Genomic DNA, 144,179 nt, shown 5'->3' with positions numbered 1-144,179 from the left:
AGATTCTTTCTTTGTCGTTGATTTTAGAGAGCTTCAATACAATGTGCCTTGGGGAAGGCCTGTTCGGATTGAGGTAATTAGGTGTTGTATTTTCTTCTTGGATTCGCGGATCTAGTTCTGTCCACAAGTTTGGGAAGTTTTCATCAATAATTTGTTTGAATATATTCTCCATTCCCTTCTCTCTTTCTTCTCCTTCTGGTATGCCCATTATTCTTATATTGCTCTTTCTGATGGAGTCAGAAAGTTCTTGTAGAATTCTTTCATTTCTTTAAGTCTCAAGTCTCTTTCTTCTTCCATCTGTGTAATTTCCAGGTTTCTATCTTCGATGTCACTGATTCTTTCCTCCAGCTGGTCAACTCTACTACCTAAACTGGTTATTTCGTTCTTAATTTCTTCTGTTGAGTTCTTAATCTCTAGAAATTCTATTTGGTTCTTTTTTAAAATTTCAATCTCTTTTGTAAAATGCTCATGCTGTTCTTTGTTGTTGTTTCTGAGTTCATTAAACTGCATTTCTGTGTTTTCTTGCATCTCGTTGAGTTTTCTCAGAACTGCAATCTTGAATTCTCTGTCATTTAAGTCACATATTTCCGTGTCTTTAAGTTCCTTTTCTGGAGACTTTTCACTTTCTTTCTGAGCTGTCTTGTTGCCTTGGTTATTCATAGCAAGTACTGATTTATTATTTCTCTTCCTAGACATCTACAGGAGTGACTTTTGTAACAGGTTGATAGGAAGAGGTGTTTCTTTTGTTTTCCAGTACTTGTTGGTAGAATGTTTTATTTTCTCTCTCACTGCAGCCTGTTTTTCTCTCTCACACTCTAGTGCTATGTTTTCTCTGCACTATTCCAGCTTCTCACACAATGGGGGATTTCCCTGGGAGACGGGCTTCTCCTCTGTTAATAGTTGGCCTAGGTCACAGGGCGCAGTGTCCGTGTGGGTATGCAGAGAGCTTTTGAAGTTCCAAAGCTCTTCCTGCACCAGATTGAGAGCCCGTATGTTTCAGCAGTTCTGTTTAGTCCTCCAGGGATCCACCCAGATATGTGGGGCCAGGGGCGGGATGAGTTGTGAGAGGTAGCCCAGAGCAATAGCGGCGACCACCACCAAAACTGGTACTGCTTCCACAGCTCCCTCCCCTTTGCCGGATCTAGTTGGGCTGCGAATCTGTGTTTGCAGTCCACAGTTCTCAGAACAGCAAATATTCCGTTCTTTTGATCTGACATGCTACTGTTGCACTTCTATCACCGGGCAGGTGGGGGTGGGGTGAGCTCTGGGAGGGTAGGGATGAGGCGGCTAGTCTCTAAGGCTTCTGTTCTCTGCTCAGCAGTGAGGGCTTAAACCACTGTTTTTAGCCTTCTTCCCTCATCTTTTCTCTGAGGTCTCTGCCATGAGCGGTGGGTTCAGCCATGTTATATGCTGCCCCCTCAGCCGTGTGGGCCATAAGCGGAGCCCCAGCAGTCCGAGTTCTGCCCTCTCCCGCAGCTGCAGTAGTTCTGGGATGCAGCGAACTCAAAGCACTGAGCTAGGTCTGCGTCCTGCGCCCGCATGGCTCTATCTCTGCACTTCTCCCTTCCCTCCTCCCCCCTCGTGCGATTTGCCAGCCTTTAGGTGAATTCAGTAGTGGGCCTCTTCTTCTTGCCTGTCTGCTCTGCAGGGAGTTCTTTGTGGAGTTATTGTTGTTCGATTAGTTATAAATTCCAGGGAAGCATACAGAGGCTCTCCTCATATTGCCATTTTGATTATTTTGTGTATATTTTTGTAAGAGTTTTTCCTTGTGGTTAATATGCGGTTCATATATATATCCATCTATTTCTGTATTAGTCTGTTTTAAGCTGTTAGGCATTTAAGGTCACACACTTTCTAAAAACAGTACATTTTTACCCCTCTTCTATGCTAAATATTTTTGACTTCACGTTTTATGTCTTTTTGTTTCGTGTACTCCCTGACTATTTACTGTAGTTATAGTTAATTTTGCTTCTTTTGTCTTTTAACCTTATGAGCTCTTCAAGTGTTGATTCTCTGTGTTTACTACACATTTGCCTTTACCAGTGAGGTTTTTTTTTAAAAAAATTTTCTGTATTTTCTTATTTCTGTTTGTGGCCTTTTCATTTCTGCATAAAGAAGACCTTTAACATTTCTTGTGAAGCTGGTTTAGTGTTGGTGAACTCCTTTAGTTTTTGGTTGTCTGGGAAACTTTTTATTTCTCCTTCAATTCATAATGACAACCTCACTAGGTATAATATTCTAGGTTGTACTTTCCTTTCTGTCACCACTTTAAATGTTTCCTGCCACTCTCTTCTGGCCAGTAAAGTTGCTGCTGAAAAATCAGCTGATAGCCTCATGGGGTTTCCCTGTATGTGACTCATTTTTTCTTGTTGCCTTTGTAATTACGAGCAGGCAAAAGAAAACTGTGTGTGGGGGACCCATGCTAGAGTTGGGCTAATGAGTTACTTAGGAATATCTAATCAATTTATTTAGCAATATGCAATAGCAAAAGACAAAGGCAATTAATAGAATGTGCTAATGACAGAAAGTAAAGGTGGTTAAGACTAAACTATATACATTGATAACAATGTCTTGTCAAAGGAGTACACATACATATAAGTTTAAGAGATCCAAACACATGTTTACTGTTGATCAAAAATCACTTGGCTAAATACACAAATAATATCAGTAAGGAGTATCCAAAAGCAGTAATAAGCTTTATAGGATAGTAACTATTACAGTAGATGCCCAAAGCTCACCAAACTAGGGGGGAACAGCACTGGAAAAGTCATAAATCAAACCTTGCCAGGTCTGTAGCTGAGAGAAACTCAGGTGTCTCTCACACCACTGCTTGCTAGTTCCCAAGAATGCTGCTGCTGCTGTTGTTGTTGATGTTGTTGTTAGAAGTAAGGAAGTCTTCTGATACTGCAAGCTGCATACAAGTTCCCAAAGACGCTAGAATGATGACAATTCACCAACAAAAGAAATCTCTACTGTCCATTCAGGCAAGTTCCAATCTTTTACTCTGAAACATTCTGTCATGCGGAGAGACCTGCGGGGTCTCTGGTCCCGCTCCCCACATAAGAACGCAGGATATGGTGAGGCCAAAAAGGAACACCCACAGAGCCATAGATGGGGGAGTCATACCACTATATTCTCTCTGGCGGCACTATACTCTCACTGGAGGCTGGATCCACACTGTCCGCAAACCGCCAATCACGCTTGCCAGCCCAGCCACCATCTTCTTGCTAGCCCCCATTTTCTGCTAGCGTAGCCACAGTAGTTATATTAGTGGCCAATGGCTCACTGGTTACAGCTGACGGCCAACTTGCCACAGCTGATGGCCATCCAATCACAGTTGATGGCCATTTACTACCTGAGCCAGCACCTGTCTATGTGAGGCCGAGAGCCTGGAAACTACTTTCTGGGGCTCTGCCCCCACACATTCCAATCCTGAAAAAGCAGTTCTGAAACAACAAATCTTCTGAATAGCAATCTCTTGAAACAGCAATCAATCAATATCCAATCCACCTGAGGTCTGTCTTATATATCTCTTTTGATGCACCCCAGAGCCAAAGTTTGTATTCCTGCCTCCCCTCTCCAGTAATAGCCAATTCTGGGAGGGCCAAGCAGTCAATGATATGAATGTTGCCCATCCAGCTGAAGGGCTAGTTCATCCGGGTAAGCAACAATGCCTGGCGATGTGCCTGTTACCTCATCCTGCTACAATTTAGCTACTTTTTCACTTCATCTGCTGATGCAAGCAAAAAAAAAACAGAAAGCAACATCATCTCATATCTCCCCTGCCAGGAGTGAGACAGAAGAGGGAATTGTAACCTCATCACATGTCTCCCCTGCCCAGGAGAATGAGACCAAAGGGGGAATTTACTCAACCCCTGATCACAGCACAGAAATCACCTCATATACAGGAACAGGCAAAAGCTAATAGACAGAAGTTAACACCAGCCAATGAAGGCCAATTCTCCTCAACATCTTCCCTACAGCCTTCAAAATTATCTCTTTAAGTTTTGCCGTTTTAATTACAATCTGTCTTGGTGTGGGCCTCTTTGGGTTTGTCTTGTTTGGAACTCTCCATGCTTCCTCGACCTGGATGTCTGTTTACCTCCCCAGATTAGGAAATTTTTCAGTCATTATTTCTTCAAATATATTTTTTACCCCTTCTCTCTCTGTTCTCCTTCTGGAAACCCTATAATGTGGACATTAGAGTGTTTACTGTTGTCCCAGAGGTCCCTTATACTACCTAATTTTTAAAAAATTTCTTTTTTGTTTTGATGTTCTGATTGGGTGGTTTCCACTATCCTGTCTTCAGGTTGCTAATTCATCCATGTGTATTCAACTAATCTTCTCTATCGACACCTTCTAATGCATTTGTCATTTCAATTATTGCATTCTTCATCTCTGATTCGATCTTTTTTTATACATTCTGTTTGTTGAGGGTCTTTCTGAACTCCTCTATGCTAATCTCAAGTTTGTTTAGCACCTGGATGATTGTTTCTTTGACTTCTTTATCATGCAAATTACTCATCTCTGTTTCATTAGAATTTTTCTCCAGGTTTTTCATTTGTTTATTTGTTTGTCCTCTCATTTGGGGCATATTTTTCTGTCTCCTCATTTTGATTGACTCTGTTGTTGTTCCTATGAGTTAGATGAAATAGCTGTCTTTCTCAATCTTGACAAACTGGTTTTGTGTAGAAGTGGCCTCTGTGTAGACTGTGTGCCAGATGGTTTATGACAGGCCAATTTGAGTTGGTGCAAGCATGTGTGGTGCCTGATGTGTCATCTGGCCAGAAGGGGTGAGTTCTGGGCGTGTCAGTCCAGTGTACGTGACTGTGTGGTAGCTCCCTGTTGTTTTCTCTGTTCATAGCCAGAGTGGAATTGGGGTGGGGCAGCATGATGTGTGCATGCTTCCTTGCCCTTCTGATCTGCCTGGGGTTGCCTCTTGTGTATGCAGTGTGCCCTTTTTCTTTAATTGTTTATTGCCTGAGCTAGGTCTGAGTGGGGCTGCCCTGTGTGTGTGCACTGCAGCACCTTGCTATTTCTTCATTTTCTCTGCATGGGGCAACATGTGTGCATATGCAGCAGTTCCCTACTAGTTCCACACTTTCTCCAGATGGGGAAGCCTTGTATGTGGGCATTATAGCTTCTTGCAAGTTCTGCACTTTCTCTGGGCCAGGCCTATGTGCACATGCAGCTCAGTGGGTGTGCACAAAAGCACTCATCTTTTACCCCAGTCCTAGAAAGTTCTTCAGCTACCAGAGAGCCCTTTCAGTTCCCCAACCGTCTCTCTGTAGTCTATCTCTCTTGTTTGTTGTGCAGAAGCTGTTCGATTCACTCTCAGTTTTCTCTCAGGAGGAATTGCTCTAAATATGTGTATACATTTGCTATTTTTAGGAAGGGGCAAGCTAAGCATCCTACTATACCACAATCTTACACCTGCTTCCACTTTTTACTTTCTTTATGATATCCTTTGAAAAACACAAAATGTTTTTAGTTTGAGGAAGTCAAATTTATCGGGCTGTTTTTTTTGTCTTTTATCACCTTAGTGTCATCTACAAGAAATGATTGACTAATCTGACTATATTTTCTTCTAAGGGTTTAATAATTTGTACTGTCAGATTTAGTTCTTTGATTAATTTGGGGTTAATTTTTGTATATGATGCAAAGTAGGGGTCCAGATTCATTAGTTTGCTTTTGACTATCCAGTTGCCCCAGCACCTTTCATTGTAAATATTATTCTTTCCGCGTTGAGTCTTCTTGGCACCTAGTTGAAAATCAACTGGCCATATATATGGTTTTTATCTCTGGATTCTCAATTCTATTTCATTGATCTATATTTCTATCTTTACACCAATACCTCACAGTCTTAACTATTATAACTTTGTAATAAATTTTAAAGTGGGTAAGGGTGAGTTCATCAACTTTGTTCTCTTTAAAGAGTGTTTTGGGTTTTCTGGGACCTTTAAATTTTCATATGCATTTTAGAATCAGCTGTCAGTTACTGCAAAGAAGCCAGCTCAGATTTTGATAGGGGTTATGTTGAATCTATAGATAAAGTTGGGGGAGTATTGCCATTTTAAAATATTAAATATTGTGATCCATGAGCATGAGATGTCTTTCCACTTAATTAGGCCTTCTTAATTTTTTCAATAGAGTTTTGTTTCAGAATATGTTTGCACTTCTTCTTTTAAATTCATTATTAAGTATTTTTTATTATATTATAAATAGAATTATTTTCTAATTTTATTTTTAGCTTATTTATTGCTACCCAACCAACACTTCTCCACCTCATTCTGCCTCCATGAGGTTGTGCAGGGGTGCAGATTCAGCTCCACACTGGGCTTCCCTGATAACAGGGTTGGGAGGAAAGAAAGGGTGTTTCTTAGTCCTGATTTATACTTCTTTGTTCTTTCTTCTTTATGTTGGGAGGGTATGGAGACTCAACTCCCAAACTGTGGGGAGAGGTTCAGAGTAAAGCTGAATGGTGACCTCATTAAGTCTTATTGCTGCTGGGTAGAGGTGGAAGTTCACTTCATGACTGCATGTTCCCACTTGGTTGACTTAGTTTCTGGCTAGATCGACTGACACTACCCTGATGGAAGAATCAGAGGACTTCCTGTTTGCTTGTTTCAAACAGGGGTGAAAAATCAGTTCCTTCCTGGGCCTCACTGGCACAACCATGTGAGAGAATCCCAGCATCTCTGCCTCTGCCAGATGAGAGATGGAACATTAGCTCCCTACTTAGAGGATAGAATACTGGCTACCCACTTGGCCCTGCTGACATCACCCAGTGGAGAAAGTCCACTAGCTTCTTTGGGATAGAAGTGAAGGGAGTGAATTGGGTGTGAAGATCAGTTGGGGGATATAGCTGTGGTTTTCTTTTCATTGGTGTTTGGCTAGAGTAAGGTTGGAATTGCCAGAAAGATTTTCTGTTGGTAGTCCAGTCTTTCGCAGGTCTTTGGCTGTGGGAAGCAGAATTTTCTTGGAGTTGTGTTTCTTTTTTTTATTTATTTTTGTCTCCCTTTTGATGGTTTTATGTAGAAGTCTTCTCAAGGCCTTTTGTAGGATATATGGGGGGGGGGCAATTAGCCAAGTCAGGGAATTCACCATCATGCCCTGTGATGTTCTTCAAGTCCCATGGTCCTTAAGCCTACTTTCTTTACGCCTTTCACACCCTTTCTATACTTGTTTGTTACATCCAGGATTTTTCAGTTGTCAGCTGGAGTACCTAGGAGGAGTGGTATTCCTCCATCTCAGCAGAAAAGGAAGTTATCTGAACCATTTTCTAGGAAAAAACATTCCATTACAATTTGAATATTGATAGGCATGAGGACCTAAAAGAAAAAATGTAATATATGTACATATACCTCTGGTGTTCATTGAAGCTTTCTTTATGGTGGCCAAGACATGGACACAAGCAATGTGTCATTTGATAGATGATTGGATAAAGAAGATGTGGTATATAGACACAGTGGAATACTACTCTGCCATGAGAAAATATGAAACAGTGCCATTTGCAACAACAAGGGTGGATCATAAGATTATTAGGCTAAGTTAAATAAGTTGGACAGAAAAAGTTGAGAACGATATGGCTTCACTGATATGTGAGATATAAAACTGAAAACAACAAAGGAACAAGAGAAACAAATAAAGAAACAAAAACTCATAGACACAGACAATAGTTCAGTGGTTACCAGAGTGTAAGGGGGGGAGGAGGGAGAATAGAAGAGGGTAAAAGGGGTCAAATATATGGTGCTGGAAGGAGAACTGACTCTGGGTGGTGAACACACAATGGGATATATAGATGAAGTATTACAGAATTGTACACTTGAAACCTATGTGATTTTACTACCATTGTCATCCCCCAAAATTTAATAAATAAAAAATTCAGTTTAACATGCTTCATATGATCACTGCCTCACAGAACTCTAGCACTAAAGGGTTTCTTAGATAGTATATTCTCACTCCTTCATTTTATAGTGGGGAAACTAAAGGCTCAGAAAGATGATAGGACATTCTCAATCACAAATTAAATCAGGAATCATACCAAAACTAGAAACTAGACATCAGAACTCATACATCTTTTCACTAAGCTACTTTTCCTCTTTCATCAATGTTCCTTATTATCTTTGATTGTGAAAAATAACCCTTATTTCGGTTGTATCTCTAAGGTTGTAAGTGATCAGAGGGCACTTTCATTTATACCAGGTTTGACATGACAGCAGGAAGCAGAAGGTGGATTATCATTGCTGTTTTGATGATATTTACAGAGACACCCATTCAGGGGAAAGGAACAAAAAGAGAGTAAAGGCTTATTTCCTTTTTAATATCAGTATAAGAAAGTCATTTTCTAACTATCAGTCTATTCATAAAAGTCAAAGTCATCAGGTAGAATTTCAGGATTCCAGTCTTAGATGTGGATTCAGGCTTGGAAATATGTTTAACTCAGAGTTCACTATTGGCCTCATTTCAAAACCCTATCATTCATTCTCTATGATGGTGAATCTTCCGTTTTGAGGTAAGAATTCTAGAGTCTTTCTCAGATGAGTGAACCACCAGAAATCATAAGAAACTTAGAGACATCATCAAAATGGCAGCATGAGGTGAGCCTCTGGAAATCTACCCTGGAATTTACAACAAATTGAACAACTAGAGCTCTACAAATGACTCCCTGCACAGCAGACAGGCAAGACAAAGAGGCTCACTACTGAATTCACCTAAAGTTGGGCAAATTGTGCCAGCAGGGGAGAAGGAAAGGGAGAAGTGTGGAGACCGGGCCGCGCGGACGCAAGACATAGACATAGCTCAGTGCTCCGAGCTCACTGCATCCCGGAACTACCGCAGGTATGGGAGAGGGAAGAACTCGGACTGCTAGTGCTCCACCTATGGCCAACAGGGCTGAGGGGGCAGCATATAAAACAGCTGAAGAGAACGCTCACAGCAGAGACCTCAGAGCAAAGACTGAGGGTGAAAGGCTGAAAACGGTGGTTTAAGCACTCACTGCCAAGCAGAGAACAGAAGCCTTAGGCACTGAGATTAGCTGACCCCTCGCTATCCTTCCAGAACTCGCCCCGCCTGCATTTACCCAGTGCTAGAAGTGGAACAGTAGCAGTGTCAGATCAAAAGAACAGAATATTTGCAGTTCCAAGACATGTCGTCCGCAGACAGAGATGCGCATCACAACTAATTCTGGCAAAGGGGAGGGAGCTTTGGAAGCAGGACCGGCTGTGGTGGTGGTCGCCGCCATTGCTCTGGGCCACCTTGCACAACCCACCCCACCCCTGTCCGCACCTATCTGGTCGGATCCCTGCAGGAGTAAACAGAACTGCTGAAATATACGGGCTCTAAATCTGGTGCAGGTAGAGCTTTGGAACTTCAAAAACTCTCTGGATCCCCACAAGGACGCGGCACCCTATGACCCAGGTGAACTGTTAATAGAGGAGAAGCCCACCTTCCAGGGAATCCCCCCATTGTGTGAGAAGCTGGAATACTGAAGAGAAAACATAAACTTAACACAACAGTGTGAGAGAGAAAAAAAGGCTGCAGTGGGACAGAAAATAAAATATTCTACCAACATGTAATAGAAAACAAAAGAAAGACCACTTTCTATCAACCTGTTGTAGAACCCACTCCTGTAGATGTCTAGGAAGAGAAATAATAAATCAGTACTGGCCATGAATAACTAAGGCAACAAGACAGCTCAAAAAGAAAGTGAAAAGTCTCCAGAAAATGAACTTAAAGATATGGAAATATGTGACTTAAATGACAGAGAATTCAAGATTGCAGTTCTGAAAAAACTCAACGAGATGCAAGAAAACACAGTTTAATGAACACAAACGCAATCAAAGAACAACATGAACATTTTACCAGAGATTGAAATTATAAGAGAACCAAATAGAATTTCTGCATATAAAGAACTCAATAGAAGAAATTAAGAAAGAAATAGCCAGCTTAGGGAGTAGAGTTGACCAGATGGAGGAATCAGTGACATCGAAGATAAAAACCTGGAAATGACATGGATGGAAGAAGGAAGAGACTTGAGACTTAAATTCTACAAGAACTTTCTGACTCCATCAGGAAGAGTAATATAAGAATAATGGGCATACCAGAAGGAGAAGAAAGTGAGAGGAAACAGAGAGTATATTCAAACATATAGTCGATGAGAATTACCAAACTTGTGGAAAAAAGCGGATCTTCGAATCCAAGAAGCAATATAACACATAATTACCTCAACCCCAACAGGCCTTCTCCAAGGCACATTGTATTGAAGCTGTCAAAAATCAACAACAAAGAAAGAATCCTCAAGACAGCCAGGGAAAAGAAGACGGTAACTTACAAAGGAAAGCACATTAGATTATCGACAGATTTCTCAACAGAAACTCTACAAGCCAGGAAGGAGTGGAACCAAATATTGAAACTATTGAAAGAGAGAAAATGTGAGCCAAGAATAATATACACAGAAAAAATATCCTTTAGATATGAAGGAGGAATAAAGACCTTTCCAGATATAGAGAAGCTGAGGGAATTCTCTAACACAACCTGCACTACAAGAAATACTAAAGGAGGCTATTTGACCACCATCAACAGGGACAATTTATGGCAACTAAAACATAAAAAGGGGGAGAATAAAGGCCTGAACTGGAATATCGGAATGGACAAAGTAAGCATGCTGAAGAAAATGGAATACTCTAAATATCAAATTACTTTTACATAAACTTAATGGTAACTACTCAAAAAAATTCCCAGAACTGAAATATATACTCTAATAAAAAAAAAGAAACAGAAAGAAACATCATAGAATACCAAACACAGAAATAATAGGCAACAAAAAGGCATGGAAACAATGGAGACACAGTCTTAACAGAAAACTAAAGATAGAAAGACAGGAAATCCTAACATATCAATAATCACCCTAAATGTAAATGGATTGAACTCACCAATAAAAAGGCACAGAGTAGCAGATTGGATAAAAAAAAGCTGAATCCAACCATATGCTGTCTCCAAGAGACACATCTCAGCTACAAGGATAAACACAGACTCAAAGTGAAAGGGTGGAAATTGACACTCGAAGCAAATGGTACCCAGAGAAAATCAGATGTAACCATACTGATAGCAGCTGAAACAGACTTGAGGGTGAAAAAGGTAACAAGAGAAAAAGATGGACATTTCATAATGGTAAAGGGGACTATACAACAAGAAGACAGAACAGTCATCAATATTTATGCCCCCAATCAGGGAGCACTGAAATATACCAAGCAACTACTAACAGAACTAACAGGAGAAATTGACCAAAACTCAGTTATACTAGGGGACTTAAATATATAATTCACAGCTATGGATAGATCATTCAAACAGAAAATAAATAATGAAATAGAAGCCCTAAATGACACATTAGATGAAATAGACATAATTGACATCTATAGAACACTTTATCCTAAAACATCAGACTATACATTTTTTTTCTAGTGTACATGGAATATTCTGAAGGATAGATCACGTATTGGGACATAAAACTAACCTCAGCGATTTGAGAAGATTGAAATCATACCAAGCATATTCTCTGATCACGAGGCTTTGAAATTGGATATCAGCTGCAAAAAGAAAGCCGGAAAAAACACGAATGCATGGAGATTAAACAACATACTTGTAAAGAACGACCGGGTCAAAGAAGAAATAAGAGGAGAGATCAAAAGACACATAGAAACAAATGAGATTTAAAATACATCCTACCAAATTTTGGGGATGCAGCGAAAGCAGTTTTAAGAGGGAAATTTATGTCATTACAGGCCTATCTCAAGAAACAAGCAAAATCTCAAAGAAATAACCTCACGTTACACCTTAAAGAACTAGAAAAAGAAGAACAAATGAAACCAAAGGTCAGCAGAAGAAAGGAAACAACAAAAATCAGAGCAGAACTAAATGAAATAGAGAACAAAAAGACAATAGAAAAAATTAATGTGAGAAAGTTCTGGTTCTTTGAAAAGTTTAACACAATTGACAAACTGTTGGCTAGACTCACTGAGATAAAAAGAGAGAAGACAATAATAAACAAAATGAAAAAGGAAAAAGGGGAAGTTATTGCGAATGCCACAGAAATACAAAGGATCATCCAAGAATACTATGAAGGACTAGTTGCCACCAAATTCAATAACCTACAAGAAATGTACAAGTACCTAGAAACATATAGACTTCCTAGGCTGAACCATGAAGAACTGGAAAATCTAAACAGACCAACCAGTAACAAAATTGAATCAGTCATCCAAAACCTTCCCAAAAGCAAAAGTCCGGGACCAGATGGCTTCACTAGTGAATTCTACCAAACCTTCAAAGAGGGTCTAACACCAACCCTAGTCAAAGTCTTCCACAAAACTAAAGAAGAGACAGTACTCCCTAACTCATTTTTTGAAGCCAACATTACCCTGATAATAAAAGCTGATAGGGCAACACACAAAAAGAGAACTACAGACCAATATCTCTGATGAATACAGATGCAAAAATCCTAAACAAAATTCTAGCAAATCAAATGCAACAATGCATTAAAAAGATTATTTATCTCGACCAAGTGGGATTCATCCCAGGGGCACAAGGATCGTTCAACACATGCAAATCCATCAACGTAATACATCACATAAACAAAGGACAAAAAATCGTATGATTGTATCAATTGATGGAGAAAAAGCATTTGACAAGATACAACATATATTTGTCATTAAAACACTTAATAAAATAGGCATAGAAGGAAAATACCTTAACATAATAAAGGTCATATATGACAAACCCTCTCATAATTAATGGTGAAAAAATGAAGCCCTTTGCTTCACGTTCAGGAACACGACAGGGCTGTCCCCTATCACCTCTGCTTTTCAACATAGTGTTGGAAGTCCTAGCCAGAGCAATTAGGCAAGACAAAGAAATAAAAGTCATCCAAATTGGGAATGAATAAGTTAAATTATCACTCTTTGTGGATGACATGATGCTATATAGAAAACCCTAAAGACTCCACCAACAAGCTACTAGAAACAATCTATGAATACAGTCAAGTTGCCAGCTACAAAATCAACGTAAAAAAGTCCATTGCATTCCTATATACTAACAATGAAATCTCAGAAACAGAAATTAAAAAATGCGGTTCCTTTTGCAATTGGAGCAAAACGAATGAAATAACTAGGAATAAACTTATCAAAGGTTGTGAAAGACCTATAAACTGAAAACTGTGACATGTTTAAAAGAAATAGAACAAAACACAAAGAACTGGAAAGATATTCCGTCCTCATGGATTGGAAGAATCAACATAGTTAAAATGGCCATATTACCCAAAGCAATATACAGATTTAATGCAATCCCCATCAAAGTCCCAATGGCATTTTTTAATGAAATATAACTAAAAATCATCAGATATTTTTGGAACCACAAAAGACCCCGAATAGCCAACGCAATCTTAAGAATAAAGAACAATGCTGGAGGTATCACACTCCCTGACTTTAGCTTGTACTACAGAGCAACAATAATCAAAACAGCATGGTATTGACAGAAAAAGAGACACATAGACCAATGGAATAGAATCGAGAACCCAGAAATAAAACCACATAAATATGGACAGATAATTGTTGACAAAGAAGGAAAAAACATACAATGGAGAAAAGACATCCTCTTCAATAAATGGTGCTGGGAGAATTGGATAGCCACGTGGAAAAGAATGTAACTGGACTGCTCTCTGTCACCATGTACCAAAATTAATTCAAAATGGATCAAAGACTTAAGCATAAGGCCTGAAACAACAAACTGCATAGAAGAAAACATAGGTACTAAACTTATGGACCTTGGGTTCAAAGAGCATTTTATGAACTTGACTCCAAAGGCAAGGGAAGTAAAAGCTAAAATAAATGAATGGGATTATATCAAACTTAAAAGCTTCTCCACAGCAAAAGAAACCATTGACAAAATAAAGAGGCAACCAACTGAATGGGAGAAGATTTTTGCAAACAGTGCCTCCGATAAGGGGCTAATATCCAAAATATACCTGAAACTCATACAACTCAACAACAAAAAAACAAACAACCCAATTGAAAAATGGGCAGAGGACCTGAAGAGACATTTCTCCAAAGAGGACATACAAATGGCAAATAGACATATGAGAACATGCTCAACATCACTAATCATCAGAGAAATGCACATGAAAACCACAATGAGATATCACCTCACCCCATTTAGAATGGTTATCGTCAAGGAGACAAATAGTAACAAGTTTTGGAGAGGCTGTGGAGAAAAGGAACTCTCGTACACTGTTGGTGGGAATGCAGACTATTGCAGCTGCTACAGAAGGCAGTGTGGAGGTTCCTCAAAAATTACGAATAGAATTGTCGTGTGACACAGCAATCCCTCTCCTGAGGATCTGTGTGGACAGAGCCAGGAGTGCAGTTTCCAGGCTCTCGGCCTCACGTGGAAAGGTGCTGGCTCAGATAGTAAATGGCCATCAACTGTGATTGGATGGCCATCAGCTGTGGCTAGTTGCCGTCATCTGTAACCAGTGAGCCATTGGACACTAATATAACTGTCGTGGCTACACTAGCAGCAAAAAGGGGGTAGCAAGAAGATGGTGTCTGAGAGCTAGCAAGAGTGGATTGCAATTGGCAGGGCGGATTGCAGCTAGCAAGTGAGTTTGCTTGGCAGAAAGAGGTAGACGGCTGGTTTTGTATTTTGTGGCTCCTGCTTCCTGTGTCTCCAACCCAGCCACCAGCGAGACTATAGTGGTATGACTCTATCAATGTATAGTGGTATGACCCTATCAATGGCTCCGTGGGCGTTCCTTTTTGGCTTCACCATGTCCTGCATTCTTATGTGGGGAGTGGGACCAGAGACCCCTCAGGACACCCTGTATGACAGTATCTACCCAAAAAGTCTGAACACAATTATACATAAAGACACGTGTGCACCAATGTTCATTGCAGGTTTATTTACAGTGGCCAAGACATGGAAACACCAAAATATCCTTCAATAGATGAATGGATAAAGAAGCTGTAGTATACATACACAATGGAATACTATTTGGTGGTAAGAAAAGATGAAATAAGTCCATTTATGACAACATGGATGGATCTTGAGAGTATACTGCTAAGCAAAATAAGTCAGACAGAAAAAGCAGAGAACCGTAAGATTTCACTGATATGTGGTATATAAATGAAAAACAGCAAAAGAACAAGACAAATGAGAGACAAAAACTCATAGACACAGACAATAGTTTAGTGGTTACCAGAGGGTAAAGGGGGAGGGGGGTGGTAGATGAGGGTAAAGGCGATCAAATACATGGTGATGGAAGGAGAACTGGCTCTGGGTGGTGAACACACAATGGGATTTATAGATGATGTAATACAGAATTGTACACCTGAAATCTATGTGACTTTACTAACAATTGTCACCCCATTAAACTTTAATTAAAAAGAAATAAGAAGAATCTTGATCCTTACTATAAAAGTATGTCTTTTTGTAACATCTTTATATCTATTATTTCATTTTTTTAATTAAAATTTATTGGGATGACAATTGCTAGTAAAGCTACATAGATTTCAGGTGTACAATTCTGTATTACATCATCTATAAATCACATTGTGTGTTCACCAGCCAGAGTCAGCTCTCCTTCCATCACCATGTATTTGATCCCCTTTACCCTCATCTTCAACACCCTCCTCCCTTACACTCTGGTAACCACTAAACTATTGTCTGTGTCTATGAGTTTTTGTTTCTCATTAGTTTGTCTTGGTCTTTTGTTGCTTTCAGTTTTACATGCCACATATCAGTGAAATCATATGGTTCTAGACTTTTTCTGTATGACTTATTTTGCTTGGCATAATAATCTAAAGACCCATCTATGTTGTAGCAAATGGCACTATTTCATCTTTTCTTATGGCAGAATATTACTCCATTGTGTATATACACCACAATTTCTTTATCCAATTATCTATCAAGGTACACTTTGTTTGTTTCCATGTCTTGACCACCATAAATAAAGCTGCAGTGAACATCAGTGCACATATATCTGTATGAGAAAATGTTTTCAGGTTTTTTGGGTAGATACCCAGGAGAGGGATTCCTAGGTCATATGATAATTCTATTCCTAATTTTTTGAGGAACCTCAAAACAGCGTTGCATAGCGGCTGCACCAATCTGCATTTCCACTAACAGCATATGAGGACTCCTATTTCTCCACAGCCTCTCCAACACTTGTTATTGTTTGTCTTGCTGATGATAGCCATTGTAACTGGTGTGAGGTGATATCTCATTGTGGTATTTATTTGCATTTTTTAATTTGTCTGTTGGCCATTTTTATGTCTTCTTCGGAGAAATGTCTATTCAGGTCCTCTGCCCATATATTACTAGGATTATTTATTTTGTTGTTGTTGAGTGGTACGTGTTCCTTATATATTTTGGATATTAGCCCCTTATCTAAGGGATTGTTTACAAAAATCTTCTCCCGTTTGGTTAGTTGCCTCTTTGTTTGGTCCATGGTTTCTTTTGCTGTGCAGAAGACTTTCAGTTTGATATAGTCCCATTAATTTATTTTAGCTTTTATTTCCCTTGCCTATGATGTGAAATTCATAAAATCCTCTTTGAACCCAAGGTCCATAAGTTTAGTACCTATGTTTTCTTCTATGCAATTTATTGTTTCAGATCTCATTTTTAGGTCTTTGATCCATGCTGAGTTTACTTTGGTACATGGTGACAGATAGCAGTCCAGTTTCATTCTTTTGCATGTGGCTTTCCAGTACTCTCCACACCATTTATTGAAGAGGCAGCATTTTGTACAGTGTATGTTTTTGGCTTCTTTGTCGAAAATTATCTGTCCATATTTTTGGTGTTTTTTTTTTCTGTGCTCTCAGTTCTATTCCATTGATCTGCGTGTTTGTTTTTCTGCCAAGGCGATACTGTTTTGATTATTGTAGCCCTGTAGTACAAGCTGAAGTGAGGCAGTGTGATCCCTCCAGTATTGTTCTTTTTTTCTTAGCATTACCTTGGCTATTCGGGGTCATTTGTGGTTCCATACAAATTTGATTTTTTGTTCTGTTTCTTTAAAACGTGCCATTGGAATTTTGATGGGAATTGCATTAAATCTGTATATTGCTTTTGGTAATATGGTCATTATAATTATGTTGATTAATCCACTCCATGAATAAGGAATGTCTTCCCATTTCTTTATGTCTTCTTCAATTTCTGTAAAAAATGTCTTATAGTTTTCAGTGTGTAGGTCTTTCACATCCTTGGTTAAGTTCATTCCTAGGTATTTTATTCTTTTTGCTGCAATTGCAAAAGGAGGTTTTTTTAAATTTATTTTTCTGAGATTTCATTGTTAGTATATAAGAATGCAACGGACTTTTGTATGTTGATTTTATAGCCAGCAAATTTACTGTATTGATTTATTGTTTTTAATAGCTTTCTGTTGGAGTCTTTAGGGTTTTTTACATATATATTATCATGTCGTTTGTAAAGAGTGACAATTTAACTTCTACTTTCTCAACTTCGATGATTTTTATTTATTTCTTTTGTCGGATGCTCTGGTGAGGACTTCCAATACTATGTTGAAAAGCAGAGGTGATAGGGGACTGCCCAGTTGTCTTTCTGAACTTAGAGCAAAGAGTTTCAGTTTTTCACCATTAATTATGACATTAGCTGAGGGTTTGTCATATATGGCCTTTATTATGTTGAGCTATTTTTCTTCTATACCGATTTTATTAAGTGTTTAATCAAATGGATGGTATATCTTTTCAAACACTTGTTCTGCATCTATTGATATAATCATGTGATTTTTGTCCTTTATTTTGTTCATGTGGTGTACCACATTGATGGATTTACCTATGTTGAACCATTCTTGTGCCACTGGGATGAAGCCCATTTGGTTGTGATGTACAATCTTTTTGATGCATTGTTGTATTCTACTTGCTGGAGTTTTGTTTAGGATTTTTGTTTCTGTATTCATCAGAGATATTGGCCTGTAATTTTCTTTTTTGTGTGTTATCCTTACCAGGTTTTGGCAACAGGGTAATGTTGGCCTCATAAAACGAGTTAGGGAGTATTGTCTCTTCTTCAGTTTTTTGGAAGAATTTGAGTAGTGCTGATGTTAGATCTTCTTTGAATGTTTGGTAGGTTTCACTAGAGAAGCCATCTGATTCTGAACTTTTACTTTTGGGAAAGTTTGGATGAACTATTATATTTCCTATCGGTTGATCGATCAATTTAGATTTTCCAGTTGTTTGCAATTCAGACCAGGAAGGCTACGTGTCACTAAGAACATATCCACTTCCTCTAGGTTGTTGATTTAGGTGGCATATAGTCCTTCATAGAATTCTTGGATGATCCTTTGTATTTTTGTGGCTGAAGTGGTAAATTACCCTTTCATTATCATTTTGTTTATTAGTGTCTTCTCTCTTTTTATCTCAGTGAAACTGGTTAAGGGTTTGTCAATTTTTTTTAAAATTTATTGGGGTGACAATTGTTAGTGCAATTATATAGATTTCAGAACTACAATTCTGTATTACATCATCTATAAATCCCATTGTGTGTTCACCACCCAGAGTCAGTTCCCCTTCCATCACCATATACTTGATCCCCTTTACCCTCATTTCCCACCCTCCACCCCACTTACCCTCTGGTAACTACTAAACTATTCTCTGTGTCTATGAGTTTTTGTTTCTCATTTGTTTTTCTTGTTGTTTTGCTGTTTTTGGTTTATATACCACATATTAGTGAAATCATATGGTTCTCTGCGTTTTCTCTCTGACTTATTTCACTTAGCATCACACTCTCAAGATCCATCCATGTTGTCACAAATGTTCCTATATCATCTTTTCTTACTGCCAAATAGTATTCCATTGTGTATATATTCCACAACTTCTTTAACCATTCATCTATCGTAGGACACTTTGGTTGTTTCCATGTCTTGCCCACTGTAAGCAAAGCTGAAATGAACTTTGGAGCACACGTGTCTTTATGTATAAATGTTTTCAGATTTTTTGGGAAGATACACAGGAAAGGGACTGCTGGGTCATATGGTAATTCTATTCATAATTTTTTGAGGAAATTCCACACTGCCTTCCATAACAGCTGCACCAGTCTGCATTCCCACCAACAGTGTATGAGGGTTCCTTTTTCTCCACACCCTTCCAACACTTGTTACTATTTGTCTTGTTGATGATAGCCATTCTGACAGGGGTGAGGTGATATCTCATTGTGGTTTTGATTTGCATTTCTCTGATGATTAGAGATGTTGAGCATGTTCTCATATGTCTTCTTGACATTTGTTTGTCTTGTTCTTTTGTTGTTTTTGGTTTATATACCACATGTCAGTGAAATCACATGGTTCTCTGCTTTTTCTGTCTGACTTATTTCGCTCAGCATTACACTCTCAAGATCCATCAACGTTGTCACAAATGTTCCTATATCATCTTTTCTTATTGCCAAACAGTATTCCATTGTGTATATATACCACAACTTCTTTATCCATTCATCTATCGAAGGACATTTTGGTAGTTTGCATTTATTGGCCACGGTAAACAAAGCTGCAATGAACATTGGAGCACACGTGTCTTTATGTATAAATGTTTTCAGATTTTTTGGGTAGATACCCAGGAGAGGGATTGCTGGGTCATATGGCAATTCTATTCGTAATTTTTTGAGGAACCTGCACACTGCCTTCCATAATGGCTGCACTAGTCTGCATTAACACCAACAGTGTATGGGGATTCCTTTTTCTCCACATCCTCTCCAACATTTGTTACTGTTTGTCTTGTTGATGATAGCCATTCTGACTGGGGTGAGGTGATATCTCATTGTGGTTTTGATTTGCATTTCTCTGATGATTAGTGATGTTGAGCATTTTTTCATATGTCTATTTGCCATTTGTATGTCCTCTTTGGAGAAATGTCTCTTCAAGTCCTCGGCCCATTTTTCAATTGGGTTGTTTGTTTTTTTGTTGTTGAGTTGCATGAGATCCTTGTATATTTTGGATATTAGCCCCTTATCGGAGGCACTGTTTGCAAAAATCTTCTCCCATTCAGTTGGTTGCCTCTTTATTTTGTCGATGGTTTCTTTTGCTGTGCAGAAGCTTTTAAGTTTCATACAGTCCCATTCGTTTATTTTAGCTTTTACTTCCATTGCCTTTGGAGTCAAATTCATAAACTGCTCTTTGAACGCAAGGTCCATAAGTTTAGTACCTATGTTTTCTTCTATGCAGTTTATTGTGTCAGGTCTTATGCTTAAGTCTTTGATCCATTTTGAATTAACTTTGGTACATGGTGACAAATAGCAGTCCAGTTTCATTCTTCTGCACGTGGCTATCCAATTCTCCCAGCACCATTTATTGAAGAGGCTGTCTTTCCTCCACTGTATGTTTTTAGCTTCTTTGTCAACAATTATCTGTCCATATTTATGTGGTTTTATTTCTGGGTTCTCAATTCTATTCCATTGGTCTATGTGTCTGTTTTTCTGCCAATACCATCCTGTTTTGAATATTGTAGCCCTGTAGTACAAGCCAAAGTCAGGGAGTGTGATACCTCCATTATTGTTCTTTTTCCTTAAGATTGCTTTGGCTATTCGGGGTCTTTTGTGGTTCCAAACAAATCTGATGATTTTTTGTTCTATTTCTTTAAAATATGCCATTGGGCTTTTGATGGGGATTGCATTGAATCTGTATATTGCTTTGGGTAACATGGCCATTTTAACTATGTTGATTCTTCCAATCCATGAGCATGGAATATCTTTTTTTTTTTTAATTTTATTTTATTAAATTTATTTCTTGTTGTCTTCTTCAATTTCTTTCAAAAATACCTTACAGTTTTCAGCATATAGGTCTTTCACGTCCTTGGTTAAGTTTATTCCTAAGTATTTTATTCTTTTTGCTGCAATTGCAAAAGGAATGGTTTTTCGTATTTCTTTTTCTGAGATTTCATTGTTTGTATATAGGAAAGCAATGGACTTTTGTACGTTGATTTTGTAGCCAGCAACTTTACTGTATTCGTTGATTGTTTCTAATAGCTTTTTGGTGGAGTCTTTAGGGTTTTCTATATATAGCATCATGTCATCTGCAAAGAGTGATAATTTAACTTCTTCATTCCCAATTTGGATGCCTATTATTTCTTTCTCTTGCCTGATTGCTCTGGCAAGGACTTCCAACACTATGTTGAAAACCAGAGGTGATAGGGGACAGCCCTGTCGTGTTCCTGAACGTAGAGCAAAGGGCTTCAGTTTTTCACCATTAATTGTGCAATTAGCAGAGGGCTTGTCATATAGTGCCTCTATTACGTGAAGGTATTTTCCTTCTATACCTATTTTATTAAGTGTTTAAATCATAAATGGATATTGTGTCTTGTCAAATGCTTTTTCTGCATCAATTGATATAATCGTATGATTTTTGTCCTTTGTTTTGTTTATGTGATGTATCACATTGATGGATTTGCGGATGTTGAACCATCCTTGTGCCCCGGGGATGAACCCCACTTGGTCGTGATGAATAATCTTTTTAATGCATTGTTGTATTAATTTGATAGAATTTTGTTTAGTGTTTTTGCATCTGTATTCATCACAGATATTGGCCTGTTATTTTCTTTTTTTGTGTTGTCCTTACCAGGTTTTGGTATCAGAATAATGTTGGCCTCATAAAATGCGTTAGGGAGTATTGTCTCTTCTTCAATTTTTTGGAAGAGTTTGAGCAGGATTGGTATTAGATCCTCTTTGAAGGTTTGGTAGAATTCACTAGGGTAGCCATATGGTCCCGGACTTTTTCTTTTGGGAAGGTTTTGGATGACTGATTCAATTTCGTTACTGGTGATCGGTCTGGTTAGATTTTTCAGTTCTTCATGGTTCAGCCTTGGAAGGCTAAATGTTTTTAAGAACTTGTCAAATTCTTCCAGGTTATTGAATTTTGTGGCATATAGTCCTTCATAGTATTCTTGGTTGATCCTTTGTATTTCTGTGGCATCCTTGATAACTTCCCCTTTTTCATTTCTGATTTTGTTAGTGTCTTGTCTTTTTATCTTGGTGAGTCTAGTAAAGGGTTTGCCAATTTTGTTAATTTTTTCAAAGAACCAGCTCTTTGTCACATTAATTTTTTCTATTGTCTTTTTGTTCTCTATTTCATTTAGTTTTGCTCGATTTTTGTTATTTCCTTTCTTCTGCTGACCTTGTGTTTCACTTGTTCTTCTTTTTGTAGTTCTTTAAGATGTAACATGAGGTTATTTATTTGGGATTTTTCTTGTTTCTTGAGATAGGCCTTTAATTATATAAATTTCATTCTTAAAACTGCTTTCGCTGCATCCCAAATATTTGGTAGGATGAATTTTCATTGTCATTTGTTTCTGTGTGTCTTTTGATCTCTCCTCTAATTTTTTATTTGACCCAGTTATTCTTTAAAAGTATGTTGTTTAATCTCCATGTATTTGTGTTTTTTCCTGCTTTCTTTTAGAAGTTGATATCCAATTTGAAAGCCTTGTGATCAGAGAATATACTTGGAATGATTTCAATCTTCTTAAACTTGCTGAGGCTGATTTTATGTCCCAATATATGGTCTATCCTTGAGAATGTTCCGTGTACACTAGAAAAGAATGTATAGTCTGATGTTTTAGGATGAAGTGCTCTATAAATGTCAATTATGTCCATTTCATCTAATGGGTGATTTAGGGCTGCTGTTTCGTTATTTGTTTTCTGTTTGGATGACCTATCCATAGCTGTCAATTATGTATTTAAGTTCCCTAGTATAACTGTGTTTTGGTCAATTTCTCCCTTTAGTTCTGTTGGTAGTTGCTTGGTATATTTCGGTACTCCCTGTTATGGGGCATAAATATTGATGACTGTTAATCTTCTGGTCGTATAGTCCCCTTTACCATTATGATATGTCCATCTTTGTCTCTTGTTATCTTTTTCACCGTGAAGTCTGTTTCATCTGATAACATTATGGCTACACCTTATTTTCTCTGGGTACCATTTGCTTGGACTGTCAATTTCCAACCTTTCACTTTGAGTCTATGCTTGTCCTTGTAGCTGAGATGTGTCTCTTGGAGACAGCATATGGTTGGGCTTAGGTTTTTGATCCAAGCTGTTACTCTGTGCCTTTTCATTGGTGAGTTCAGTCCATTTACATTTAGGGTGATTATTGATATGTGAGGATTTCCTATCGTTGTATCTTTAGTTTTCTGGTAAGGCTGTGTCCCCATTTTTTCTTTGTCTTTTTGTTGTTGTCGATTATTTCTGTGTGGTGGTATTCTATGATGTTTCCCTCTGTTTTTTATTTTACTACAGTATATATTTCAGTTCTGGATTTTTTTTTAGTGATTACCCTAATGTTAGTCTAAAAGAAAGTTTGATATTTAAAGTGTTCCATTTTCTTCAGTTCAGGCATTTACTCTCCCCCTTTTTATGTTTTGGTTGCCAAAACTGTCCCTGTTGATGTTTGTCGAGTAGCCCCCTTTAGTAGTTCTTGTAGTGCACGTCGTGTGTTAGAAAATTCCCTCAGCTTCTGTATGTCTGGAAATGTCTATATTCCTCCTTCATATCTAAAGGGTATCTTTGCTGGATATATTATTCTTGGCTCATGTTTTCTCTGTTTCAATACTGTGAATATTTGTTTCCACTCCCTCCTTGCTTGTAGAGTTTCTGCTGAAAAATCTGATGATAATCTAATGGGCTATCCTTTGTAGGTTATCGTCTTCTTTTCCCTGGCTGCCTTGAGGATGCTTTCTTTGTCATTGATTTTAGACAGCTTCAATATAATGTGCCTTGGAGAAGGACTGTTGGAGTTGAGGTAATTAGGTGTTCTATTTGCTTCTTGGATTCGAGGATCCAGTTCTGTCCGCAAGTTTGGGAAGTTCTCATCAACAATTTGTTTGAATAAATTCTCTGTTCCCTTCTCTCTTTCTTCTCCTTCTGGTATGCTCATTATTCTTATATTGCTCTTTCTGATTGAGTCAGAAAGTTCTATAGAGTTCGTTCATTTCTTTTAAGTCTCAAATCTCTTTCTTCTTCTATCTGTGTAATTTCCAGTTCTCTATCTTTGATGTCACTGATTCTTTCCTCCATCTGGTCAACTCTACTACCTAAGCTGGTTATTTCATTCTTAATTTCTTCTATTGATTTCTTAATCTCCAGAAATTCTATTTGGTTCTTTTTAAAATTTCAATCTCTTTTGTAAAATGCTAATGCTGTTCTGTGTTTCTGTTTCTGAGTTCATTAAACTGCATTTCTGTGTTTTCTTGCATCTCGTTGAGTTTTTTCAGAACTGCAATCTTGAATTCTCTGTCATTTAAGTCACATATTTCCGTGTCTTTAAGTTCCTTTTCTGGAGACTTTTCACTTTCTTTCTGAGCTGTCTTGTTGCCTTGGTTATTCATAGCAAGTACTGATTTATTATTTCTCTTCCTAGACATCTACAGGAGTGACTTTTGTAACAGGTTGAAAGGAAGAGGTGTTTCTTTTGTTTTCCAGTACTTGTTGATAGAATGTTTTATTTTCTCTCTCACTGCAGCCTTTTTTTCTCTCTCACACTGTAGTGCTATGTTTTCTCTGCACTATTCCAGCTTCTCACACAATGGGGGATTTCCCTGGGAGATGGGCTTCTTCTCTGTTAATAGTTGGCATAGGTCACAGGGCGCAGTGTCCGTGTGGGTATGCAGAGAGCTTTTGAAGTTCCAAAGCTCTTCCTGCACCAGATTGAGAGCCGGTATGTTTCAGCAGTTCTGTTTACTCCTGCAGAGATCTTCCATATAGGTGGGGCCAGGGGCAGAGTGTGTTGTGAGAGGTCGCCCAGAGCAATGTCGGCGACCACCACCACAGCCAGTACTGCTTCTACAGCTCCCTTCCCTTTGCCGGAACTAGTTGTGCTGCGAATCTCTGTCTGCGGTCCATAGTTCTCAGAACAGCAAATATTCTGTTCTTTTGATCTGACACTGCTACTCTTCTGCTTCTAGCACCGGGCAGGTGGGGGCGGGGCGAACTCTGGGAGGGTATGGAGGGTCCGGCTAGTCTCGGTGCCTAAGGCTTCTGTTCTCTGCTCGGCATTGAATTCTCAAACCACCGTTTTCAGCTTTCTTCCCTCAGTCTTTTCTCCGAGGTCTCTGCCATGATTGTTCAGTTCAGCCGTGTTATATGCTGCCCCCTCAGCCCTGTGGGCCATAAGGGGAGCCCTAGCAGTCCGAATTCTTCCCTCTCCTGCAGCTATGGTAGTTCTGCGATTCAGCAAGTTGGAGTTCTGAGCTAGGTTTGCGTCCTGCGCCCGCATGTTTCCATCTCCGCACTTCTGCCTTCCCTCCTCCCTCGCTCGCTAGATTCGCCCACCTTTAGGTGAATTCAGTGGTGGGCCTCTTCGTCTTGCCTGTCTGCTGTGCAGGGTGTCCTTTGTGGAGTTATTTTTGTTTGATTAGCTGTAAATTCCAGGGGAACTTTACAGACGCTCACCTCACTCTGCCATTTTGATGATGTCTTGGGTTTGTCAATTTTATTAATCGTTTCAAAGAACCAGCTGTTTGTTGGATTAATATTTTCTCTTGTCTGTTTGTTCTCCATTTCATTTATTTCCGCTCTGATTTTTTATTATTTCCTTCCTTTTGCTGACTTTGGGTTTTATTTGTTCTTCTTATTCTAGTTCTTTAAGGTGTAACTTGAGGTTATTCATTGGGATTTTTCTTCTTTCTTGAAATAGGCCTCTGGTGATATAAATTTCCCTCTTAAAACTTTCACTGCATCCCCAAAATTTGGTAGGATGTGTTTTCATTTTCATTTGTTTCTATGTAGCTCTTGGTCTCTCCTCTTATTTCTTCTTTTACCCAGTTGTTCTTTAAAATTATGCTGTTTAATTTCCACATGTTTGTAGTTTCTCTTGCTTTCTTTTTGCTGTTGATATTCAATTTCAAAGTCTTGTGATCAGAGAATATGTTTGGTATGATTTCAATCTTAAATTTGCTGAAGCTAGTTTTATGTCACACTATATGGTCTACCCGTGACAATGTTCCATGTACACTGGAAAGAATGTATAGTGTGATATTCTCGGATGAAGCACGCTGTAAATGCCAATTATGTCCATTCCATCTAATGTGTCATTTAAGGGAGATATGTCTTTATTTATTTTCAGTTTCAATGATCTATGCATGGCTTTCAATGATGTATTTAGGTCCCCTAGTATAATTGTGTTCCGGTCAATTTCTCCATTTAGTTTGGTTAGTAGTTGCTTTGTATACTTCAGTGATCCCTGACTGGAGGCATAAATATTGATGACTGTTAAGTCTTCTTGTTGTATGGTCCCCTTTATCGTTATGAAATGACCATCTTTGTCTCTTGTTGCCTGTTTTATCCAGAAGTCTGTTTCATCTGATATCAGTATTCGACATCTGCTTTTCTCTGAATATCATTTGGTTGGAGTGTCAATTTCCACCCTTTCACTGTGAGTCTATATTTGTCCTTGTAGCTGGGATGTGTCTCTTGGAGGCAGAATATGGTTGGGTTTAGTTTTTTGATCCAATCTGCTACTCTGTGCCTTTTTATTGGTGAGTTCAGTCCATTTGTATTTATGGTGATTATTGATATATGAGGATTTCCTGTTATTCTATCTTTGGTTTTCTGGTGTTTCCGTTGTTTCTTTGCCTTTTTCTTGTTGTCTATTATTTCTGTGTGGTGGTATTCTATGACTTGCTCCTCGGTTTCTTCTTTTATTATTATTGTTTTTATTAAGTTAGAGTAATCCATTTTTTTTAAAGATTTTATTGGGGAAGGGGAACCGGACTTTACTGGGGAACAGTGTGTATTTCCAACACTTCTTTTTTTTATTGGGAACAGTGGCGTGTTTTTCCCAGGACTCATCAGCTCCATCCAAGTCTAGTTGTTATCCTTTCAATCTTGGTTGTGGAGGGCACAGCTCAGCTCCAGGTCCAGTAGCCATTGTCAGTTGCAGGGGGCACAGCCCACCATCCCTTGCCGAAGTCGAAACGGCGACATCGTGGTTGAGAACATGTGCTCCAACCATCTGAGCCATCTGGCCATTCAGGAGCTCAGCGGCAGTTCATTGACTTTATTCTAGTTGCAGAGGGTGCAGCTCAGTGGCCATGTGGGAATGTAACTGGCAGCCCTGTTGCCCAGAGATCATGCTCTAACCAATTTAGCCACACATCTGCCCCCGGTTTCTTCTTTTATTATGTTGTGTAGTTCAGTTCTGGATTTTTTTTTGAGTGGTTACCATTAAGTTTATGTAAAAGAAAGTTTTATATTTAGAGTATTCCATTTTCTTCATCATGCTTACTTTCTCCTTTCCCATGTTCCATTTCAGGCCTTTGCTCTCCCCCCCCCCCCCCCCATTTTATGTTTTGGTTTTGTCAAGTTTTCCCTATTTATGCTAGTCGAATAGCCTCCTTCAGTATTTCTGGTAGTGCAGGTCATGTGTTAGAAAATTCCCTCAGCTTCTCTATGTCTGGAATTGTCTTTATTCCTCCTTCATATCTAAAGGATATCTTTGCTGGATATATTATTCTTGGCTCATAATTTCTCTCTTTCAATAGTTTGAATGTTTGATTCCACTCCCTTGTAGCTTCTGCTGAAAAATCTGGTGATAATCTAATGGGTTTTCCTTTGTTGGTTACAATCTTCTTTTCCCTGGCTGCCTTGAGGATTCTTTCTTTGTCATTAATTTTTCTCAGCTTCAACTCAATGTGTCTTGTATAAGGTCTGTTGGGATTGAGGTAATTAGGTGTTCTATTTGCGTCTTGGATTTGAATATCCTGTTCTTTCCACAAGTTTGGGACATTCTCAAGGACTATTTGTTTGAATATACTCTCTGTTCCCTTCGCACTTTTTTCTCCATCTGGCATTCCCATTATTCTTATATTGCTCTTTCTGATGGAGTCAGAAAGTTCCTGTAGAGTTCTTTCATTTCTTTTAACTCTCAAGTCTCTCTCTTTTCCATGTGTCTCATTTCCAGATCTCTATCTTCGATGTTACTGATTCTTTTCTTCATCTGGTCAAGTCTACTACCTAAGCTAACTATTTCAATCTTCATTTCTTTTATTGAGTTGTTATTCTCCAGAAATTCTATTTGCTTCTGTTTTAAAATTTCAGTGTCTTTGGTAAAATGTTCATTTTTTTCTTTGATTGTATTTCTGAGTTCATTAAACTGCCTCTTTGTGTTTTATTGCATCTCATTGTGTCTTTTCAGAACTGCAATCTTGAATTCTCTGTCATTTATGTCACACATTTGCATGTCTTTAAGTTCATTTTGTGGAGACTTTTCATTTTCTTTCTGAGCTGCCTTGTTACCTTGATTATTCATGCTAATTAATGATTTATTATTTCTCTTCCTAGGCATCTGAAAGACTGCATTCTGCAACAGGTTGATAGGAAGAAATCTTTCTTTTGCTTTATAGTAGGTGTTGGTAGAATATTTTATTTTCTCTCTTTCTGCAGCCTTTTATCTCTCTTACAGTGTAGTGTTGTATTTTCTCTGCACTGTTCCTGTTTCTCACACAATGGGGGGTTTCCCTGGAAGGTGGGCTTCTCCTCTGTAATCAAGTTGCCTGTGTCTCACGGCACTCCTTTGTTGGGCAATGTGGAGAGTTTGTGACGTTCCAAAACTCTTCCTGCACCAGTTTCAGGGCCGGTGTGTTTCCTCAGCTCTGTTTACCCCTGCAGCAATCCACCAGATAGTTGTGGGCATGGGCAGGATGGGTTCTGAGAGGTGCCTCTGAGCAATTGTGGCGACCACCAGCACAGCCTATCCTGCACCCAAGGCTCCTTTGACTTCACTAGAACTAGTTGGGCCATGAATTTGGCTGCAGGCCACAGTTCTCAGAACTGTCAATACAATATTCTCTTCTTTTTATTGGACCTGCTACTGTTCGACTTTTAGCACTGGAAAGGTGGGGGTTGGGTGAGATCTTGGAGTGTATGGAGGGGGAGGCCAGACTCCGTGCCTATGTCTTCTCTGTCCTCTGCTGCAGTGAGGGCTTAAACTACCATTCTCACCCTTCTTCACTCAGGCTTTGCTCCATAGTCTCTGTCATGGGCGTCGAGTTCAGCCATGTTATATGCTGATCCTTAAGGCCGTTTGATGGCCAGAAGGGGAGCGCTAGCAGTCTGTATTCTTCCCTCTGCCATGAGTGCTGTAGTTCCAGAATGCAGTGAGCTGGGAGCTCTCGCCTGTGTCCCGCGGCCCTTGTAGCCCACTTCTTCACATTTCCACCTTCCCTCCAACCCCTCACATAATTTGTCCACCTTTAGATGATTTCAATTGCGTTTCTCTTAGTCTTGCCTGTCTGCTGTGCAGGGAGTCCTTTGTGAAATTATAGCTGTTCAATTTGTTGTAAATTCCAGGGGAGACTTCAAAAGGTTCACCTCATGCCACCATTTCTATGATGTAATCTCACAAAATATGTGTATTTTAAGCTAAGTGTTAGTACAAAAGCAAAAAGTTTAAAAAATTGAAATGTTTATAAAGTAAAAATGTTACAATTAGCTAAGGTTATTTTATTATTAAAAATATGTTTTTATAAATTTAGTGTACAGTGTTTATAAAGTCTACAACAATGCACAGTAATGTCTTAGGCCTTCACATTCATTCACCACTCATTGACTCATTCAGAGCAACTTCAAGTCTTGCAAGCTCCATTTACAGTAAGTGCTTTATACTGGTGTACTCTTTTTATATTTTATACCATAATTTTACTGTACCTTTTCAATGTTTAAGTATGTTTAGACACACAGACACTTACCACTTTTTTTTTACAATTGTGTACAGCATTCAGTATAGTAACATGCTGTACAGGTTTGTAGCCTAGATATACCATATAGCCTAGGTGTATAGTAGTCTATACCTTCTAGGTTTGAGTAAGTGCATTCTATAATGTTCACACAATGATGAAATCACCTAGATGCCTTTCTCAGCACTTATTCTCACTGTTAAGCAATGTATGACTTAGTGGAGGAGAGGAACAAATGAGAAACAAGAGAGTAGGCAGATGAAGAAGGAAGAGGAAAATATTTTTTTTTTAAGTAAGAAAGCTATGAGATATAAAAAAGGTCATCTAGATCCTTTATATTTTCATTTTTAAATGTATTTCAGATACAGAATTGTGAAATGAGGCACTGTATTTTGGTCAGAACCACAGCTATAGAATGACATTTAAGTGACTGGGAGATTTGAGCAGTGGAGGAATACCAACAAAAGTTCTTGTGTTTATATATCACTTTAACATATCCCTTTAAAAGTCAGAGGGACAGAGGCAGCATTCCAGCCTGAGTGGCTAGTCCATGTTTTGGCTGAGCCCAGTGACAGGGTCAGAGGTATGGCTGCTGCAGTCAGGTGCCATTACAAGAGAAGAAATAAAGTTACAGAAGCATGAACTTGCCTTCACTCAACTTCCCATTGCCAGCCCAGCTCCAGCTGACGTGGTGGCATTGGACATATTGAATTGCAACCCTTATTGGGCAGCCTGGAGAGGGGCAGAAGAAACATTCTGGTCTGAGTGATCAATACACATTGTAGCTAAACCCAGTAACATGGGCAGAGAAATGATACAGAGGTGTGGTAGCTATGGTCTAGCAGCGACCATTACCAGGGAACAAAACAAAGCTGCAGACATGTGAACCCACCTTCTCCACTGCCCATCCCTCCCCTACCAATCACATTAATCCAGTAGAGGCAGCTGGGACACCTCAAAGAGTACGTGTGGATGGAAGCCTCTGGTTACAGGAGTCAGCACCAGGAACTCACAGGCCTGGAATGCCATTGACTCATACATCCTACCACTAAAGTGGTACCCTGAGACTGAGGTGATCTGGAGACAGAGGGGATGCCCACTTCCTTGGGGAATATGAGGGATTTCCCCCAACCTAGGCAACACCACCCCAGGGAGATCCTGGAAATCCCAGCAGTGCAGGTGAGAAAAAACATAAACTTGAGTTATAGCACCATCTACTGAAAAACAAAAGAAAGAACTCTACATATAAAGATGCTGAATCGCTCAAAGCAAAATAGTACCTAAAAAATAACAGTTCAATACCTCAAATGCCCAGGAAGAGAAATAACCTATCAAGTGCCATGAATAAACAAGGTAACAAAGTAACTCAGAAAGAAAATGAAAAGTCTCCAGAAAAAAATCAAAGACAATGGAAGACTGATTTAAATGACAGATAATTCAAGATTGCATTTTAGAAAGAACTAAACGAGATATAAGAAAACTCAGGAATAACATCAATAAAAAAAGAAGTACTTTACCAAAGAATATGAAAGTGTAAAAAAGAACCAAACAGAAATTTTGGAGCTGAAAAACTCATTAAATGAGATGAAGAATGAATTACAGAGCATAGGAAAAACGGAAGCCAGGTGTAAAAGAGATTAGTGATCTTGAAGATATAAATGAAGAAATGATTCAGGCGGAAGAAGAGGGAAAATTGAGAGTGAAAAAAGAAAAGAGCTCTATGAGAACTACCATATCTAACTCGATTAGAAAGAGGAATATAAGAATAATGAGTTTATATACCACATATCAGTGAAATCACATGGTTCTCTGCTTTTTCTGTCTGACTTATTTCGCTCAGCATTACACTCTCAAGATCCATCAACGTTGTCACAAATGTTCCTATATCATCTTTTCTTACCGCCGAATAGTATTCCATTGTGTATATATACCACAACTTCTTTATCCATTCATCTATCGAAGGACATTTTGGTTGTTTCCATGTCTTGACCACCGTAAACAAAGCTGCAATGAACATTGGAGCACACATGTCTTTATGTATAAATGTTTTGAAATTTTTTGGGTAGATACCCAGGAGAGGGATTGCTGGGTCATATGGCAATTCTATTCGTCATTTTTTGAGGAACCTCCACACTGCCTTCCATAACGGCTGCACCAGTCTGCATTCCCACCAACAGTGTATGAGGGTTCCTTTTTCTCCACAGCCTCTCCAACACTTGTTACTATTGTCTTGTTGATGATAGCCATTCTAACTGGGGTGAGGTGATATCTCATTGTGGTTTTGATTTGCATTTCTCTGATGATTAGTGATGTTGAGCATTTTTTCATATGTCTATTTGCCATTTGTATGTCCTCTTTGGAGAAATGTCTCTTCAAGTCCTCGGCCCATTTTTCAATTGGGTTGTTTGTTTTTTTGTTGTTGAGTTGCATGAGTTACTTGTATATTCTGGATATTAGCCCCTTATCGGAGGCACTGTTTGCAAAAATCTTCTCCCATTCAGTTGGTTGCCTCTTTATTTTGTCGATGGTTTCTCTTGCTGTACAGAAGCTTTTAAGTTTCATACAGTCCCATTCGTTTATTTTAGCTTTTACTTCCATTGCATTTGGAGTCAAATTCATAAAATGCTCTTTGAACGCAAGGTCCATAAGTTTAGTACCTATGTTTTCTTCTATGCAGTTTATTGTGTCAGGCCTTATGCTTAAGTCTTTGATCCGTTTTGAATTAATTTTGGTACATGGTGACAAACAGCAGTCCAGTTTCATTCTTTTGCACGTGGTTATCCAACTCTCCCAGCACCATTTATTGAAGAGGCTGTCTTTCCTCCATTGTATGTTTTTAGCTTCTTTGTCAACAATTATCTGTCCATATTTATGTGGTTTTATTTCTCGGTTCTCAATACTATTCCATTGGTCTATGTGTCTGTTTTTCTGCAAATACCATGCTGTTTTGATTATTGTTGTCCTGTAGTACAAGCCAAAGTCAGGAAGTGTGATACCTCCATTATTGTTCTTTTTTCTTAAGATTGCTTTGGCTATTTGGGGTCTTTTGTGATTCCCAACAAATCTCATGAGTTTTTGTTCTATTTCTTTAAAAAATGCCAGAGGGTAAGGGGGGTGGGGGGTGGGGGGTGGGAGATGAGGGTAAGGGAGATCGAATATATGGTGATGGAAGGAGAAGTGACTCTGGGTGATGAACACACAATGGGATTTATAGATGATGTAATACAGAATTGTACACCTGAAATCTATGTAATTTTACTAACAATTGTCACCCCAATAAATTTAATAAAATTAAATTAAAAAAAAATGCCATTAGGATTTTGATGGGGATTGCATTAAATCTGTATATTGCTTTGGGTAATATGGCCATTTTAATTATGTTGATTCTTCCAATCCATGAACACGGAATGTCTTTGCATTTCTTTGTGTCTTCTTCAATTTCTTTCAAAAATGTCTTACAGTTTTCAGCATATAGGTCTTTCACATCCTTGGTTAAGTTTATTCCTAGGTATTTTATTCTTTTTGCTGCAATTGCAAAGGGAATTGTTTTTTGTATTTCTTTTTCTGAGATTTCATTGTTAGTATATAGGAAAGCAATGGACTTTCGTACGTTGATTTTGTAGCCAGCAACTTTACTGTATTCGTTGATTGTTTCTAATAGCTTTTTGGTAGAGTCTCTAGGGTTTTCTATATATAGCATCATGTCATCTGCAAAGAGTGATAATTTAAGTTCTTCATTCCCAATTTGGATGCCTTTTATTTCTTTCTCTTGCCTGATTGCTCTGGCTAGGACTTCCAATAATATATTGAATGGCAGAAGTGTTAGGGGACAGCCATCTTGTGTTCCTGAATGTAGAGCAAAGGGCTTCAGATTTCACCATTAATTATAATATTAGCGGAGGGTTTGTCATATATGGACTTTAATATGTTAAGGTATTTTCCTTCTATACTTATTTTATTAAGTGTTTTGATCATAAATGGATGTTGTATCTTGTCAAATGCTTTTTCTGCATCTATTAATATAATGATATGATTTTTGTAATTTATTTTGTTTGTGTGGTTTATCACAGTGATTGATTTGTGTATATTGAACCATCCTTGTGCCTCAGGGATGAACCCCACTTGTTCATGATGTATAATATTTTTAATGCATTGTTATATTTGATTTGCTAGAATGTACTGTACGATTTTTGCATGTGTATTCATCAGAGATACTGGTCTGTAACTTTTTGGGGTTATCCTTACCAGGTTTTGGTAGCAGGGTAATGCTGGCCTCATAGAATGAGTTAGGGAGTACTGTCTCTTCTTCAATTTTTTTTGGAAGAGTTTGAGAAGGGCAGGTGTTAGATCCTCTTTGAATGTTTGATAGAATTCACTAGTGAAGCCATCTGGTCCCAGATTTTTGCTTTTGGGAAGGTTTCGGATGACCTATTCAATTTCTTTAATGTTAGTCCGTCAATTTAGATTTTCCAGTTCTTTGTGATTCAGCCTAGGAAGGCATATATGTTTGTAAGAACATGTCCACTTCCTCTAGGTTATTGGTTTAGGTGTCATATAGTCCTTCATAGTATCCGTGGATGATCCTTTATATGTCTGTGTCATCCGTGGTAACTTCCCCACTTCCATTGCTGATTGTGTTTATTTGTGTCTTTTCTGTTTTTAACTTAGTGATTTTAGCCAAGGGTTTGTCAATTTTATTAATCTTTTCAAAGAACCAGTTCTTTGTTGCGTTAATTTTCCCTATTGTCTTTTTAATCTCTATTTCGTTTAGTTCTGTTCTGGTTTTTATTATTTTTTGCTTTCTGCTGATGTTGAAATTGAATATTGCATGAAAAAAAAAGCAGGAAAAAACACAAATACATGGAGATTAAACAACATACTTTTAAAGAACGACTGGGTCAAAGAAGAAATAAGAGGAGAGATCTAAAGATACATAGAAACAAATGAAAATGAAAATACATCCTATCAAAATTTTTGGGATGCAGCAAAAGCAGTTTTAAGAGGGAAATTTATATCATTACAGGCCTATCTCAAGAAACAAGAAAAATCTCAAATAAATAACCTCATGTTACACCCTAAAGAACTAGAAAAAGAAGAACAAATGAAACCTAAGGTCAGCAAAGGAAAGGAAATAATAAAAATCACATCAGAACTAAATGAAATAGAGAAAAAAAGACAATAGAAAAATTAATGTGACAAAGAGCTGGTTCTTTGAAAAGATAAACAAAATTGACAAACCCTTGGCTAAGCTCACTAAGATACAAAGAGAGAAGACACTAATAAACAAAAGCAGAAACGAAAAAGGGGAAGTTATCACGGATGCCACAGAAATACAAAGGATCATCCAAGAATACTATGAAGGACTATATGCAACCAAATTCAATAACCTAGAAGAAATGGACAAGTTATTAGAAACATATAACCTTCCTAGGCTGAACCATGAAGAACTGGAAAATCTAAACAGACCGATCACCAGTAAGGAAATTGAATCAGTCATCCAAAATCTTCCCAAATGCAAAAGTCCAGAACTAGATGGCTTCATTAGTCAACTCTACCAAACCTTGAAAGAGGATCTAATACCAATCCTGCTCAAACTCTTCCAAAAAATTGAAGAAGACACAGTACTCCCCAGCTCATTTGATGAGGCCAACATTACCCTGATACCAAAACCTGGCAAGGACAACACAATAAAAGAGAACTACAGACCAATATCTCTAATGAATACAGATGCAGAAATCCTAAACAAAATTCTAGCAAATCTAATGCAACAATGCATTGAAAAGATTATTCATCACGGCCAAGTGGTGTTTATCACAGAGACACAAGGATGGTTCAAGATACAGACATCCATCAATGTGACACATCACATAAACAAAATAAAGGACAAAAAACATATGATTATATCAAATGATGCAGAAAAAGCGTTTGACAAGATACAACATCCATTTATGATTAAAACACTTAATAAAATAGGTTTAGAAGGAAAATACCTTAACATAATAAAGGCCATATATGACAAACCCTCAGCTAATCTCATAATTAATGGTGAAAACTGAAGCCCTTTGCTCTATATTCAGGAACACGACCAAGCTGTCCCCTATTACCCCTCTTTTCAACATAGTGTTGGTAGTCCTTGCCAGAGCAATCAGGCAAGAGAAAGAAATAAAAGGTATCCATATTGGAAATGAATAATTTGAACTGTCACTCTTTGCAGATGACATGATGCTGTATATAGAAAACCCTAAAGACTCCACTGAAAAACTATTAGAAACAATCAATGAATACAGTAATGTGGCTGGCTACAAATTCAAAGTACAAAAGTCCATTGCATTCCTATATACTAACAATGAAATCTCAGAAAAAGAAATATGTAAAACCATTCCTTTTGCAATTGCAGCAAAAAGAATAAAATACCTAGGAATAAACTTAACCAAGGATGAGAAAGACCTATATGTTGAAAACTATAAGACAGTTTTCAAAGAAATTGAAGAAGACACAAAGAAATGGAAAAACATTCCGTGTTCATGGATTGGAAGAATCAACATAGTTAAAATGGCCATGTTACCCAAAGCAATATACAGATTTAATGCAATCCCCGTCAAAATCCCAATGACTTTTTTCAAAGAAATAGAACAAAAAGTCATCAGATTTGTTTGGAACCACAAAAGACCCCGAATACCCAAAGCAATCTTAAGAATAAAGAATGATGCTGGAGGTATCACACTCCCTGACTTTAGCGTGTACTACAGGGCAACAATAATCAAAACATCATGGTATTGGCAGAAAAACAGACACGTAGACCAATGGAACAGAATTGAAAACCAAGGAATAAAACCCCATAAATATGGACATATAATTTTTGACAAACAAGCAAAAAACATACACTGGAGAAAAGACCTTCAATAAATGGTGTTGGCAGAATTGGAAAGCCATGTACAAAATAATGAAACTGCACTGCTATCTGTCACCATGTACCAAAATTAATTCAAAATGGATCAAAGGCTTAAGCATAAGACCTGACACAATAAACTGCATAGAAGAAAACATAGGTACTAAACTTATGGACCTTGGGTTCAAAGAGCATTTTATGAATTTGACTCCAAAGGTAAGGGAAGTAAAAGCTAAAATAAATGAATGGGATTATATCTAACTTAAAAGCTTCTCCACAGCAAAAGAAACCATTGACAAAATAAAGAGGCAACCAACTGAATGGGAGAAGATATTTGCCAACAGTGCCTCCGATAAGGGGCTAATATCCAAAACATACAAGGAACTCATGCAACTCAACAACAAAAAAACAAACAACCCAATTGAAAAATGGGCAGAGGACCTGAAGAGACATTTCTCCAAAGAGGACATACAAATGGCAAATAGACATATGAAAGAATGCTCAACATCACTAATCATCAGAGAAATGCAAATCAAAACCACAATGAGATATCATCTCACCCCAGTCTGAATGGCTATCATCAACAAGACAAATAGTAACAAATGTTGGAGAGGCTGTGGAGAAAAAGGAACTCTCATACACTGTTCGTGGGACTGCAGACTAGTGCAGCCGTTTTGGAAGGCAGTGTGGAGGTTCCTCAAAAAATTACGAATAGAATTGCCATATGACCCAGCAATCCCTCTCCTGGGTCTCTACCCAAAAAATCTGAAAACATTTAGAGATAAAGACACGTGTGCTCCAATGTTCATTGCAGCTTTGTATACGGTGGCCAAGACATGGAAACAACCAAAATGTCCTTCGATAGATGAATGGCAATTGGTTCTTTTACTTTCTTTCTTATTTTCTTCTTCTTGGATTTGAGGTTCCAGTTCTTTCCACAAGTTTGGGAAGTTCTCATCAAGTATTTATTAGAATGTACCCTCTCTTCCCGTCTCACTTTCTTCTCCTGCTGGTATGCCCGTTATTCTTATATTGCCCTTTCTGATGGAGTCTGAAATTTCTTTTTTTTTAATTTTATTAAATTTATTGGGGTGACAATTGTTAGTAAAATTACATAGATTTTAGGTGTACAATTCTGTATTACATCATCTATAAATCCCATTGTGTGTTCATCACCCAGAGTCAGTTCTCCTTCCATCACCATGTATTCGATCCCCCTTACCCTCATCTCCCACCCCCCACCCCCACCCCCCTTACCCTCTGGCAACCACCAAACCATTGTCTGTGTCTATGAGTTTCTGTTTCTCATTTGTTTGTCTTGTTCTTTTGTTGCTTTTGGTTTATATACCACATATCAGTGAAATCACATGGTTCTCTGCTTTTTCTGTCTGACTTATTTTTGCAAACAGTGCCTCCGATAAGGGGCTAGTATCCAGAATATACAAGGAACTCATGCAACTCAACAACAAAAAAACAAACAACCCAATTGAAAAATGGGCAGAGGACTTGAAGAGACATTTCTCCAAAGAGGACATACAAATGGCAAATAGACATATGAAAAAATGCTCAACCTCACTAATCATCAGAGAAATGCAAATCAAAACCACAATGAGATATCACCTCACCCCAGTCAGAATGTCGATCATCAACAAGACAAATAGTAACAAATGTTGGAGAGGCTGTGGAGAAAAAGGAACCCTCATACACTGTTGGTGGGAATGCAGACTGGTGCAGCTGTTATGGAAGGCGGCGTGGAGGTTCCTCAAAAAATTACGAGTCTGAAATTTCTTGTAGAGTTCTTCCATTTCTTTTAAGTCTCAATTCTCTCTCTTCTTCCATCTGTGTCATTTTCAGATTTCTATCTTCAATGTCACTGATCTTTCCTCCATCTGGTCAGCTCAGTAGAGCTTAGGTAGTACAGAAGCTGGCTATTTCGTTCTTCATTTCTTTTATTGAGTTCTTCATCTCCAGAAATTCTATTTGGTTCTTTTTTATAATTTCTGTCTCTTTGGCAAAATGTTCATTTTGTTCTTTGATTGTATTTCTGAGTTCATTAAACTGCCTGTCTGTGTTTTCTTGCAGCTTGTTGATTTTTAAAATAACTGCAATCTTGAATTCTTTGTCATTTAAGTCACACATTTCCCTGTCTTTAAGTTCATTTTCTGGATATTTTCATTTCCTTTCTGAGCTGCCTTGTTACCTTGGTTATTCATGGCAATTAATTAATTATTATTTCTCTTCCTAGACATCTACAGGAGTGGCTTCTGCAACAGGTTGATAGGAAGTGGTCTTTTTTTTTTTTTTTTTTTGCTTTCCAGTAGGTGTTAGTATATATTTTTATTTTCTCTCCGATCTCTGCCTTTTATTCTCTCTTACACTGTAGTGCTATGTCTTCTCTGCACTGTTCCAACTTCTCACACAATGGGGGCATTCCCTGGAAGGTAGACTTCTCCTCTGTCATTAAGTCACCTTGGTCTCTGGGCACAGCATCCATGGGGAGATGTGGAGAGCTTCTGACGTTTCAAAGCTCTTCTTGCACCAGTTTCAGGGCCTGTGTGTTTCAGTGGCTTTGTTTACCCCTGCAAGGATCTGTCCAGATAGGTGTGGGCAGGGGTGGTGTGGGTTGTGAGAGGTGGCTCTGAGCAATGGTGGCGACCACCAGCACAGCCAATCCTGCACCCATAGCTCCCTCCACTTCACTGTAACTAGTTGGGCCATGAGTCTGTGGCTGAAGGCCGCAGTTCTTAGAACTGCAAATATTCTATTCTTTTGATCTGACACTGCTACCAGTCTGCTCTAGCCCTGAGAAGGGTGGGGTGTGGCGAGCTCTGGGAGGGTAAGGAGGGGGCAGCTAGGCTCCGTGCCTAAGCCTTCCATCCTCTGCTTTGCAGTGAGGGCTTAAACCACTATTTTCACCCTTCTTCCCTCAGTCTTTGCTCTGAGGTCTCTGCTGTGAGCATTGGATCCAGCCGTGTCATATGCTGATTCCTCAGGCAGGACTGTGGGCCATAAGGGGAGCACTAGCAGTCCAAATTCTTCCCTTTCCTGCCACTGCAGTAGCTCCGGAATGCAGGGAGCTCAGAGCTCCAAGCTAGGTCTGTGTCCTGAGGCCTGAGCGGCCCATGTCTCCACACTTCCCCTTCTCTCCTCCCCCTCTAGCCCAACTTGCCCACCTTTAGATGATTTCACTTGCACATCTCTTAGTCTTGCCTGTCTGCCCTGCAGTGATTCCTTTGTGGAATTATAGCTGTTCAATTTGTTATAAATTCCAGGGGAGATCAAGAGGCTCACCTCACACTGCCATTTCTATGACTGCTAACTTTTTTTTATATCAGAGGGATTATTCATTATGAATTTGTACCAACTGGACAAACAGTTAACCAAGTTTACTCTTTGGAAGTGCTGAAAAGGCTGCTGGAAAAAGTTAGGTGACCTGAACTTTTTGTCAACAATTCATAGCTTTTCATCGAGACAATGCACCACCTCACACGGCACTCTTTGTGAAGGAGTTTTTAGCCAATAAACAAATAATTGAATTGGAAAACCCTCCCTACTCACCTGATCTGGCCCCCAGTGACTTCTTTCTTTACCCGAAGATAAAGGAAATATTGAAAGGAAGACATTTTTATGACATTCAGAACATCAAGGGTAATACGATGACAGCTCTGATGGCCATTCCAGAAAAAAAGTTCCAAAATTGCTGTGAAGGATGGACTAGGTGCTGTTGTCAATGCATAGTTTCCCAAGGGAAGTACTTCAAAGGTGACCCTAGTGATATTCAGCAATGAGATATGTAGCACTTTTTCTAGGATGAGTTCTTGAACTTAATTATCCGACCTCGTGTGTGTGTGTGTGTGTGTGTGTGTGTGTGTGTGTGTGTGTGTTTGAATTTTCTTATACTATATACATTTTGGATAGTAATTCATTACCTGTTATATATGTGGCAGTTATTATTTCTGTTATATTGCTCATCTTTCCACTTTTCTTATGATGGTTTTATTGTACAGAACTATTCCACCTTACATTTCTATGGCACTTTTACTTTATTTGATTTTCAGGTCTTCTTGTGATATTAACAAGCAAGGTGGTTATTCCACATTTTACAGATGAGGACTCTAAATCTTAGAGAGGTAAAGAAATCTGCCCAATATCACATAGCTAGTATGTGACAACAGCAGGACTTAGTTTAAGGTCATTGACTATTGTATTATTTTCCTATTTCTGCTGCAACGAATTAGCAAAACTTGGTTGCTTAAAATCATACATACTTGTTACATTACAATTCTAATAGCTTAGATGTCTAAAATAGGCTAAAATCGAAGTGTCTCACAGGGCTGCCTTTTCTTTTTTCTTTTCTTTCTTTTTTTTTTTTGAAGTCCCTTTATTTATTTTTTGCACCTTCCAGAGACTGGATTTCCTGGCTCTTGGCTCCCTTCCCCCATCTTCAAAGCCTACAACTTCCAGTTGAATCCTTCTCACACTTCATCACTCTGACCTTCTCTGCTTTCCTCTTCCACTTTATAGTACTCTTATGATAACACTGGGCCCACCCAGATAATCTAGGATAATCTCATTTTTAAAACTTATTTTTAATTTAAATATAGTTGGCATTTTTTTGTTTTGTTTTGTTTTTTCGAGGAATCACCACAGTTTTCAAAAGGGGCTGCACCAGTTTTCTGTCCCACCAATAGTGCACAAGAGTTCCCTTTTCTCCACATCCTCACCAATGCATGTTATTTGTTGACTTTTTGATAATAGCCATTCTAACTGGTGTGAGGTGGTATCCCTTTGTGGTTTTGATTTGCATTTCCTTGATGATTAGTAATGTTGAACATCTTTTCATGTATCTGTTGGCCATCCATATGTCTATGACAAAGGAGGTGAAAATATATACTGGAGTAATGACAGTATTTTCAAGAAGTGGTGCTGGGAAAACTGAACAAACACACGCAAAAAATGAAACTGGACAACTTTCTTAAACCATATACAAAAATCAACTCAAAATGGGTCAAAGACTTAAATGTAAGGGCTTAAACCATTTAAAAGAAAACATAGGAAAGAAACTATTTGACATCAGTCTGAGTAATATCATTTTGGATATGTCCCCTCAAACAAGGGAAACAAAAACAAAACTAAACAAATGAGACTTCACCAAACTAAAAAGCTTCTGCACAGCAAAGGAACCATCAACAGAAGAAAAAGAAAACCTATTGAATGGGAGAATATATTCAATGGGAAAATATATTTGTAAATGACATATCTGATAAGGGGTTGATATCCAAAATATATAAGAAACTTATACAACTCAATAGCAAAAAAATAACCAGATCATAAAATGGGCAGAGGACATGGAAAGACATTTCTCCAAGACAATCTCATTTTAGAAACAGCTGATTGGCAGCTTTAATTTCATCTGTAACCTTATCTCCTGTTTGTCATGTAACATATTTCTAGGTTCTGGGGATTGGGACCTGAACATCTTTGGGGGAGGCATTCTTCTGCCTACCTCATACACCAAATCCATTGTCTTTTCCATTGCAACAGAGTAACAAGTAGCCAAATGGAGAGATCAACTGGTTTTGAAAGTAAGGCTGAGAAGGGACCCATCTGGCACAGCCTGGGTTATACCTTGAACAATGATTATGCTCACATTTCCTGGAAGAGCAGTTTTATTGTCAGAATACCTGCGTTTTCTGTATGCTAATAGAGACCCAGGGTTTGAAGCTGCACACAGTTCATTTTTTCCAAATGGTGAACTCTTCAGAAAGCCATTCATGCAAACACAAAGTAGTTGTGTTCAGACACCTGCACATGCTTTCTGGATACTGATGGGATTTAATCCAAAAACCTGAATCGTAGAAATGTAGGATGTGAGAGCTGAAAGGGGTATCAAAATCCACCTAATACAAAGCTCTCATTTTACAAGTGAGAAGACTTAGGCCAGAGAAGTAAAATAGCCCACTCCAGGTGACACACAGGATTGTGTTGTAGTGAGGGTTCTCAATACTGAGTCTAATTTCACTAAGCTGTCATTTTTGTAGACAGGGAAGGTTTTTTTAGTTGTTGTTTCTTAAACCATATTATGTTGATCACCACTTCCTCCAGCCAGTGGTTAGGCCAGCAACCATTGTGATATTTTCTAACACAGTTCTCTGGGAATTAAGAAAGTATTGACATGAGAAGAACAACAACAACAAAAATGGAGCTTGAGAGCCATTGCTGAATTATAGGTGCTCAGGAGTAGAAAACTCCACAAGAGAGCTTGTTCTTTTGCAGTTAAAAATGGGTGAGATGGCATTGACTAGGGCGGGGGGTGGGGGGTGGGAGATGAGGGTAAGGGGGATCGAATATATGGTGATGGAAAGAGAACTGACTCTGGGTGGTGAACACACAATGGGATTTATAGATGATGTAATACAGAATTGTACACCTGAAATCTATGTAATTTTACTAACAATTGTCACCCCAATAAATTTAATTAAAAAAAAAAAAAGAATTTTTGCTCAGGAGTCCTGAATTCAATAATAAAAAAAGGGAGACGGCTGGTTGGTTCAGTGGTTGGAGCATAGTATTCATAACACCAAGGTCACCAGTTTGATTCCCACATAGACCAGTGAATTGCACCCTCCACAACTAGGTTGAAAAAAAAACAACGACTTGACCTGGAACTGAGCTGCACCCCCAACAACTAGATTGAAAACAATGACTTGACATGGAGCTGAAGGGTCCTGGAAAAACACATTGTTCCCCAATATTCCCTAGTAAAAAATTTAAAAAATAATAATAAAAACAAAGGAACCAATGAACATAAGACAGAAAAATGCAGATGTTTGATTATTGAATATAAAAAAAAAAGTGTCACACAGAGTTGCCTTGGCAGATCATGAGCTCTCAGTTATTGGAGGTATCCAAGCAGAGTTTGTATAGTCATTTGGAAAGAATGCTGTATTGGGAGTTTTCAGGTTTATTTTGTCAAGAATTCTTTCTTTGAATGAAAGTCTACATGGCTGCTTAAACCAGAATATAAAACAGGTAATTGCGGCTCCTGTAGAGCCCTGTAAATCAACCAAATCTGGAAGCAAACACCCTCTATGCCTTCTGGGGCCTCGTTTTGCTCACTGTTCTTATAAAACGAGGTAACCCAGGAGGATTCAGGGGTCAAGTGTTTAGAGGAACAGGGCTGGGCCAGTTATAATGGGTCATATATATATAGGGCCTGGCAGTGACATACACACAGGCCTTTTGGGAGAGGCTTGTTGGTCAAACAGTGAAAATATTAGATACAACTAAGTCAACCTTAAAACTAGAAGAATCCCGTCTAAGTCGTCTTCTCAAACATGAAGTTTACAAATACAGCTGTTTTCTAGCAGGATTTTGCAGGTCATGAAACCCAGCTCAAAGATTGTCTTATTCTTTCTTTTGCTCATAATTCATTGACCTAGCAAATATTTATTGAACAACAAGTCTGTATCAAGAGCTGTGCTAGGTTTTGAAGCTACAATGGGAAGCAAGAAATATGTGACCCCTGATCTCACAAAGCTTCCATTATAAACTGTGAAAACAGGCAGTTAAAGAAGGCATTTCAATAAACTGCGGTTAAATATACAGGGTGCATTGGGAACACATGGCAGGAGCACCTAACTGAGAAACACAGGAAATCCAGGAAGACTTCTTAGAGGAAGGGAATTCTAAACTGAGACCCTAAAGGTGAGTGAACGGAAGAATAGGGTATAGAGTGTTTGAGCCAGATAGAACAACATAATGCCCTTGAAAACTGACAGAACTCTGGCATGGGTGAAGTACAGAGTATGAGGTGAAGAAGGGCAAACTATGGGACAGCTGGTTGGCTCAGTTGGTTGGAGCGTAGTGCTCTGAACAACAAGGTTGCTTGTTCGATCCCCATGTGGGCTGCTGTGAGCTGCGCCCTCCACGACTACTTGACTTGGAGCTGGGTCCTGGAAAAACACACTTAAAATAAAAATTTTTAAAAAAGGGGCCGGTCCGGTGGCTCAGGCGGTTGGAGCTCCGTGCTTCTAATGCCAAAGGCTGCCGGTTCGATTCCCACATGGGCCAGTGAGAATCGACTCCCGCAAGGGATGGTGGGCTCCGCCCCCTGCAACTGAGATTGAACATGGCACCTTGAGCTGAGCTGCCGCTGAGCTCCCGGATGGCTCAGTTCGTTGGAGCGCTGGCTCACAACCAGATGGTTTCCAGTTACAAGGTTGCCAGTTCCTCGACTCCTGCAAGGGATGGTGGGCTGTGCCCCCTGAAACTAACAACAGCAACTGGACCTGGAGCTGAACTGTGCTCTCCACAACTATGATTGAAAGGACAACAAATTGATTTGGAAAAAATCCTGGAAGTACACACTGTTCCTCAATAAAGTCTTGTTCCCCTTCACCAATAAGATCTTTAAAAATTTTTTTTTAGAAAAGAAGGGCAAGCTACAAGCTAGAAAGATTAAGAGGGGCCTAATCACAAAGGGCCATATAGGCCATGTTAAAGAGTTTGACCTTTATCTTAGTGACAATGAGGCATCATTAATTTTCTTAATATAGCAGATATAAGTTTTTTCCATCACACATAGAAATAGACAGAAAAAAAACAAAAGTGAATTTATATGCACTTTCTTAATAATTGTTTTAAAATAAGAATGTATGAGGTTTGAAAATTCAAACAGTTCAAAATGAAAAATTAAAATCACCCTCCATCCTCCTCCCCACCAGACCATTCTCCCTAAAGAAACCAGTTAAAAATATTTTTGTGATGGTTGCCAGGAGAAAAAAATGTTTATCCTGCCATACTAGTATATACAAATAAGTGTGTGTGTGTGTGTGTGTGTGTGTGTGTGTGTGTGTGTGTAGCAAATACAAGATGCTCACTCTTATGTACTTTGCCTTTAACTTAATGATATATCTTGGAGATTCCATTTGTGTGTACACACACACACACACACACACACACACACACACGGAACATTTCACCAGTTTGAATGTCTTTCTTACCCAGGGGCCCTACTAATCTCTGCATTACTCTAATTTCAGTCTATAAGGCAAGCACTGCTGGAGGGTTTTAAGTAAGGGGGAGATATAACTACCTTTGGGTTTTGGGAAAAAACTAGCTTTGACTATTGTTTGAAAAGCAGATTTTGAGGAGCAAGAATAAAGGCAAAAAGAACAGTGAGGAGGTTATTACAGTGATCCAATTTAGAGATGAGCATGGCTCAGACCAAGGCTATGGCAGTGGAGATGTAGAAAAGTGGGTGGATTCAAAAGGTATTTAGAATATAAATATGATGGGATTTGACAATGGAATGGGTGTGGAAAGTAAGAGAGAAGGCAGGAATCTTGGATGACATTCAGGTTTGTGGCTCAAGACATGGGAGTGGGAGGGAAAATTATATCATTCTGTCATTCATGAAGATCCTGACGCCCACCCATTAAAAATGACCTCTCCCTTCTTCTTAAATGTTATATCACTTTGTATGGACCTCCCTTCTCTCACTTACCATGCCTTTTTATACTAGTGAAAAACTTGATTTCTACATTATGTTATGTTTCTTATTTCCTGCCAGCTCCTTAGTAGTAGGAGTGGAGGTTGGCAGGGATGAAGAAATTTGAGGAAGTAAGGAAAAAGACACTAGCATTTACTGATCACTTATTATGTGACAGGTGCTGCACTAGGCCTTTTTATGTACATTCATTCACTTTGTTTTCACAGCCTGACTTTACAGATGATAAACTGAGTCTCAGAGAAACCAAGTGACTTTCCCAAGATCGCACACTTTAAGTACAGGCAGAGTCAATATTCAAACCCAGACTGTGTGTGCCCAGAGCTCACAATCAGAAAACCACATGAGAATGTAGAGGAGAGTTGGAAGGAAGAGTTGATGCCATTCATAGAGCTGTTCAAGGAAGACATGTTAACTGAGCATGGAGGGTAAAGGGAGGATCACTGAGGTAGGCAGGAAGGGTCCGGAGCCAAGGGAGAGGACAAATAAGTGCTGGGAGGATGCTCAGGTAGATGCCACATGAGTGAGGTACCAGGAGACTGAAATAAATATACATTTTTTAAATTAAAGTTTATTGGGGTGACAATTCTTAGTAAAGTTACATAGTTTTCAAGTGTACAATTCTGTAATACATCATCTGTATATCACTTTGTATGTTCACCACCCAGAGTCAGTTCTCTTTCCATCACCATATATTTGATCCCTTTTACCATCATCTACCACCCTCCTTCCCCCTTACCCTCTGGTAACCACTAAACTGTTATTTGTGTCTATGAGTTTTTGTTTCTTCATTTGTTTGTCTTGTTCTTTTGTTGTATTCAGTTTTATATCCCACATATCAGTGAAATCATATGGTCCTCAAATTTTTCTGTCTGACTTATTTTGCTTAACGTAAGACTCTCAAGATCAATCCATGTTGTCCCAAATGGCACTATTTCATCTTTTTTTTATGGCAGAATAGTATTTCATTGTGCACCACTAATCATCAGAGAAATGCCAATAAAAACCACAATGAGATATCACCTCACCCCAGTCAGAATGGCTGTCATCAACAAGACAAATAACAACAAGTGTTGAAGAGGCTGTGGAGAAAAAGGAACCCTCATGCACTGTTGGTGGGAATGCAGACTGGTGCAGCCACTATGGAAGGCAGTGTGGAGGTTCCTCAAAAAAATAAGAGTAGAATTACCATATGACCCAGCAATCCCTCTCCTGGGCATCTACCCCAAAAATCCGAAAACATTTATCCATAAAGATATATGTGCTCTGATGTTCATTGCAGCTTTATTTATGGTGGCTAAGACATAAAAATGACCAAAGTGTCCTCTGATAGATGATTGGATAAAGAAGATGTATATATACACAATGGAAATAAATATACTTTTGACCTTGGGCCAAAGATTGGATACCTGAAGGCCAGGCATGGCAAGAGCTCAAGAATCAGTCTGCAGATACAAGTTAGCTGACATGGGGTGAGCTTCAGAACAAGAGTTCCTTCGACTTGAGCAGTGGTTCTTAAAGTGCAGTTCTCAGGCCAGCAGCATCAGCATCACCTGGGAACTGTCATAAATGTGCATTATCAGGCCTCACCCGAGATTTATTGAAACAGAAACTGTCTCCAAGGGATTCTGGTGCATGAAATCCAAGTATGAATTCCATTACCTTGGAGGACTGAAGAAAGCAGCAAATAGAATTCAGGAAACAGAATTCAAGAACGAGATAGTTTCCTCCCCAGCCAGCCCAGAACAATTACACATCACTGCAGTGTGTAATGATCCTTTCAAGGCAAGGCATGATGAAGCCTCCTGGTCAGAGTGGTGGTGGGGAATGAAAAAGGAGGGCAATGGCTTCAGAAGTGTGATCTCTAGGGGCCAATCTCTCCCCCCTGCACCCATCCACCAGAAGACTTCTTTTTCAGAACTGCTAAGGGAAGCTCATCAGAGGGTCCTGAAATAAAGCATGTAGAGTGGCTATGACAGGGTACTGCCCATAGCTTTTTATTCTCACCAGGTACCTGATACTGTCATTAAATTTCAGTTAGGAAAATGGGAAGGAAAGTAACATTAATTGAAGTTCCCTAAAGTATTGAGCACTGTGCTAAGTGTTCAGGAATTGACAGCTTATTTAATTCTCATAATATTCCAGCCATGAAACTGTTATTGTTCCTGTTTTACAGATGAGGAACCAGAGGCTCACAAAGCTTAAGTGTATCCCCAAGGTCACACAGTTCAGAAGGATACAAATCCTGGTCTTTCTGATTCCAGTGCTTCTCACACTAGACAGCATTGCTCCTAACCTGAGGATACCTGTGATCCTCTCATCTCAGCACTCCCAGGGCCATACCTTTGAGATTGTCCATACACAGATAACCTTGAAATATTAACTGAGTACATAAATAAATGAAGAGACGGGTTAGTGACAAAATTTAAGTCTTGATGGACTCTTAAGCGCATTCTGGTCTTGTGCTTCTCAAACATCCTTTCATTGACATTGAGGTTCTATGATGGTATTCAAGGGTTAACCACATTGTCTGGGTGGACAGGCACACAGGTCCCCTCAGTCCTGCTCATTTCCTTTCTTCCTCATAGCCTTACCAGAAGAGCACCACTTTCATTTTCCATACATAGTGGGTGTTTACTGTAAGATTCTGTTTAGGGAAATAGTTTTGCTGTCAAAAATAATTTTGAAAAATGGTAAGTCTTGATCATCTCCACTTTACAGGTGAGGGAACTGAGCCTCATAAAGGCAAACTATCTTGTCCAAAAATACTGTGTTTTCTTTAGTAGCATCACTAGAACTTAGAGTCAGGATTCTTCAAGCATTCTTCTTTTCATCATGAATTAATACAACTTATTTTCTAAGAATGAGGAGATAAGAATTTAAAATTATTTCTTTATTGAAAATTAAAAAGTGATTACTCCTTTTGGGCATTTACTATGTGCCAGTCACTGTGCTAAATATAGTTCATATGAATAATTTTATTTCAGTTCTCATAATGGCCTTATGAAATAGGTACTATCGTTATCCACATTTTACAATGGCAAAACTGAGTTTTAGAAGGATTGAAAGCATTTTTCAAAGTCGCAGAATCAGGAAGTGTCAGAGTTGATATTTTTCAATCCAGGATGTCTGCTTCTAGTTTCCATGCTCTTAATAACATTACCATATTGTAAATGTCTATATTGCAAAACCACTTTATAGTAGAGGTTTTCAAACTACAGGTCGTGGGCTAAATCTGGTCTGCAGCTTATTTTTGTAACTTAACTTTTATTGGTACATAGATATACCCAACATGCTACAATGGCCTATTTTAGTAGTTATGGCAGAGGCTGCATGTTTTGCAAATAAAATATTTACTAACTGTCCCTTTACTGAAACAGTTTACCAATCCCTGGTCTATAGGAGTCAATTTAAACTTTTTTTGGTTGATGCCTGATGAAAGTAACCAGAAACATATCCAGGATTTGCAGAAGAGGAAGACACTGTGTGCCCTCTCAGTGAATTGCTGAATGAATAATACAAACTCCGAAACTGGCCTAGCGGGCTTCCTGCAGCTTTTACTGTGTTGACTCAAGTGTGTCTATACAACCTGGCTCTTGTTGCCTTTCATGAGTCAGAGCAAAGACCTTATCCTTTCCCCTCCCTGTCATAAATGCCTTAGAGCCTGGACTTAGATCCTAGCTAAGAGGGTTTGATCTCCACCTTCCCCTTCTAGCTTCAAGGTCCACATTAGTGCCAAGTGGGGGGGAAAAGGCAGATAACTGCAGACGCTGCTATATCCTGATCCAGCTTCCCTTGATCACTGAGCATTTTTGAGGGAGCTGAGGCTGGTGGCTTCTCCTTTCTCCCTATTGGTTCTTCTACTTGGCTGGGTCTGGAGTGCAGTCTGTGGGGCAGCTCATAAGTGTCTAGGAACCCTTAAGCACCTCCAATGGTTTATGGCCTGGACTTTGCCCCACCAGCTCAGTCTTTGAAAGTCCTCCTCCCTGGACCCTGCCCCAGACACTTTAAATTCAGGAGAGAAAAATGTGTCGAGTCTGCGTGGAGAACCGTATCTGCTCCTAGCCAAGATCTCCTCATCACAAAGTAAGGATTCTAGGTGGTAGAACCGCCATCATACCTGTCTCCTTCTTATGCTTGGGTCTGGTGGGTAGATGTAGTCTTTTCCAAAGAGGTGTGGATTTCTCCATCTTTTCTCCACTATTTACTCTGCACTCATTCTTTCCTTGTACTTTGCATATTTGAAACCTATTTCTCTTCCACTCTTAATATCAAGAATGTGTCTTCTTCATGGAATGCTATATATGTAAATTTATACAGCCAAGTGGGTCCGTAGCTAGTTAGTTCAAGGCCTTCATACAAATGAAAAGACACTTGCCCTGAAAAGAGAAAAGCCCACATAGCTGATTACTGACAGAGCAAGCTGGGCTGGAACTTAGGTCACTTGACTCAGGCCAGTGATTTTTTTTTCTTTTTTTACTACCCTCTCTTTCCAGCAGAAACAAGGATGGCCTTTGGTCTTAAAGAAACCCAAACTCCAGTTTCCCTAGAAATTTTAGTGCCCATTTAAAAAAAATTTTTTGAATTTAATATTTCCAATTCTTCTGGGTCTTCTCAGTTTTCAGGATGCTGACCTATATTAATCCAGGCTATCTTCTAGCTGACTCCAGTCTCTTCTATGGAAAATATTAGTAATACAGCCCTGGAGTTTCACTCTAGAAGCTGTTAGAAATGGCAGAAGCAGAGTTAATATACATTTAAAAATATATTTAACAGGTGAACAGCAGGTACTCGATAATTGTGAAATCGCTTCCCTAATCTCAAAAGAGCTCTCTGTTTCTCCCCTGAGCAGCACAGTGTGGTAGTGTGGTAGCTAAGAGTCTAGACAGACCCAGTATAATTTCCCCCTTTTTTACTCCCTAATTGTACAACCTTGAATAAGTTGTCTTCTCTCTTAGAGCCTGATTTTCTTCAGTTGTAAAGTAAGAATTAGAGTGTCCATTTCACAGCAGATCAGGAGACTTAAATGAGGGAATGCATGTTAAGTGGTTAACATAGGGCCTGGCATGCAGAAAGTTCTTTGTTTTATTCCTAGTTTAATTTTTCTTTGTCACCAAGCAACCATGGTTTCAGGATAACAGGCAAGGCTGATAAATGTGTTTCACAGCAAGAAGGGAAAAAATTGGGGATGGGGGCTCCTCTCATGTCTACTAACCCTTGCAAAGGGCCCCATTTCGGAAATGGGGCTGTTGGAATCCATCTGTGAGATTTGACTGGCCCCGCTGACAGTGCATTCTCCTCCCCCTCTCAGCAAAAGCCAACTAGCAAGCTGCGATAAGAAAATGCAGCCCACCCCCTTGTAATTCCTCCTGAGATCCTAACCAGGATTTGGAAAACACCCGGCTGTGTTCAAAGAACCATCCCAGGTTTTGTACCAAACCAGGCCGGAACAAGACATTCCAGTAGTTTAGTTTCTGGAAAGGAAGGCACCTAGCACTACCCCCTCCTCCATTCACCCTGTCCCAGGAACACCCGCCAGATTGGAGCCTTGGACTTAATTTATGAGAAAGGCCCTGTAACCCAGGATACTGACTGAGCAGGGCTGGCAGACTCATGCTGGGGTCTGCAATTCAGCATCACTAGGCCGCTAACATGAATATGGAAGGAGTTTCTCTAGCAAAGGTAAGCTTTCTTTCCTCTCTTTCCAAACCCTACTTCACCTTATTTTCTCTGTAAAAGTCTTTATTCATCTGGCTTTTGGGGAGTCCTGGACCACTGGGAGAGAAATTCAGCTGCTGAGAAATTAGAAGAAGCTTGGCTGGGTGTGCAGGGAAGTTAAAGTGGACAATAGACTTCTTTTGTTCCTCTCTCCAAAATGGCCAGGAGCACACTGGCTTCACTGCTTCAAGAACAATCCTGGAGTTGTAGAGAGTAGTTAATAACGTGTTCATATTCCATTTCACAAGTTGAAGGGTTTGTTGAGGTGATGGATCTGGGGACTACATAAGTGGGAGGCTCAAACACTTTAAAACAACCACTGAGTTTAGTTTCATATTTTTGAGATCCATATTGGCATAGAGAAAGCAAATCAATGATAGCTGAACTAAGCTATCAACTCAAAATCTAAATTATTTCTCACACTGTCTAAATAACAGAAATATTTTAGAAAACATCAGTTCAAATTCTGGCTTTTCCAGTAACTGGCTGCTTGACTTTGAGTAAACCCCTTCACCCCTCTGACATCAGTTTTCTTTACATCACATTAAAAAGTTGAAAAAAGATGATTTCTAAAGGTTTTTATGGATATATACATCTATAATGCATTCAGTTTCTTACTGAGCATCTATTACATTCCAAGCCCTTTGCGAGGGGCTCAAATATCCATTTTTTTTTGAGCCTCAAAACAATTCTGTAAGATAAATATCATACCATATGGGGATAAAAAAATGAGGCTCAAATAGGTAAAAGTGACTTGAGATGTCACATAACTACTACAGGCAAGAGATAGCATTTGACTTTGGGTCTTGTAATTTCAAATTAATATGCTTTCTATGGTACCACAACTGGGGTGTGAGGAAATAAATCAGCTTTCTTAGTACAAATGCAAATGCAAAATATGTAGTAAAATCATATTGTCCCAGGAATGGTATGGTGATGGTATGATGGACATGATTGCTAGGCTGGGGGATCAGGAGTTAGATTCTAGTACTAACCTTCAGGACTTTAAGTGAGTCCTGTCCTCTCTGGGCCTCAATTTCATCATCTCTGACGTGCTAGAATACAGTGATAGTGATTCAAGAATAATATAAATTGCATTTGTATTATCTGGAATCTTGTGGGGCTTTCAACACTCTTGCTATTTTCCCTCCCAGTAAAGAAAGGCCTGTACTCACTAAAGGTGAGAAAATCCCCATTTGGGACCTATTTTGAGTCACAGGATGAAGAAAGAGCCAAAACGCATTAAGAAAGCAGAGGATCAAAATAGATGGAGGGTTTTATTATGTTGAGATTGAAGACAGGACCCCAAAGATAGCTCAGCATTCTTGTATTCAGTTGAGCAATCCTTTGCGTAGGGTGGGCCTGTCCAGCTCAGTTTAACCCAACTCAGAAAGGGAGATAAGGGAGATGGAGGGAAAGAAAAGAGCATTGTCACATTAAAGGAATGACTTGCAAATTATAGGGAAAGCAGTAATGCAAATTGTTATGAATGTTGGGATGACAGGAAGGTAAGGTAAAGGTGGGGCAGGCTTCATTTATTGTTAGCTGACTTTCTCCTCAGGCTAGTCTCAGTGTATATTAACTAAACTACATAGAGCAAAAATTCATTCATTCATTCATTCATTCATTCATTCTTTATTCTCTCTCTCTCTCTCTCTCTCTCTCTCTCTCTCTCTCTCTCTCTCCCCCTCCCTCCCTCCCTTTTTACTTTTTCCTAAGATTTTGGCTCACCTTACCTATTTAATTTGTCCTTTTACCTTCCCCTTTTATTTTTCTTCCTCAGTCTGGCCTTTCTCTAAGACTTACTCCAGTGGGCTCAGCTGAAAGAAACTAGCCCTACCCAAGTGAAAAGTTTACATAGGGCTTTCACATCCTTCATCACATTTGATCTTCATAGCAAACTAATGAGGATCCCAAAGCAGAGATTATCTTCACTTATAAGATGAGGAAACTGAAGCTTAGGAAATTAGGTGACTTGCTCAATGTCATACAACTAATAAATGATTAATGCCGAACTAGAACCTATTTTTCTAGGGTCTGAAGTCTTTCAATTTTACCATGAAATACCGAAGTGAATCTAAAGGACTTTTATGGGTTTTCCTTTCTTCTGTTTTAATAGTTTATGATAAAACTAAATTAAAAATAACAACAACAATAATGACAACAATAGCAACAACAAATGCAGTTAGAAAGAAAGAAAACAAATATTTATCAGGTGCCCTGATGCTATTTCTTTCAAACACAACTGAAAAGAGTACTCAAACTTAAGTTTATCTGACTCAGAAGTTCTGGTTCCTTTCATTATATCATACTGCTTCCAAAGAGGCTAATCTGAGCCATATGTATGTACCTTTATGCTCAGTATGTGTTACTGTATACAGGAACTTATGAGTGTGTACATATTGTGGCTATCCACAAAATGCTAAAGCTTTGGGATCCTGGCAAGTTTCATTTCTAAAACTATTTCCTTATCTGTAATAATAATAGCCACTAATACTTTTTGATCACTGGTGCACTTGAACACCTATTTGTGTTCTGTGCACTTACAGATCATTTTTCTTTTCTTAATTGTTTTTAATTTTCAATTACAGTTGCTTTTTAAATTTTTTATTACAAAACCAATTATTACAACTACAAGCATTTATACAATGGAGTATTACTCGGTTGTAGAAAAGAATGAAATCTTACCATTTGCAACAACATGATGGACCTTGAGAACATTACACTAAGTGAAATAATTCAGACTGAGAAAGACAAATGCTGTATGATCTCGTTTATATGTGGAATCTAAAGAATAGAATAAATGAGCAAACTAAACAGAAATAGACTCAGAGATATAGAAAAAAACGGTTGATTGTTAGATGGGAGAAGGTGAAGGGATTAGAAAGAGCAAATTAGTAGACACAGTATAGTCATGGGGATATGAAATACAGAATGGGGAATATAATTAACAATGTTGTAAAGATCATGTAAGGTGCCAGATGGGCAATGGACTTATCAAGGGGATCACTTCTTAGACTGTGCAAATGCATGACCAACGCACTGTACAGCAGAAGCTGAAGTAGAATGATATTGTATGTCAACTGTAAGAAAAAAAATATATATGTATATTCACGGGAGGTGGAGTAGAGTTGCTTTTTAAAAATATTTTTATTAAAATACAGCTAACATTCAATATTATATTAGTTTCAGGTGTACATTATACTTATTCAACAGTACCCACCTAGCATTTACATATCTTAGTTCATTTAATCCTCACACAACTCTGAGATGTAGCTAATAGTATTAATTCCGTTTCAAAGATGAAAACACTATGGCTAGAGAAGTGAAGCCGTTTATCAAGTTACACAACTAGGAAAAGTAGAGTCAGGATTTGTTTATATAGTCTGATTCCAAAGCTTATGCCCTAGATGCAAAGTGGGGAAGACAATACTTATCTCACAGGAGTTTGAGAATTAAATAAGATGGAAGATATGAAAAACACACTGTAAAGTGGAAAGTGCTAGGAAAACACTAGGTAGTACTCCCCCTCCCCCCCATATTCTATTGTTTAACTCTTTTGGTCATTAGTCACCACCTTTGAATGCTTACTCATTGTATACTTAAGGTCTGTGCTAATCTCTTCTGGGCATATTTCCAAGTTTACCACGGTTTCTCCAATTGTGAAACTTACCTGAGATAGTTTTTTCCCTAGGTAAGTGAGTTTAAGGTACAATGGCCTTGTTGGCACTTCTGTGAGAAGGAAGTTTGAAGGAGGTCCATGTTGCATTCAGACTTCCATTGAACTAAGGATACTCCCTCCCTGTTGAAGGTTCCAAGTCATGGCTATTTGTTTGCCCATATGTGGTACTATATGTAGGCGCATGTGAATGCACCTGTGTTTCATCAGTGAATATGAGTATTGGCAAAGTATGAGAGCTAGAAAGCTGCTTTGAGAGCTCTTTATATAAAACACCTTTTGTAGTTCCACATTTTTGCATTTTATTGTAGTCTCAAACATCCATGGCCCCAAAAATGTAAGAAAAAACTATGTAGTCCAGGTCTATTATTTTATGCATGGGGAAATTGAGGCTCACTAAGGTGAAGTAACTTCCTTAAAGTCACTCTGTGAACCAGTGGCAAACTTGAACTAGAGCCTACAGGTGGGAAAATGTATGTTTGTGTCACTTCATGTCACTTTAGCAGTAGCTGTTTATAGTACATCTATAGGGCTCCCATTACTATATCTGGCAATAGATGCACAGAGACTTCTGAGATATGACATCAACCATTAAGGAGTTTATAGTCCAACCTGGAAAATAAAGACAGTTCATGAGGCAGCTCATGAGACATAAAGGTAACAATAATACAAAATCTGACAATGCAATTGGGTGCTATAGAGAGTAAATAGTCCTTCAGAAGACAGTAGTATGGAGAAGCTAGAGGGGACCTGATGGGGCAGTTAGGATTTAAGTTATCCCTTAAAGTAGAAATATAGAATTTATGATGTGTGGGAGACAGAAAGGATAAATTAACATACTGTAGCTAAGAGGGAGAAGGAAGAGGAAGGACACCAACAGTTACTGTTACATTCTAAACATTAATTGTACTGGATCACTTTCATGTAAGTTTTCTAATTTATTTCTCCAAGGTGATATTATTATACATGCTTTATAGATGAGAAAACAGGTTCAGAGTAGTTAAGTATTACCCAAGGCTATACAACTGGTCAATAGGACATCCAGGTTTTGGAAGAGGAATTCGAGTACAGGTTTTCCCTATATCAAAAAGGGCTTTCTGCCAAATGTCATATGGAAATTGGGGATTAACACTTGCACTACTGCTGTGTGTGGAGGGGCCTGAGATTTTGTAGGGAAGTCTATAGTTCTGTTTATCAATCAGGGTAAATACCCAGGCCCAGCCAATGTAAATATCTGGGAATTTCTTATCCATATGTGAGTCTGTGCATATCTTTGATTTTCTATTTTTGATTAATCGTCTCTATCTCATCTGCTTAGGATGGGGATTTAGTGAAATAATTTATATAAACCACTGAACATGGTGTTTAGTATGTAGTGATCTCTCAATGAATGGTAGCTACCATTATTAGCATTGTTATGAATTATATTGATTAGGTGTATCTGCCTATATGAGTGTATGTGTCTGTTTCTAGAAGTGAACACAACTACACATGATTGCATATTTCAGACTGTATGGGGTTTTCTCAGATATGGTTATAATTATGGACAAATACATGTTCTCTATATATTCACATGAGTGTGCAAGTATTTTTTTTTTTATTAAATTTATTGGGGTGACAATTGTTAGTAAAATTACATAGATTTCAGGTGTACAATTCTGTATTACATCATCTATAAATTCCATATGTGGTATATAAACCAAAAACAACAAAAGTATGTTTTATTGAAGGTAGTATAGCATGGTGATTAAGAATATAGACGCTGGAGCCATAATTCCTGGGCTTACAACCCAACTCTACCAATTGTTAACTATGTGAACTTGGGCAAATTACTTTACACTTTCACTGCAGTTCTTCCTTCTATAAGATGGGGATAATAATGGCATCTGTTTCATAGTGTGGTTGTGAGGATTAAGTCATTTAATGTATGTAAAATACTTAGAACAGTGGCTAGCATGCCGTGCACACACAATAAATACTGATTTATTATTATTGCTGTTATTATTCTGAAAGTGACAAAGGCTCTGTGTGACAGTATGGTTCTATATGTGGATGCAAGTGTGTCCATTTCTGCTTTTAGATCAGACAGCATGTGCCTATGTGTATGTGCATGTATATGTGTTTATGTTGTGTTGTCTGTGTTTCTAAGTTTGACTGTAGCTGTGTATTGTATGACTAAGTGCTTCATCACAGCCCCAAGAAGTCTAACCTCCTGGCTGATATACTGGAATGCAAGGCTACAGACTTAGTTCTGACTCTGACTCAGGATTGGACCCGTGAAATGGGTTTGTGCATAGCAGAGAAGCAGCAGAGAACATTTCTTCTGAGAAGTTAGTATTTCCCTCACATATTCTTATTTTTTTTTCCATTTTTTACTTTTTTTGAAGTATAACACATAGAAAAATACACAAATGCTAAGTTCAGAGCTCAACGCATTTTCACAAACTGAATACACCCATGTAACCGGTATATAGATCAAGAAACAGAACATTTTACCTAGAAGCATTCCTCCTCTTCCCTTCCCAGTCACTGATCCCTACCTCAGGGGAAAATACTGTCATGGCCACTAAAAGCATAGATTAGTTTTGCCTGATTTTGTACTTTACATAAATAATAGCACAGGGTATGCACACTTTTGTGTCTGGTTTCTTTCTGCAATACTACATTCATGAGAGGCATCTATATTTTCGTGTGTAGTTGTAGTTTGTTCTTTATCATTATATAAAATTCCATTGTATGAATAAAATACAATTTACTTATCCATTCCAGTGCTCATGGACAATTTTTTAAAAAGTTAAAGTTTATTGGGGTGACAATGATTAGTAAAGTTACATAGGTTTCAAGTGTACAATTCTGTAATACATCATCTATATATCACATTGTGTGTTTATCGTCCACAATTTTGCTGTTTCCATTTTCGGTCTATGAACATTCTAGTAAATGTCTTTTGATGATTTCTCATTTGTTTTCAAATACAATTCATCGAGGATGGAAATTGGCAACAATGAAAACAGAGGCACAAGGAAAATTAGTGACTTGACTCAGGTACCAAGTGAGTCAGTGGCACTATCAGAGGTTTCTGTTGCCTGTTTCCTGATTCTTGACCCAGCATACATTCTTCTTACACAGCTGAAGGAACTGGATTCAGATTTCTCTTCTGAGGGAAGTGATATGTAATTATCAGTGCAAGTGACTTTTTAACTTTGCCCTCAAGAGTCCAATGTGTATAGATCACTGAATGCTTGTTGAATTGAAAGGAATCAGTAAGGTAGAGATTCTAGGCTAATTCATTTCTTACTTTCTCAGTCACTCAGTCTGGCTCTTGTCCCTTCAGTTTTCCAGACACATGCAAAGCCCCTTTGTTCTCTTTCTTCCATACCAGCAGCTATTCATTTGCCTGTTTCCCAGTGTAATGTGGGCCATGGAGCCAGGCCATCTTCTCTGGGCTCTGCTGTTCATGCAACCCTTGTGGACACGACTGACTGATGGGGCCACTCGAGTCTACTACCTGGGCATCCAGGAGGTACAGTGGAACTATGCTCCCAAGGGAAGGAATGTCATCACAAACCAGCCTCTGGATGATGACACGTAAGTTTAATTTCTTGTGGAATTAGAGCTGGAGTTGGTGGGGCACCCTTGAGGTCAGGAGGTAGCCTCTTGAAAAGCTTTTCCCATGGTTTGGTAGCAACCAGTTCCTGATCTCTCTGGACCATGCCCCCAGTGGCACCTTTGGTTAGCTGACTTAAGAAACAGCATTCTATATGGATTCTGCTTTTCTACACTGAGGTGCCTCAACATCGTCAGGGACCCAATGGTAATTCCATATTCCCTTTATGCTAAGATCACATGCACAATGCTGTTTTAATAACAGCTGTTTAGCTTTACAAAACGAAAGGAATATGAAATATATACAGTGTCTGTAAGATGTGTGTGGGGAACTATGCTCCCATAGTTCAGTGGAACAATTTCATATATGTGAAAATGTGAAAAAATAAGGTAAGTCTTAGAATCAAATAAATAACAGTAATAGGCGTCAATTATATAGCACTCTGTCTGTGACAAGCATCATACTAGAAATTTACATATTTTCTCTCACCTAATTCTGATAAAAGCTCAAGGAGGTGAGTCTGAATATCCTCATCTTTTAGATGAGAAGACTGAGGGTCAGGGAGATCAAGTAATTTGCTCAAATCCCACAGCTAGAAAATTGAAGAGGTAAGATTTGAACCTGGGTTATGTGGATGCAAAACTGGTGCTTTCTCACCAGTTTGTCTCTCACAGATCCCACAGGATTAAACTTTCTTGATCTTAGAGCCTTGCAGATGCCCCACGAACATCTGTTAAAAATGAATTAACGCACTAAAGGATCTTTTGTGATCATGAATCACTTTGTCTCTCCAAAGCCTCAGAGTTTTCCAAAGTTGACTGTAACATCTCAGGGCTCACTAGGAAGAATTAAATAAGATAAACAGCTACCTTTTTTATTTTGACAAACCATATTCCTACCCATCTCGTTTTGGAGTCACTGAAGTATTTATCTAAAAGTTTCCTTGAGGGATAACTTTGTTATCCCCCACCCGCAATACTTGGAAGAAGTAGTAGTTAACATTTAAGAATTTACTATTTTCCAGGCACTGTTCTAACCTCTTTATATATTTTAATTATTTTAGCCACCAGTAACAACTGTCCAAGTTTGATACTGTGTTTATTTCCATTTTACATTTACAAATGGGGAAATTGGGCACAGAGAAGTTAAATAACTTGCTCAAAGTTCCACAGATTTGAAAGTGGCAACATTGGCATTTAATCAAACCGTGCTGGCTCCAGAGCTTGGGAACTTATCCACTATGCTATAAAACCTCCCATATAGCAGGACCATGCTAAGTCGGGCCATGTGGGTAGAGGGTTGATTACTTAAAAGGAGCCAGTCCATTGTTGGTTGTTTCCCCATTACTATACATTAGGTTGAACCACCTAAAATTGCCTTTTTTTAAGTTAAAAGTGGTCAAATATCAGCAACTTCATATGCTTTAACTTAATAGTTCCCATTGTCTAACAGTTAGACTCTAGCCTAAAGCTTTCATGTTTCGAACAGTAGAGTCGCATTTACTCTTGTTTTACTCTAAACAAAGATGAATACTTTTTTGTCAGGCTCCCCTGGAAAATAATGCTCCAAACGTTTGAAGATTGTGGCAAAATTGTGACTCTCTCTTTCCTTCCTTCCCAGAGTAGCTTCCAGCTTCTTAAAGTCTGACAAGAACCGGATAGGGAGCAGCTACAAGAAGACTGTCTACAAAGAATACAGGGATGGCTCATACATGCATGAAATGGCCCAGCCTGCCTGGTTGGGCTTCCTGGGACCAGTGTTGCAGGCTGAGGTGGGAGATGTCATCCTTATCCACCTGAAAAATTTTGCCACTCGTCCCTATACCATCCACCCCCATGGTGTTTTCTATGAGAAGGACTCAGAAGGTAAAACAGCCCATCCTTCCTTTCTTCTGCCCACAACAAATATCAGTTTTCCTTTATTGCCAAATGAGAGAGATGAGCGGGGATCAAGGACAGTCTTTTCTTCCTTATTGATCTGAGGTAGCAGGGGCTCTTCTCAGAGAAATCATGGCTGAGTATTGTCAGTTCTGCTATTCATATACTGTGTGACTTTGGGCAAGTCACTGCTCCTCTTTGGGCCTCAGATTCTTCATTAGTAATGTGGAGATTCAATCTGCCTTTTATCTATGGGTTTGTTTCCATTTGTTTGTTCTGTGATAAATACAGAGAACCAATTGATGGTTGCCAGATGGGAGGGGTATTGTGGGCTGGGTGAAAAAGGTGAAGGGATTAAGAAATACAAATTAGTAGTTAAAAAATAGTCATGTGGATATAAAGTACAGCATAGGGAATATATTCAATAATATTGTGATAACTATGTATGGTGTCAGGTGGGTACTAGATTTATTGGGGGCATCACTTTGTAAGTTATGTAAATGTCTAATTACTATGCTGTACACCTGAAACTAATATAATATTGAATGTTAACTATCATTGAAAAAAAAAAGTAATCTGCCTTTTATGACAAAGAATTACTTGAATGGAATTTCCATAAAATATTTGACTGTGCTTTGAAAAGAGAAGAGTGTTCTCTGAATATAAGGGAACATTATTCTGGTGTCATAGTCTTCCAAAAGGTCCATTTATTTTTTCTTAAGAGGTGGTTCAGTTTACACATCTGTATCTCTCATTATCCCTAATGGCCTATAATATTGACACAACAGTGACTGAGGGGAATAGAGAGGGAAAACAGAAAGTCCTGACTTGGCCACTAACTCTCTATACTTTTGGCAAGTTATTTTTCCTCAGTTTTCTCTTCCATAAAATGGGTAAGTAGACCAACTGATCATTAAGTTTCCTTTAAACTGAAATTCTGATTGTTTGCTTTCTATTTTCCAAAGTGAGTGCTTGAAGGGAAATAATTCTGTACTTTCCCTTGCCTCCATGCCACTGGCTTTGCACTAGGACACTACTAGATCAGGCCGTGGAGTAGTTTTCATGGCCACAGCTCCTTCCCTGATGGCTGATACCTCTCCACCTATTGTTGATGTGAGGTGTGGGGCTCTTTGGCTAGATATTACTTGAATCTGTGCCCTCCTCAAGTTGTGAAGAACACTGTGCTGGACCTTATCTTCTGTAAGACTGTACCTAGATGTTTTATATGTCAGCCCTATCTTGGTTTCTATATCTTCCTGGTTCCCTCTCTCTCACCCTGGGACTGGGCATGTGCAATTTCGTTTTCTAGGCTCCCTATACCCTGATGGCTCTTCTGGTCGGCTGAAAGCTGATGACTCTGTTCCCCCGGGAGGCAGCCACATCTACAACTGGACCATTCCAGAAGGCCATGCACCCACTGATGCTGACCCAGCATGCCTCACCTGGGTCTACCATTCTCATGTAGATGCTCCACGAGACATTGCAACTGGCCTCATTGGACCTCTTATCACCTGTAAAAGAGGTACAGGCCCGAAGGCTGAACTATGAGATGTAGTTTGGGATCTCTATGGGAAGTAGTGATATAGTTAAACCACCTACATATTGAGCAGAAGCCTGAGGAGTGTTAATTTAGAACCTTGTTTATTAGCAGAAATAAACCCTGCCAACCTCCCTTTACACTATTATTTTTCTATTTTTTCTACAAAAAATCCGTTTTCTACTTTTTAATTTTGTTTTCTAATTTCACTTAAAAAAAAAACTCTAATCAGTAATGACGGAAGTCAAGTCACATAAAAGTAAGATATGTGGCATATATACACAATGGCCTACTATTCTGCCATAACAAAAGATGAAATAGTGCCATTTTCAACAACATGGATAGATCTTGAGACTATTATATGAAGTGAAATAAATCAGAAAAAGTCGAGAACCATATGATTTCACTGATAATGTGGTATATAAAACTGAAAACAACAAGGGAACAAGACAAACAAAGAAACAAAAACTCATAGACACAGACAATAATTTAGTGGTTACCAGAGGGTAAGTGGGGAGGGGGCGGTAGATGAGGGTAAACGAGATCAAATATATGGTGATGGAAGGAGAACTGACTCTGGGTGGTGAACACATAATGTGATATATAGATGATGCATTACAGAATTGTACACCTGAAACCTATGTAACTATACTAACCATTGTCACCCCAATAAACTTTAATAAAAAAGTAAGATATGTGATAAGAGTTTAAGCGTGAATAGGATTAAAAGTATAGCCATCAGGATTTGGGACTTCGTTGGAGATAGGGTATGTTTTAGGTACAGTCAGGCCTGAAGATATGGGTGTTTCAATAGTTTGATCAGTTTAAGGCCCTGGGTTGAAGACGTAGGCAGGGATGGTGGGAGGGAATTATTTTAGATCCTATGTGCCTACCTTCAAGTCCTAGGCTCAACTGAATTGATGGTTTTATCTGAAGAGTTTGGAAATATAAATTAGTAGCAAAAGGTTCCATCTGCTTTTCTGTTGCTGACAGACTCTTAAGGCCTCCTGTCTTCCTATATTTTTTTATGAGTACCCCTGGCAGCTCACTCTTGCTAAGGATAAGAGGTTCTCAAGCAACCTTTCTTACTTGCACTAGGAACCCTGGATGGTAACTCCCCTCCTCGGCGGCAAGATGTGGACAATTATTTCTTCCTGCTCTTCAGTGTGGTAGATGAGAATCTTAGCTGGCATATCGATTACAACATTGCCACTTACTGTTCAAACCCTTCCTCAGTGGACAAAGAAGACGAGGCCTTTCAGGAGAGCAATAGAATGCATGGTGAGCTGGGAGGCGGGGGTCACACCGTGACAGTGAACCCTGATGAAGGGTCTCCCCTGGGCAGAGCAGATGGTGGGTGATTTCACATCTCTGGTCCTTTTCAATCCTCATGAGGACCAGGAGTAGTAGGTAGCTTTACCCTTTTTTACCTGTGAAGAAACTGAGGCTCCAGGATTACACAGCAGATAAGCAGCACAGCTAAAATTCCAACCTTGAGCTGTCTGACTGCATACTGTGCTCTTGTCATTAGGTGCCATGCCTCCTCAATGTGGAATACCCCAGACTGTTGATTCCAAAGTTATATACTATATGCTCAGTTGTCCACTGATATAGTTAGTTAACATTTCTTTGTTCTAAAAAGGGTGAAAGTTGGAAGAATTATCCACTTTGTGGAGAAAAAAAAATATTGCCTATAATATGTCACTAACTAAAGGTGCAAAAGCCCTGAGGCATGGGCAGAGAAGTGATTTTGGGATAGAAACAAGTTGACTTTACTTTTGTTTAATTAAAGGAGTGACTTACTTACCTTTGGTGACAAAGGTGGGCTCAAAGCCAGACAGTCCCAAGGGGAAGTAAAAACTCAGAGGGAAGCTTACTGTGAGGGATGAGTTGGATAGCTCAAATTTCTCTTGAATTTTATACCAATTGCTTATAATAACCATAGTCATTAGTCAGCTAAATTGACACTTGTCCTGTGGAAATTTTAGAAGGAAACTGTCCTGGAAGGAAAGAATAGCATACAAAATAAACCCCATTCCTTACAAAGCTTCCTTGGATTGTTGGGTTGGAATCTTGGCTCTACCACTTAATAGCTCTGTGACTTTGAGAGGGAAGTAATTTTACCTCTCTGAGCCAGGCTTTTCTCATTTTTTGCATGATACCGTTGGTATCTGCCTATCTCCCAGGGTTGTTTGTGAGATTTAAATGAGATAATGTATATTGTCAGCACAGTGTGCTCTTTAAAACCTCATCTAAATGTTATATTTTATTATTGTCAAATTGTAAGGCTTTTCCTTTGGGCTGTCTTTCCCTAACTCTGATATTTTCTTTGGGTTTTATTTTTCAGCAATCAATGGCTTTGTATTTGGGAACTTACCAGAACTGAGCATGTGTGCACAGAAGCGTGTGGCCTGGCACTTGTTTGGCATGGGCAATGAAGTAGATGTCCACACAGCTTTCTTTCATGGACAGATGCTGACTATCCGGGGCCACCGCACTGATGTGGCTCACATTTTTCCTGCCACTTTTGTGACTGCTGAGATGGTGCCCCAGGAAGTTGGCATATGGTTAATTAGCTGTCAAGTGAATAGTCACTTGCAAGGTGAGATCCAACATCTCTGACCCTTGAGGTATGGGAGGAAGGTGGCAATACGGTCAACAGGAGTCTGGGCTTCTGACCTGGAGTCATAAGATAGGTCTTTCAGGTGAGACAGCTAGGAATAAAGGGTGAAACACTAGAGTTCTGGGAACCCAGGTTCTTTCCTGGCTCAGCCATTAAATTGTAGGGTGACCTCGGGTATATCTCTCAGGGTTTCATCTTCTTCATCTCTAACATAAGATGATATAGGGAAGGATAAGTAGACTTTTAAGCTGCTGTTTGTTTGTTTCTTTACTCAGAATCCTAAGGAATTAAGACATGGGGGTATTTGCAGCTGACTGAACAGGGAGTAAAGAAGAGATCAGTTAATGAAGAGTAAGGCTTTTGCAGGGGATCATGGAGTATTGTGGGCAAGTGGTGACACTCTGGGGGATCCAACAGAAATAGGGATAGAAGGTTTGGTTTTCAGAGGGAGAATGGTTGGAGCAATGGCATAGCACATTGAGGAGCATCAGCAGAGAGGAGGAACATATGAGGCAATGGAAAGAGCAGATAGGTGAGTAGATGGTTTCAGTTGTTATCTCAGCTCTGTGAAAAACTCACTTTAATAACTTTGGAAAAGTCCCTCCCATTTCTAGGCCTCATTTGCCACATTTATGAAATGGGAGATTTGTTCTAAATAGTCTCGAAGATCATCTTCAGCTCTCCCTTTCTAGAATTATTTGATATATGGTAAAGTAGGTGGATGTCAAGAAAGTGATATGTGAGTATGTGAAAATGAATTTGAGTAGGTGAGGAGTTATTTGAGTAGGTGGGATAATGAGTCTGGGGTGGAAGGCTTTTCCCAATAGGGGCCAGTTACCCATGCTCCATAACCAGGGTCTTCCCTTGGTCCCAAAGTTACCTAGGTAAGTGAGTATGAATCCAGATGGAGGTTAGGAATCCAGTGCAAAGTAGAACAAGCATGGGTCTTAGAGCCAGACAATCCTGGATTCAAATCCTGGTCCCACCAGTTGCTGAGTTAACTTTGGTAAGTCATATCATTTCTCTAAGCCTCTGTTTCTTCATCTGAAGATTACAACAATGATTCCTACCTCATTAAGTTGTAACAGGATTTCAGAGCAATAATGTGATTTTGAATCTTAGAGACCAGGGGAATGATGAGACCAAAATAGTAGATATCAGAGAAGAAAATGAGCACTCAAATTTGCAGTTAAAAGATAGGAGCTTAAATCTCAACTGCACCACTGACTAGCTGTGTTATCTTGGGAAAGATACTTAACCTCTCTGATCCTTAGTTTTTTTCCACCTGGGAAAGAAGATATTAAAAGTCTGTTTCACAGGGTGATTATGAGGATTGAAGGAGACAACATATGTAAAACACCTGACACAGGGCCTGATATATATAATATATATATATATATATATATATATATATATATATATATATATATATCAGGTATATATATATATATATATATTCAATAAAGATGAATATCCTTTCCTCATCTTTTTTTATATCCCAGATTTCTATTTTACAATTTCAAATATCCTTGGGATGTTGTGAGACTCAAATGAGATAATGTATTTAAATGGCCTCTATAAGTTGCCAAGCAAATATAAGGCAGTATCATCGATTACCACTATACCTCAATGTAACATTTTCCACATTTTGGAGACACTACTTAGAATCGATGTTTTCCTGACAGTTCTTTCTAAGTCTGCAGCTTAATTTCCATGTATAGAATATGTTCCATTATTTGGGAAGAGTCCCTCTTTACAAATCACTTACTCCTCTTTATTTTATTTGATGCTCCCACTAGCCCAGTGTGGCAGATTTCCTATTCTCCTCATGTACAAAACAGGGATTAAAGTTCAGATATAGGAATTGACTTGCCTAACGTCCTATTGATAAGGATGGGACTTATACTCAGGTATTCAGACTTCCAAGCTCTGTGATATCTGTACAATGTAAGCCTTTTGCAGAGGCAGAAGTAAAGATCTGGTAAATGAGTCAGTGCTCGTGAGCAGGTGGAGGTACTTGAATTCCCACCTGGGGCTCCCTCTGGCCCAGTCAGGCTCTTAAGGAGTGAAAGAAAATGGTCCATTTGGAGGCAGGGGTAAAGAGCCTAGTGAAGAATGGGAGGAGGAAACATTAGGAGAAGGAGGAAAGTGGGATGTCTGTAGCAGACCTGTTGAATGAAATGGGGCCAGCCACGATGTTCTTCCTCCAGATGGCATGCAAGCACTCTACGATGTCAAGTCTTGCTCCATGCCCCCCACCATGAACCTACTAACAGGGAAAGTCCGGCAATACTTCATTGCGGCCCATGAGATTCAATGGGACTACGGCCCAATGGGGCATGACGGGAATACTGGGAAGAATTTGAGGGAACCAGGCAGGTAAGAAGTAGTGGGCTTTATTTCCCTATACCTGGGCCCAGCCCCAAATACCTATTACTCCCTCTCAGAAATCTCTCACTTTTACTTGGGTATCACAATCATTGTCTGACTGGAATTACATGACACAACTGTTAACCAAATTATTTTGCCCCCCTGAACAGCTTCTTTTTGGGGAGCTACAAAGCTTGCTGTAGGGTTATGTCATATCCCCAGCAAAAGGTTCTAGCTGTGTTTGTAATTAGTCTTGCTATAATCCCAAGCAACATCCAGAAAAGGAGGCCTGGGTGGGACAAGATCAGCTGAAATGGCATTTCTCAAACTCCTCTTTATTTTACCCATTATTCACCTCCTTGCTCCTTTCTTTCTTTCCCATACTCTGAAGGAGGCATTTAAACAGGAGTGTAAAAAGCACTCTCAGAAATGTGGGAAGAGGGGAAGCAACCTGCCTTGTGCTTTTCCAAGCCCATCCTTTTGGAGGAATTTCTCCAAATTCTCCTTTCTAATTCGTGAGTCAGATTGGGCAAGATAGAGCAAGTTAGTACCCTATTCAGTTGCTAGGCCGTAAGTTATACCTACTCACTGGCCTATCAGTGATTTCAGGTCTTTGGCTGAAGAGGCATTTGGTAGATGTCTAAGAGAGTTTGGGGGAATATCCTACAGCACCCATCATGTTTATTCTTCCAGCAAGAAATAATGGAATGCATTTGCAGAAAACATAAGAAAGTAGGCACTTGGGTCTCACCATGGCTTCTAGAATCTCCAGCTGGTTTTGCTAAGTTAGTTGGCTTTCATTTTGGAATTAATGGTACTTTTTAGTAGGGGGAGAAAGGATCTCGAGTACCTAAAGATGATTCAGGACAGACGTAAGGCTAAGTAACTCAGGAGGGCAGAACTGGTGTTAGTGTCTGGAACTTACAAGCAAGAATATTTCAACCTATTATAATAAAAACAACAATGACAACAAAAAACAAAACAAAATAAAAAAATAAAAAAAAACAAACTCCAATCATTAAAACTATTCAACTGTAAGAGGGATTGGTTTCTCTGAAAATTATTTCCCTGACCTTGGAAAGGCTGAAGCACAAGCTGCATATTATTTATTAGTGGTGTCACCAGAGGAGACAACCTCACTGGGTGGAAGCTAACCCTGGATGATCTCTGAGGTCTTTTCTAACCATAAAGATCCATAACTTGATGAGACCAAGGGTGAGATGGGACTCTGTTTGATACATCATTATATCATGTGACATTTGCCTCCTTGTATGCCAGTGGTTCAGAAAAATTTTTCAAGAAGAGCTCCAGCCGAATTGGGGGCACTTACTGGAAAGTCCGATATGAAGCCTTTCAAGATGAAACATTCCAGGAAAAGGTTCACCTGGAGGAAGATAACCATCTTGGAATCCTGGGTGAGGAATCTTTAACTTATGGCATTCATTAACTAGAGCCAGAGAACTAGGGAGGATTTAGAAACTGGAGCCTGGGGGCAGCTCAGAGGCACACTCTAGATCAGCATCTCCCGAAGTGAGTACCAAGAGATGATTTTATGAAGAAGGGTTATGGGTCTGAATGTGTTTACAAAACTCTAGGTTAAACATAGTCAAATAAAACATAGTCAAATAGTGTTCTTTGCTGCAAGGTTACTCAGAAATTTGGATTTATTTTTGATCATGAATCTCCAAAAGAATATGTAGCATTTTGCATACTTACTTTACTACTGAATCTTTTTTCAGTGAGCATCTTAGAATTTCCAGTAATACATGTATGTTGAAAAGAAGTGGTGAAAGCAGGCAACCTTGCCTTGTTCCTCATCTCAGAGGAAAAGTTTTCAGTCTTCCAGCACTGAGTATGGTGCTTGCTGTGGGTTTTCATTATGTTTAGGCAGTCCCCTTTTATTCCTAGTTTTTAAAATGTTTTTATTATGAAATGGTGAATTTTGTTAGATGCTTTTTCTGCATCAATTGAGATGATCGTGTGTTTTTTTCTTTCATTCTGCTAATACGGTGTATTACATTGATTAATTTTCATATGTTGAAACATCCTCGCATTCCAGGAATATACCCCATCTGGTCATGGTATATAATCCTTTTAATATGCTGCTGAACTTGTTTTGCTTGCATTTTGTTAAGATATTTTCATAAAATCCTCTTTTTACTCAAGGTCCATAAGTTTAGTACCTATGCTTTCTTCTATGATGTTTATTGTTTCAGGTCTTATATTTAGGTCTTTGATCCATTTTGGGTTAATTTTGGAAAATGGTGATAGATAGCAGTCTAGTTTAGTTCTTTTGCATGTGGCTTTCCAGTTTTCCCAGCACTGTTTATTGAAGAGGCTGTCTTTTCTCCATTGTATGTTTTTGGCTCCTGTATCAAATATTATCTGCTACATATATGTGGGTTTATTTCTGGGTTTTTAATTCTATTCCATTGGTCTGTGTGTCTGTTTTTCTGCCACTACCATGCTGTTCTTATTATCGTTGCTTTGTAGCACAAATTGAAGTCAGGGAGTGTGATACCTCCAACATTGTTCTTTTTCTTAGGATTGTTTTGGGTATTTGGAGTCTTTTGTGATTCCATACAAATCTGATGATTATTTGTTATATTTCTTTAAACAGTGCCACTGGGATTTTGATGGGGATTGCATTAAATATGTATATTGCTTTAGGTAATATGGTCATTTTAACTCTGTTGATTTATCCAATCCATGAACACAGAATATTTTTCCATTTCTTTGTGTCTTCTTCAATTTCTTTTCAAAATGTCTTATAGTTTTTAGTGTATAGGTCCTTCACATCCTTGTTAAGTTTATTCCTAGGTATTTTATTTTTTTTGTTGCAATTGCAAAAGGAATTTTTTTTATTTCTTTTTTCTGAAATTTCATTGTTAATATGTAGGAATGCAATAGATTTTTGTACATTGATCTTATGAATCTGACCTCAAAGGTAAGGGAAGTAAAAGCAAAACAAACAAAAAAAATGAATGGGACTGTATCAAACAAAACAGCTTGTGCACAGCAAAAGAAACCATCAACAAAACAGAAAGGCAACCAACCAAATGCGAGAAGATATTTACAAACAACGCCTCAGATAAGGGACAGATATCCAAACTATATAAGGAATTCAACAACTCAACAACAACAAAAATAAACAATTGAATTAAAAACTGGGCAGAGGTCCTAAACAGACACTTTCCCAAGAAGAGATACAAATGACCAACAGATATGTGAAAAAAAGCTCAAATTCACTAGCTATTAGGGAAATGCAAATCAAAAACACAATGAGATATCACCTGACACCTGTTAGAATGGCTATAATCAACAAGGCAAATAATAACAAGTGTTGGAGGACCTGTGGAGAGAAAGGAACCCTCATACACTGTTGGTAGGAATGTAAATTGGTACAGCCACTATGGAAAACAGTATGGAGGTTCCTCAAAAAATTAAGAATAGACTTACCATATGACACAGCAATCTCTTTCCTGGGTATCTACCCCCAAAATCTGAAAACATTTATCCATAAAGGTATATGTACCCCAGTGTTCATTGCATCATTATTTATGGTGGCCAAGACATGAAAACAACCAAAGAGTCCTTCAATAGATGATTGGATAGAGAAGATGTGGTATATATACACAATGGAATACTACTCAGCCATAAGAAAAAACGAAATACTTCCATTTGCGACAACATGGATAGATCTGGAAATTAGTATGCTTAGCAAAATAAGCCAGACAGGAAAAGCTAAAACCATATGACTTCACTCATATGTGGGATTTAAAACTGAAACCAACAAAAGAATAAAACAGGCTTTTAGATCAAGATGGCACAGTAGAAAAACACTGTCCTTACCTTCTCTCACGAACACATCAAAATTACAACTAAACTACAAAATAACCATCATTGAGAATTGCCTAAAATCTCACTGAACCAAAGTTTCCAACTAAAGACGTGCAGAAGAAGCCATCTCAAGACTGGTAGGAGGGGCAGAGGCATTGGAATGGGCTGGTCCCACATTGGCGTGAGACCATTAAAGATCGGGAGGGATATTTTGGCTGTGGAGGTCCCCTCCCCCACTGCCCAGAGCAGCGAGAGGTCCAAGCCCCACCCCAGCCCAGGGTTCCAGTGCCAGGGAGAGAACTCCCCATAATTTCTGGTTATGAAAACAAGCAGGAATTGTGACTGAGTGAGAGAGAGGGTGGTTGCACTCCAAGCTCCTCCTCTTAAAGGCACCGTGCATGGAGACTTACCCACCAATGGAATCACTTGCTCTGAGCTCCAGCTCTGGGGCAGCTGCTGGAAAGGCGGCAGGGACATATGGTGGAAACTGAATTGTCTAACTTGGGACAGGGGCTGGACAGGCGGTTTTCTCCTAGATGGAGGAACTGGGGGAGCCCTCCCCCTTCCTGGCATACAGATTCAAGCGGTGCACATTCCCCATGCCCTGGCAATTTGAGACCCTGCCCTGCCCAAATTTCAGGCATGCCCAAGCCACTTCCAGTGGCTTTTTCATACAAACCACCTGCCTTAGCTCAAACTGCAGACTTTCCTAGGGTGTCTCAAAGGTTCGTGGAATCCAGATAAGTAGCATCTGGTTTGAACATATCTTGTACCTCTGGTTGAGCAGCCCTTCGCTTGGCACTAGCAGAAGCTAGCCTTGGTTTGTGGCTTGGCCTTTCAAGGCATATCCAAGCACTGCACAGGTGGAAGCCATCTGCTGATTTCTTTGTGGCTCCTGCCGGGTGGCCCCGAGTGGGGCACAGGCTGTGGCTGAACTTAACCTTTAGCAGATCCCCTCCAAGAGTGTCCTGGGGCTGGTACTCCCAGTGGCCAGCTTGAAAGCAAGCTGGAGCATCACGTAGCCATGTCCAAGTACAACACACCCAAGGGACAAATTCGGCAGGCATCTGAGGCCTGTTGAGGTACATACTGCTCTGTAGGGTCAACCCCTGCACAACAACTTTTCCACTGTACTCAGGCCAGTCCTCACAACAAGTGAGCGCAAGGGTCAGTGCCTCCCATTGATGTGCAGTTATTAACCAAGGCTCAACTAAAAGAGGAGGGCACACACGACCCACACAAGGGATACATCTGGAGTGCATGGCTGAGCTCACCAGAAAGACTGAGCCCCACAGCACACCTATTACATAAGGCCACTCTACTAAGACCAGAAGACATAGCAGCCCTACCGAATACACAGAAACAAACACAGGGAGACAGCCAAAATGGGGAGAAAAAGAAACGTGTCTCAAATAAAATAACAGAACCAAGCTCCAGAAAATTAAGTAAACAAAATGGAATCAAGCAATCTATCAGATGCAGTCCCAAACACTGGTTATAAGGATGCTCACTGATCTCAGGGAGAACTTTCACAAAGAGACAGGAAACATAAAAATGGAGATAGAAAACATGAAAAAGAACCAGTCAGAAATAAAGAATACAATAATGGAAATTAAGAATATATTACAGGGAATCAACAGTAGATTAGATGAAGCAGAGGATCAAACCAGCGATGTAGAAAACAAGGTAGCAGAAAACACCCAACCAGAACAGCAAAAAGAAAAATGAATAAAAAAAGTCAAGGAGAGTTTAAGGGGCCTCTGGGACAACATCAAGAATGCTAACCTTCACATTATAGGGATACCAGAAGGAGAAGAGAGAGAACAAGGAATTGAAAACCTATTTGAATAAATAATGACAGAAAACTTCTCTAACCTGGTGAAGGAAATAGATATACAAGCCCAGGAAGTGCAGAGAATCTCAAACGAGATGAATACAAAGAGGCTAACACCAAGGCACATCATGATTAAAATGCCAAAGGTTAAAGTCAAAGAGAGAATCTTAAAAACAGCAAGAGAAAAACAGTTACCTACAAGGGAGCCCCCATAATTATGTCAGCTGATTTCTCAACAGAAACTTTGCAGACCAGAAGGGAGTGGCAGGAAATATTCAAAGTGATGGAAAGCAAGGACCTACAACCAAGATTAATCTACCCAGCAAACTATCATTTAGAATTGAAGGACAGATAAAGAACTTCCCAGATAAGAAAAAGCTAAACCAGTTATCACCAAAGTCATCACCAAACCAGTAGTACAAGGAATCTTAGAGGGACTTCTTTAAGATTAGAGGGTGTTAGCGATGGGTGAAAAGGGGAAGGGATTAAGAAGTACACATTGTTTGTTGCACAGTAGTCATAGGGATGTAGGGTATAGCATAAGGAATATAGTCAATAATATTGTAATAACTATGTATGGTTCCAGATAGGTACTAGATCTATCGGGGTGATAGATGGGAATGGGGTTGGGGAAGGGTGAAAAAGGTAAAGGTATTAATACAAATTAATAGTTACAAAATAGTCATGGGGATGTAAAGTATAGGGAATATAATCAATACTGTGGTAAAAACTATGTGTAGTGCCAGGTGGTACTAGTTAGGGGGATCACTTCCTAAATTACATAAATATCTAACCACTATGTTGTACACTTGAAACTAATATAAAATAATATTGAATGTCAACTCTAATTGAAAATTTCAAAAATGGTGGGGGAAGATAATAGTGTGATAGTATGGTAGTGTGTCAGATAGTTGCTGGACTTATCGTGTGATCACTTATTTAGCATAGGGAATAAAATCAATAATGTGGTAATAAAACTGCATAGAGCTAGATGGATACTGTTGAATAACTATGATGTACACCTGAAACTAATATAATATTGTATCTTAGCTGTATTTTAATAAAAAATCTTTTAAAAACACCGAAAGGAACAAAACAAACCATCAAAAACTCATAGACACAACAGCTCCGTGGTTTTCAGAGGGGACATGGGGAGGAGTGGTGTCAGGAGAGGGAAAAGGGGATCAAATATACGGTGATGGAAGGAGACCTGATTCTGGGTGTGAACACAATGCAATATGTAGATGAAGTATTATATAGAAATGTACACTTGAAATCTATGTAATTTAGTACCCAGTGTTGCCCCAATAAATGTAATAAAGAAGAATTTTTGCATCAATGTTTTTAAGTGATATTAGTGTGTGATTTTCTTTAATGTCTTTGTCTGGCTTTGATAACATGGTAATGCTGGCTTCATAGCATGAGTTGAAAAGTATTCCCTCCTCTTCAATATTTTTGAAAAGTTTGAGAAGTATTGGTATTAGTTTTTAAATGTTTGGTAGCAATCACCCGTGAAGCCCTCAGTTCCGGTGCTTTAAAATTTTGTGAGATTTTTTTGTTACTAATTCAGTCTCCTTACTACTTACAGACCTATTCAGATGTTCTATTTCTTTATGTTTGAGGCTAAATAGGTTTTCTGTTTTCAGAATTTGTACATTTTCAACTAGGTTAATCAATTTGTTGGTGCAAATTGCTCATAGTACTCTCTTATAATCTTTATTTCCCTAGGAGTGGTATTAATGTTTGCACTTTCATTTTTGATTTTAGTAATTTGAGTCTTCTCTATTTCTTTCTTACTTCATCTAGCTAAGTGATTGTCAATTTTGTTAATTTTTTTGAAGAAACAACATTTGGTTATGTTGATTTTCTTTGTTGTTTTACTGTTCTCTATTACATTTATCATTAATATACTTTTTTTCTGCTACATTTAGGTTTAGTTTATTTTTCTTTTGCAATTACATATGTTGTAAAGTTAGGTTGTTGATTTGATATCTTTCCTTTGTTATTGTTGTTTTTAATGTAAGTGTTTATAAATTACCCCTTACCACTATTTTCACGGCATCTCATATTTTGGTATATGATGTATTGTTTTTTATTTTTTTATTATTATTTTTTAAAATTTATTGTGGTGACAATTGTTAGTAAAATTACATAGATTTCAGGTGTACAATTCTGTATTACATCATCTATAAATCCTATTGTGTGTTCACCACCCAAAGTCAGTTCTCCTTTCATCAACATATATTTAATCCTCTTTACCCTCATCTCCCACCCCCACGCCCCTTATCTTCTGGTAACCACTAAACTATTGTCTGTGTCTATGAGATTTTGTTTCTCATTTGTTTCTCTTATTCTTCTGTTGTTTTTGGTTTATATACCACATATCAGTGAAATCATATGGTTCTCTGCTTTTTCTGTCTGACTTATTTAGCTCAGCATTATACTCTCATCCATCCATCCATGTTGTCACAAATGTTCCTATATCATCTTTTGTTACCGCTGAATAGTATTCCATTGTGTATATATACCACAACTTCTTTATGAATTCATCTATCAAAGGACATTTTGATTGTTTCCATGTCTTAGCCACCATAAACAAAGCTGTAATGAACATTGGAGCATACATGTCTTTATGTATAACTGTTTTCAGATTTTTTGGGTAGATACCCAGGAGAGGGATTGCTGGGTCATATGATAATTCTAGTCACAATTTTTTTCAAATTTATTTTTTAAATTTATTGGGGTGACAATTTTAGTAAAATTACATAGATTTCAGGTGTACAATTCTGTATTACATCATCTATAAATCCCATTGTGTGTTCACCACCCAGAGTCAGTTCTCCTTCCGTCACCATATATTTGATCCCCCTTACCCTCATCTCCCACCCCCACCCCCCATCCCCCTTACCCTCTGGTGACCACTAAACTGTTGTCTGTGTCTATGAGTATCTGTTTCTCATTTGTTTGTCTTTTTCTTTTGTTGTTTTTGGTTATAAACCACATATCAGTGAAATCACATGGTTCTCTGCTATTTCTGGCTGACTTATTTCGCTCAGCATTACACTTTCAAGATCCATCCATGTTGTCACAAATGTTCCTATATCATCTCTTCTTACCGCCGAATAGTATTCCATTGTGTATATATACCACAACTTCTTTATCCATTCATCTGTCGAAGGACATTTTGGTGGTTTCCATGTCTTGGCCACCGTAAACAAAACTGCAATGAACATTGGAGCACACGCGTCTTTATGTATAAATGTTTTCAGATTTTTTGGGTAGATACCCAGGAGAGGGATTGCTGGGTCATATGGCAATTCTATTTGTAATTTTTTTTTTTAATTAAATTTATTGGGGTGACAATTGTTAGTAAAATTACATAGATTTCAGGTGTACAATTCTGTATTACATCATCTATAAATCCCATTGTGTGTTCACCACCCAGAGTCAGTTCTCTTTCCATCACCATATATTCGATCCCCCTTACCCTCATCTCCCACCCCCCACCCCCCGCCCCCGTTACCCTCTGGCAACCACTAAACTATTGTCTGTGTCTATGAGTTTCTGTTTCTCATTTGTTTGTCTTGTTCTTTTGTTGTTCTTGGTTTATATACCACATATCAGTGAAATCACATGGTTCTCTGCTTTTTCTGTCTGACTTGTTTCGCTCAGCATTACTCTCTCAAGATCCATCCATGTTGTCACAAATGTTCCTATATCATCTTTTCTTACGGCCGAATAGTATTCCATTGTGTATATATACCACAACTTCTTTATCCATTCATCTATCGAAGGACATTTTGGTTGTTTCCATGTCTTGGCCACCGTAAACAAAGCTGCAATGAACATTGGAGAACACGTGTCTTTATCTCTAAATGTTTTCAGATTTTTTGGGTAGATACCCAGAAGAGGGATTGCTGGGTCATATGGCAATTCTATTCGTAATTCTTTGAGAAACCTCCACACTGCCTTCCATAACGGCTGCACCAGTCTGCATTCCCACCAACAGTGTATGAGGGTTCCTTTTTCTCCACAGCCTCTCCAACACTTGTTACTATTTGTCTTGTTGATGATAGCCATTCTGACTGGGGTGAGGTGATATCTCATTGTGGTTTTGATTTGCATTTCTCTGATGATTAGTGATGTTGAGCATTTTTTCATATGTCTATTTGCCATTTGTATGTCCTCTTTGGAGAAGTGTCTCTTCAAGTCCTCTGCCCATTTTTCAATTGGGTTGTTTGTTTTTTTGTTGTTGAGTTGCATGAGTTCCTTGTATATTCTGAATATTAGCCCCTGATCGGAGGCACTGTTTGCAAAAATCTTATTCCATTCAGTTGGTGGCCTCTTTATTTTGTAGATGGTTTCTTTTGCTGTGCAGAAGCTTTTAAGTTTCATAGAGTCCCATTCGTTTATTTTAGCTTTTACTTCCATTGCCTTTGGAGTCAAATTCATAAAATGCTCTTTGAACCCAAGGTCCATAAGTTTAGTACCTATGTTTTCTTCTATGCAGTTTATTGTATCAGGTCTTATGCTTAAGTCTTTGATCCATTTTGAATTAACTTTGGGACATGGTGACAAATAGCAGTCCACTTTCATTCTTCTGCACGTGGCTATCCAATTCTCCCAGCACCATTTATTGAAGAGGCTGTCTTTCCTCCACTGTATGTTTTTAGCTTCTTTGTCAAAAGTTGTCTGTCCATATTTATGTGGTTTTATTTCTAGGTTCTCAATTCTATTTCATTGGTATGTGTCTGTTTTTCTGCCAATACCATGCTGTTTTGATTATTGTAGCCCTGTAGTACAAGACAAAGTCAGAAAGTGTGATAGCTCCATTATTGTTCTTTTTTCTTAAGATTGCTTTGGCTATTCGGGGTCTTTTGTGGTTGCAAACAAATCTGGTGATTTTTTGTTCTATTTCGTTAAAATATGCCATTGGGATTTTGATGGGGATTGCATTGAATCTGTATATTGCTTTGGGTAATATGGCCATTTTAACTATGTTGACTCTTCCAATCCATGAGCACGGAATGTCTTTCCATTTCTTTGTGTCTTCTTCAATTTATTTCAAAAATGTCTTATAGTTTTCAGCATATAGGTTCTTCACATGCTTGGTTAAGTTTATTCCTGGGTATTTAGTCTTTTTGTTGCAATTGCAAAAGGAATTGTTTTTTGTATTTCTTTTTCTGAAATTTCATTGTTAGTGTATAGGAAAGCAATGGACTTTTGTACGTTGATTTTGTAGCCTGCAAATTTACTGTATCCGTTGATTGTTTCTAATAGATTTTTGGTGGAGTCTTCAGGGCTTTCTATATATAGCATCATGTCATCTGCAAAGAGTGATAATTTAACTTCTTCATTCCCAATTTCGATGCCTTTTATTTGTTTCTCTTGCGTGATTGCTCTGCCAAGGACTTCCAACACTATGTTGAAAAGCAGAGGTGATAGAGGACAGCCCTGTCGTGTTCCTGAATATAGAGCAAAGGGCTTCAGTTTTTCACCATTAATTATGAGATTAGCTGAGGGTTTGTCATATATGGCCTTTATTATGTTAAGGTATTTTCCTTCTATACCTATTTTATGAAGTGTTTAATCATAAACGGATGTTTTATCTTTTCAAATGCTTTTTCTGCATCATTTGATATAATCGTATGATTTGTGTGGTTTATTTTGTTTATGTGGTGTATCACATTGATGGATTTGCGGATGTTGAACCATCCTTGTGCCCCGGGGATGAACCCCACTTGGTCGTGATGAATAATCTTTTTAATGCTTTGTGGTATTCGATTTCCTAGAATTTTGTTTAGAAATTTTGCATCTGTATACATCAGAGATAATGGTCTGCAGTTTTCTTGTTTTGTGCTGTCCTCACCAGGTTTTGGTATCAGGGTAATGTTGGCCTCATAAAATGAGTTAGGGAGTACTGTGTCTTCTTCAATTTTTTGAAAGAGTTTGAGCAGGATTGGTAGTAGATACTCTTTGAAGGTCTGGTAGAATTCACTAGTGAAGCCATCTGGTCCCGGACTTTTGCTTTTCGGAAGGTTTTGGATGACTGATTCAATTTCGTTACTGGTGATGGGTCTGTTTAGATTTTCCAGTTCTTCATGGTTTCAGCTTTGGAAGGCTATATGTTTCTGAGAACTTGTCCATTTCTTCTAGGTTATTGAATTTGGTTGCATATAGTCCTTCATAGTATTCTTGGATGATCCTTTGTATTTCTGTGGTGTCCGTGATAACTTCCCCTTTTTCGTTTCTGATTTTCTTACTTATTGTCTTCTCTCTTTTTATCTTAGTGAGTCTAGCCAAGGGTTTGTCAATTTTGTTAATCTTTTCAAAGAACCAGCACTTTGTCACATTAATTTTTTCTGTTGCCTTTTTGATCTCTATTTCATTTAGTTGTGCTCTAGTTTTTGTTATTTCCTTTCTTCTACTGACCTTGGGTTTTACTTGTTCTTCTTTTTCTAGTTCTTTAAGGTGTAACATGAGGTTATTTATTTGGGAGTTTTCTTGTTTCTTGAGATAGGCCTGTAATGAGATAAATTTCCCTCTTAAAACTGCTTTCGCTGCATCCCAAAAATTTTGGTAGAATGTATTTTCATTGTCATTTGTTTTTATGTATCTTTTGATCTCTCCTCTAATTTCTTCTTTGACCCAGTCCTTCTTTAAAAGTATGTTATTTAATCTCCATGTATTTGTTTTTTTTTCCCGCTTTCTTTTTGCAGTTGATGTCCAATTTCAAAGCCTTGTGATCAGAGAGTATGCTTGGTATGATTTCAGTCTTCTTAAATTTGCTGAGACTGATTTTATGTCCCAATATCTGGTATATCCTTGAGAGTGTTCCGTGTACACTAGAAAAGAATGTATAGTCTAATGTTTTAGGATGAAGTGCTTTATAAATGTCAATTATGTCCATTTCATCTAATGTGTCATTTAGGGCTGCTATTTTGTTATTTATTTTCTGTTTGGATGATCTATCCATAGCTGTCAATGATGTATTTAAGTCCCCTAGTATAATTGTGTTTTGGTCAATTTCTCCCTTTAGTTCTGTTAGTGGTTGCTTGGTATATTTCAGTGCTCCCTGATTGGGGGCATAAATATTGATGACTGTTATGTCTTTTTTTGTAAAGTCCCCTTTACCATTACAAAATGTCCATCTTTGTCTCTTCTTATCTTTTTCACCTTGAAGTCTGTTTCATCTGATATCATTATGGCTACACCTGATTTTCCCTGGGTACCATTTGCTTGGAGTGTCAATTTCCACCCTTTCACTTTGAGTCTATGCTTGTCCTTGTAGCTGAGATGTGTCTCTTGGAGACAGCATATGGTTGGGTTTAGTTTTTTTATCCTATCTGCTACTCTGTGCCTTTTATTGGTGTGTTCAGTCCATTTACATTTAGGGTGATTATCGATATGTGAGGATTTCCTGTCATTCTATCTTTACTTTTCTGGTAAGGCTGTGTCGCCATTGTTTCTTTGCCTTTTTGTTGTTGTCTATTATTTCTGTGTGGTGGTATTCTATGATGTTTCCCTCTGTTTCTTCTTTTGTTACAGTATATATTTCAGTTCTGGATTTTTTTTGAGTGGTTACCCTTAAGTTTATGTAAAAGAAAATTTGATATTTAGAGTATTCCATTTTCTTCACCATGCTTACTTTCTCCATTCCCGTATTCTGGTTCAGGCCTTTACTCTCCCCCATTTTGAATTTTTGTTGCCACAAATTGTCCCTGTTGATGGTGGTCGAATAGCCTCCTTTAGTATTTCTTGTAGTGCAGGTCGTGTATTAGAAATCTCCCTCAGCTTCTGTATGTCTGGAAAGGTCTTTAGTCCTCCTTCATATCTAAAGGATATCTTTGCTGGATATATTATTCTTGGCTCATGATTTCTCTCTTTCAATAGTTTGAATATTTGGTTCCATTACCTCCTGGCTTGTAGAGTTTCTGCTGAAAAATCTGACGATAATCTAATAGGCTTTCCTTTGTAGTTACCGTCTTCTTTGCCCTGGCTACCTTGAGGATTCTTTCTTTCTCGTTGATTTTAGACAGCTTCAATACAATGTGCCTTGTAGAAGGCCTGTTGGGATTGAGGTAACTAGGTGTTCTGTTTGCTTTTTGGATTCGAGGGTCCAGTTCTGTCCACAAGTTTGGGAAGTTCTCATTGACAATTTGTTTGAATATATTCTCTGTTCCCTTTTGTCTTTTTTCTCCTTCTGGTATGCCCATTATTCTTATGTTTCTCTTTCTGAAGGAGTCAGAAAGTTTTTGTAGAGTTCTTTGATTTCTTTTAAGTCTCAAGTCTCTTCTTCCATCTGTGTAAGTTCCAGGTTTCTATCTTCAATGTCATTGATTCTTTCTTCCATCTGGTCAACTCTACTGCCTAAGCTGGTTATTTCATTCTTAATTTCTTCTATTGAGTTCTTATCTCCAGAAATTTTATTTGGTTGTTTTTTTTAAATTTCAATCTCTTTCGTGAAATGCTCATGTTCTTTGATTGTGTTTCTGAGTTCATTAAGCTGCCTTTCTGTGTTTTCTTGCATCTCGTTGAGTTTTTTTCAGAACTGCAATCTTGAATTCTCTGTCATTTAAGTCACATATTTCCATATCTTTAAGTTCCTTTTCTGGAGACTTTACACTTTCTTTCTGAGCTGTCTTGTTGCCTTGGTTATTCATGGCAATTACTGATTTATTATTTCTCTTCCTAGACTTCTACAGGAGTGGCTTCTGCAACGGGTTGATAGGAAGAGGTCTTTCTTTTTTTTTCCTGTACTTGTTGGTAGAATGTTTTGTTTTCTCTCAGACTGCAGCCTTTTTTTCTCTCTCTCTCACAGTAGTGCTATGTTTTTTCTGCACCATTCCAGCTTCTCACACAAGGGGGGATTCCTTGGGAGACGGGCTTCTCCTCTGTTAATTGTTTGCCTGGGTCACAGGGCGTAGTGTCCTGGTGGGTATGCGGAGAGCTTTTGAAGTTCCAAAACTCTTCCTGCACCAGATTCAGAGCCTGTATGTTTCAGCAGTTCTGTTTACTCCTGCAGGGATCCGCCAAGATAGTTGGGGCCAGGGGTCAGGTGAGTTGTGAGCGGTGGCCCAGAGCAATGGCCGCAACCACCACCTCAGCCGGTCCCGCCTCCACAGCTCCCTCCCCTTTCGTGGAACTAGGTGGGCTTCGAATCCGTGTCTGCGGTTCACAGTTCTCAGAACAGCAATTATTCTGTTCTTTTGTTGTGACACTGCTACAGTTCCACTTCCATCATCGGGCCAGTGGGGGCAGGCCGAGCCCTGGGTTTGTAGGAAGGGGGCGGCCAGTCTCATTGCCTAAGGCCTCCATTCCCTGCTCGGCAGTAAGGGCTTAAACCATTTTCAGCTTTCTTCCCTTGTCTTTTCTCCGAGGTCTCTGCCGTGAGCGTTGAGTTCAGCTGTGTTATATGCTGCCCCCTCAGCCCTGTGGGCCATAAGCAAAGCCCTAGCATTTCGAGTTCTTTCCTCTCCTGCATCTGCGGTAGTTCCGGGATGCAGCGAGCTCGTATCCCCGAGCCAGGGGTGTATCCGGCTCTGACGCAGCTCCTTCACGGCACTTCTCCCTTTCATCCTCCCGGGCTCGTGCGATTAGCCCACCTTTAGGTGAATTCAGTAGTGGGCCCCTTCTTCTTGCCTGTCCACTGTGCAGGGAGTCCCGTGTGGAGTTATTGTTTTTGGATTAGTTTTAAATTCCGGGGGAGCTTTACAGAGGCTCACCTCACGCTGCCATTTTGATGATGTCAATCTCTATTTTTTTATTTTCATTTTTGTTTGCTTCTAAGTATTCTCTAATTTGCCTTGTGATTGCTTCTTTGATCTATTGGTTCTTTAAAAATGCATTGTTTAACTTCTGCAATTTTCTAAATTGTCCATTTTTCCTTCTCTTATTTATTTCTAACTTCATCTCAATGTGGTTGGAGAAGACGATTCATATAGTATCTTTATAAATCTATTGAGTCTTAATTTGAAGCCTGATGTATGGTCTATCTTGGAAAGTTTCCCATGTGCACTTGAGAAGAATATGTACCCTGTTGTTGTTGGGTACAGTGTTCTGTATGTGTTAGATCTAGTTGGCCTAGTGTGTTGTTTAAATGTTCTATTTCCTTACTCCTCTTCTGTCTGGTTGTTTCATCCATTATTATGAGTGGGGTATTGGTCACCAGTCTTGAACAGAGGTCGATCATTAGGTGTGCGCATTTAGTAGAAACCAAGCCAGAAACTCTGAGCTAGGGTTAGATTCAGCATAAGTGCTGAGGGTATTGTATTGGTATTTCTGGTTGGTCTCAAAGTGACCTAATCTAGGTCAGAGGTGGTGGGTAGTGGAGCAAGAAAAGTACAGTAGTCATGGCCAGACTACCTAGTTCAGAAACTGGATGGAAGATATCAATTTTATCTGTTCAGAATTGGTTTAGGATTCAGGCAAGCTCAGATATTTAGATTGGTCCTACCAGGAAATGCAACTATGGGAACTGGGGCAATAAAGGCAAGGGAAATGTAATTAGACCTGGCAGTGGGGTGGGAGAAAGCCCTGTCTTTAGGCCCTGTCTCTTTCCCTAATCAGTCATTCAAATTTGAGCAGATCAATTCCACCTCTCTGAGCTGCACTTTCTTCATCTGTAAACTGAAGATATCCCCTGCCCTGTATACCTTAGAATGATATTTGAGGATGAAAATGGTACAATGGATTTTAATGTGTTTTTTATAGCTGTAAATTGCAATATACTTGCAAAAGATTATTCTTATCATTGCAAAGACAGGAGCTCTCTTTTTCACTTCCCTTTTCTTTCCTTCCCTCTTTTTCTGTTTCCATCCTCCCTTGCTATCCCTGTTTTCATTTTTATTGTCTCTTCTTGCCATTTAACAGGGCCAGTGATCCGGGCTGAGGTGGGCGACACCATCCAGGTGACCTTCTACAACCGGGCCTCACAGGCATTTAGCATACAGCCTCATGGGGTCTTTTATGAGAAAGACTACGAGGGAACTGTGTACAATGATGGTAAGCAGGCAGGGTTTCCAGCTAATGTGGGCTGCAGGTAATAGCAGGTAGCTCTAAAGGACCAATAAATAAGGGAGGGAAGGAGGGAAAAGGAAATAGAATTAACAGCCATGTGTGGATGTTGTTGAATGAATATATGATATTATAGCAAGGCAGAGCTGGACTCAATAAGAGACCACTTTTAAATATATTTTGATTATAAAAATAACATATATATGTTATGGAATTTTGAAAAATGTGGAAAATTATAAAATAAATAAACATCATTCCTGGATAAAATGCCCTTACATTTTATATACCTTTTAATATGTTATCTGTGCTTATAAAATATATATATATATATATTTATGGATTTGTGATCATGTGGTTTGCATAGTTTTATATCACACTATTTTCACTTACCATTATATTTTGTCCATTTTCCAATTACATAATAATGTTATAAATATTTTAATGACTATATAATACTCCGTCATATGGATTTGCCGTAATTGTTTTATCTTATCCTCTATTGTTTGTACAAGTAAATTAGTTTCCATTATTGTAGAATATTGTATATCATGTTGCAATGAATGAATACACACATATGGTTTGGATTTCTGTCTCTGGAGGGAATCCTAAAGTGGGATTATTGGGTAATTAATTTTTTGTTTTCTATGAGAATATTAACACATGCTAATCCCAAGCCAAAAATATTAAAAATACTGAAAGCATAAAGGGCAAAATTACAGTCAACTCTATACTAAAAGAACTTTCTACAAGGTAACTGATCTAATCTCTTCAAGAAGTCAATGCCATAGGGGAAAAAATTAAAGAGACAACACCACGGGCAACATGTAAAACTTATCTGATTCTAGTTATAAAAAATAGCCTTAAGAGACATTTTGGAAATAATTTAGAAATTTTTTTATATAGGATGGATATTAGATGATATTAATGTATTTTTTAGGTGTGGTAATGTTATTGTGGTAATACAGGAGATGCTTACTGATATATTTAGAAATAAAATATCATGATGCTTGCATTTTACTTCTAAATTATTTAGCAAAAGCAAACAAACAAAAACTATGTGTGTGTATATATGTGTGTGTAGATATACATACACATAGATGTAGATGAATTAAAGCATGCAGAAAATTAACAATCAACTCCAGGTGGTAGGGTGATTATTGTTCTAACCTTTAAATTTTTCTATATGTTTGAAATTTTCAAGTGAACAATGAATGAATAAGGAAAGGTAAGTTAATAGCATACTAAGTTATACCATCCTGTTACAGGTTATACTACAAATATCTTTGTATATGCTTCTTTGCACACTTTTATGATTATTTCTTCAGAATATATATATATATATATATATATATATATATATATATATATATATATATATATGTATATATATATACAATTTTTTAAATGAGAAACAAAAACTCATAGACACAGAAAATAGTTTAGTGGTTACCAGAGGGTAAGGGGGAGGGGGGTGGTAGATGAGGGTAAAGGGGATCAAATATATGGTGATGGAAGGAGAACTGACTCTGGGTGGTGAACACACAATGTGATTTATAGAGGATGTAATACAGAATTGTATACCTGAAATTTATGTAACTTTACTAACAATTGTCACCCCAATAAACTTTAATTAAAAAACCAGAATAGCCATGGCTATTCAATGGGGGAATAGCTAGTCTTTTTGAAAAATGGTGCTGTAACAATAAGATATACACATGCAAAGAGATGAATTTAGACACCCTACCATACATAATACACAAAAATATTTGGCCAAAATAAGCTAAAACTATAAATTTAGAAAAAGGCATAGAAGAAAATCTTTGTGACCTTGAGTTAAGCAGAGTTCTTTTTTTTTTTTTTTTTTTTTATTATTATTATTTTTTTATTATTTTTTTTTTATTAATTAGTTTCATTGTCAAGAATCAGTTGACCATAAATTCAAGAGTTTATTTCTGGGCTTTGTTATATTCCATTAACTTATATGCCTGTCCTAATGCCATCTGTATATTGTCTTGATTACTGTAGCTTTATAGACAGTTTTGGAGTTACATTGTATAAGTCATTTATGTTCTTTTTCAAAATTATTATGATCCTTTGCATTTTCAGATAAATTTTAGGATCAGAATGCCAGTTTCTACCAAAAAAAAAAAAAAAAAAGCCTGTGGGATTTTCATGAGGATTACTGAATCTATAGATCAATTTGGGAGAGGACTGCCATCTTAATTTTGAAGCTGCTAATTCATTAACACTTAATGTCTCTGCTTTTACTTAGGTCTTCTTTAATTTTCCTCAGTAATTTCTGTAGCTGTTGTGTACAAGTCTTACACTTTGTGAAATTAATAAATTATGAACTGAGAAAAAAAAAAAAAAAAAAAAAAAAACCAGAATATATTTTTATGATGTGGAATCACTGTGTCTGAGGGTACACACATTAAAATTTTGGGTAACTTCATCCAAATTGCTCTTTGGAAAAATTTGCGGTCCCATCAATTTTGAGTTCCGTCACTAGTAACTGAAAGGGAAGACCCATTTTCTTAAAACCTCACCAAAACAGGGCAGCCATTTTAATCTTGGTCAAAATGTCAGTCTTGTAGGCAAACAACAACAGAACTCCCTGTTGTTTTGATTTGCATTAGGTTGAATATTCCTTTTAGTATTTATTGTATATCTTAACAGTTTTTGTGGATATGAACCTTTTTAAGGCTTTTGATACATTTTGCCAACATTTTTTCCCCCAAAAAGGTTATTTTCATGTACCCTTTTTATAACTGAGTGAGAGGGGTAAGTGCCATCTGAATCATTTCTCACTGACACTGACTATTTTAATTTGTAAAATATTGCTAATTTGACGGGCAAAAGTTATCTAGCTATTTTATTGGTACTACTATGATTACTAATAGGTTTGAAAATTTAAAATAATTTTTATGTGCTTAACCATGACTTGTGTTCATTTAAGAACTTACAGCCTTAGTGTTTTTCATATACACACATATACGTCCAATATATATATATATATATATATATATATATATATATATATATATATATATATATATATATAGATGTATAGATGTATAGATGTGTATATATATATATATATATATATATATATATATATATATGAAGGAAAAAGTGTTCAACAATCGTAACTATTAAAAGATGAAACAGGCTATGATAACAGGTAGTTAATCTCCCATCTCTGGAAATTTTTTGACAGAGGTAGGAATATAAGAGCAGATAAATATATGTTTTCAAATGAGGGGTATTCCAAATAAGTTTTAAAGACACCTTTTGGGCCTCATAACTCTTAGGTCCTATGAGTTTGGAAAAGTTTGGGGAAGTTTAAATTTCTCCAGTTCATATAACAAGATGTGGCAGAACCAGGAAACAAACTCTAGTGTCTTGACTCCTACCCAGGATTCATTCCAATATTTAATATTCAATGTTACTGCTGTTCCTGCTGCTGCTCCAAAATGCCTTTGTAGTCTAAGATCTTTACCTCACTGTTTGAAACTGATGATCCTCACTTTAGCCAATGTGAGTAATGAGTCCCATGTTTCCCCTGCAGGTTCATCCCACCCTGGCTTACTGGCCAAGCCTTTTGAGAAAGTAACATACCACTGGACAGTACCCCCCCACGCCGGCCCTACTGCTCAGGATCCTTCCTGTCTCACCTGGATGTACTTTTCTGCTGTGGATCCCATAAAGGATACAAATTCTGGTCTGGTGGGCCCCCTGCTAGTGTGCAAGGCTGGTGCTTTGGGTGCAGATGGCAAACAGGTATTGGCAGGGGTTCTAGCTAGAAAGTCTGTTGAGGGGAGGATAAAGCTGGGTTGCTGACTAGGAGTTAGGCACGGAACTGGGTTCTAGAGATGAGGGAATAGAAAAAATTAACCGAGGTTTGAATCAGATATTAATAATTGGTGACCTCATGGTATCTTGCATGTTATTTTTTCACTCACAAACACACATCTTCCTTAGTCTCTGTTCCTTTCTACTTTATATCCTCTCATCTCATTTTTTTCATCTCAGTGGCCCCTAACCCTTGCTCCAAATTCCTAAATCTGCTTTAATATTTGGTTGTCTTCTTTCATATATATCCAGCTCACCATTTCCAGCTGTGTAGCCTTGTGTAAGTTACTTAATCTCTCTTTGCTTTAGTTTCCTCATCTGTAGTAAAGGGTTCACAGTGGAAGAAGATATCTTGGGTTTCTGTGAGGATTAATTAAAATAATCCATATGGTGCTTAGCACAGTGTCTGGTACTTAGAAAGCACTCAGTAATGTTAGCAGTAATAATAATAATAAATAGCATATTAATAATTATTATAATTACTTTTTTCTTATTTTCTAATCCCACCAGAGTCCTCCCCTGATCTCCTAGCCACTTTTCCTCACTCCTCCCCAAGTGACTATAGGCTCTCTTCTACGTCATCATACTCTGTAACTCTTCTCCATAATCCTCATCTTGTGCTTCTTCCTTGCTCCCTTTCACAATTCCTCTCCCCAAGTCTTGTCACTTTATTTGGACCTCCTGAACCTACTTGCAATTTGAAGTTACCTGAGGAAAAACTGTCTAGTGACAACTGCAGTTCTAGGCAGGAGATATGGGCTCAACTCTGTGTTTGGAAAAGGAAATGGGAAAGAATCAGGGATCATCGTGTCTGGAGCATCACAGTCTACAATTGCTGAAACTGTTGTCATTTATCTCTCTCTTCTCTTCTGCTGGGCCTACAGAAAGGGGTGGATAAAGAATTCTTTCTCCTTTTCACTGTGTTGGATGAGAACAAGAGCTGGTACAGCAATACCAATCAAGTAGCTGCTATGTTGGATTCCCGACTACTCTCAGAGGATGCCGTGGGTTTCCGAGACTCCAATCAGATGCATGGTATGGGGACTGAGTGCTTTTGTTCTCAGCTACAACTGAGAGGTTATAAATAAAATCTAACCTAAACTTAATCATGACCCATTCCTGAAAACTGTGATTCCACTGTTCAGCTCTGTCCAAGGGATGAGCTAGCTTGAGGGATTACATCTGACAAAACATCTTATACTTAGCACCTTCTAGTGAGGTGTCCTGTGTTAACACAGTATGGGAGATACTAGATAAAGGTACTGTGAAATGAGGATTGCGCACAAGGAATCTACTATAGATCGAGAAGAGTAAGCTGGCATGACATCTTTCCAGTTTTATCTCCTCTCTTATCGCCTACTACCCTTGCCCCACAACCCTATACTCCAGCCAAAAAAAAGGCTACTTTTCTCTGTGTGGATTTGGCTTTTCTGACTTCATGCTTTTGCAATGTTTTACCCTCCACTTAAAAAGCCCATCCTTACATCTTTGCCCCCAGCCTGGGAAAATTCTCTCCATTCTCTAAGGCCCTACTCAAAAGTTATTTCCTCCATGTAACCATTTTTTATCACCTAAACCCAGGATTATGACACCCTCTTCTGAACTACTACTATTGCATTTTTATCAGACTATTTTAATAGCAAGTTCCATACACTCCCCAATATTATTGTTATTTGTTACACGTTGCTTTGGACTTCTGCTAAAGTGTAGTATTCTTAAAGGTGAGTATTGTTTATTGCTTATCTCTGTATCCTCTACACTGTCTAATACACAGTAAATGCTTATGAACTAGTGAACTACCAAATTAATGAAATGGGTTGGTGTGTGAGTGAACGAATGGAAAAACACGGTCCCAGTTTGCAAGACTCTCCCAGCATTTTGCAATGAGATGAGACTAATAACACCCATGAAACAATTATACAACAATCCAAGATGGACTATAATTAAGTACTAAATTGTGTGGAACAGATTTTAAGTGACATAGAGTTCAAAGAAGGAAAACATTAATGAAGAGCAATACAATTAAAGGATTCCTGGAAGAAGGGAAGCCTTGAGCTGGGGCTTGAAGGCTGAATAGGTCTGCAATCAGACATTATAGGCAGGTGAAGCAGAATCAGGATGTTAGCAATGTTCTCATTAGCATCCCAGGGGATTACCAAATAGGGTTATATTAAATATAGTTCCATTGGATGTGGGGACATTGAAGAGAGATCAGCTTCAAGCAGGCCTCCCTATATTTCTGAGGGGAGTGTAGAGAGAGTGTAGAGGGTACAAGTGTGTTGTCTTTTGGCTCCATGTCTTGGTTCCAATCACCAGTCAGTTATATCAGCTGGAAAAACTAAGACACTCCTGCAGACCAAGTTCATTCCAGTGGGAATTTATGGAGCACCTGATTAGTATTAGGCAACATGTCAGGTGCTTGGGCAGCCACACGTATACAGAAAACAACAATAGGGGAAAAAATGCTTCCTGCTAGGTCAATATAGTATGCATGATAGATTTGTAACTAAATCACTGGATTCTGTGGTAAGTGATATGGCAGAATTTTGTGAAAAGTTTTATGAAAACCAGAAATAGAATAACAACTCTGCTTCATAAGGGAGGTACCATTCGAGTTGGAGCATGATGGATGAGTAGCAATTTACTGTAACAGAGACCAAAGGAAAGTACATTCCAGGCGAAGGGAACAGCATGTGAAGTCAACAAGCGTATTATAAGTACCTACCATGATTAAGGCTTTGGGCTTGCAGAGGCAAATAGAACTCACAGGATAATGGTGTGTGTGTGTGAGAGAGAGAGAGAGAGAGAAAGAGAGAGAGAGAGAGAGAGAGAGAGAGAGAGAGAGAGAGAGAGAGAGAGAGAGAGGATGGGAGGATAAACTGCAGGCAGGGGTACCAGGGAAGAGACTTTTACAGGAGTTCAGGCCAGAGATAATGAGGGGTAGAGCCAGGGCAGTGGCAGTGAAGATGAAGAGGAGGAGACAGATTGAAAGGAGAGTATGAAACCTTAGGAAACTTAAACACTTTACAGAGGGACGGAGAATAAGAACAAGACAGAGGAGAAACAAAGACTTTGTAAGAGAACCAGGAAAATGTGGTGCTACAGAAGCCAAGGGAGAAGAGCTTCAAGGGAGTGGGAAAGGGAGAGGTTGGTACTTTTGTGTGTCTGTGAAGGATTGTGGTAATGGAGAGTAATTCAGTTTTGTAAGAATGTGTGGTGTGATGGAGGAGGGGCAGTAGGTGAGGCCAGAAAGGCTAGATGGGCCCTCATCCCAAAGAGGCAGATCTTCATATATAGAACTAAATTGGTTTAGGGAAGAAGGCTGAGGAGTTGAGGATGACTCAGAAATTTCAAGTTATGGGAAACCATAGTTCAGAGTTGATGCCATGCTGCTGGCCAGTGCCTGAGTAGTCTGGTTTCATCTCCCCATTTTGTCTTGTGTTTTTGTTTTCCAGCCATTAATGGGTTTCTGTTCTCTAACCTGCCCAGGCTGGACATGTGCAAGGGTGACACAGTGGCCTGGCACCTGCTCGGCCTGGGCACTGAGACTGACGTGCATGGGGTCATGTTCCAGGGCAACACTGTGCAGCTTCAGGGCATGAGAAAGAGTGCAGCCATGCTCTTTCCTCACACCTTTGTCACGGCCATGATGCAGCCCGACAACCCCGGTAAGTGCCTTTGCAACTCGCCCTAAACTAAGAGGCTTTGTTGGGTATCGGGCTGGCTGAAGGGGGCTGATGAAGAGAAAAGAAGAGTCTTATTGAGGGTACTTAGGAAATTTTAAAAACACTTGTCTTTTCCCCTTTAATGTGTACTCCATGTGTGGTTATTTGAATTCCCTTCTCAGCTGCAGGAATAATAGAATGAAAAGCTGAGGAAGCTCTTTTCTGGAACAACAGGAGAGGTATAAAAATGTTTCCCAGGGTCAGAGCAATTCTTATATAGGCACAGGGTGGACTTAGCCACGTAACCCTTTGGCCATATAGAGATTCTATAGGTACAGTCTCTGCATGGGGAGGGAAGCCCATGAGATGTACCTATAAGCACTTCCAACTCTGATATTCTGTCAGAATTTCTGCAAACTTCTGGTGGGAATGAGGTAGGGATGTGCTGTAACAGTTTCGCCCAGGAATTGGGACACAGAGACTTCTAGTCCAGGCTCTTTCATTAACTTGCTGTTTAATTTTGGTCTAATCACTCCCCCGTCTCTGTGTCTAGATTTCTTTCTTATTTTCTTTCTCTCTCTCTCTCTTTCTCCTTCTCCCTGTCTTCCTTTCATGAAGAAATTTGACTAGAATGTTTCTCCAGTTTTCATAATGTAGCAATAATTTCTCTTTGCAGATCGTAGGGTATATCCTTTTTTTAGGCAGTAGATGGCAATAGTGTTTGTAAGGAAAAAAAAAATATCTGTCAGTTCCAGGTATTTCCCACTAAACTTTATTTCAGTTCTGTAAATTCCATTCATATTTGAAAAAAAATCCCTGAATAAGTCTCCTTGATAATTTAATAATTTCAGATTGACACTGGGCTCAGGAGAGTTGTTAGCAAATTAGAAACAACAGTTAATGGAGCTAAAAGGAGCAACAGAAACAAGTGTTTTTCAAGAGACCTCAGGTAGGGAATTTCTGAATAAAAAAGAACTTTCTCTCTACTCTAGCCTTGGTCTCAAAGCCAAAACCTAGGTTTAATCTCCTTGCTACAAAATTAGTCAGGTTCCCCAGCGATGTCTATATGCTTCCCCAGGGTTCACCCTTACTTTGGAAGAATGAAATTATTTTTGTGCCACACTGAGTCCCAAGGAGGGTGACTGTAGATGGCTTTAAAACATTCTGATCTGGTATGGGAAGAGAGGGAGTAAATGGGTTTATATGAATAAAGGCTTGAAAAGTTACTCTGCCTCAAGTTTCCTGAAATTTCTTACTAGCAAAAGCCCAAACTCATTTTGCTTTTTCATTTTTTCAGAATTTTCAAACCCTTTCCTCTTTCTGAAGATTTCTAAAGTCATAGACTGTTGGAGCTAGCAGAGCCCCTTTGAGATAATCTCAATTCACTTATTTTACTAATGGGAGGAAGAGATAGAGTCCTGAAGCAGGGAAATGCTTTGTTCAGATTACACATGTTGGCTCTATTCTTTCTTCTTTTTCTACTTGCCCATTCTCCTTAAACTCCTATTGATTCTTACTCTTAGATGATATCTTGAATCTGAAGCATCCTTCATTCTGCCTCTGGGGGTTGCCAACAATATTGTAATAACTATGTATAGTTCCGGGTGGGTACTAGACTAATGGGGGGGTCACTTAACAAATTACATACATGTCTAACCGCTATGCTGTACATCTGAAACTAATGTAAAATACTATTGTATGTCAACTATAATTGAAAGTAAATAAATAAATAAATAAATAAATAAATAAATAAATAAATAAATAAAATCTACGGAAAAAATTACTGAGAGAGACCATTATGTGTAGCTCTCCAAAGCACAGGGCAAAAGTGCAGAGTTAATGGAAAAGCCAAGACCAGAATTTGTCTTTGGGATTCTAGATTAGAGTAGTAGCAATGGGAATTGGTAAATATACATATGTAATTAGGCAGCTTTGTGGATGACTTTTAAAAACTTCACTAGGGAGATTCAACATGCTGTGTGCTGGAGGGTTATAATTATTTTTAACAAAATAGAGAAAAAAATGCCCAGAAAAAAACAGCAAAATGTTAAAAGTGCTTCAATCGTGTGGGTTTATTGGTAATTTTTATCCTCTTTTTATTGTGCTTTAAGTTTTAATAAGCCTATATTCATTTAACAGAAATTACATATTATATTTAAAAATATCATCCTACATAATATACTTCAACTCTTCCAATAGAACTACCGATACTAGAGCTTTAATAGCCAGGAAAAGTGGCAGATAAAAATGCTAGAGCAATGTGTTATTTTCTACCAAATTTATGTTAGATTTCTCAGCAGCAAAGAGAAGAATATTTATGACTGCCCTGATCCCTCAGGGTTTCTTTCCTCTTTCACCATTAGAGCTCTTTCCTTATTCATTATTCCCCTCTTTCCACCCCCCTTTCCCACCCTCTATACTTTCTCCTGCTTGTTCTTGCTCTGGTCTCTCATTTTTCCTCTCCCTCTTTAATCCTTTCCTTTTTTTTTGTTTCACTTTGTTCTTTTTCCTCTTCTTTCCTTTTCCTTTCATCTGTTTTTCTCCCATCTTGACCCTTGTTTTTTCTTCTTTTTTATTCCCCTCCCTTCTTTAGTTTTGTATATCTTCTTTTCTCCTTTTTTCATTACTTCTTTTTTAAAAAAATTTTATTTTATTAAATTTATTGGGGTGACAATTGTTAGTAAAATTACACAGATTTCAGGTGTACAATTCTTTTCCCTTCCTCTTTTATTCTTTTTCTTGTCCTCCAATCTGTATCTTTTCTTTCCTCTCCCATTGTCTTTCTCTCTGTTTTTCCTTCTTTTTATTTTTATTTTCTGTTACAATTATATTTCCCCAAAACAGAGTAAACATCTGTTTTCTTTCAGTTGTTGATCTAGATGCTAGGGATGTAAGGATGTATGAGGCAGCTAACAGTGTGAAAGGGAGGTACGTATGTAAACAATATTCATAAGGTTACGATAATGCTATCTGCCAAGAGCGATGGAAACACATAGGAAGCTATACTAAATTCTTCTTGACTTGTGGAGTGAAGCTTTCCTAGGAAAGCAGACATTCAAACTGACCTTTTAAGTATGAGTAAACTGTCACCAGGCAAAGAAAGGGGATGGGTGTGAAGAGGGCATAAGAAGCAGTAAAAACCATATAGACAGTGATTTGGAAACAATGTATACCTGAAGAATATTGCATAAATTTATTTAATTCAATGTTTTTTCAACTCAAGGTAGTATGCTAAAATGTGTTTGGAAATGTGTGGATGTACTTTTATTTGTCATATGACTGGGAATACGAAGAGGGTTATACTGTCATTTAGAGGGTGGGAGTCAGAGATGCTGAAACTTTCTGCAATGTGTAAGATAATCTTAATCAATGAAGAATAATCTCATGCAAAATTGTAATAGCAGCCCTGTTAAAGAACACCAAGAAGGGAAGTTTAAGGGGAGGCAAAACAGGAGGCTCTTGCAAGAGTTGATTAGAGCTCTTCCAATGGATGGGAGCAATAGAGATGGTGAGGAGGGGCAGAGTTAAGGGATATTTGAGAGAGAAATGACAGGACTTTGCTGAAATGCTGTGCAAGAAGAAAGGATGCCTGAGGTTTCCAGCTTGTGTACTAGATGGATGGTGGTATCATTAACCAAGTGAGCAAATACAGAAGCAAGAGCAGGCAGGGTAGTAAGGCTTTAGTAGAAAGCAATCATTTGGGGGGTATGTTGAGTTTTAAGTTCCTGTTGAAATCCAGGTGGGTGGATTTCACATTAGATAGTTGTGGTTAGAAATGTAAAGCTTGGAGGAGAAGTCCAGGCAACAAAGAGAGATTTGGATGTTCTCATAGTTCAAGTACATACACATGTAATGTGATAGGAAAGAAAACTTAAGGCACAAATGAACATTTAAGAGGTAGAAGAAAGACGAGTAGCCAGAATAAGGAGACAGAAAATAATTTGTCAAGGAGTTAGGAGGAGACTCAGACACTAAGGGCAAAAGAGTGTTAAAAAGGAAGTCGCTTGGACAACAATGTCCATATGAGAAAACTCAGATAATGTTCTAGTCCAAACTCACATGCCTCTCCCAGAATGTCTTCTATTTGTTTCTATCCCTTCCAGTGAAAATACTTTCTTATCCACATCAATCCATAAGGTATGACTTTTGGACAATGTATATAATCATTCATTTGCATGCATATTCATTCACTCAACACATATGTATTGTACATCGTTCATGTTCTAAGACAAGGGTAGAGAGGGGAAAAGATAGTCAGGATCTTTACTCTGAGGGGAGATCTGCAATAAACACATAAAATTAATGCATAAAACAATAGTGATTTCAGATCATGATATATGTCAAGAAGGAAATAAAATACAACAATGTGATAAAATAATAGGGGCATTACTTTAGAGAGGTTGTTTAGGGAATACCTGTTTGAGAATGTAACATTCACAGAGACCTGAATAATAGGGAGAAAGTAGCTATATGAAGATCTCTGAGCAGACATTCCAAATAGAGAGACCAGAAAGTGGAAATGTCCTAAGGTAGGAATAAGCCTGGCTTGCTCATGGGTGAGAAAGAAGGCCAGTATGTTTGGAATGTAGTGAGATAGGAGAAGACTGACATGGCATGAGGTCAAAGAGTTTGGTGAGAACCTTGTCAAGATGTGGCAGGGTCTTGTAGACCATAGTCAGGAGCTTGGATTGTATTCTGAGTATGACTGGAGCATTTAAAGCAAGGGAGCAATGTGCTCTGGATCATACTTGTTAAAGAGGATCCTGGATCCTGTGTGGAAAATTGTTGAAGTAGGAAGGAAAAGAAGCAGAGAGGACAGTTGGGAGACTATTGAAGTGTTCCAGGTAAGAGGTGATAGTGGCTTTGACTAGGGAAATGAGAGTGAAAATGAAAGGATAATTGTGAAGGAAGAGCTGACAGAACTTAATGGTTGAATAGATGTGTGGGTAAGGGAAATAGAAGAGTTGGGAAGTAGATATGGAAATAAAAAGAGTAGATTCCTTCAAGAGTCTATAAACTAGTGGAAAGGACCATTTTGTGGAATCTAAAAATCAAAACAAACAAACAAACAAAACAAAACAAAAACAGACTCATAGAAACAGAGACCATAAGGATGTTGCCAGAAGGGAGAGGAATAGGGGAATGGGCGAAAAAGATGAAGGGGAATATAGTCAATAACACTGTGACAAGTTTACACAGTGACAGATGATTACTAGAATTAGTTGGGTGATCATATTGTAAGGTATAAAAATGTCAAATCACTATATTGTACATCTGAAACTAATATAACAAATAAAATATTGTATACCAACTATACTTAAATAACAAATAAGAGGAAATATAGAGGAAAAATAAAGAGAGGAGCACTTAATGCTTAGCTATATGGTTTAGATGTAAAATATGTTAGGAATAAAGAGGTCAACAATGCAGTGGTCAATGTAGGCTAGAATAGCCATAGAGGGCTTCCTGGAAGAGAAGAAACAACAGTTGGTCTTTGAAAATGAGTGAGGTCTCATAGATATTAGGTGGTATAGGCAGGAACATTCCAGAAAGGGAATAACAACATAAGTAAAAATTCCAACAAAATAATGAGATATGTAAGAAGCGCAGTCAGGGACAAATTTAGTTGTAGCTCTGGTTGAATCTCGAACACAGTAAGCAGTGGGATTAGGTTTATAGTTTGGAGCCAACTTGTAGAGGCCTTTAAAAGCCAGGAAGAATAGTTTGTAGTCATGAGATAGAGCCTTACTGTCCTTGACATAGAAACCTGGGGCTTGAGATCAGGTCCAGGCAGCTCCACAGCTCAAATATTTAAGACTTATATCCAAATATTTCATTGTAAAAAGCTAAAGAAGGCCATTTCAAAGCTCTCTGAAGTAAGCATCTTTGTAATCAAGAAGTTCTTTTTATTTTAATTAATTTTAGTGGGGTAACATTGGTTAATAACTTTATATAATTTTCAGGTGTACAGCTTAATAATACCACATCTGTATACTCCATTCTGTACTCATCACCCAAAGTCTAGTAGCCTTCTGTCACCATATATTTGACCCCCATTACCCTCTTTATCCTCCCTCCACCTCTTCCCTTCTGGTAATCACCATTCTGTTGTATGTTCTATGAGTTTGTTTGTTTTGTTTGTTGCTTTTTGTTTTATATCCTATATATGAGTGAAATCATATAGTTCAAATCCTTTTCCATCTGACTTATTTCATCTAGCAAGAAGTTCCTTTTTAATGTATCTATTGAAGCCCACGTTTATTTTGTTGCTATGTGGTAGGAAAGGCAGACAACTGGTCAATGCCTTCCTTGGAATAATAATTATTACAGCTTTATTTATTTATAGCTTCACTTATTGAAAGTTTACTATATACTGTGCTAAGAAATGTGTATATATTATTGTGTTTAATTCTAAACTAACCCAATGAAGTAACTAAAATTATCCTCATTTTACCATGAGGGAACTGAAACATACAGAGGCTTAAAAATTGCCTCAAGGTTACATAGCTAATGTGTCAAATAGGGTGACCAACTATCGTAGTTTGCTTAGAACTAAGAAGTTTCCAAAGATATGAGACTTTCAGTGCTAAAACTGGGAAAACCCTGGGTAAAGGGAGGAGTTGGTCATCCTAGTGGCAGAGTTTAGTGTTAGACAGTGTAGCTTTGGAGTTAGAACCCTAAACTCTGTGCTCATTGCTCTCAATAAACCTGTAATAATCTTATATATAATGCATAGAAGACTCTAATCTGAAACTACCCTCTCTGAAGTATGCCTAGAAAGAGGCAGGAAATCCCCCAGGCACTACACAGGGGTACTCTGATTCAGGTTTTGCTCTTTCTTCCTTTCTTAGGGATATTTGAGATTTACTGCCAGGAAGGCAACCATAGAGAAGCAGGAATGAGGGCAGTCTATAATGTCTCCCAATGTCCTGGTCGCCAAGCCACCCCTCGCCAACACTACCAGGCTGCAAGAATCTATTACATCATGGCAGAAGAAGTGGAGTGGGACTATTGCCCTGACAGGAGCTGGGAACTGGAATGGCACAACCAATCTGAGAAGAACAGGTAAGGCTTCAGAAAAGAAGAGGTAACACTTTCAGAGACTCTGTACCACTTTACAGATAAGGAGGATATTTAAATTCTGAAAGAAGGAGGCACTTCTCTAAAGTCACCTAACAAGATACCAACAAGCCTGGCTCAGGTAGAATGCAGGTAAAGTGGAACTCAGTGCTTCTTCTATATTACTATACTGTGGGGCTGAAGTAAAAGACCTTACCCACACCCTCATGTTCATAATCTTTGCCTCCTTTCTTCTGGTTAGCCACAAGCACGATAACTGTGACTTCAATTTTATAGAGAACTTACTCAAGGGACTGAATACCTCAAGGTCAGCTGTCCCTTGACAAAATGTCATTAAGGTACAGGCTAAGTTGTATAGCAGGAAAAAAATAGAGTGGCTTAAATAAGTTAGAATTTTAGTGTTTGCTCACATAATAATACAAAGATGAGCAGTCCAGGGCTGGTAGGTGAACTAATCACACATAACACTTGCTTTCATCTCTGGAACTAAGATGACTACTCCAGTTGTAATGATTCCCAGCTATCAAAAAAGGAGGAAGAAGTCCAAGACAAACAGCATTGTCTGTAAGGCGATGACCTATAAGTTGCATACACCACTTTCTCTCATACCCCATTACCCTGAACTTATTCATATGGTCATACCTAGCTGCTAGAAATTTTGGAAAGTGTAATTTCTGGTTAGGTAGCCATATGCTCAGCTAAATCCTAGGTGATTCTATTACTATAAAGGAAGGAGGGGAGAATAGAAACTGAGGTACAGTTTAGCAATTTTCCACTATAGTTTATTTTTGGTAGTCTCACAACCCTTTGTCACTTCTTGCCCTTTATGTTGGTTATTGAAGGTTGAAGCCTATTGCTAACTTCTCTGCAACCTAGAAAAAGTGACTTGCCTTTTCTGGGCCTTGGTTTACTCTTCTTTAAAGTGAGGTAGTACAGTTCAAAGAACTTGACTAGAAGTAGATAGGGAAGAAACAACAGACTTGAATCCAAGTACTGGCTTCCTTTCTGGCTGACAGTATCAATAAAGATATATCCTGTCACCTGTGAACCACTGATTCTATCTCTGGGACATACCTACCTCATCAGCCCATTGGGAGTGTCAAATGATAAAATGAATAATAAAACTTTTTGTAAACAGAAAAGCATCCCATAAAGAGAATTCTTTTTTTTCTTCTTTTTTTATAATTAAGAGAAATAGCTTTATTAAAGCAATTTTTACCAAAAGTATAACATATTAATATGTATTAAATAATGTTTTCTTTACGATTCCATTTTCTCCCTACCTCTCCCAATCCCTTACCTTCCAGGAGAAGAAACAGTTAATACTCTCCTGTCACTTTGTACCTTATCGTTTTGTCAACTGAATTCCATCTAAGACATGAATGTTGGAGCTAGAGACAAGGGCTTCTGATTCTTATCCCAGTGCTCTTGCCATCTAAATTGTACTAAAAATTCCTATCTGGATGATGGCAAACAATAAAACATAAATAGATACTGAAATCTGTCATATATAATTGCATGTATGCAGCCAATGTGGTGAGTAATCTGACATAAGGTATAGACACCCTCCTTCTATCTGTGACATGAGCTGAAATCTGATGTGGCTTCCTCATATCTGAAAATGAGTAGTTCAGGGCCAGGTGCTGATACCATTGTTTGGATTCCTCTAGTTATGGTCACATCTTCCTGAGCAACGAGAATGGGCTCCTAGGTTCCAGATACAAGAAAGCTGTATTCAGGGAATACACTGATGGTACGTTCAGGATCCCTCGGCCAAGGACTGGACCAGAGGAACACTTGGGAATCTTAGGTAAGGGAATTCCACTTCCCTCCTAGTGTCTAGAAGCCTGTGCTCCTCCTAGAGAGGCTATGTCATATCAGGAAGACTTCCCACTCCCCATTACCAGTTTTTCCTTATGATATACTGGAACTATAGTAATATTTTATAAATAAGCCATGAAAATAAGCAGTCAAAGTGGGGGAATTAATGAATTTTCCTGCAATCTGAACCAGGTTTTTCCAGGCCTCTATATCTAGGAATCTCTGAAGGTGATAGATTTTTTTTTTAATGCTAAAGGCAGGAGAATGTAGGAACATCAAAGAGTGGGAAACTATTATACAGGGAACCAGTATTACCCTTGCACCCCAGTTTAATTATTGCTGCTGTTTCTTCACTTTGGTAGGGGCCAATGAATTTCCTCATTCTTGTCTTTGCACAGAAGGGATCCACTGGGGCCCTTTAAGACAGCCCAACAATTCTGTACTCTGTGTCAAACTCTAACTCCTTATTAACAATTACTACACAGAGCCATGATTCTCTAGAACCTCGGGGTATTATATAGAGAGTATTGGGTTGGGGAAAGTGGGGGTAACTGGAGGTATAATTATAATTCTATTGTTGAAGTACCCTCATCCTATAGGTAGCATTATTAGTTTAAGGGCTTCTGAATTTAAAAATGAAGCCAATCATGACTTTCAATCTCATTAGGATGCTTTCGCAGGGCAAACCCCTAATTCTAGGGAGCTCCTGTGTATCTCTCTTTCTTTGATGCCTTTTATGTCCCTGTTCCACTACTCCACTAATGAAACTTTTCCTTCTTTTGCATATATTAGGTCCACTTCTCAGAGGAGAGGTTGGTGATATCTTAACTGTGGTGTTCAAGAATAATGCCAGCCGCCCCTACTCTGTGCATGCCCATGGGGTGCTAGAATCTAGTACTGGCTGGCCACTGGCTGCTGAGCCTGGTGAGTGGGAATACTTAGTGAAGGGGAAAAAGGTTTTGCAGCACTTCTTCTTCAGCCCTCTGTCTTGCTCCTAAAAAATATGCTCTTAGAGGACTGAAACAGGAATATTATCCAGGCCTAAGCCACACCCTGAGTTTGTCTCTATGAAATACTCATTTGCTCAGTTTTAGAACAGGCTACCTTAGGTTTTATGTTTTTTTGTTTCAAACACTCTTTTTTGTTTTGTTTTGTTTTGTTTTAACGCTGGTTACACATGGAGGCTTATACTAGTCTTAACTCTGAATAGAGACTGAGCTTCTAACCCTTCCCAGATCTGAAATTAACCTTGGCTATAGTATGAGCTCCTAATCATGGATAGAGAGTTACCTGTCTCAGACCACAAATTGATTCCTAACCCCAGCCGTAGATAAAGTTGTTGTCCCCTTAGTATAGACTAAACCCTAACCCCAGTCACATACTAAGCTCCTGATACTAAATTTAGAGTGACCATAATCTTGACCACATGCTATTCCATGCACTCATCCATTCATTCATTCGTTCATTCATTCTTCATTGAATAAATACTTACTGGAGGCCTAATGGTTGCAGGAACAATTTTAGAACATATGGATGCAGTGGGAAATAAAAGTTGTTTCTACCCTTAAAGAATTCGGGCTATTATCATAGAGAGACAAGTAAACTGGTAATTATAATGCAGTGTTTTAAGTGTTAAACAAGGGTTTTAAAGTGTGCTAGGGAGGTGTAGAAGAGGGTTTTTAATATAATGTTTGGATGGTCGAGGATGGCTTCCCAGAGTAAGTGATATCTCAAGTAAGATCTAAATCAGCAGTTCTCAAATTTTAGCATGCATCAGAATCACCTAGAAGGTTTGTTAAACAACAGATTTCTTGGATCAAACACCAGAGCCTCTGATTCAGTAGGTGTGGGATGGGGCTCAAGAATTTGCTATTTCAAACAAATTCCCAGGTCATTTGATGTTGCTGGGTCAGGAAGTACACTTTGAGAACAACTGATCTAAAGTTTGAGAAAGAAGCCAAGAGGTAAAGGGATCCTGTGAAAGAAAAGCAAAGAAAGGGAAGTTACAGATGTAGAAAACACAATGTGAAAAGACTCAGTAGAAAGAGAGATGAAAGTTGGAGTAGAGGAAAGAGGATAGGTTTTAAAAGATCGATGAGGTAGAATCAACAGGATTTGGTGATTAATTGGGTATTGAATGTGAGAAAGAGAATAATTCTTAAATAAAACCCATGTTTTTGGAGGAAAATTCTGAAATGTTGTCCCAGTTTTTGGCTTGGAAAACCATGTAAAGTTGTGATGCCATTCACCAAGATAGGGAACATGGGAGGGAGCTAGGTTGAGATCGGGGAGATCAGATGATGATGTGCTCACTTTTGAATTGGTTGAATTTGAGATGTCTGTAAGACAATCAAATATAGATATCTAACAAATATAAAGCTCTGGAGCTCAGGAGAAAGGTATGATCTGAAGGAATGATGTAAGAAGCATCAACATTTAAGTAGTAACTGAAGGCAAAGGTGTAACACAGTCACCTTGGAAGAGTATACTAAATGAGGCAGTAAGATCCTAGGATAAGACCCTGAGGAAGACCAATATTTAAGGGAAGTACTCATTGAAAAGTAAGCCTGAGAAAAAGTAAGCAAGATGTTAGAAATAAAACCAGAAGAATATGGTATCAAAAATGTTAAAAAGGAGATCATTTCAAAAATGAGGTCAACAGTTTTAGCTGCTTCCGAGAGGTTAAATAAAATCAGAATGGAATATTTCCCATTGGATATAGCAACAAGGGAACATTTCCCATTATATATTGCAACAGGGGAGTGGCTGGAAATTTTAATAAGTTGGTGGGAATAGAAGACAGGTTAGAATGGACCAAAGATTAATTGGAAGATGTGGGAGTAGAAACAGTGAGTGTGGTTTAATTTTAAGATTTAGGGGGAACAATTTCAGGTGATGAAAAGGTTTGGGGCTTTACACTGGTACTGGGATCAAGGAGCTTATAGGCTAGAATGTTGGATGAGTCATCCACATAGACTTTGATGTCACTCAGAAGAATGGGGGAGATTGGGGTGAAAGGAATATGGTGATTTAGGCACTAAAATAATCAATATATTACTAAAAGCATAGAAGGGATACATTGGAAGCAAGGAAACCAGTTAAAAGGTTGTTGTAGTAATCCATAAAAGTGATGATAATAACAGAAGTGGTAGACATGCGGATTGAAAGAATTAGCTAAGTCTGAGAGATGTTAAGGGAGAATCAATAGGATATGATGATTAAATAAGTGTGTAGGATATAAGAGAGATTGTGGAGTTAAGGATAACAAACAAATTTTTGGATTAAGCACCTGGATGCTAGTACCACTCACAAAAAAGAGGGTAAGGGGGATCGAATATATGGTGATGGAAGGAGAACTGATTCTGGGTGATGAACACACAATGGGATTTATAGATGATGTAATACAGAATTGTACACCTGAAATCTATGTAATTTTACTAACAATTGTCACCCCAATAAATTTAATAAAATAAAATTAAAAAAAAAAAGAAATGCAGGGAGCAGGGGGTGTTTCTGTTTGTTTACTTAGAGGGGAAATATATTAAGTTTATTTTTTAACATCTTGAATGTGAGGTACCTGTAAGACATCCATATGGTGAGTTGACCTGTGCCTGTAACTGGGTGAAGTGGTTATGTGAGTTAGGAAAACGTCTGCACTGAAGATATAGCTATCTTACTTTCAAGGGGCTAGAAAGAGGAAGCCTTGCTCAGGCCTTTAAGTCAATGCTTTATTTTCCAATTCATCTGTTATCAGAGTTCTGCAACATGGGCTTATGGACACTGGCTCATCTATTACGTACAGAAGTACTTTGATTCTCATTTGGCTACTATCTTTTTTTATATTAATTTCAGGTGTACAAAACAACATAATGATTAGACATTTACACCCCTCACAAAGTGATAACCCCTCACAAGACTACTACCACTCTGACATTGTACAGTGTTTCCCCGAAAATAAGACCTAGCCAGACCATCAGCTCTAATGCATCTTTTGGAGCAAAAATTAATATAAGACCTGGTATTATATTATATTATATTATATTATATTATATTATATTATATTATATTATATTATATTGTATTATAGACCCAGTCTTATAGTAAAATAAGACCAGGTTTTATATTAATTTTTGCTCCAAAAGATGCATTAGAGCTGATGGTCCGGCTAGGTCTTATTTTCAAAGAAACGGTATATTGCTGTTGGAATACCATTGACTATATTCCCTATGCTATACTTTATATCCCGTGATGGTATATGCATATAAATAAGAAGGTGCCAAAAAAATGCATACACATTTTAAGAAAGGAAAAACTGTATTAAAATTGTAATAGTCAATATTCACTAATAATAAAAGATGAATACAAGTTACGTCTGACTTCTGCAATTACAAGAGGTGCTTAAAGTGGTTACCATCAGTGTCTAGATACTTCTGATTATGGTGAACTACTGCTTGAGCAACATTGACCAAAGTGTCCCCTTGTATACATTTTTTGGCATCCCTGGTGAATGTGTGTGTGTGTGTGTGTGTGTGTGTGTGTGTGTTTATTAATTATAGGTCACATTCAATATTATCCTACTTCACCTTCAGGTGTACAACACAGTGGTCAGGCATCTACATAGTCTATGAAGTGCTCATTCTGATAAGTCCAGTGCCCATACATAATCTTTACAACATTATTGATTATATTTCCCATACTGTATTTCATATCCCCATGACTATACTGTGACTACTAATTTGTACTTTCTAATCCCTTCATCTTCTCCCTCATCCCCATCCCCCTCCCATCTAGCAACCATCAGTTTTTTTAATTTTATTTAAATTTATTTACTTATTTTATTTTATTTTATTAAATTTATTGGGGTGACAATTGTTAGTAAAATTACATAGATTTCAGGTGTACAATTCTGTATTACATCATCTATAAATCCCATTGTGTGTACACCACCCAGAGTCAGTTTTCATTCCATCACCATATATTTGATTCCCTTTACCCTCATATACCACCCTCCTCCCCCTTACCCTGTGGTAACCACTAAACTATTGTCTGTGTCTATGAGTTTTTGTTTCTCATTTGTTTGTCTTGTTCTTTTCTTGTTTTTGGTTTATATACCACATATCACTGAAATCATATGGTTCTCTGCTTTTTCTGTCTGACTTATTTCACTTAGCATTATACTCTCAAGATCCATCCATGTTGTCACAAATGGTCCTATTTCATCTTTTCTTAACACCGAATAATATTCCATTGGGTATATATATCACAACTTCTTTACCTATTCATCTATCGAAGGACATTTTGGTTGTTTCCATGGTTTGGCCACTGTAAATAAAGCTGCAATGAATATTGGAGCACACGTGTCTTTATGGATAAATGTTTTCAGATTTTTTGGGTAGATACCCAGGAGAGGGATTGCTGGGTCATATGGTAATTCTGTTTTTAATTTTTTGAGGAACCACCACACTGCCTTCCATAGTGGCTGCACCAGTCTGCATTCCCACCAACAGTGTACGAGGGTTCCTTTTTTTCCACAGCCTCTCCAACACTTGTTACTATTTGTCTTGTTGATGACAGCCATTCTAACAGGGGTGAGGTGATATCTAATTGTGGTTTTTATTTGCATTTCTCTGATGATTAGTGATGTTGAGCATTTTTTCATATGTCTATTTGCCATTTGTATGTCCTCTTTGGAGAAAAGTCTCTTCAGGTCGTCTTCCCATTTTTCAATTGGGTTGTTTGTTCTTTTGTTGTTGATTTGCATGAGTTCCTTGTATATTCTGGATACTAGCCCCTTATCGGGGGCACTGTTTGCAAAAATCTTCTCCCATTCAGTAGGTTGCCTCTTTATTTTGTCGATGCTTTCTTTTGCTGTGCAGAAGCTTTTAAGTTTGATATAATCCCATTCATATTTATTTTAGCTTTTACTTCCCTTGTCTTTGGAGTCAAGTTCATGAAATGCTCTTTGAACCCAAGGTCCATAAGTTTAGTACCTATGTTTTCTTCTATGCATTTTATTGTTTGAGGTCTTAAGCTTAAGTCTTTGATCCATTTTGAATTAATTTTGGTACATAGTGACAGCAGTCCAGTTTTATTCTTTTGCACGTGGCTTTGCAATTCTGCCAGCACCATTTATTGAAGAGGCTGTCTTTTCTCCATTGTATGTTTTTTTTCCCTTCTTTGTCAAAAACTATCTGTCAATATTTATGTGGTTTTATTTCTGGGTTCTCAAGTCTATTCCATTGGTCCACATGTCCGTTTTTCTGCCAATACCGTGCTGTTTTGATTATTGTAGTCCTGCAGTGAAACCTAAAGTCAGGGAGTGTGATACCTCCAGCATTGTTCTTTTTTCTTAAGATTGCTTTGTCTATTCAGGGTCTTTTATGGTTCCAAACAAATCCGATGATTTTTTTCTTCTATTTCTTTAAAAAATGCCATTGGATTTTGATGGGGATTGCATTAAATCTGTATATTGCTTTGGGTAATATAGGCATTTTAACTATGTTGATTCTTCCAATCCATGAGCATGGAATGTCTTTCCATTTCTTTGTGTCTTCTTCAATTTCTTCTAAAAATGTCTTGTAGTTTTCAGAGTATAGGTCTTTCACATCCTTGGTTAAGTTTATTCCTAGGTATTTTATTCTTTTTCTTGCAATTGCAAAAGGAATTCTTTTTTGTTTGTTTGTTTGTTTGTTTGTTTCTTTTCCTGAGATTTCACTGTTAGTATACAGGTATGCAATGGACTTTTGTACGTTGATTTTATAGCCTGCAGCATTACTGTAGTCGTTGAATGTTTCTAGTAGCTTTTTGGTGCAATCTTTAGGGTTTTCTATATATAGCACAATGTAATCTGCAAAGAGTGACAATTTAACTTCATTCATAGTTTGGATGACTTTTATTTCTTTCTCTTCCTTGATTGCTCTGGCAAGGACTTCCAAAACTATGTTTAAAAGCAGAGGTGATGGGGACAGCCCTGTTGTATTCCTGAAAGTAGAGCAAAGGGCTTCAATTTTTCACCGTTAATTATGAGATTAGCTGAGGGTTTGTCATACATTGCCTTTATTATGTTAAGGTATTTTCCTTCTATGCCTACTTTATTAAGTGTTTTAATCATAAATGGATTTTGTGTCTTGTCAAATGCTTTTTCTGCATCAATTGATATAATCGTATGACTTTTGTCCTTTATTTTGTTTATGTGATTTATCACATTGATAGATTCGCACATGTTGAACCATCCTTGTGACTCTGGAATGAACCCCACTTGGTAGTGATGAATAATCTTTTTACTGCATCGTTGCATTTGATTTGCTAGAATTTTGTTTAGGATTTTTGCATCTGTATTCATCAGAGATTTTGTTTTTTTGTGTTGTCCTTACCAGAATTTGGTTATGTTCACCTCACAAAATGAGTTAGGGAGTACTATCTCTTCTTCAATATTTGGAAGTGTTTGAGCAGGATTGGTATTAGATCCTCTTTGAAGGTTTGGTAGAGTTCACTAGTGAAGCCATCTGGTCCTGGACTTTTCCTTTTGGGAAGGTTTTGAATGACTGATTCAATTTCGTTCCTGATGATCGGTATGTTTAGATTTTTCACTTCTTCATGGTTCAGCCTAGGAAGGCTATATGTTTCTAAGAACTTGTCCATTTCTTCTAGGTTATTGAATTTGGTGGCATACAGTCCTTCATAGTATTCTTGGATGATCCTTTGTATTTCTGTGGTGTCCGTGATAACTTCCCCTTTTTCATTTCTGATTTTGTTAATTAGTGTCTTCTCTCTTTTTATCTTCATGAGACTAGCCAAGGGTTTGTCAATTTTGTTAATCTTTTCAAAGAACCAGCTCTTTGTCACATTAATTTTTTCTATTGTCTTTTTGTTCTCTATTCCATTTTGTTCTGCTATGATATTTATTATTTCCTTTCTTCTGCTGACCTTGGGTTTCACTTGTTCTTTTTCCAGTTCTTTAAGGTGTAAAGTGAGATTATTTATTTGGGATTTTTCTTGTTTCTTGATATAGGCCTGTATTTATATAAATTCCCCTCTTAAAACTGCTTGTGCTGTGTCCCAAAATTTTTGGTAGGATGTGTTTTCATTCACATTTGTTCCTATGTATCTTTTGATCTCTCCTCTAATTTCTTCTTTGACCTGGTCGTTCTTTAAAAGTATGTTGTTTAATCTCCATGTGTTTGTGCTTTTTCCTGCTTTCTTTTTACAATTGATATGCAGTTTCAAAGTCTTGTGATCAGAGAATATGCTTGGTACGATTTCAATCTTCTTAAATTTCTGAGGTTAGTTTTATGTCCCAATATATGGTCTATCCTTGAGAATTGTCCATGTATACTAGAAAAAAAAATGTATAGTCTGATGTTTTAGGATGAAGTGCTCTATATATGTCAATTATGTACATTTCACCGAATGTGTTATTTAGGGCTACTATTTCTTTATTTATTTTCTGTTTGGATGATGTATCCATACCTGCCAATGATGTATTTAAGTCCCCTAGTATAATTGTGTTTTAGTCAATTTCTCCCTTTAGTTCTGTTAGTAGTTGCTTGGCATATTTCGGTGCTCCCTGATTGGGGGCATAAATATTGATGACTGTTATGTCTTCTTTTTGTATAGTCCCCTTTACCATTATGAAATGTCCATCGTTGTCTCTTGTTACCTTTTTCACCCTGAATTCTGTTTCATCTGATATCAGTATGAATACACCTGATTTTCTCTGGATTCCATTTGCTTGGAGTGTCAATTTCCTCCCTTTCACTTTGAGTCTATGCTTGTCCTTGTAGCTGAGATGTGTCTCTTGGAGACAGCATATGGTTGGGTTAGTTTTTTGATCCAATCTGCTACTCTGTGCCTTTTTATTGGTGAGTTCAGTCCTTTTACATTTAGGGTGATTATTGATATGTGAGGATTTCCTATCATTCTATGTTTAGTTTTCTGGTAATTCTTTGTCTCCATTGTTTCTTTTTTGTTGTTGTTGTTGTCTATTATTTCTGTGTTATGGTATTCTATGATGTTTCCCTCTGTTTCTTCTTTTATTTCAGTATATATTTCAGTTCTGGATTTTTTTTCTTGAGTGGTTATCATTAAGTTTATGTAAAAGAAACTTTGATGTTTAGAGTATTCCATTTTCTACAGCACGCTTACTTTCTCCATTCCCATATTCCTGTTCAGGCCTTTATTCTTCCCCTTTTTATGTTTTGGTTCCCACAAATTGTCCCTGTTGATGGTGGTCGAATAGCCTCCTTTAGTTTTTCTTGTAGTGCAGGTCGTTTATTTGAAAATTCCCTCAGCTTCTCTATATCTGGAAAGGACTTTATTCCTGTTTATATCTACAGTATCTCTTTAGTCGATATATTATTCTTGGCTCATAATTTGTCTCTTTCAATAGCTTGAATGTTTGGTTCCACTCCCTCCTGGTTTGTAGAGTTTCTGCTGAGAAATCTGATGATAATCTATTGGGCTTTCCTCTGTAGGTTATCGTCTTCTTTACCCTGGCTGCCTTGAGGACTTTTTCTTTGTCGTTGATTTTTGACAGGTTCAATACAATGTGCCTTGTGGAAAGCCTGTTGGGGTTGAGATAATTAGGTGTTTATTTGCTTCTTGGATTCGAAGATCCAGTTCTTTCCACAAGTTTGGCAAGTTCTCATTGACTACTTGTTTGAATATACTCTCTGTTCCCTTCTCTCTTTCTTCTTCTGGAATGCCCATTATTCTTATATTGCTCTTTCTTATGGAGTCAGAAAGTTCTTGTCGAGTTCTTTCATTTCTTTTAAGTCTCAAGTCTCTTTCTTCTTCCATCCATGTCATTTCCAGGTTTCTATCTTCGATGTCACTGATTCTTTCCTCCATCTGGTCAACTCTTCTACATAAGCTAGCTATTGCATTCTTCATGTCTTCTATTGAGTTCTTAATCTCCAGCAATTCCATTTGGTTCTTTTTTAAAATTTCAATCTCTTTGGTAAAATTTTCATGTTGTTCTTTGATTGTGTTTCTGAGTTCATTAAACTGCCTTTCTGTGTTTTCTTGCATCTCGTTGAGTTTTTTCAGAACCGCAGTCTTGAATTCTCTGTCATTTAAGTCACATATTTCCATATCTTTAAGTTCATTTTCTAGAGACTTTTCACTTTCTTCTGAGCTGTGTTGTTGCCTTGATTATTCATGGCAATTAATGATTTGTTATTTCTCTTCCTAGACATCTACAGGAGTGGGTTCTGCAACAGGTTGATAGTAACAGGTCTTTCTTTTGTTTTCCAGTATGTCTTGGTAGAATGTTTTATTTTCTCTCTGACTGCAGCCTTTTTTTTGTCTCTCACACTGCAGTGTTATGTTTTCTCTGCACTATTCCAGCTTCTCACACAATGGGGACATTTCCTGGAAGGCAGCCTTCTCCTCTGTTAACAGTTCTCCTGAATCATAGGGCGCTGCTTCGTGTGGGTATGTGGAGAGCTTCTGAAGTTCCAATGCTCTTCCTGTACCAGATTCAGAGCCCGTATGTTTCAGCAGTTCTGTTTACTCCTGCAGGGACCCGCCTAGATAGGTGTGGACAGCAGCGGGGTGGGTTGTGAGAGGTGACCCAGAGCAATGGCGGCGACCACCAGCACAGGCGGTCCTGCTTCCACAGCTTCCTCCCCTTTGCCAGAATTAGTTGGCTTGCGAATCTGTGTCTGTGGACCACAGTTCTCAGAACAGCAAATATTCTGTTCTTTTGATCTGACACTGCTACTTTCTTCTAGCATGCGGCATGTGGGTGTGGGGTGAGCTCTGGGAGGGTAAGGAGGGGACGGCTAGCCTCAGTGCCAAAGACTTCCATTCTCTGCAGTAGTGTGGGCTTAAATCACCGTTTTAAGCCTCCTTCCCTCAGTCTTTGTTCTGAGGTTCCGCATTGAGCTTTTGGTTTAGTCGTGTTATATGCTGTCTCCTAAGCCTTGTTGGCCATAAATCGAGCCCTATGAGTCCGAGTTCTTCCTTCTCCTGCATCTGCTGCAGTTCTAGGATGCAGCAAGCTTGGAGCACTGAGCTAGGTCTGCGTCCTGTGCTGCGCAGCCCGGTCTCTGCACTTCTCCTTTCTCTCCTCCCCCGCTTGTGCAATTTGCCCACCTTTAGGATAAATCAGTAGTGAGCCTCTTCGTGTTGCCTGACTGCTGTGCAGGGAGTCCTTTGTGGAGTTATAGTTGTTCAATTTGTTGTAAATTCCAGGGAAGATTTCCAGAGGCTCACCTCACACCGCCATTTTGATAACATCACTGAGCTTATATATTCCATATTTCAATGGGTTAAAATGATGAATTTCTGCCAGTTCATCTAAGAACCTCAACCGCTTTGCCAAAACATTACTAATATATTATGTAACACTTATGACAACCCTCCAATGATTTCTGGGTAATACAATTACCTATTTAAGACTTAGTGAACTTATTAGTAGAATTATGTTTGTGGACGTAACTCAATGAACCTGCAACAATCAAGGGCTGTAATGTAAGGTAAAAAAACTAAAATATGTTAAAGATGCTATCTGAATTGAACAAGAGTTTGGTAGTGCCTCCAGTCACCTGGCAGAAACAAACACTGGAGTTCATGAAGAACTAAACCTTTAGAAATTTACTGTACAATGTGGTGGACATAAGCCATGTGTATATTTAAATTTAAATTAGTTGAAATTAAATAGAACGAAAAATTATTTCATCACTCTGACTACATTTCATGTACTTAGAAGTCACATGTGGCTATTGGCCACCATATTACAGTACAAATATAAAACATTTTCATTGTCATAGAATGTTCTATTGGACAGTGCTGATTTATGAAAAAGAATGGGGAAGACAGTAGAGAAGATGCACCACAAATTTATACAATAAGAACAAGCTGAGCTATGCTTACAGTACAATCTATATTCTCTTGGAATTAGAATGAAATTAAGCTCTTTTTATTGCCACATACAAGTAAATTATGAGTCTTTCATTTAGATAGTGAACTCTGGGTACACATTTTTGCAAGTCTTTAGAGGAATATTCTGATGGTGATAGTTCAGATAGCAGGTACCTATCTACTAGCTTAAGGTTATAAATTTCACTTTTTTTTAACTTTGATATATTGGCTTATTTTGGTTCTGCTTTATTTAGCAGTTTCAGAGAAAGATGCATTAAAATACACAGCTATAACTGTTGTTTCAATTTTATACTTCCTTAAGTTCTGTCATGTGTTGCTTCATATATTTTGGGCCTGTATCATTGGATGCATGTATGTTTCTAATGGTTATATCTTCTCACACTGTTCTTTCTTTTCTTAGTATACACCCAGAGTGACTTTTAGGTTTTCTGATTTGATCAAGTGATTAATTTATTATGCCATTCACTGAAATGGTAATAAGTGTTGGGGGTTAGTGTCTGACTAGGTTTGGAAGGAGAAACAAGAGGTTTGTGAACAAAGGTGAGTTTGAGATGTCCATAAGAGTAAGGAATAAGATACATATATACATCTGAATCATGGAAGTGGGGGCAGCTTGGTATGGAGATACATATTTGGGAGTTAACAAATATAGATGATATTTAAAGACATGGGATGGTATTAAATTACCTAAGTGGAATATGTGGAGCACAGATGGTCCAGAACTGAGTTCTAGAGAACAGCAACACTTAAAGGTCAAGCAGGGAAGGTGACTAGAAGGTAGGAAGACTCCAAGGGAATGTGGTTTCAAGGAAACAAAAGCAATTGTTTAGAAAATGAAGTTGTTGTCAAATATGTCATATGTGGCTGAGAGGTAGAAGGAGTTTGGAAATAAAAAATGACCATTGGATTGTATGATAAGCCAAAAAAATGGTCTCTCAATGATGTCTACATTCTAATCCCTGGAACCTAGGCATATGTTATGTTAAATGGCAATGGTGAATTAAAATTGTAGATAGAATTATAGTTGCTAATCAGCTAATTATAGATCGGGAAATTATCCTAGAGTACCCAATGGACCCACGATAAACACAAGGGTCCTTATAAGTGGAAGAAATAGGCAAAGAGGTGAGAATGATGAAGTATGAGAACTTGACTGACGGTTGCTGGCTTTTAATATGGAGGAAGAGGACATAACCTCTAGAAACTAGAAAAGGCAAGGAAATGGATTTTCTTTTTTTAAATAATTGTTTTATATTTCAATTACTGTTGACATACAATATAATATTAATTTCAGGTGTACCACATAGTGATTAGACATTTACATAACTTATGAAGTGTTCACCCCAATAAATCTAATACCCACCTGACACCAAGCATAGTTATTACCATATTAGTGACTATATTCCCTATGCTAGACTTTACATCCCCATGACTATTTTGTAACTACCAATTTGTACTTCTTAATGCCTTCACCTTTTTCACCTACCCCCTTCACAACTGGCAACCATAAAAGTGTTCTTTATATCTATGAGTTTGTTTCTGTTTTGTTTCTTTAGATTCCACATACAAGTGAAATCATATGGCATTAGTCATTCTCTGACTTACTCCACTCAGCACAATGCTCTTTCGGTATATCCATGTTGTTGCAGATGACAAGATTTCATTCTTTTTTATGGCTGAGCAATATTCCATTGTATATATGTACCACCTCTTCTTTATCTATTCATCTAACTCATGCTCCAAAACTATTTTAAAAACTATGATTCTAATTTTATAAAATAGGAAAATATGCATACGCATACATACATATACATGTACCTAACTGTCTACATATATATTCCTTTTAGCAGTAAAAGGAAATTCACTTAAATATGACAGAGTACTGATATCTATATAATGTGATAAGTGTCTTTAATTTTCTTTTTTATACTTTTCATAGTTTCTAAAATATTCAGCACTGAACACGTTTTATTTGTATACATGTTGAAAAGTTTACTTTTAATCATAGAAGTAATACATGAATGCATTTTTGTTTTAAATATTCAAGTGGTACAGATAAGCAAAATCCCCTTAGTCCTACTCCCAATCTCAGCTCTCTTCTCTAAAGTAACCCATCTTACTAATTTTGTGTGTTTCCTTCTAGATTTCTTTCTATGCATTTACACACACTCTATATACATACACTTTATATACATGCATTACTTTACTAATCAGAAATATAATTATTGATTACTTTTATTCTAGAATGAAAAAAAAGAGATGTGTAGAGAAAGATAAAGTAATGAAAGGGACCAAAAGGGAAATTAGATTTGTGAGTGAACCAGGAGAAAGTGGTATGTAGACGTCAAACAGAGTTTTTAAAGAAGGAGTTGTGTAAGATGACAGATACTGCAGAGGGTAAGAATAATGTCTGAATCCTAGTCTCGTACCCAACTCCCACCCTCAGGAAACTATGCAGTCTTCATCTAGATGGCCAGCTAGAAGGGCTATCTTTGGACATTGTTTTGACATGCTAAAACTAAAAGAGGTAGGGAAGAAAGGTTTTATTGAGGCAGTCCAATGTGAAATGTGCCAGAGAGAATATGGGTTTGAAGTTACTTGCTTTAATTAACCTCTCATTCTTCAAAGAACTAGCATAAGTTCTTTGATCTATGAACAGCAAAGCTTAGCTGTAATAGTTATTCTAGTGCAGCTTGACCCATAGTGTCTCATTGGCTCACAGGTTTTAGCTACTTTTTTTGATGGGGAGATGGATGGAGATATTTACAGCAGGTGACTCACAAAGTTTATTCGGTTAACTTCCTAATTTGGAGCTCGTCAAAGTAGAAGCTTAGAGCAAAAGAAGGAATGAGGTCAGGTTTGGAGCCTTTGGAGGACATGGGAAGGATCAGACATTCCCAGTTCCATTCATGTAGCTGTCAAAGCTGGATTCCAAAGTGCAGAAACCAAGCTTCAATGGAAGACAGGAGTGAGGTGGACAAAGAGGCTTGGAACAGACATGAAGGGAATCAGGAGCTAAATGAGGAGATTCCTGGGCAGTTTCTGGGAACATCATCAAATTGTCAGACACTTGCATATTTTTGGGTGATGGTAGGTTAACATATTGGTTTGGCTTAAGCTTTGAGACATGAAACACAATGTCAGGACAAACACCTAAGGGCTCTAAAGTATCTACTGGCTTTGATAGTATGGAAGTTATTGTAGTTTGCATTAGTTTGCTAGGGCTGCCATAATGAAGTACCAAAAGCTGGGTGATTTAAACAATAGAAATGTATTGTATCATTTTGGAGAATAAAGTCCAAAAAAATTGTGTTGGCAGGGTTGGTTTCTTCTGAGGACTGTTAGGGAAGGCTCTCTTCTGGGCCTGTCTCCTTGGCTTGTAGATGACCATCATCTCCCTATGTCTCTTCACATTGTCTTCCCTCCATTTGTGTCTCTGTGTTAAAATCTCCCTTCCCCTGTTTTATAAGGATACCAGTTATATCGGATTAGGGCCCTGTTGTGCGGGGCGTCCGGCGGGGTCTCTGCTCCCGCTCCCCACAAGAGAATGCAGGATATGGTGAGGCCAAAAAGGAACACCCACAGAGCCATAATAGGGGAGTCATATCACTATATTCTCTCTGGCGGCATCTGCCTCTCTGCAATCCACTCTTGTTAGCTCAGCCACCATCTTCTTGCTAGCCCCCATTTTTCTGCTAGCCTAGCCACAGCAGTTATATTAGTGGCCAATGGCTCACTGGTTACAGCTGATGGCCAACTAGCCACAGCTGATGGCCATCCAATCACAGTTGATGGCCATTTACTACCTGAGCCAACACCTTTCTATGTGAGGCTGAGAGCCTGGAAACTGCTTTCTGGGGCTCTGTCCTCACAGGCCCACACTAATTACCTCATTTAAACTTGATTACTTGTGTAAAGACCCTACTTCCAAATAAGGTCACATTCTGAGGCGCTGGGGATGAGGACTTCAACATATGGGGGAGGGCACAAAAATCAACTGATAACAGAGGTTATGATAAGAAGAATTCTGGTGGAGTGGTAAAAGTCGTAGAAGCAAAACTGTGAAAGATTGAAGAGTGAATAGAAGGTGAGGAAGTGGAGACAGTAAAGCTGACAAACTTTCAAAAAGTTTAGCTGTAAGGGAAGACAGGGCTGGTGAGATAGTACCTTCAGGGTAACAGAGGAAAGGAGATACTTGAGAATATTTTATATGTGGGAAGAAACCAGCAGGGGAGAAGTTGAAGATCCAGGAGGGAGAGGAGATCTCAGTCTGGCAAGAAATGGGAGGGAGTTGCACTAGAGCTCTCATGGAAACATTAGCTTTGAATTGGAATAGTAGTGCTTCTTCCTTTGAGACTGCAGAGCTTAGTGGATATAAATATTGATATACTTACTGATGAGATGGAAAATGGGAATATGAGAGGTGAGAGCATTCATAGAGTGGTGTGGGGACAGAGCCCCAGAAAGCAGTTTCCAGGCTCTCGGCCTCACATAGAAAGGTGTTGGCTCAGGTAGTAAATGGCCATCACCTGTGATTGGATGGCCATCAGCTGTGGCTAGTTGGCCGTCAGCTGTAACCAGTGAGCCATTGGCCACTAATATAACTGCTGTGGCAATGCTAGCAAAAAAAGTGGAGGCTAGCAAGAAGATGGCGGCTGGGCTGGCAAGCGCAGATTGCAGTTAGGATGGTGGGTTGTAGACATTGTGGATCCAGCCTCCAGTGAGAGTATAGTGCCGCCAGAGAGAATATAGTGGTATGACTCCCCTACTTATGGCTCCGTGGGTGTTCCTTTTTGGCCTCACCATGTCCTGAGTTCTTATGTGGGGAGCGGGAGCAGAAACCCTGCCTGACTCCCTGCAAAAAAAATGGTGCAGCGAGCAGTGTCTCCCGCATGACACATGGCGTAGTCGGCAGGATATGGTGCCGGCCAAAGCTCTCCAAAGGACGGTGGAACAGTTTGTGTGTATGAACACTCAGTCTCTAGAAGACCAGGAGGAGCAGCTGCCAGAGAGCTGGACCCCCGTGGAGGGGTTGGAGGACGTGGACGGTTCTCCCACCAGCACAGGAAAAGCCATGCAGCTGCTGGAGAGATGGAGCCCCGTTGAGAGGTGGAAAGATGTGGATGGTTCCCCAACCAGCACAGGCCAGAGAAAGCAAAGGTCGTTGCGGCCCTGTGGGCCGGGAAGTTTCTGCTCAGGCAGCTGGGATGCGGGACTTGTCCCAGGAGGAAAGGCTTGCTGAGTCCTCCATGGGAAATGAGGGTGAGGTCAAGGTTGTCCCTCACCCCCAGGACAGCCCTTGCGAATGACTATGGACTATGGGGAATTGCCTTCCATCCCTAATTTAATGGACAGCTTGACTGTTTGTTTGGGAACATAACACCATGTAGTGGAACTGGCGGATATTTGCTTTTGTGTCTTGACTGGCCACCATTGAGAATATGTAAGCACCTTGATTGTGAGTCTCTGTTGTTCCAGCATGGTACCCTGAGAGGCCCAGAGAGAGTGGCAGTGCCCTGAGATACCCTGGCTGAGTCCAGGAAGTCTGGCTGTGTCCAGAGAGAGTGGCAGTGCCCCAAGAAACCCTGGCTGTGCCCGGGGAGACTGGTGGTGCCCTAAGAAGCCCAGGAAGTCTGTCCTCACCCAGAAGTACTGGTGGTGCCCTGAGAAACCATGGCTGTGTCCGGGAAAACTACTGGTACCCTAAGAAGCCCAGGAAGTCTGGCTGTGCCCAGAAGGACTGGTGGTGCCTTGAGAAACCCTGGCTGTGCCCAGAGAGCCTGGTTGTGTCCAGGATATTGCATTCACCTCAGGCTCCTCGCACAGGGCCCCTCACGGAAGACGCTTGTCATGTAGATTGTGAGGCGAGAGCCTATAGGGGTGGAGTGTGGGAACAGAGCCCCAGAAAGCAGTTTCCAGGCTCTCAGCCTCACATAGAAAGGTGTTGGCTCAGGTAGTAAATGGCCATCAACTGTGATTGGATGGCCATCAGCTATGGCTAGTTGGCCGTCAGCTGTATCCAGTGAGCCATTGGCCACTAATATAACTGCTGTGGCTAGGCTAGCAGAAAAATGGGGGCTAGCAAGAAGATGGCGGCTGGGCTGGCAAGCGTGGATTGCAGTTAGGATTGCAGGTTGCGGACAGTGTGGATCCAGCCTCCAGTGAGAGTATAGTGCCGCCAGAGGGAATATAGTGGTATGACTCCCCTACTTATGGCTCCGTGGGTGTTCCTTTTTGGCCTCACCATGTCCTGAGTTCTTATGTGGGGAGCGGGAGCAGAAACCCTGCCTGACTCCCCGCATGACAAATGGCGCAGCGAGCAGGGTCTCCCGCATGACAAGTGGTGATAACAAGCATTCTGGAGTTCGATTTCATGAATTCAAATTTCACCTATGAAGTGTGACCTTTGGAAACTTTTCAACATCTGTAATCTTCAATTACTTCATCTACATAATGGAATTAATAATACTATTTATCTCTAGGGGTTTTGTGAGGATTGAATGAATTATAGAATTATACATACTATACAAGTGTGTCGTGCCGGGAGTCCGGCGGGGGTCTCTGCTCCCGCTCCCCACATAAGAACGCAGGATACGGTGAGGCCAAAAAGGAACACCCATGGAGCCATAGGTAGGGGAGTCATACCACTATATTCTCTCTGGCGGCACTATACTCACTGGAGGCTGGATCCACACTGTCCGCAAACCGCCATCCGCGCTTGCCAGCCCAGCCGCCATCTTCTTGCCAGCCCCCATGTTTCCTCTCTTCTCTCGCGTAGCCACAGCAGTTATATTGTGGCCAATGGCTCACTGGTTACAGCTGACGGCCAACTAGCCACAGCTGATGGCCATGCAATCACAGTTGGCCATTTACTACCTGAGCCAGCACCTGTCTATGTGAGGCCGAGAGCCTGGAAACTACTTTCTGAGGCTCTGCCCCCACAAGTGTTTGCCAACATTATTATTATTTTGTGGAATTTGAGTTAAAATTGACTGCTGAGATTGAGGAGATGGGGCTTTAGTATAGTGAAAATTTGGAATTGTCACCAAGGGGGGAACAGAATAGGTAGTTATAAAGAACAAGTTAAAAGAAAAATGTCAGGCAGCACTGAGGACAGAGCTGAGACTATAAATTATGAATTTGAAGAGGTAGCAATACGCAGGGTAATTTTCTCCGGCTGTGTTCAGCAATCCCTGCTCTAATATCAGGGGAGGCAAATTGTAAGATAGATTTAAGGAGGGCAGTGGTACTCAAACTTTAGTGAACATGAGAATCACCTGGAAAGCTTATTAAACCATAGTGACTGAGCCTTCTCCCAGAATCGCTGATTCTGACCCTGCTCGTCCAGGAACTACATTTTGAGGACCACTGATTTAGGGGAAGGTATCATAAATGGGGGGTGAATTGGTGGAAGAGATGCAGTATGTGGAACAGAGTAAGTAAAAGGATATGAGAGTTGAAGATATTAGTAAAAGAATTGTTTAACTGCTGACCAAGGTGATGGGGGCATTCAGGCTATATAGGGAAAAGTGTAGTATCAGGATAAAAGAAGATGGAGAAGGGTAAGGATCTTTGCAAGTTCATAACCATTACCTCACATTGTGACTCCACATGCTTTTGTTTGTTTACTGATATATTGTTTCCCACCTCTACTAGATTCCAAGAGGACAGGAATCATGTTGTTTTTGTTCACTTCTTTATCCCAAACACCCAGTGCATAATATATGTTCAGTAAAGTTTGTTGTATGTATGAGTGACAAAAGTGGATGCTTTCCCTATGACTCTGTTTGCCTAAGCCCTTCTCATTCCTTGAGATTCAAGCCAAGCCTCAAATTTCCTATAATACCTTCTCTAGTGATCAGCACCTCTGAAATCTTGTAGTTGCTTTTTATTAATCCTACAGTAACACTGATTTTTTTTGGGGGGTGTATAACTGTATGAATTCTAACAAATGTATAAATTAGTGTAACCACTACCATAATTAGGAATTAGAACAGTTACATTCTCCTCTGCCATCCCTGACAACCACTGATCTGTTCATCTCCATAGTTTTTGTCTTTTTTATTTTATATGTGTGTGTATATATATATGTAACATTTTGTTTAACCATTCACAGTTAAAGGACATTTGGGTTATATCTAGTTATGGCTTTTATGAATAAAACTTCTATGAGTATCTGTGTACAAACATCTGTGTGAACATAGTTCTCATTTCTCTATGACAGATACGTATGCTGAGCCACACAATAAGGGATATTTAACTTTATAAGGAACTGTCAACTTGTTTCCTAGAGTTTCTATGCTATTTTACATTCCCACCAGCAATGTATGAGTGATCCAGTTGTTCTGCATTGTAGTTGGTATTTTGTGTTATTGCTATTTTCTTTTATTTTAGCAATTCTGATAGACAGGTGGTAACATGTCAGTGTAGTTTTAATTCTCATTTTTCAAATAATTTAATACCTTTTATGTGCATGTTTGTCATTCTTGTATCCTCTTTACTAAATTGTCTTCTCAAATTTTTCCCATTTTAATTGGATTTTTGTTTACATATTACTGAGTTTTGCGAGTCTTTATGCATTTTGGATACAAAGGTGAAAGCTTGGATACTATGGTCAGAACAGGCCTCTGTGAGGAAGTAATATTTACACTGATACTTGAAGGATACATAGGAACCAGCCATATTCACAAGATTTCAAAAAAGCTTGAACCATAAATAAAAATACCTGGAGACAGGAATGATTCGGTGTGTTTGAGGAATAAGGAGGAGACAGTACAGCTGCAGCATACTGAGCAGGATGGAAAAGAGTAGGAAATGAATTTGGAGAGATAAACAAGAATCAGAGAGCTCATGTAGAGCTTTTCAATTCATGGTAAGGAGTTTTTATTTTATTCTAATTGCAATGGGAAGCTGTTGCAGGGATATAGCATGGTCTACCTCATATTTTTTTTAAATTACATTTTTTTATTTGGAGCATGTATTATGAAAAGAACCAGTTAGGTGGCCGTTGTAGTTGCCTAGGTGACAGGATAATGGCATAAACTAGGGTAGTAGCAGTGGAGATCAATAGAAGTAAATGAATATGGAATATAGTTTTCAAGTAGATCCCTCAGAACTTGTTGGTGGATATTAGATATGAGGGGAGTGAGAAGAATCAAAGATAACTCCTTTTTTTAAATAAAATTAAATTTAAAAAAAAGAAAAAAAGAAAAGCCATTCAAAAGAGGCAAATAAAATTCAAAAAGAAAAAAAAATAACTCCTGATTTTAGGCTTTAACAACTGGTGGTCCTATTTACTAAGATAGGACAGACTAGGGGAGGAGTAGATTTGGGGGAGAATTCAAAGATACATTTTGGATATGCTGAGTTTGAGATGAAAATTAGACAAATGGAAGTATCATGTAGGCAGTTGAATAAAGGAGTCTAGCATTCAGTGTAAAGTTTGGAGAGAAGTTTAGGTAAAGAGAATAACATAATCAAAAGCACAGAGGTATGAAATTATGGGGTATGCTCAGCAGTGAGTAAGTAATTAAGTTTGGCCAGTGTATATTTTGCAGAAGTAGGGAGAGTAAGAGAAAAGAATGAAAAGGTAGGCCAGGGCTGAATTACGGAAGGCTTAGATGCTTGCCTGAAGAGTTTGGAATTTATTCTTTGGATATGAGGGAGCCATTAAAAGTTTTTGAACAGAGGAATGATATGAACAAAGAGAGGGTTTGGAAAGATTAATATCACATAGCAAAAACAATTTTTAAAAAGAGCAGCAAAGTTGGAGAATTAACACCGATTTCTTTTGTTTCACACTTACCAATTTCAAAACTTACTACAAAGCTACAGCAATCAAAACTGTGTGGTACTGGAATAAAGAGATATATCTCAGTGGAATAAAATTGACAGTTCAGCAATAAACACTCACATTCATGGTAGGGGTGGGGTCATCTGAGAGGAGCAACTGGTGTGTTTGTGGCTTTGTTCTCCCCCCAGTAATGGCGACTGCCACACCTCAGCTGCCTCACCTGTGTATCTCCACCTTTGTCACTGGGATTAGCCACAGTGTGCATCTGCTGCTCAGGAACTGTCTCTCTAGTTCTCAGAGATGTAGATATTCTGTTTGTAACCTGACAATCTTAGCTGCAGTTTCTTTTTGGGTCCTATGCTAACTCTGGGAGGGTCCAGGGAGGCGAACTCTGGGAGAGTGCAGGGAGGCGGCCATGCTCTGTGGTTTTGTTTTCTGCTTGGCATTGACTGCTACTAGAATACAGCTGTTGCACTTCTGTGTTCCGTGTCTGCCCAGAGGCCTCTGCCCATCACTGAGTTCAGCCATATTATATGCTGGTCATTCAGGCAGGAATGCTGGGTGCCACAAAGAGTGCACCTGTAGCCTGAATCCTCCCCTCTCCCACAACTGGCAGTGAGCACTGGTTTGTGTCCACAGCACCTGTCTCTGCTCTTCTCCTTTCCCTCCTCCCCTGTTTGCTCTGATCATCCACCTTCAGTTGTTTTGATGCGTAGGTCTCTCAGACATGTTTGGGTGTTGCACAGGGAATCCTTAGTTGAATTATAGCTGTTAAACTTGTTGTAACTTCAAGGGGAGAGCTCATGGGGACCCCTTACACCACCATGCTTTGGACATCACCAAATTGTGTTTTAGTTTTTGTTTGTCTTGAGATACTTTTAAAATTCTCTTTTGATTTCCTCTTTGACTCGATGGCTGTTCGAGAGAATGTACAGTTTTCACATATTTTTGAATATCCATTTTTCTTGCTGTTATGGATTTTTAGTTGTATTTCATTGTGTAAAAATATTAATAATATACTTGGAATTATTTAGACCTTAAATTTATTAAGACTTGTTATGTGACTTAACATGTAATTTATCTTGAAGAATGTTCTGTGTGCACTTGAAAAAAATGTATGTTATTCTGATGCTGTGTGCCAAGTTTCTGTATATGTCTGTTAGGTCCATTTGGGTATAGCATTTTTCAAGTCAGGCATTTGTTGAGTTTCCATCTGAATGTGCTATTATTTTAAGTGGGATATCGAAGTGCCATACTATTATTGTACTGCTGTGAGTTTATGTCTTCAGATCTGTCAGTATTTGCTTTATATACATAGGTACTCTGATGTTGGGTATGTACTTATTTATCATTGTTAAATCTTCTTATTGAATTGACCATTTTATTGTGGCGGCTGGCCCGTCACACTTGGGGCAGAAACCGAGCCAGTCTGCAAGGTTCAGGGTTGCAAGAAACCATGGCTCCCCACATTTTATCATTATAGAATAACATTCTTTACTTCTAGAGACAGTTTTAGACTTAAAATCTTTTTTATATGATATAAGTATAGGCACTCCTGCTTTCTTTTAGTTACAATTTGTGTGAAATATAATTTTCCCATCCCTTCAGTTTCAGCTTATGTGTGTCTGTAAATCTAATATGAGTGTCTTGTAGACAGCATATAATTGAATATAGTTTTTTATTTATCCAGTAAGCTATCTATTCTTGTTGATTGATAAGTTTAATCTATTTATATTTAAGGTAATTATTGAATTTTGAGAACCTACTATAGCGATTTTGTTAATTGTTTTTGCCTGTTTTTCAGTTGGTCAATCTCTTCCTCTCTTGCTATCTTCCTTTATTATTTGATGATTTCTTGTAGTGATTTGCTTTGGTTCTTCTCTGTTTATCTTTTGTGCATTTATTATTGATTTTTTTCTTTGTGGCTATTTTATACATAACATATTTGTAGTTATAATCTTCTACTTTAAGTTGATAACAACTTAAATTTATTTGCATACAAAACAGTACACTTTTGCACTCCTCTATTCCACACTTTGTTTTTCTGTTGTCAATGTTTACTTCTTTTCATGTTGTGCATCCATTAACAAATTTTTATCTTTTAACATTTTATTAGGGTTAAAAGTAATGTATACACCATTATTACAGTAGCATATTATTTTATATATGTCTATATACTTTCTTATGCTTTAGTGTTGCTGTTTAGCATGTTTCCATTTCAATTTGAATAACTTCCTTAAGCATTTTTTATAAGGCATATCTAGTAATGTTGAATTTCCTTAGTTGTTTGTCTTATAAAAATGTTATCTCTTCTCCTTCATTTTTTAAAGTATAATTTTGCCAGGTATATATATTATCCCACTCTCTTTGACCAACAAGTTTTCTGCTGAGTAATCTGCTGATAGTCTTAAGGTTTTCTTATATGTGAGAAGTCACTTTTTCCTTACTGCTTTCAATACTCTCTCTGTGTACTTGACTTTTGGAAATTTGATTATAATATGTCTAGGTGTAGTCTGCTTTGGGATAATCCTGTTTGGGAAATGTTGCGCTTCATGAATTTGTATGTCTGTTCCACTTTTATCATTTGGGAATTTTCAGCCATTATTTTTTAAATAAGCTTTCAGCTCTGTTTTCTCTCTCTCTTTTTCTCCTTCTTCTTGTTCCCCTTCCTCCTCCTCCTTCTTTTCTTTTCCTCCTCCTCCTTCTTCTCCTTCTTCTTCTTCTATAACTCCCATGATGCATATATTGATTGCTTTTATGATATCATGTAAATCCCATAGGCTTTCTTCACTCTGTAATTTGTTCTGCTTTTTTCTTCTGTGACTGGATAATTTCAAATGAATTGTATTCAAGGTCACAGATTCTCTCTTTTGTTTGATCAAGTCTGCTTTTGAAGCTCTGCATTGTATTTTCCATTTCGTTAATTATGATTTTAAGCTTCAGAAATTCTGTTTTGTTCTTTTTCTATTATTTCTATCTTTTTGTCGAACTTTTCATTTTGTTCACGTATTGTTATCCTGATTTCATCGGGTTGTCTGTGTTCTCTTGTAACACACTGAACTATGTTAGAACAACTATTTTGAATTATTTGTCATGCAATTTGTAGATCTCCATTGCTTTGGGATTGGTATTTAAAAATTATAGTTTTCCTTTGATGGTGTCATGTTTCCTTAATTATTCATGTTTGTTATAGCCTTGCATTGATGTCTCCACTTTTGAAGGATTAGACACCTTTTCCAGGCTTTGTAGACTGGCTTCCATGGGGAAAGACCTTCACCTATGATTGGGTGTAAGGGTGCCAGCTGGGTGGGGGAAGAGCAGCTTTGGCCCTGTAGGTGTTCAGCATTGATTTTTGGCTCTAGGGAGGGCACAGTGGTATAGTCTCCATGTACCTCCATCAGCTGAGGTCAGTGTCAATGAATACTGTAGTGGTCCTCAGTGTCCACGTCTGAAGGTGTCCACAGTGGCTATTGGAGTCCTCAGTGGTGAAGGCTACTTGGAGTCTCCTGTTCACTTTTCCCCCATGGGGCAGAGTCATGGCTGAGGATATTCCTCTTGGCACCATGTCTAATATGTGGGTGCACATGCAGCAGCTCTGGTTAACATGTAGGATGCACATAAAATATCAGTGGCTCCAGAATTCTGTGGTGTGGGCCCACTCACTGTTTCAGTGGTGCTAATGTCTTGAGGGAGGGACAGCACTTGTTGGGGGAGAGGTGCCAAGTTGCAGCTAATTCTGATGGGGAGGGAGCAACAGTGGCTCTTTCTGGATAGGGGAGCTAGATCAGAACTGGCTCTTGTTTGGGGGGCTGAGTATCACCACCTCCTTGTGCATGGGGGTTCAGTGCAGCAGTGGCTCCTTCACTGGGGGAACAGAGGAGTGGTGGCCCCTTGTAGGGGAGGGCATCAGCAGCTCCTTCTTGGGGAGGTTGGGATGTTGATAACTTCTTCTGGGGGAAAAGTGTCAATGGCTCTCTTGTTGGGGAATGGAAGCAGTTCCTTCTCAGGTGTGTGTGGAACAGTCACAGCTCCTTCTGGGGAAGGACAGAACATCAATGGCTCCTTCTTCTGGAAAATGCAGCATTGATGGTTCCTTTTCATGAGGAGGATGTGGAGGGACAGCAATTCCTTTTTGGTAGGGTAGGCAAGGATTGGCATTGGCTCCTTCTGAAGAGGATGCAGTGATGATGGCTCCTTCTAGGGATGTAGAATGGTGGCAGCTCCTTCTCAGAGAGGGGGAGGAGGGGGCGACACAGCAGCTGTGGATCCTTAATCTGAAAGCAGAGCATGTGTGGCACCATGTGGGGAAAAGAAGATTGGCAAGTGCTCCTTGGGTAAGGTACAGGGAAGTAGCTCCTTCTTGGGGAGGGGGAAGGGCAGTGGAGAATCCTTTTTGGTGAGCAAGGTGATGGCAGCTCTTTCTTGGGGAAGGCAAAGCAGTTACAGCTTCTTCTAGGATTGGGGAAGAGTTGTGGTTGCTCCTTGTAGAGCTGGCAGAGGAGCATGGACTCCAGGCAGCTCAATCAGCTGGAGTCGGCATCAAGAAAGACTTCCTGGTGGTGAGGGCTGCTGGGATCCTCCTGCTGTCCTTTTCCCCAGTGGGGGTTCCCTCTTGGTGCCTAGCTGTGCCAGATTGAGGTGATATAGTAAGATACTTCCTACACTTTATTATATGGCCATTTTCATTTTCCTTCCTTCCTTCCTTCTTTCCATCCTTCCTTCCTTCCTTCCTTCCTTCCTTCCTTCCTTCCTTCCTTCCTTCCTTCCTTTCACTCCACTGGTTTGCTACAGGTTCCTTATTTTATTCTGGAGTGCTCTCAGAGCTATTTTTGTGGGCATATAATGATGGCTAGGGAGTGCAGGGATTTTTCTTTCTTTTTGGTGACAATGATTCTTTCTAAAATTGATTGTGTTGATGGTTATTAAGTTCTGTAAATATACTAAAGAATTGAATTATATACTTTAAATGGGTGAATTTTATGGTATGCAAATGATATCTTGATAAAGCTGTTATAAAAATTAATATGGCATCAATCAGAAGATAAATAAGAGAGGGCAAAACTTGGAGGCAGAGAAACATGTTAGGATGTTTTGTAATAATAGTCCCATTGAGAAAACAAGGGTCTATATTAGGGCAAGAATATTAGGAATTGAAAAGAAAAGAGTATAGCTGAAAATATATATTGTAGAGTTACAATCAGTAGGACTTTCCATTTGGTTGGATGATTTATGCATGAAGGTAGTAAGACTAGAAGACTAAAGTTTTAACTCTGGGTAGCTAAGATGATTTTGATGTCTTTACTACACACTGGGAGCACAGAATGAGTAACAGAATTCTGTGAAGTGAGTTCATAACAATTTTCAGTTTTTGATGTGCTGTCAGGACAATCTTCAAAAGATGCCCAAGTATCTTACTGAAAATGTCAGATTGGAGCCTAGTGAAAAGGGAAGTCTGGCTAAATATTTAAGAATCATTAAATATGTAGAATATAATTGACATCAGAAAGGTGGCTGAAAGCTTCCTTGGAGAGAGTGTGGAAAAAGAGGAAAAGGGAACTGGAGACAGAGCCTTGGGAAAACAGATCTATACAGGAGGCAGCAGCAGGAAAAGAACAAAACAGAACCAAGGAAGGGAGTACATTAAAAGCAGAGAGAACAGTAGCAGAACTGCCTTACCAGGATTAGGCCTGGACTTTTAATGATAGGGTTAGTAGAAGACAGGCTGAGGGTGTCCCAGAAAGAAGAAGAACAAAGTCACAAAAACAAAATGGAGACTGGTATGAAAGTGATGAGGAATGATCTTAAAAGTCTTAGGAATCACCCACCACATTGTCTTGGGAAGGCCTGGTAGTTGGGAGAAATTTCTGACCTCGTCCAACTGGAGATCCCTGTCACCCTTCCTAGGTGAGGTTCTCACTTACAAATGGAACATCCCAGAGAGATCTGGCCCTGGACCCAATGATTCTGCTTGTGTTTCCTGGATTTATTATTCTGCAGTAGATCCCATCAAGGTAAATATAATATTGACTTCCTGGAGGTAAGTCTAAAAAGTGAGCAGAATGATCAGCAAAAAGAACCTATTAAATAGGTGTAATAAGAAGCCCATCCCTGAAATACTAAAGCCTAGGATTTGGGGAAAATTTCTTAAATGCTTGGCTTATTTTAATAGACAGGACGAGGAATGAAGGAAATAGGTAGCACCACTTGTTTGCCCTAAGAATTTTCTTCCTTGTTTCTTCTTGGATCCTATAAGGCAATATGATGTCATTTAAAAAGCCTAGGATTGGTTGTCAAGAGATTGGGGTTCTAGTCCCAAATTTGGTTTTATCTTACCTTTGGAGTGACTTCAGACAAGTCATTCTGCTTCTGTTTTGTCATCTGGAAAATTAGTTTATCTCTCTATCCACCCATCCACAGCCAGATCTCAGCAATCATTTACTGAGTGCCTACTATACTTTTGGCATTTCACTTGGTTCTTTAGATGATACAATTGTAAGACAAAGTTCCCATCCTCAAAGAGTATGATCTAGTTGGGGAGACAGATAACTATAAACATAATGTTATTTATATATATCTATCTATCATCTATCTCTCTATTCATCTCTGTTAGCAGTTCTTTAAAACCACATAATAGTTCTATGGGGGTCTCTGAGAGTGATTACTTCTGCTTGGATAAGGGTATGAATGAGAGGGAAGCAGGAGAAAGCCTCACAGTAAATGGAAGATACATGTATTCTGAGACTTAAAAGATGAAAAGCAGTATGCCATAAGATAAGGAATATGGTAGAGGGGAGGACATTACAGGAAGGAAAAATAGCATGAGAAAGGTACTGGATTGTGAAAGTTCTTGGTGGGTTTGGAGATCAATGAGTAGTCTAGCCTAGCTAAAACATAGGTTATATAACACATCTTACCTGTGTCCCAAGATGATTGTGAGGATGAATTCAGCTAACATAGTGGAGGTGCTTATAAATATACGATATTATGATGAAGTTCTGAGGGCAGAGTGGGCTTGGATGTCAGCCTGGCTTCCCGTAGAACACTGCATGCAGGTCAACCTCATTTTTTTTACTCTCTCCCCCTTCCTCCCATTCTCAGGACATGTATAGTGGCCTGGTGGGGCCCTTGGCCATCTGCAGGAAGGGAATCCTGGAGCCCCATGGAAGACGGAGTGACATGGACCAAGAATTTGCCTTGTTGTTCTTGATCTTTGATGAGAACCAGTCATGGTATCTAGAGGAGAATGTGGCAACCCATGGACCCCAGGAGCGAGGACATGTTAATCTACAGGATGAGACTTTCTTGGAGAGTAATAAAATGCATGGTCTGTAGAAAATAATCTACCCACCTTCCATAGAAATCCCACATGGGGATATCTGATGGATCCATTACTATATGAGGGAGCATAATTCCAGAAAGGATGGGAAGGTAGAAAGTTGGAATAAGGACAAATTGGAATAAATGTCTCCAACTATTGTACATTTGTTTATATACACAAAACATATATTTGGTCCATATTAGATCAGGTACCCAGAAAATAGAAAGCTGACTCTGTAAAGTTGCTGTAATGACACCAGCACATTTTAACATATTACAGAAGGCAAGGTGGACATTCAATGTATTTAATGACCCTCAATGTATTTGGTGAGCTAGCTGCTCAGGGCTCCTCTGCTTCAAAATCCTGAGTTTAACCTTTCAATATCATTTATTTACCACTCTAGATCTGATATCTAGTTTTTCAATATAGACAGATGGACAGCTTGTCTTTTAGTCTATTTTTTAAAACAAAGTTCAAATTACAGATGGAATAATTGGAGAAGAGAGACTCAAAGAGTAGTATACTGTGTTTATATAATATACAAGGAAGAGTTTTTTGATTCTTGAATAGGTTTTGGAGGGAAATTGCACATCCAAGCCTTCCTTTGTTATAAAGATATGTGTATCTCTTCAAAAATGAGAGAAAATCTCAAATAAGAGGGAGAACTTAAATGCAGTGGAATGGATGAAATGATTTCTCACTATCCCTTCTAACATAATATTTCTTTGATCTGAAGATAAGGTGTGACTTTGATAATGACTCTAATGAAATTCAAAAGTAGTATCTCATTGTCACACAGATTCGTTATTTTCCCCTTGATGGAGATATGAGTGGTTCACACTGGAACATGATTCACAAACTTTATTAAGTGAACTATTTAGCTCCTGTCAAATCAGAGAAATAAATTTCCCAGGACAAAAAGGGAGTGAGTCCAGTTAGATCTTGCTAGTGCAGGGCTTGGGCTAATGCCCATCTCCAGATCTGATTGTTTATATGTTCATTCATCCGAAGTCTTCGGGTATTAATCCATCTACCTATTTGTCTATCAGATATTTGTTGAGCACTTTCTGAGTGCTGGCACTGGAGATAAAAAGTTAAATAATGTTGAGGTCTGGGGACAAATAAATAATACCCTTCTCTTCCCTTCCTGACTCCTGAACCAATTGAGAAAGAGAAATAGATTAAATGTGATCTTACTGAGAAGGCTAATTGGAAAACTGAGTTTAGTTCTGCAATTAAATAGGCTTGCTAATACTCCTTCTGTAATAGATAGATTTTCCACTTTGTTATTGACAAAGTGGGCAGGATCTTTACCACAATGGAATAGTAAATCTATTTGCACCCCTTTCTGTGGTCAGACTGATCCAAGAGAGAGCAGATTCAGAAAAGGCTGAGTTGTTTATGTTTATTTCCTTTTATCAAATTCATAATTTGGTGGAGGTAAATACAGAGATATGCTATAAGTGTTCTTTCCATTATTTCCCCTTGTGGTGTAAAGTAGAAATGACCTTCCCTCTATGAGAACTTGAGAAGTGACGGATTATGTCCTGGGCATAATCCTGGCAGTGTTAATTATCATGGCAATGAGTAGTTTGTGGACTTCAAAGTATAGGATATAGCCTGGGACAGGCAGATGATGAGGCCCATGCATTAATACCATGATTAATTCCAGATAAGTGACTAGTGTTTTTTGAAACATTTATTTTAGGTTCAGGTGTCTGTTGGGTGTTCTGAAGAATACAAGTGAACTATAGTGCTATAGTATATACACTCATTTCCTGGTTACTAGGAACCTAGGGTCTGATTGGGGATATGAGCTCCCACAAATTAAAAGATAGGTAAATCTAGAAGGCAATTTCTGGTGAGTTCCAGAGTGGTAAGACAGTACTGGATAAGTTCAAAGGTGGAAGGGGATGCAGAGAATGAGAGATACTAAGGGAAACTGATTAAAGATATGTTCTTGAAGGAGGTAAAAGTTTGAACTTTGAAAAGATGAATGAAAGGAGGCAGGATTTCTGGGAGGGAAAATTAAAAACATGAGGATGGACACAAAGAACATGCAAATTAGGCTATATGGGTGGTGGTGAATAAATCACCCTAATTAGAATAAGTGTGTTGGATAATGGGAGATGAGTCTGGGAAAATGTTTGGGAGCTATATTTTGAAGGATCACGTTGACTGAGCCATGGACTTAATCTTTTCGGCAGGAGGGAGCTAGTAAAGTAGTTTAAGCAGCAGAATGACATGGTCATATTTGTTATTTAGAAGACCACTCTTATAACACCAAAGTGGAAGGTAGACTGGAGGGGGACAAATGGAATAAAAATGAGAGAAGTTAGGAGACTATTGCTATCATCAGAGATGATAAGGACTAGTCTTAGGGCAGTGGCAATGGGAAGTCAAAATGAGAGATATGAGACTTTTTATTCTTTTACAGCCATTAATGGAAAGCTCTATGCCAACCTCAAGGGTCTTACCATGTACCAAGGAGAACGAGTGGCCTGGTACATGCTGGCCATGGGCCAAGATATTGACCTGCACACTGTCCACTTCCATGCAGAGAGCTTCCTCTATCGGGTGAGCTGGAAAGAGGACTGAGTCCCTTAGGGGTGATTAGAGGAGTGTTTAACAGCTATTGAGGAGGAAGGGAATAGCAAAGAACAAGATAAAAATCAGTCGTGGTGAACACATAATGTGAGATATAAATGATGTATTACAGAACTGTACACCTGAAATCTATGTAACTTTACTAACAATTGTCACCCCAATAAGCTTTAATTTAAAAAAATCAGTTAAAAGAGGAGAGGTCTTGTACATGGAGCACTGACCTGGGAATTCTAGTTTGGCTGTGTATCCCAGGGTCACTTCTCTCTAGGCTTAGCTTTCCACTCTGATATAGAAGAAACAAGTGGCTTGTTTATGGGGTAAGAATATTGAAGGAATCATTGTAACTGAGTCTCAGTCAAGGACTTGAGACACAGTGAGTAGTTATCCTAATATATGGGAATTTCAGAGGGTGTCTCAGAATCTCTGAAATTTCTTAATCCATTGTAAGAAGAGCTTGAATTCAGGAGCTACATGGAAAAACATACAGTTTTTGAAGAAGATTTAGTCTTAGAAAAGGGGACAGAATTGGAGGCATTCATATAAATATGAAGATCTAGAAGTGCTGATGAAGGTGAGGGCAAGAAAGATAAGCTAATTTGAGTTCCATTGCTAAAGTAAATATGTGGCTCCTTCCCAGGGGTCAAGGCTTAAGATGAATTACCCAGATTTCAGCCTGCTGAAAAGTGCGGAGATACTAGTTTTTAGCCCCCTAAAGGAAGTTGCAATGTCTTTTACTTTGGGACACTTTAAGAATAAGTAGTAGAAGAGAGAGTCCCCTCTACTGATTCAGTGTGTGTGTGTGTGGGGGGGGGGGTTCATAAGGAAGATGGATAAGGTGGATTCTTTAAGCTCCTCTCTGGTCTATGAATTGGTCCCATGTCCCTGATGTGGACATCCAAGCCTTTTAATTTCTATAAACTCTGAAATGCCCTTTATACCCTTCACGTCCTCTCTTCTACCCCCAATCTCTCTTGCAGAATGGAGAGAGCTACCGGGCAGACGTGGTGGATCTATTCCCGGGGACATTTGAGGTTGTGGAGATGGTGGCCAGCAACCCTGGGACATGGCTGATGCACTGCCATGTTACTGACCATGTCCATGCTGGCATGGAGACCCTCTTTACTGTCTTATCCCAAAGAGGTAAGGCCTAACTACCCAAGATGTGCCATCTTCTAGCACTTTGTCTTGCCTATAGAAACCAGATAATCCCAAGAAGTCTTTTACCTGTCCTTCTAATCCCAGAATAACCAGGACTTAAGACAGAGCATGCCCCTAGGTGTTCTCCCATGCAATATTTATCATTCTCCATTGCTTCCTTGCTCCTGCCCCCTTCTAATTTCTTTGACACCTGTTGAGCTCACTTCAGTTGAACGAGCCTGAAACTGGTTGGACTCTAGTCATTGATGCTTAGTGTAGATTTTCTTCCTTTCAAATATATTTAATTTGTATAAAGATGTATTATTTTAGAACTCATTAGAGTCACTGACTATTTCAAGGAATTTTGCTAATGAATCTGTTTATGAAAAAGAAGAAATAATTGTAACAGTCACTCCTTAATTGATTTGTCTTGTAGGGCTTATGAAAGGCAGTTCTTTATTTCCTGGAACAATACTGTCTAAAGCTAAAAATAGATATTGGCTTTCTATTACAGCTTATCCCAGACAGAGTTGCTACCAAGAGTAAAACAAGGTTTTTCCTTTTTTTTTTTTTTTTAATATGGAGAGAGAATACCTGGGCTAGTTTCTTGGACGTGGGGGATAGTTTCTTTACCAGTGAATCTTTGTTAGTCACCAAGAATGTAGATGGGTAGGCTGTGTTGGATTTTATGCTTTTGACTTATTAAAGGGTTAAGTGTCTCACTTCTTAAGCCTTTGACCTGAGTCCAGTCTACAGCATCATCCCCCTTCCAAGAAGCAATGTGAAACTTCCTGGGGCCCACAGGAATCCAGAAATATTTTTTCTCCTGTGCTTTTTAAAAAAATGTAATACTGCTTTGAAAAGTGGTGGTATTGAGATAGATATTCTGCAATTGCCAGCCATTCGCACTCTGTCAGCAAGAATAAATAGTGGTAGAATGTCTTCAGATGTTCAAACAGGCTTAGTAAACCAGGGTAGAGATTACAACTCTGCTGTTTACCCCCAGCAAGGGAAACAAATAATTGTACATCATTTCCTGTATGTTTTAAAAAGCTTTCTTTTTGGTAATCCATACTGCTAGAATGTGGTTTCCACTTACTACTCCAGTACTATTCCCCATCACCCACATAAGCACACAGAATTCTTTGTTATGTTCTGTCAGTCCTTAGAATCAAGTCAAGTGATGAATTGATGTGTCATCAAGATGCTGTAAATCTAAGATAACAGGTTGTCTCCATGTGTAATAATAGGTCATCTCAAATATGGACCATTTAATAGATAAGAGACTATCTCAATTCCTATAATCAGGGAACTTCCATGAACAATGATAGCTCATATCTATGACACCAAGCCAGCCTATAAACCTTACTTATTTGCTTTTTTGTTTGTTTATACCCCACTGTGGCCAAATTCTATATTGCTCCAACCACATACGTGTTAACAGGCCAACCAGAGGGAAGGTTGAAGAGAGACAGGGAAGACAGAACTAATTGTTGGAAGAAGGTTCCTGGTGAGGAGGCATAGGATGAAAACAAGAGCTGAAAAGAAAGATTAGACTGTAGTAAGGTCATTGCTTCTACTCAAAGAAGAGAGTCAACAGAAAATAAAAGGATCAATATATAGGTTTGGGTGTGGGGCTTACCAGAGGTAAAATATTTCTGTCTTATGATCTCTGTTTCATCTGTGATGGAGGAGCCAAAGTCATCTGAAGAGCGTGAAGGATAGGTGGTCAGGTAAGGGGCTTGAAGAAATTGGCCAAAGTTTTGAAATAACCACTCTGGGAAATGGGGGGGGGGGGAAGTTTACTCTTAGTGATGGGAAATAAATTCATTATTGCCAGCAGCATGAGAGCTTAATTAATGTTGTACACAAAAAATACTGATCTTCACAGTTGTATGATTTTTCTCCACCAACATTCAGCATACCAGACAAAATACAGGAAAATTATAGGTACTGGGATTTTTATAGATGGTTATAACACTCCTGGTAAGTCAGTAGTTGAGGTGACATACCATGGAATTTAGCCTGACCTGGAATGGAAGAAGCAATAGGATAAAGCTGGTAGGTTGGGGAGAAAATGGAAGGGTACAGGAGTTAGCAGTCTTCATGAGAGAGAAAGCAGGTGAAACGGAATAGATAGCATTAGAGCATGGAAAGGGTAGAAGGCTCTTTTTAGATTTTAGATTTCTGAGATGGAGCAGTTCTGCATAACAAGTCCTCTGTGATCATGGGAATGGTTGATAGAATTGGAGTAGATGTGAAAATTGTTGGAGTTAAGAGTTCCAGAAATTGTGAGGCTTGAGTGTTAGATGGGTCAATACTGAGGAAATGGTAAGAACTGAGGAAGAGGAAGACAGAACCAGATATGAGTGAAAAGAACCGCAAGGTAACAGTGACAAGAAGTGGTTGTGTGTTTTTTTTAGCCAAATAATATGAGCCTCAAAAAAGATAGACTTTTACAAAAAGGAGAGAAATAATAATCTTAAAGCACTATTGAGAGGCTGTAAAAGAAGCATAGTCCTCAGAGAAGAACCCATCGTCATTAAAGCAAGAAGAGGAAGAAGTATTCTGAGAAGAGGTTGAACATGTAGGGATGTAAATTTGACAAGGAGCAGGTGATTCCTGAATGGAGGGTGTAAAGAGTGGCAAAGAGAGGAATAATGGTGATAGAAGAAGTGACAATAAATATGCAAATAATGCTGTGGTATGGCTTATCTTTTGTTCTCCTAAGCCTATGCTCTTGCTCATATTTTGTGTCACTACTCAAAATCAAATTTACATACCAATATTGACTTTGACCATAAGTTATTTAATTCCAGGTACCTTCACTTTGGTTACTATACCACAGGGAAATTCCTCCAACCAATGCCAAACTCCAACAGTGAGCCTGTGGATTGATAGGAAGAATAATAGGACTAATGTCTTCTCTTTTTTTTTCTCCCCAGAACACTTAAATACTATCACCACCATCAACAACAAGGTTGGAAAAGGTAGGGTGAGTAATGAACAGAATGGGTAGTTATGTGTGGTGTGCATTTGTGGGGAGGTGCAGTATCTCTAAAATATGGTATTCACATGACTGAAACATGGGCCACAATGCTAGCAGGAAACATCCTGAGATTACTGCAAGATTTCAGAAGCCAGGAATCTAAGGTTCAGCTTCCCTCAGTAAGTTTATTCTCTCTGGTCCCCACCCCCCAGCCTCCTGAGTTGAGGAAAACAACCTCATCCCCAGTTGAAGGCTGCTATCTTAGTCTCCCACCTAGTGTGTGAGTGAGAAGAAAATTCAAGGTCTTGCTGAGTTGGACATGAAGAAGATGTAGCACAGACATGAATTCTCCATAGGGACACTGTGAAACTAGAACAAATACCATGGTGTTGGCACAAGGTATTTTTGTTTTTACATCTATGGAATACCAAATACTTGACTCTTTGGAACCAGCCATTTCTGCCCTTCAATAAAATACAGATTATTGTTCTATCTAGCCTAGATCCAAATAGTGCTTTCACTATCCACCCCATTTGTACCTGAACTGAGAAAGATTCAGAAAGCTATGAGAGCTAGAAGAGACATTGGAGGTCATCAATTTAGTCTGGAGGTTTTAAAGCTGTGTTTGGAAAATTCCTAATGATCTTCCTAAGTATCTTATAGACTGTCAACCAGGGGACTCAGTATATCCTGGAAGGGTTGGAAAGAGGTAAGGTGAGGCTGAAAGAGTGAAGCACTATGCATACATATGTATGTATTTCATTTTCTGTCAGTTCTGTAAGAACATATGTTCATCCAGTTATACATTCATTAAACAGGTGCTGAGTGTCAGGAATGCCAAAACAAGTAAGACATAGATACTACTTGCCAAGAAATTTGTTTCTAAAAATGAAACGAGACACAGAAACAATAATTGCAGTGCTGGATGCTGGATGTTGTAAAAAAGGCAAATGATAATAACAGCTATCAATTATTGTACATTTGCTATATTTCAGGTGCTATGCTAAATATTTATGAATATTAACTCACTTAAACCTCACAATAAACCTGTGAATTATGTATGGTTATTATCCACTTTTTTAAAAAAGAGGTGACTGAAGTACAGAAGTAAATAGGTCACTTGGCCCAAGCAAGTAAATTGTGGGAATAAAAACAGTACAGATATTTGAGAACACAGAATAAAAGACCATTCATTAACTGTCCAGTTGAATTGAATAAATCTTTAGAGACTTATAACATTTAAGCTGGAGAAAAATGGTGAGTAGGAAGAAAGTGTGTTCAGGCAAAGCAAACAGCATGAGGAAGTCATGGAGGCCTTAAAAAGGAACACCTATTCTGGGAAACAAAGAATGAATTGCTATAGCTGAAGAGTAGTAGATAAGACTAGAAAAGTACATTAGAGCCTGGAATGCCTGGCTTGAGTCCGAGCCTTACTCCATAGGTAAATTGGAGATCATCAAAAGCTTGCATACAAGGAACTAATACAATCAAGAATTTCACCTGAAAAGATCATAATATCAGTGTTTACCATGGCTCAAAGAGGTAAGAGACCAGACAGCACAGTGGCAGGCTATTGTCATGGTCCAATAGTCCAAGTGAGCATTGATAAGCTGGATCATTTTGTCAAACTTCTTTCTTGGAGTTTCTACTTACTGCTCTCAATTCTATACTCTGGAACCATGCAACCAAAACCAATTCTTTTGTTATTATTTTTTCTACATCATAGGCCTTTATATATTTAAGAAATATATATTTCTACTCTGATTCTTAGTTCTTTTCATAGGGAGATTGAGGCCTTAATGATTGCTAAGTACTTTCTGAGCTGTGAAATCATGTTACTCCAATTCCCTGTAACTTCTGAATCTGTTTTAATCAGCTAGTCTTTTGAGGGATAGGGACAGTTCCTCTGTTTTATTTTGGTGGACTTATTTCTCCTCTTCCAAGACTGCAAAAGGTGCCCATTTGGAGTACACTCCAGGACAAGGTGCCCATTTTCTTTTTGTTCCATTTCAGCAACAATCCCCAGAGACATTGGAGAAGGCAATGTGAGGATGCTGGGCATACAGATCCCTGTAAAGGATATCGAGATACTGGCTTCAGTCTTGATTGCCATCGGTGTCATTCTCCTGTTTGTTGCTCTTGCTCTTGGTGGTGTAGTCTGGTACCAACATCGGCAGAAAAAGCTACGGCGCAACAGAAGGTCAATCCTGGATGACAGTTTTAAGCTTCTGTCCCTCAAGAAGTAACATCTGGATCCTAGAACTGCACATCTGGAATACACTCCCAGTAGGCCGAGGACTAGAAGCTGACCCCACAGTCAAAGAGGCATGGGTAGTAGAGAGGCAGAGGAGGGAGGAAATCAAACTTGTCTGGGTATTTTTTCACTTATTTATTTACATGGAAATGGTGTACTTTCTCTTATTCTTTAGTTTATTTGCTCCCCTTGGGCACTTGGGGGTGTGTCCCCTAGCATCTTATATCACAAATTTCAACAGCTAGATTATATCACCAGTGACATTTGGAAGGTCTATAAATTCCTAGCAAACTGATCCTTTTCACAAAGTAGATGCCAAGAGTAAAACACATTAATTAGGTTTCTACTGCTTTCTATGACCTAGGCAAGTTCACTCTGAACCAAGCTTAAGTGAGCTGTGACGATAATCCACATCTGAACTAAAGACTAAGAACATGGGCATAATAGGGGAAAGGGTGGGGTGAGATTTGAAGATCCAAATTGTAGTTTGATTCTTCTTGGAAGTGAATTACTTTAGAAAAGTAGGTGGATGGTAGTTGCCATGAGCACTTGTAACCTCTGAATCCAGAAGCTCCTCAGCAAGCCATTCTCCAAGTTCCTGGCATAGTCACGCTGAAAGGAATGCTGAGTGTCTTTTCCATATTTTATGCAGAAATCCCTGTCCATTAAAGTACTTGTTAGAATACTGTAAGAGTGAACTTGGTGATTTTGATGGTTCCTGTGGCCTCTGGAAGGTTGTGACTGTGATTGAAACAAAGAGCACTCAGTGGTGGAGGAGATGGGTGGGTGTAGAATGGGTCTACTTATCCTATGTGGAGCCTGCAGGTTTGTGTTTTGGAAATTAAAACCTGTCCCAGAGGAAGTCTCAAATTCAGAGCAGTGGGTACCATCTTTTGGCCTATAGATACCAAAAGTCTTCTGAGTGCCAAGAAAAGAAAAGTTGGCAGAGGAAAATAGAAGGCTGAGATCGGGCACAAACCTGTCCATTGGGCAAGAAAAGATGCGCACAGAGCTCTTTTTGCAGTTGGGGGTATGAAAGGCCTACTTGGGGACCTCTTTATAACACAGAGTCCATCCCTGTGGTACCATAAAACAATATTCCTTTGTCATCTGCAAGTTCAAGCCTATCTGAAACCTTGGTCACAGAGCACAGACAAGATATAGAGTAGGTATGAGATAAGATGGCCCACACTGGCTATAGTATCCATATTACCATTTTACATGGCAAATGGAGAACAGAAGAGGCATCACAGACAGTTAAGATGACAACTGAACTACATAGTGCTTTATCTGATATCTGATTTAATATCTGATTGCATTTGACTCACCTTAGTTCTATCAGGGTGTTATTTTATTTTATATTTGAACAAAGGATCAGAGAGAATAAGTGATTTTATATAAGGACATTCAGGTAGAAGTTGAGCAGGAATTCAAGCCTTCATCTATTTGGCTCCAAATACCCATTCCACCCTGCTATAGCATGGAAATTTCTACTAATCTCTGTCCTTTGTGTTAGAAGATATTGACTCCAACTTTCCTGTCTTCCTGGCCAACTTGTCCCCTAGCTAGCAACCCCTTGCACATCAAATGTAGAAACCACAGGGCTGGTGTTCAGTTGCCATATAATGTTGGAGTTTTAAGGGGTAAACACAGGCCAAGGACTATCATTCATCTTGGTTTATTTGTGGTCAGTGGCTTTCTGGAGAGCTTCACTGGAAATATCAGAAATATAGCAAGGGGTGGGGGAAGGTTTAGATTGCTGGTTATAAAATCAACTGTTGGAGTATTTAAGCCATTGCACAATCAATGCACTTAACGGAAGAACTCGTTTGGCCTATTGTTAGTGTGTAAATTTTTGAAAACCCAGTGCACTCTGGGGACTCCAGTCAATAGTTATAATTTGCATGCAACTGGGAGGTTGTTAGGTTGGTCATGAATCTGAGAGAAGGAGAGGTGGTTGGGATGAGGGTACATGTCTTTGGTGTGTAATTCTGCTCTGGATTGAGGAATGTAAGCTCAAGCCCATGTATTTCAGAAAGAGATGTATTTTTTGTGTGTCTTGGGTTTGCTCCCAGTGGGGATGTAGAAGATTTTTTTGACAATTAAGTTTGACACTTCCATGCATTTAATTGCCAAAGCCAGAAATTCCTAAAGTCAACATATCAATGAGTCTTATATGTTTTACCTCCAAAATATCTTTAACTGATTCCTTTCTTTCTATCTTCATTTCTACCACCCAATTCTAAAACACCACCATTTGTTACCTGGACTAGTGTGGTAGCCTCCTGCTTACTATCCTCACATTCACTCTAGCCCCATACCATGGATTCTCCATGCGGAAAAGTGATGCTTTCAAAATATAAATTAGGCTTCCAATTCAGATTAAAGGCCACAGACACACTTCTCCATGGAGATAAATATACCCTGGAAATAATGAAAGAGGAAACAATAGAAAGACACAAAAAGACTTCTGGTCATAAAAGTGATGGCATGAAGTGAACCTCTTGAAATCTCCCCCGATATTTACAACAAATTGAACAACTATAACTCCACAAAGGACTCCCTGTGCAGCAGACAGGCAAGACTAAGAGGTGCACCACTGAAATCATTTAAAGGTGGGCAATTGGGTGAGCATGGGGAGGAGAGAAGGGGAAGTGCAGAGATGTGGGCCTCACGGGTGCAGGAGCAGGACAAAGCTCGGAATTCTGAGCTCCCTACATTCCATAGCTATTGCAGTCATGGAAGAGGGAAGAATTTGGACTGCTAGTGCTCTCCTTATGTCCAACAGTCCCGCCTGAGGGATCAGTATATAACATGGCTGAATCCAACGCTCACGGAAGAAACCTCGGAGCAAAAACTGAGAGAAGAAGGGTGAAAATGGTTTATGCCCTGACTCTCCATTAAAGGATGGAAGGTTTAGGCACAGAGCCTAGTTGACTCCTCCCTCCCCTCCCAGAGCTCACCCCACCCCCACCAGCCCAGGGCTAGAAGCAGAACGGCAGCAGTGTCAGAGCAAAAGAACAGAATATTTGCAGTTCTGAGAACTGCAGCCCAAAGCCATTTACTCACAGCCCAACTAGTTCCAGCGAAAGGGAGGAAGTCTTGGGTGCACAAGGGGCTGCGCTGGTGCTCCATTGCTCTGGGCCACCTCTCACAACCCACCAAACCCCTTTCCCCACCTATCTGGGCAGATCCTTGCAGGAGTAAACAAAGCCACTGAAACACACAGGCTCTGAAACTTTTGCAGGAAGAGCTCTGGAACTTCAGGAGCTCTCCATATACCCCCACAAAGGCATTATCCTGTGACCCAGGTGAACTGTTCACAGAGGAGAAGCCCACCTTCCAGGGAATCTCCACACTGAGTGAGAAGCCAGAACAGTGCAGAGAAAATATAACACTTCAGTGAGAGAGAGAATAAAAAGGCTGAAGTTAAAGAAAATAAAACATTCTACCAGCACCTACTGCAAAACACAAAAAAGACCTCTTCCTATCAACCTGTTGCAGAACTCACTCCTGTAGATGCATAGGAAGATACAAAATAATTCATTCATTGCCATGAATAATCAAGGTAACAAGACAGCTCAGAAACAAAATGAAAAGGCTCCAGAAAATGAACTTAAAAGACATGGAAATATGTGATTTAAATGACAGAGAATTCAAGATTGCCGTTCTTAAAAAACTCACCGAGCTACAACAAAACACAGACAAGCAGTTTAATGAACTCAGAAACACAAAGAACAAAATGAACATTTTACCAAAGAGATTGAAATTTTAAAAAAGAACAAAATTGAATAAAAGAAATGAAGAACGAAATAGCCAGCATAGGTAACAGAGATGACCAGATGGAGGAAAGAATCCGTGACATGGAAGATAGAAATCTGGAAATGACACAGATGGAAGAAGAGAGAGACTTGAGAGTTAAAAGAAATGAAAGAACTCTACAAGAACTTTCTGACTCCATCAGAAAGACGCATAAAAGAATAATGGGCATACCAGAAGTGTAAGAAAGGGAGAAGGAAACAGTATATTCTGACTAATAGTTGAGTAGGATGTCATAAGAATGGTGGCAGTGAGGTGGTCTTCTTGAGTTCTCCGCAACTTACCACAAATTGAACATCCATAACCCATCAAAGGACTCTCTGCTCATAACACAAAACAGCTAAGAGACTCTTATGAGGATTAGTTGAAGGTGGGAAAACTGGGCAAGCAGGGGAAGAGGGAACGGAGCAGAGGGGAGATGCAGCCCACATTCCTGGCTGTGGAGATGCAGGGGTACCAGGACAGAACAAGGACCACAAGAGCCAGGAGGTGGGCTCTTTCCTGGCATCCCACAGCTGATCCCTCCTGCCGAGAGAGCAGCATATCCAGCCTTTGAGGCAGTAACCTCCGCTGAGACCTCCACCTGGGCCCTAGGTCAGACCAAGGGTGTAAATACCTTATCTGGGCCCCTCCCCACACTCTCCCAATCCTTCCGCCGCCCTTCCAGACACTCATAATGGCCCCTGAATTGAGTAGTGTCAGACTACAGAGCAGCCCTAGCACTCAGTATCTGGGAAGACCTGGTTTGCAGCTGTGACTCAGGAAAGAGTCTAGGAAGAGTGTGACGCTCCTGGTATGGGAGAGAAAAGACTCCTCCATCACCATCCCCACCCTTTCTGACTGCCTAGGGCAGGGCAATTAAAACTGCAGTGACACTCCCAGGGGTCAGCAGCAGGTGGCATCGTGAATTCCAGGCTCTCAGCAGCTCAGAAATCTCACGCCATCCACACAAACACACCCACGGAAGAAGTACCCTAAGACTCAGGAGACCTGGGCACAGGGCTGGTTGGGTTAATCTCAGTGAGAATATGTGCAGCCAAGAGCAGAAAATTCACTGACTGTAAAAATTACCATCGGAGCGCATAGCCCCACTCATCTATAACAGGTACCCAGGGTCACTCTGGGCACCAGGTGACGAGCTCTCCCTGCAAAAAATACAGAGGACTCTTTGCTCCAGCAGAGGACAACCTGGAGATTACTTGATGGGCTTAAGCCAAGACTAGCGATGCTTTTATTTTGTTTTGTTCTGTTTTTCTGTTTTTTATATATTTGCCTGTGTTGAGTGTGGATTATTGGTTGTTTTTACATGTGAGTGTATTTGGATCTGGATCAAAATGGTGGTGTGAGGTGAGCCTCTGTAAAGCTCCCCTGGAATTTACAACTAATCAAACAACAATAACTCCACAAATGACTCCCTGCACAGCAGACAGGCAAGAAGAAGAGGCCCACTACTGAATTCACTTAAAGGTGGGAGAATCACCCAAGTGAGGGGAGGGGGGAAGAGAGAAGTGCTGGGACGGAGCCGCGCGAGTGCAGCTTTGGACCTAGCTCAGTGCTCCGAGCTCGCTGCATCCCAGAACTACCGCAGCTGCGGGACACGGAAGAACTCGGACTGCTAGGGCTCTGCTTATAGCCCATAGGCCTGAGGGGGCAGCATATAACATGGCTGAACCCAACGCTCACGGCAAAGACCTCGGAGAAAAGACTGAGGGAAGAAGGCTGAAAACAGTGGTTTAAGCCCCCACT

General features: G+C 38.9%; 1 protein-coding gene across 7 annotated transcripts; it reads left to right on the top strand.

Moving 5' to 3' along the window:
- The first annotated feature begins 50,027 nt into the window (after nucleotides 1-50,027).
- HEPH (hephaestin) lies at nucleotides 50,028-139,305 on the top strand. 7 transcript variants are annotated; one of them, XM_019717518.3, is made up of 21 exons: nucleotides 50,028-50,197; nucleotides 58,917-59,096; nucleotides 60,736-60,980; nucleotides 62,302-62,514; nucleotides 63,628-63,810; nucleotides 64,877-65,131; nucleotides 67,363-67,531; nucleotides 68,801-68,937; nucleotides 84,069-84,200; nucleotides 87,781-87,992; nucleotides 88,949-89,099; nucleotides 91,520-91,732; nucleotides 98,581-98,794; nucleotides 100,480-100,619; nucleotides 101,423-101,554; nucleotides 128,214-128,320; nucleotides 129,408-129,633; nucleotides 132,065-132,204; nucleotides 133,212-133,374; nucleotides 136,317-136,361; nucleotides 138,374-139,305. In XM_019717518.3, the coding sequence occupies exons 1-21, from the start codon at nucleotides 50,043-50,045 to the stop codon at nucleotides 138,604-138,606; spliced, it is 3,645 nt and encodes a 1,214-aa protein (XP_019573077.2). In that variant the 5' UTR covers nucleotides 50,028-50,042; the 3' UTR covers nucleotides 138,607-139,305. The 7 variants fall into 7 exon arrangements, with proteins under 7 accessions (XP_019573077.2, XP_088651423.1, XP_019573080.2 ...); XM_019717521.3 differs by having other exon boundaries at nucleotides 50,060-50,197; nucleotides 58,891-59,096; XM_019717522.3 differs by having other exon boundaries at nucleotides 50,096-50,197; nucleotides 58,894-59,096.
- The last annotated feature ends 4,874 nt before the right edge of the window (nucleotides 139,306-144,179 follow it).

The sequence above is a fragment of the Rhinolophus sinicus genome, chromosome 18, assembly GCF_057876585.1.
Source record: "Rhinolophus sinicus isolate RSI-liver-muscle chromosome 18, RSI-T2T, whole genome shotgun sequence".
In the NCBI taxonomy this organism is placed as follows: Eukaryota; Metazoa; Chordata; class Mammalia; order Chiroptera; family Rhinolophidae; genus Rhinolophus; species Rhinolophus sinicus.
Note: the sequence above shows the minus strand (reverse complement) of the source record. Positions and strands in the feature narration are given on the sequence as shown.

What these genes read in the sequence shown, in the direction of transcription:
- HEPH (XM_019717518.3), top strand. Translation starts at nt 50,043, where the DNA reads ATGGTTTATGGCCTGGACTTTGCCCCACCAGCTCAGTCTTTGAAAGTC. An exon ending in AGACTCCAATCAGATGCATG is followed by an intron (nt 89,100 to 91,519) that starts GTATGGGGACTG and finishes TTTGTTTTCCAG; the next exon opens with CCATTAATGGGTTTCTGTTC. An exon ending in GGAGAGTAATAAAATGCATG is followed by an intron (nt 129,634 to 132,064) that starts GTCTGTAGAAAA and finishes ATTCTTTTACAG; the next exon opens with CCATTAATGGAAAGCTCTAT.